The following is a 134,429-nucleotide window of genomic DNA, read 5'->3' as shown; positions in this document are numbered from 1 at the left end:
ATCTATAATGACTCATATTGAATCATAGCTCTAACTAGGTACGAGGTAATCTGACTATGAAATCTATCCAAATTTCTTCCCACTTCTATTCTGGTATCTTCATAGGCTATATCAATCCTGCTGGTTCCTGATATTCTGCTTTCATACACTGACATACGTCACATATACTCAACTATTTCTAGCTTCATACTAGGCCACCAATAACGGTCCTTCAGATCCCCGTACATCTTGGTACTGCCTGGGCAAATAGATAAGCTGACTCATGAGCTTCTGTTAAGATTATCTCCTTAAGCTCTTTCTGGTCTGGTACACAGCCTTGCTTGCTAAACCATACTATGCTTTTCTCGTCCTCTGAGAACTTTGGGTTTACCTACCTTGATGCTTTGCTTAACTCCTTGATTTGTTCATCTTCTGCAAGTTCTTTCCGAATGTTCTCCTCCAAAGTGGGTTCTATTTCCATAGACATTGCTTCCATATCCATGACAAATTCTAGGTTAAGGCGCCGAAACTCCTTACATAGAGTCGGTTGTGCTTCTTGTAACATAGCCATGGTGATGTATACTTTCTGTCTTAATGCATTTGCAACCACTTTTGCCCTTCTGGGGTGATAATGGATTCACTTATGATCCGTATATATCTCACATCTTTTTTCCCAGGAGATAATACCTCCATATATTTAAAGCATGTACCATTGCTGCTACTTCTAAGCCATGAGTCAGGTATTTCTTCTCGTGAGTCCTTAGTTGTCTTGAAGCGTATGCTACCACTTATCTTTCTTGCATCAAAACTTATAATCAAATCCTTATCGGGACGGATAACAATATATGTTGAAATTCTTTTAGATATCCGGCAACACTAGCACTGGGGCTAGGGCTAATTCTTTCTTAAGCTCATTGAAAGTTGCCTCACAAGCAATAGTCCATACGTACTCATTTTCCTTCTTTAAGTAACCCCGTGAGCAATTTTTGCTATTTTTGAGGATCCTTATATGAAGCAATGATAGTATCCTACTAAACCAACAAAACTTTATACTTATGTGACATTTGTAGGTGATTTTCAATTCAACACATCTTTCACCTTACTTGGGTCTATTGTAACTCCTCTGGCGGATGGTATGTGTCCACGACATGGCACCTCTATTAACTTTACTCACACTGGCTGCTTAGAATATAGTTGGTGTGCTCAAAGCTTTCCCATGATTTTTTTCTTAGGTTATCCTCATGTTCTTCTGCATTCTTAATATCTCATCAATGAATACTACCCCAAAATTATTAAAATGCTCCATGAAAACTTATTCATGAGGTACGAGAAATAAGCCATGATTTTAGTTAATCCATATGACATGACTGCAAGCTCATATAATCCATATCGAGTGATAAGTGTTGTTTTGGGCATATCCAATTCTCCAATCTTCAACTGATAATAGCTTAACCGTAGATCTATCCTTGAGAAACTCGAGCTCCCATGAGTTGATCAAACGGATCCTCAATCCTTGGTATATGACACTTATTCTTGATGGTAATGTTATTAAGTGCTTTGCAATATATGTGCAACCTTTGGCTTTTGTCTTTCTTCAGGCAATACGTCAAAGAATTCTCAGTAGGTTTAAATCTTCCCCAATGTTGATCCTTCCATTCGAATTAGTATTGTCCCCGCTATTGCTGATCAGTCTGCCATAAACTCGTCCTTGACATATTTTTTTCCCTTAATCATGGTGTTTATTTGTCGGGTGCCCACTATCACTCCTTTGAGCCTGGCTAACCAATCCATTCCAAGGATAACAGGTTCTTGTATTGCCAGATTTGCAGAGGAGTCCCCCCCCCCCCCCTATTTAAGGTTTTCCTTGAGGCAACAAGTTTGGTTCTCATTTGTCCACCCATCGACCTTCTTCCTGTAATCATTGACTAACTTAACTCCCTTCCTCCATTTATGGAACTTTCTCCTCATCATAGTGATTTCTTCTTCTCAATAGTTCTTGCTCCCAACATCGGTAGCTAGTAATTTAGTGGTGTAGGAGAATATTGGTGGCTTTGTCCCCATGAATTCCTCCAACTTGAACTGATTGTGGTGATTATTTGACTGTGAATGTGATTAGGGCTAAGACTGTGACAGTTCCCAATTGTTGGTCATTGTTTGTGACACTCTTTGAGAGTTCTAAGTTTGCATCACCATAAGTTGCTCCATACTCAATAGGGTGGAGGTGAAGCACAGTTGTTGTTCCCAGAGTTGTTTCCTTGTGTTCACCATTTGGTTTAGGTGGGGGGGGGGGGTTATGGTCTAGGTATAGGGATATGCAATTTTGAAGAGGGAAGGATTGGATAAATTTGATTTTCAAAACTTCGGTTGATTCTTTTATTATCTTTGCTTTTCCTAACTTCTAAGATGCAATTGCGAACAAAGTGCCCACAGGCGGTCCAACAACCCACATCTATCACTCACAATTAAGAAACTAAGAGAAACCAAAAGCTGCAAAATGACCTAAAGCGTTCACTAATCGATCATTGACTTAAAGGTCCAACCTAACTCCTAAAATTACAAGTAGCTGGCATAACCCAAGGGTGAGTTGCTTTTAAAACTTGAGGTGATCATGCTAGTGGCGGAGAAGGGTTGACTTCATATCCTTGTTGCTATGGATAGAGATTAGTGGTGATTGATCTCCTTGAAGTTGGTGTTCTTGCATTTGTCTCTTCTGCATGGTTGTCCCCCGTAACCAGGTAGGTTGATACTAGAATCTAGTAAAGTGGCATCTTCTTGAGTCTTCAAGACATTCATACTTCCCAACAACATCAGTAGTATAGCTTCAGTTTCCCAGGTGTAAAGAGGATTAGGAAAGAGAAAGAGAGATTGGGATGAGGAGTCTTCAAGCATAGCTTTTAAGATTCATTGTTTCTCTTGTTTTAGGGTTGCCCAGACTATCTAGGGTTGCGTTCTAGGTCGATAAATCTCTGAGACCGGTCCAAGGAAACTAACCAATCTCATCTATGTCCTTAGCCTAGGAATCAATCCTAACACATAGTGATTTCATTGATGATAATCGTTACAATATCCATTCTTTAATCAACAAATCATCTTACAAAAGATCTCCAAAGGTCAAGGAACCAAATAAAACTCTGCAGCAAATCCTAAGCGTAGTCTTCATCTTCACTGATAACTCCACAGAGAAAATCGATGTAGAACACCTCCCTAGATTTCACCTTCTTGAAGTCTTCGAATTCTTTCTTAACTGAGTGTTTGGTTATAGCAAGTGTGAGTACATATCATACTTAACAAGTTGTCAAGAAAATAGTATGCATATGGAGGCTTTAACAAAAATATAGCTAAATGGCTCTTTTGAATACAACAACATTTAAGTAAAACAATTTGAAAAATAATAATAATTAAGTCAATAGCAAACCACCTCAACATTACATCCATCTTGACCTAACCAACTGACCACCTCAACCAAGGATTTAACCACCAAGGTTGAACAACAAACACCTCAACCATGGCTCCTGTCACACATGGTTTTAAGACCAAAACCAAATGTAAACTATATGTATGACATGATCAATTCACACATACATATAGCGACGTCATTAGTGGATAACAGACAAAGTGTTCATTATTACAACGTTATTTATCACAAAATGACCACACGGGTCTAAAGAAAATTACATAGCAACGGAAAAGAAGCACGACACAGTGCCCACTCCACAAGCAGTCTACCGGAAGCTCCACATGCCTAGAACTTTGCACCGTCTTCAGGATATTCTTCAAAAACTTCACCTTCTGAAAAGCAAGCGTGAGTATTTTCAATATTCAGCAAGTAGGGAAAAGTATGACATGGAGGCTTAAACCAAGATTTCCTATCCTCTAAGGTTCAATATGCATAAAAGCCGGTTTTTAGACTATAACTACAGAAAGCAATTTTTAAAAAGGAAATAATACAAAAGATTTCCTTTAACCTCTGAGAATTTAACCATTTCTTAACCATGGAAAACATCCACCCAACTAATCATGTGAGGGTCCATGCTGCTCGTAACCGTAAGCACAGCTAAATATTCAGTTTGACGCTATGCAAAGTTAGTACACTTTACCCATGAGTCGTGATAAGCTCTTTTGCTGGTACCCGTCCGTACCTTACATACTTACGAGGTGTGTGCCAAGAGATCACTATGAGGCTTTTCTAAAGAGTCTCCCAGTATGTACTTACCCACTGAGGTTTCACTGCTGTACAAAAGTGGAGTAACCCTCCACCCCAAAAGCTCCCTCTTGTGCCAGGTAGAATCGGAAAGTACCCCTTCCTTCTCTACACATTCATCTAGCTCATACACCACTGGGAGAACATCTAGTTACTTAGCCAAGTCGTACCATATATGTCTCGTGGTTGTACTGTTTTCATGGATGGTTGCTCCACAAACATGTCCTTAACATGGTCTAAGCTAGTGTTTTGCTATCCTACCTATTTCACCACAAGAACAACATGCATGTTTTGTAAACTAACTTTATATGAAAACTGGGCTCTCAACACGGTCAAGACACTTGCCTTCATCAAGGTGATGCAGGGTTCCTTCAAAGTCTTCTTCCTGGAAACTTCCGAACTGCTCTTGAATCGATTCATCTACACGAGCATACAATCAAACATAAGAATAGTACAACATACAACACTAAAACTTCATAAAAAAAACCCTATAAAAATATTCTATACGTTGCTACGAGAATTTGAGTGCAAAGATCGTCTAAATCGGAGCTACGAGCAACAAGTTATAACTATTTGAAATTTTAGGGGCTAAACTACAAAATTACCTAATAACATAGATTAAACTAATTATTTTTATATATAAAATCTCTTTTACTGTGCATTCTGATGTCATAAATCGAAAAATGAAATATTTTTGTTATTACCAAAAACATGGACCCATCCACTAGGCTGTGAACCGGGAGAAGACCCTCGGTCCACGGGTCCACTATGGACTGGAGACGCTAGAGGGGCACGACACGGCGGAGGGAGGCCGGAGAACGGCTGGAACCGAGTGTCAGTGGTCGGGGTGCTTCGGTGAGCGGTGGAAAATGGAGAGTGGAGGACGGCGAGCTCACCTCGAACAAAATCGAGGCTAGAGCGGGGTCGTGGCAGCCGAGCAATGGTGAGGGCGGTGACGAAGGTCGGTGCGGTGGTAGGGCAGCGCTCCGGTGACTGAACAATGATGACGACCCACGAGAACGACTCTGGGGAAACCTGCAGAGCCAAAGGAGTGTTTAGGTCAGTTGGAGACAACACGAAGGTGCAAAATTGGCAGCGGCAGAGCTTCCTCAACGAAGATGATGAAGACGACGGCGCCGACGGCAATTCGGGCAGGAAAAAGGGGCGTGAGATGGTGGAGGAGTTGTAGAACCTCACCGTGGAGGTAGAGGGCTTAAATACGGAGAGGGTGAGCGAAGCGGTTGAAATTCAGAGGTGAAGGGGCGGCGGCTATGGCCAAAGGCCGATGGTTTTTGCATCGATTTGGCATTAGAGAGGGAATAAAAAGGGGGAAACCAGCGAGGGTGAATTAATGGCACTTAATGCCTCAGATTCGACCGTTTCGGGGAGGAGAACGGGCACGGGGAGGCGCGGATTTGAACGGCGGCAAACAGAGGGGATCGAGCCAGGCGAGAGAAGGAAGAGGGCCAGTCGACTCAGTCCGGAGGCTCAGCGTGGGCCAACGTGACAGAGAGAGAGAGGGTGGCTCGGTGCGGGAGAGGGTCGGCTAGCCCGGACGGGCCATCTTAGCGGGAGCGCGGGAGACAGCCAGCCCGGACGAGCAACCTCATAAAATGTGTAGAAAAATTCATTTGAGCTCCACAACATAAAAATGGTATCACTCATGACAAAGGTATTTTACTTTTTGGAATTGTTTAAATGTGATTAATATTGTTTAAGTCACCATTAAATATTGGTTAATCCAAAAATAGTTATTTCAATTCTAAAAATTTTGTTAAATGGAGAACTTTCTAGGAAAAATATTGTACATCATGTTTCATGTGTTTAGCTTTATGTTTTAGCACTTCTTGAACGCCACTTCTTTAATTTCAAAAAAATTGCACAAAAAAGAAAAATAATAATTTTGGGGTAATACCACTTCTGAAAATATTTATTAAATGGAGAAATTTCTAGGAAAAATATTGTACATCATGTTTCATGTGTTTAGCTTTATGTTTTAGCACTTCTTGAATGCCACTTCTTTAATTTCAAAAAATTGCACAGAAAAGAAAAATAATAATTTTGGGGTGATACCGCTTCTGAAAATATTTATTAAATGGAGAAATTTCTAGGAAAAATATTGTACATCATGTTTCATGTGTTTAGCTTTATGTTTTAGCACTTCTTGAATGCCACTTCTTTAATTTCTAAAAATTGCACAGAAAAGAATAAAAATAATTTTGGGGTGGTACCACTTCTGAAAATATTTAATACACATGAAAAATAGTTAATGTCATGTTAGGTGTTGTCTTAACGTCACCTTGTTTTAACGTGCAACTTTTAATTAATTAGCCTTTTTGATAGCCACTCACCTTTTTTGTTATACCATGAGTTTATGCATAGTACTTCATATGATTATTGTTCTATTGTGTTATTTACTTGGTGCACTACATTTATGTGCATTTTCGTCAGATTTGTATCACATCTCATTTGCATTTCATTCATTGCGTACGCTCTTTCTTTAGAGAATGAAGAGATGTAGAGCGACGCGGGTGTGGTCGAGGATGATCTGGAAGTGGTTGCTGTTGATTGTGAAGTCAAAACTCAAGGCAAACATCTATGCATATCTCATCTTTACTTTGGATCAATGCATTGTTTAATTTTGCTAGCTATCGCTATATGTATGTCTATGCATGTTTAGCGAGTCAATATCGGGTATTGGGTAGATCCTAATTGATTTTCATTACTCCTACCTTGATATTATTATATATTGATCCTTTGTAATCGGGTGTCATCATTTAATTGTCCTACCTAAAAAGAATACGATATGCTTAGCATGGCTCAGGTCAACGCTAGAAGTCGAGCGGTGGTTCGTTATCGTTCATAAGCTATAAAGCTTAATCATAGTTTCATTAATTTAATCTTGAAGGGTTGATGAGGTTGTGAGAGTGAGATGAGATTTGGACGGGTAGTAGGGATGACACGGGAAAAGAAGTCTTCGATGTCATAGACCCGCTTAGATCGATTAAGTATCGTCCGTTATTGGCCATTGGTTTAAACACTTTTCGTACTACCACATATCCGTATAGGAAAATGATGAGCCGATTATCTCATTTCATACCGTCGTTTGACACATGACTCCATGGTGTGTATGTGGGAAGAGTGTGTGTATGTGATGAGATGAATGGACGAGGGGCCTAGTGTGTGCCCTTCGGGGGCTAGGTACTCGACATCATGGAGATGGGCTATCGGACTGGGATGGGTGAGAGAATGGTTGTCACGGGGGCTAAGAGGTTGGACCCGTATCGTGTGGGTGAAGTTGTACCTCCTACAGGGTGTAAAATTAATTCGAATTGTTGCATTCTCGGTTATGAGCATGCTTATTTTCTATCCGCATTCATCGTAGAGTTTCCGATTTACCGAGTGTATGTGGTTGTATGTGCTATGTTGGGATTTGGATTCGTTATGTCTAGATGATGAAGAGTTGTTTTTATGATGGTTATGTTATGATGATGATCTCAATTAGATAGCATGGGTCATGGTTTATTTAGATGCTCACATGCTATGTTGTTAAATGGTTTTTTGCATAATTCACTTAACCATGTGGATTATTCCTTGCTAGTCATTCCAATTGTATTATCCTTAGAGGTCGGGATTATATATACCCATATGTGTAAGTCTTACGAGTACTTCATACTCATGATGCTATTGTTGAGCTTTTGCAGTGATGAAGAGTTAGTATTTAGCTACTTTACTTCCGTCGATGTTTGTGATGGGCAAGAGTAGTAGTGTGCTACTCGAGATGGTTTGGTGGTACCCTATCGCAAATGGCGCCAGCACTTTTGCTATTTATTAGATGATTTCTGCTGCATATTATTGATCTTTCGGCTAGGATTTTGTAACATCCCAAAATCATAAGCTGTAGTTTTTGAGATAATTAATCTTTGTTAATGCGAGACTACAGGTTTAATTTTTAAGAGATCAAGTTTCTTTAAAATTTTAGGAGCATAAATTGAATTCTTTAATAATTCATTTGGTGTGTTCAATCTGTGATGGTTTATTTGTTTAGTGTTAATGTGTTTATGAGATTCTCTTTCTTTTATTTTCTTGAGTTTTTCTGTGTATCACAAATCATGTTTTATATGCATAGCATCTTGTTTTGAATTTTTTAGAAAAATCGGCTTAGCCAGAAGTTATAAAAATTTAACCAGATACACCTTATGGTCTGCAGTATTTTGATAAATTTTGGTAGATTTTTTTTGAGAGCATCTGGGTAGGTTTCAAAAATTAAAATTTTATTAGCTAAAAATAGATGCGTACCTTAAGGGCCACATTCTCTCTTCCTAGCCCATTTCCTCTCTTTTGACCCAGTTCAAATCAACCAACAGCCACACTCGGGAAGCTTCGGCTGTGTTCTCCTCGCCATACCGCTCCTGAGCTCGCTGTCAGCCAAGGACGAGCGCCACGCCTTGCTCTCTTCCCCTCCTGTGCTCGTCTCAGCCAAGGACCGTGACCATGCCGTCTCCCATGCGCCTGTCCTCCTCATCCTTATCTCCTCTGTGTCTTGGCTCATCCCCTCACGCTCGTGCATACAAGCAGCAACAGCAGAAGCTCCCTCTCTGCTCCTTTTCCATTCACAGCGACACTTCATCTCCCTCCCGAGCAGCTCTTCCTCACTGCTCTCTCGGTTCTATCTCCTCCCTCCTGTTGTTTGTTGCACTCTTCTCTCTCTCACTGCTCTCTCTCCTTGCGTGGTCTTCACTGAGAGCACAGCACAGAAGCAGCAGCTCAGCTCTTGCTCCCTTTCAATCATAGCTAGCAGCACACCATCTCCCTCCCGATGCGCTCCTCCCGCGCATGTGCTTGCCTTGCTCAGCCTCTCTGTCGCCGAGCTACTGTATGGAGCACCCCTGGAGCCCCTCTGTCGTCTGCCGTCGCGCTCCAGCGAGCCTTGCCACGCATGCCCTCCCTGCTGTCGTCCAAGTTGGTGGGCATGTGCCAGGCCGAGCCCGAGAGCTGCCGTCCCAGGTGGATGCCGCCGAGTTCCTGCTGGCTGCTGTGCCGTGTTCTTGCTGCTGCTGGCCAGGCTTCGCTGCGCGTCGACAAGTTCTGACCGCCCAGCTGCATCGCGCTGAAGTCCCGCGACGCCACGCTGTCGTGTCGTCCTCCTGCGCTGCCGGCCTAGGCAACCATGCAACCCGGAGCCACCCAGCGTGGTTCACCGTCGAACTACTTGCTGCCGACCAGCACCGACACGCCAACGCCGTCAGGCCCTTCTCTAGCTGCAACGAGCAACTCCGATGCCGCTCATCCCCATGGCCTAATCACTGCACCTGCACGCAGCCTCATCTTTCTTAGCCCTGTGGTGAGCTTCGAATTGCATTCCAGTAGCTAGCTAATAGTTCGGTCTAACTTCTCTGCTACTGTTCATTCTTTGCTCAAAATGACTAACACTTTTATAATTCGTAGTAAAATAAATACAACTCCGAAAAATATGAAACCAAGTTTGTTAGTTTCGTTTTGTTGTAATCTACATGTTAAAAATGATAGAACTCATGCAATACTTCCTGAAAATTAATTAATTAATTGAATGTGTTTCAGCTTATTTAAATTACAGTTAATTAATGCAATATTCTAAAAATGTGAAACCACTTTTATTAGCTTTAGCTTGCCAAGAACTAAAGTATAAAAATTCAAGTTTTCATGAAAATTTCAGATTAAGTTTTGTAATGATTTAAATGTGATCAATCTTGTTTAATTCGCCATTTAATTATGGAATTTCTAAAGTCTGTGAATCCATTTCTAATGATATGTATAAATAGGGTACTTTATAAGAAAAATATTGTCCAGCATGTTAGATGAGTTTGGCCATTGTTTTAGCACATGTTTTGATCTCACATTATTAACTTCTAAAAATCTTTGTTAGTGTAACTTTACACAAGAAAAATACATTTCACTCATACTCCGATTAACACGATTCTTATTGCAAAATTCATCTAAAATCATGTTCTTTATTTTCATGCAGAAATATTTTATGTCCATTGCTGTGGATTTTCTTGGATGGATTTATTTGCATCTTTCGGTGTTTATCGATCAAGTATTTGGCGTGTACGTAAGTGCGATCAACGATGAATGATAGAGATAAAAAATATCACAAAGGTGAGAGGCAAGCAATCCCTTGACCATTTTGGGCTCAATGTTCAAATTTACTTTATGTATTGATTATGAAAATTTATTATTCATGCATAGATGTTTTATAAAACTGCTATTTGGGATGGTAGCCATGACCTAATTGAATCAATATGTCAACTCTCCTTGAACTTGTTAACCTTACCATTGTTAACCTAGGCTTTAGGTTGACATGATAATGTCACTTGGGTAGAATCGGACTAAGATGTGATAGAAATGCTTAGCTTTGATGTCTATGGTAATTTATTTGGTTGTCATACTATCACTTGGGATATGAAAAGATTTGTTAAAAATAGTTAAGTTGTTGTTTTGAGAAATTTCAGTTGTTGTTCAGATTCGGGCAAGTTTATGTCAAAGTGTGTCGGAAGGTGAGCATCATCTCACAGAAGAGTGTATAGGTGGAGATCTGCTCGTATTATATGAGGACCGGTACCTTGTACCCGGAACTAAGGGAAACAGTACAACCACATGTGCCGGTATGGATGACGGTCCTAGCTTATTAACCCGGATAATTCTACCTTTGCTTCTTGGAGTTTGGTGTGTATGTGCGGGTAATCCACGAGGTGGATGTATCCGAAGGGACTCCCATGGCTATACGCGTGGGATCAAAGTTTGCCGACATAACGATTAATACCCTCTGGACTAGTGGGACCGCCTCTGGGGTACTTAGTTGGAGGGAATAATATTAATCGGGAGGAGCAATGGTTAGGATTAATCGGTGTAATGGCTTTGTCATGATGCCCTATGTACACCCAACGTGCAGAGTGTACGGTATCGACGGGTACCACCAAAGGGAAGTTCATGTCGTGTGGGTGAAGTGTACAAACTCTGCAGAGTAATAAATCTATTCGAATAGCCGAGCTCACGGTCAAGAGCTCCTTAGGAAAGGCTGCATGGTTTAGATTATTTATTTTGGGATGTCGGGTTTCACTTGTAGGCACTAGTGTAATTATTGTGTATGTCTAGATGGAGAATCGATCTTCATGGTCTGTGGTAGACATGAAGCTGTTGTTATTTATTTGTTTGCACTATTATTTACCTTTTACTCTCTTTAAATTACGTTGTGAATCTATTATATTGTGTACTTTCCAAATTGTCAAGGCATTTATGCAAAACTAGATATGTTGGTCATCCTTCAATTCAACCTGCATTATTATATCATTGCAATATATATAGCTTGCCTCCTGAAGTCGTTTATTCAGAAATAATGCCAGGAAATCATGGAAGCGATGATATCGGGTCTTTTTAGGATTCAACTCCCAGTCGGTTGCCTGTGGGCGGGTTTGAGGCACACCCGCTGGATATTTGAATCTATTTCATTGTATTTTTCCGCTGCATATCTTTTATGTTGTAGACCAGTTGGTTATAATATTTTCACCTTGTAAAATGTATAAATGTGATAGCACTGTTGTAACCGTGTGTACTTGCTACTGATCATGGGACAAGTACAGTGGAAACACGGAGTTTCGGGTAATCTAATTACCCGGGGCGTAACATATTTGAACTTGTCATATTTTAGCGCTTGATTGATGCTTGTTGAGAGAGAACAAAACTTGCTAATTGGCTCTCCTATTTAAATTTTAGATTGTAATATTTTTAAATTGTGAAACTTGTAATGAATTAAATACTTGTAATTTGTTTAATTTACTCACTTTTTATTATGTCTTAATGTGATGATGCTTGTTGTAAATATGTGTGTTCTGATACTGGGCATAAAATACATATCGGGATTATCGGAATTGAATTCGTTTTATGCAATTGTTGCTTTGAGATGTTGGTTAGCACGTGGTATATCAAGTGACAGGTATATGCTAGCTCTCATCTTATTAAATGATCGGTCGATTGATTAATTCGAATGCAATATAGATGGTTCTCGTATATAGTTTTCCATCTGCCAAGCCAAAAAAGACTAATCATAACCTGCACCGAAGATAGTTTGCGTAGTAGTGCATATCCGTATATCATATATATGCATGTAGGTTTCTACATTGCCCACTGAAACTGACGGGAGGGAAAAAAGATGCAAGCCACTTGAGAGGCAAAAGAATGTGAGTCAAAACGATTGCGTCTGCCGGGAGTCGAACCCGGGTCTATTGCTTGGAAGGCAATTATCCTAACCGTTGGACTACAAACGCCTTGTTGTTTCTGTGATTCAATAACTAGTGTCATAACGAGTTTGCTTTGAGCCAGAGCTTAGCCCCATTAGCTAGTCGTGGCCTCGTGGGGCACGGCACCAGACGATCCGAGGCGTGCACAAAGTTGTCTTCCTCACTCGCCACTCTCCCGCTCCACGCCATGGCCGCCTCCCTCCTCCGCCTCGCCCGCCCCCGCCGAGCGCTCCTCACCCTCTCCTCCCTCCGCATACCGCTCTCCACCCAGCCCCACGCCCCATCCCCTACCCCCTCCTCCGCCCGCGGCCTCCCCCATTTCCTCTACTTCCTCGCCGCCGCCGCCGCGGCCTCCGCGGGGACAACCGTTGCCCTCTGCGACTCCGGCCTCGACCACCGGTGCGCGCCCAAGCCCAACGCATTCCCTTCATCGAGGCTTCCGTTCCGTTACTTTTCTCCATCGAGGCCGAGTTGAGTTGACCCGCCGCGCCTTGTCTATCTGGTTTGCTTTGGTTCAGGGCCGGTGGCAAGGAGAGCACCGATCTGGTGGTCCGCGGGGAGCGCAAGGCCGGTGGCAAGGAGAGCACCGATCTGGTGGTGCGCGGGGAGCGCAAGCGCGTGCCTCAGGAGTTCATCGACGAGCTCGCGTCCTTCCTCGGGGTGAGTTTGGTGATCGGGTCGCTGCTGTAGTGCTGTTGCCTTGGGCTTGTTGTGGGCGGGGGTGTTTGCGCGTCAGGTGTTTGATGTTTTTCTGGTGGGTGGGTGTGCTGACTATATGACTGAGTGCGTGGGTTTTGCAGGAGAACCTAACGGTGGATTACGAGGAGAGGAGCTTTCATGGCACGCCGCAGAACAGCTTCCACAAGGCGGTCAACGTGCCCGATGTCGTCGTGTTCCCCAGGTGATGATGCGTACTGAGCACTCTGCTAACTATTGTTTGTGTTAAACTGAGGACTCATAAGAGACAGTATTTAAGTGTTTTCCTAGAGTGGGTTGTCGCGCCAGACCTTACAAATTCATGTATCTGCACTTGATAGTGTTGGAATGTGCCAAACCCGTTTCATAGTTATCGAATTATCCTTTTCTGGCAATGCTGTAATGCCTTCATAGTCAATTTGCAGTTCTCAGGATGAGGTACAGAAGATTGTGATGACTTGTAACAAGTACAAGGTATGGTATTCTTCTCATTAGTGCATATAAAGAGGACAGAGAAAACAGCATCTATTACTTACCGGTTAGGGAGAGTTACTGCATTAGATTTTTACCGTGTTTTGACAGTTTCCATGACAGTCCAGTAACCAGGATCCACTAAGCTGTTGATAGTTTTTTGAACTAGTTGTTTTTCCATTTCAAACATGTGTGTCTGTTTGGTGCTGCTCTAAGCCTGTAAGTGCTCGCTAATCACATGTCATAGGTGCATAACTAATTTTCTCAAGTTCTCCATGCTGGAGTTAGTATATATATTTTTTGGTATAGAGTGCAACAGGATCCTGTTTAGAAACATAGAAATTGACTTTTCCTAGGACATGCAAAAGCTATGCTGCCATTTCATAAATAGAGAAATTAATGTTCATGTAGTCTATAGATGAGGTTCTTAACTTGATTGCTGGCTTTCTCGCAACAGCTTGTATATGGATTAAGGAGGTAGTTTGCATGTCTAACGAATTCTGGTTTGCACAGTGAAGTTTCAGGTATTAATGTTCAGTCATAGATCTAATTTATGTTCTTTTTCCTTGTGTTCAGGTACCAATTGTACCATATGGTGGGGCTACCTCAATTGAGGGTCACACACTGGCACCTCATGGTGGTGTTTGCATTGACATGTCTTTGATGAAGGTAGACACTGAGCAATAATCTTATGAGCATGAAGTATTTTTGAATGAGTTTAAACTGTATTCTAATACTAAAAAAAACGAGAGAGTATTTGGGCCACCTCTTTTTACTGTGTTTCTTTTATGCCAAACAGTTTCTTAACAGTGAGTCAGTGATATTGACATGTGTTTTTTTAAAAAAAAAAGAACCGATGCATGATACCGAGATCTTTGTCTGTTAATTTTCCTTTCTTCTACTGTGTGGTGTGGTTCATCATGCCATAAATTCTACACAGAAAATCAAATCTCTGCATGTCGAGGATATGGACGTAGTTGTTGAACCCGGAGTTGGATGGATTGAGCTTAATGAATACCTGAAGCCCTATGGCCTCTTTTTCCCTCTTGATCCAGGAAAGCTCCTTGTTCCTCGTTCATTAAAAGAATTCTATTTCGTATACTATTCAATTTGTACAAGACACCATGTTATGAACTCCTGAATAAAATCGCTCAATGCGAAATCGCATCCAATTAACTTGATTGCAGTTGATCAGACATAATTCTCTATTGATTTGTGTAAGTTCATCGCATCGTTTAGAAACTCATCTCTTAATTAGTACTGGTTTTGAAGTCTTGATCGAGGTATTAGTAGAATGTAATCATATTCATTGACTCCACTCTTGCAATCATTTCCTTTAAGTCTATCAAATCATATATTATATGTTTAATCGCCTGTATCATGCTCTGGACACATCAGTAGAGCCCTAATCATATCTTGAAGTAAAACGATCATGTTAAGATCTGCATGCTTGTCAAACTCAACACTTGTGTGATTTAAGGTTGGTGCTTTAGCTCAAGTAAATTAATCTGATTTGCAGGGCCTGGGGCCACCATTGGAGGAATGTGTGCTACTCGCTGTTCTGGTTCATTAGCTGTGAGGTAATTATCTGTTTATCGTTATATTTCCAGATTATTTTCAAGGTTCTACAGTAAAACAATAAACCCTCAAACAAAAAAGAATGTGCAAACATAAGCCATATGTTAGTGCATATATTTATTTGCTAGCCTTTTATTATTACTGTTAAATGGCTTTTATGGTTTGCTTCCTAGTTTGTAGGTATGGAACAATGAGGGATAATGTGATTAATCTTAAGGTACTTCTTTTTCCCTGTCTTCAACAAAACTATTTTGCATTAGTTTCACATACAAATAGTAAACTTCTCTTGGTGTTACAGGCTGTTTTACCAAATGGTGATGTTGTCAAGACAGGCTCCCGGGCTCGAAAAAGTGCAGCTGGGTATGCAAGACACTCTCCTGATTGTTAGAGTAACAAAATTTTGTCCTTTTGGAAGCGAATCATATTTTCACTGCTTGATGCTTGCTTTATCCATATATGTGCTATATGCATCTGATTTTATTCTTGTCATCAATTTTTGTAACTTTCTTTACCTCTGCCTTGTTGAATGTCAGGTATGACCTTGCTCGTTTGATCATTGGGAGTGAAGGAACGTTGGGTGTAATTACAGAAGTGACTTTACGACTTCAAAAGCTTCCATCTCATTCTGTGGTGAGTATAAAGTGAAACACCTCCATGTTATGAAATACAATTGTTGTCGTGCATCTTCAGAAAGATTTTATGCAAGCACATACATAGAAGACAGAACACTCAGCCTGTTTCTGCTATTTCAGGTTGCAATGTGCAATTTTCAAACAATTAAGGATGCTGCTGATGTTGCTATTGCAACCATGCTTTCTGGGATACAGGTTTGTCTTCCCCCTACTGAATTTCTTTTTTTACAGTGACCATTTGAAGCTCAGGTGTGAAATATTTGATCTCCTGTGTTTCATATGGAGCGAATATGCATGCCTCCAACTTATGTTTGTGCATGTGATGTAATATGATTGTTGCAAGTTAACTGGCCACAGATCATGGTCATAGTCTTTGATATATTGCTTGGGCTTTTGTAGGTGTTAGTTAACTTCGAAAATTTAAATGCTTTTGTAGAACTTGAATCTATATGTATCAGTGGGCAATCCTGTAAGGTTCTTGCAGTTCGCCAATACTTATGTTTTCTGTGTGACTAGGTTTCAAGAATGGAATTATTGGATGAGGTTCAGATAAGGGCAATAAACATAGCAAATGGTAAAAACTTGCCTGAAGTGCCGACCTTGATGTTTGAATTCATAGGGACAGGTAATGCAACTTATTATATTAGCAGCTGTACCGCATTATGCATCTATTGTGGCAGTACTTATCCTCTCAGATGAATTTATTTAAAATAAAGCGGACATATGAACATAGTCAGATGAACAAGAGGTTTTCATGTAGCCACGGCAGTTCAGAGTCTCCTACATGCAACCACCAACCACACAAGACGTTTATCATCACTTCTTGCCACACTTTAGAAAATAGTAAGAGTTATATTTGTCATCTGCTTACAGCTTACAAACTTGAATTGATTTGTGATCAATAATAATGGGCAAAGATTAAAGAATGATAACACAGCTACTGTCGCGTCAATATGCCTGCTTCTGTACTTTAGGATATCAACTAGTTATGTACCCGTGTGTTGCAACAGGAAGCCATAATTTACTTCAAGGACATAACATGTAAAGGAAGTTACTGTCTATAGCATTATATACAATACACCATGACACTTCCATGATCATAATGATAACATGCTAGTATTTTTTATTCGATAGCATCAACATTAACACGATATGATTCAACTCCAGATTGCAATGCTAGAGACAAAATGTGCTTTCAAGTATAATTTCATCGCAAGATATCATTTGACATTGGGCAAAAAAGATATCTATATATTAAAATAAATTGTGGCATTACAAGGAACATCATATCGTTGCCATTTGAATGAAGCAAATTTACGCTAGCCTGAAACATGTCCTAAAAATTAAAGGATGACAACATATTCCAATTTGGCACATCACAGCTGCAATAACTAATGTGGATCATGAAACCTATAATGCTTCACATATACAGATGAGCGCCAATACAATGTTAACCACATGTTCTTCTCTCCATGGGTCATCATATCAACTTTGCACGCAAGTATCATCTATCTCCATCTTCTAAATATGGAAAAAATTCAGATTTAGTTTCGTCAATTCAATGGTAGAAGTGACAATTAAAATGAAATGCTCTATTCAAAGTAAAAGTTTATACCACATTATCTCTAGATTATCTATCTCCTGAAAGTGGAGATACATCTTCTCAATGAAAGTACATACGTGCCCTGTACTTGTATGATATATAAATCTTCTGCCTTCCAATGAAAAGAGTTAATTCTGCAAAACATGGAAATATCTTCACAGGAACATGCTTTTATAGAGTCAAACGTAGTATGTGCTATGAACCTGAAAACACCTTGAATTTCTTGGTTGAGGGTTCATTAAAGTCATGTGTCTTGCTTTAGCTTCGAAAAATGTTGGAAAGGCAAATCTCCTAAACTACTAAAGCAGGGGAAGTGTGCTACCAGAAGAAGCTGCAAATCTACAGACCCGAAATGCCCTAACCTTGAACGAAATCCTTATGAACCTGCATATCCAAGAGTGAGGTGAGGAAAGGAAAGCCAGTGACACAAAAGGATCGCAAAATAGATCCACAAGAGATGGAAAATTATGGCGATTCCATACAACCGTGAAAAATTTCAGGCCTAATGAAGACGAAATTTTCCACGGCTCTAGATAATTAAATAGTAGCACTTAGCTGATGAGATTGCTGCTACTTCTACGTACCTGACCAACCGCTGTGCTGCTCGATCACCACACGCTACTGCCATTAACCCAATCAGCTCAGGGGATTGTATTGACCACAAGATCCAAACAAAGTTAGGAGCAAGAAATCAGAGCACCAGTTAGGGCATGGCATGACACCGTGTTGTTGTCCTGTGGTCGCTGCAGCACCCATGCAGTTGGGCCGGAGATGCAAGCAGAGGATGTGGGTGCCGTCGCCGCCATAGCCCCCGTAGTTTCTGTCCTTGGATTCGATCTAATGAGGGTGCAGCCGTTGGAGCCCCTTCTATTCTTGGGTTCAATCTAATGAGGGGAGGCGAGGAGCCGGCTGTGCCACACAAGGGAGGTGAGGAGGCAGCTGCGCCGAGAAGGGGAGGGGAGGGGGAGGAGAACAGGGCGGCGGCGGGAGGCGAGGCGAGGAGGCAGTGGCGCTGGGATGGCGGAGGGGAGGGGAGGAGGAGGAGATAAGGGTCTCGGGGATCTAGAGAGGGTGGCAGGGCGGGTGTGGAGACGAGGCGGCAGAAGGGGAGCGGACGGGGATGAGAGAGAGGGGCAGGCAGTTTGGGAGATGAGAGAAAAAACGGGAGCACATGGTCCCACATGTCGGTGCACGAAAGCTCCGTGGGGAGGGCAGGACGTCCTGCCTTGTGCATGAACCACTACGTATTTTTTTAGTAGAGATTAGCAAAGGTTTGCTCTTGCAGTTTAAGTTGTATGTGCGCACACTTCTCTAATAAACAAAATTCAGTGTGCACACGGTACACACTACTGTCGAGACAACTTTTCGGAACATTATATCTGATAGAAAATTGAAGTGCTATTACTTAAGATTGGTTTCATGAAGTGAAAGTTCATTTGAGAACATCCCGATTTACTATATGATCGCTTGTATTTTCACAAGATATCGTTCCATAGCTTGCTAGCTTGTGATGTTTGTTAATTATTATCTTCAGAACAAAACCAGCATATATCCAGTTCTATACTTTACTTGTTGCTGTATAGTGCTAATTAGAAACTCTTTTGAGCTGACAAAACTTATCAAGCTGTTGCTGTTCTTGCAGCCTGCATTCAATAACTGACTGCTTCCTTTTCTTTGTTAACATTTTCCCCTTGCGGATATCCAGAAGCATACGCACTTGAACAATCACTCTTGGTTCAAAAAATTGCCACAGAACACCATGGATCAGATTTTGTTGTTGTAGAGGAGCCAGATGCTAAAGCGGAATTATGGAAGGTCAGCAGAGCCTTTTATCTGAAGAGCAGAACATTTTTCACTATCCAGTGTCTTTTGGTGCTGCATGATCTTTCACGCACGTGAACATTGCGTGCAGAATGAATTTGTTTCCACTTGTGTGTAGATAATAGTATCACCGATGCAACGCAAATGAACTATGTTCTTGAAATATATTTGTAACAATACTCAGCCCTTTAAGTGCAGATCAGGAAGGAGGCACTTTGGGCTGGTTTTGCTATGAAACCTGATCACGAAGCTATGATAACGGTTTGTTTTCTTACTACTTATTAATACATATAGATGTCATTTCCATAGCAAGGAGCCACATCTAGTGTTGTGTATCAGCTGCCTTAAGGTTTGCTCCCTCAGTTGTAAGTCTTAACAGCATCTCACTGTGTTCTCTCCATAAAAAATGGCCGCAATTGTGATCCCAAAATAAGTACTATAATCAAGGTAGAGGATGTTTAGCTACCGAGCATACCCTCTGTTATGTGACGATGGTATTTTCTGGCCTGCCCTTGTTTGAATAAATAAAGACCTTTTTCTCATTAGCAAAATGTTATCTCCTATTCCTATGCTTGTATATCTAATCCAAAAGGTCATTGTGATCGTGGCAACCTTATGCAGTGTCAATTAACAATGCACGAGCTGTAATAAGCCTCCTAATACCAGTACACCACCCAACCTGTTGTTTGTGCAGGATGTTTGTGTTCCTTTGTCCAGACTTGCTGAATGCATATCTGCATCAAAGCGACTGCTTGATGCATCACCATTGACTTGGTATACATTTCCTCTCATTCAAAGCTACTTTCCTTAATTTCTCCTTGGCATTATGTAGCTAATGCAAGAGATGGTCACCCCTTTTACTATTGTAGATATAGGAGAGAAAGGCTGTTTGATAATATATGGAATAGCATTATCTACCACAGCTTCAGTAACACAGGAAAATATGCTCTTATTGGTTGTGATGTATTTATGTTTCCAGTCTAGTTATCGCTCATGCTGGTGATGGAAATTTCCACACAATTATCCTGTTTGATCCAAGTCAGGAAGACCAACGACAAGAAGCAGAAAGACTAAACCATTTCATGGTTCATACAGCTCTGTCTATGGAAGGTACAAATAGTTGACTTGCTCTCACATATAACTGTCTTGAACCACTGTCCGATCTAGAGTTGTCTCATTCTTGGATAGCGTTCATAACATACATTATTTGTCTTCCTGTTTTATCCCTTTGCGTGAGAGATTTCATCATTTTATAAACTTGAACTGCTTGAAAATATTGATGTTGAATGACTGATATAACAGGTACATGCACTGGAGAGCACGGTGTTGGTACAGGGAAAATGAAGGCAAGTGTCTGTCTGTTGCCTGTTCCCCGCAGATGCAAAAGCTTAGTAATATGACTGATAATTTTCCCTAGACGATGGCATAAGAACTGGAATGTGTTGTTACAGATACCACATGATTGACCATGTAGACATCTAGTCTGTTGCAACCTACATTTCTTGGAGCAGCATAGAAACCCTTTATGCTTTAAGCTATCAAGTTGTAGTTTGTTTGGAATTTCCTCATAAAACATTATTGTTATCTTGCTCACGGATGTGATCGCCTCATTATTGACGAATGCTTTTCTTGGCAGTACCTAGAGAAGGAGTTGGGCATCGAGTCACTCAGGACCATGAAAAAGATAAAGGCTGCGTTGGATCCCAACAACATCATGAATCCGGGGAAGCTGATTCCACCTCATGTCTGCATATGACCCTCCAAATCACTACCTGACGCATGAGTGGGCTTGATTGTTCAAGCGTAGTGGCACAATGCGTGTCGCTGCGGGCAAGTGCAATGCGCTGAGCTGTTCCGGACTGTTGTATCATGTATGCGTTGGTTGGAGGGAATTACACGTAGACACTAGAAGTGTAGTACGAAATAAACTGCTTCAGGCTATCTCTAAGTGTATACTCTAAAAATTCGTCCTTTATAATACTATAAAAGTATTTTCTATTTTTTATATCTTTTAGTTATTCTATTTTTTTATCTTTTATTACTTTCAATTTAACCTATAGCCATCTTCTGTGAAGAATGATAGAAGATCTCTCTCCTCCCTGCAAAAATTCCCGCATCACTGTAGAGCTAAGTGTGTAGAGGCTAAGTGTGTTTGGTTATCTGTACGATGTCTCGTATAGCTGTATCGTATATCCTGGATGAGGGAAAGCAGGATGGGGAGATGTATTTTAGAAAAGAAAAGTGTTTGGTTGGTTGGATGAGCGACTACAGTTTGAATTTGAGTTTGTGTTTGGTAGGCTAAATCTGAGACTGCATGAGAGGGTTCGCTGTCGCTGACGAGTGGACCAGCATACAACCGGTTGCATCCGTCGGGTCTGCATCTTACCTACGGTCGATTCCCGTGTCTCCATCGTCCTGCACGCACGGGTGCAAGCGTTGGGAGCTCGTCCAGTCATTCACTGTTGCATCTTATACGGGTGAACGGATACAGACCAACGGATGCAGTCCAACCAAACACTCCCTAAGCCGATGTTGCTGCCTGCTGGAGCCTGCATTTTGCACTGTAGGCATCATTGTAGCAATAGAAACTGGTCTTAGAGGCGTCGAAATAATGAAGCAAAACATTCTTCTCTCGATGCCATTTCAATAGTCACGAGGGTAATGATCAGAAACCTACCTAAGAAATATACACTGATCTCATTCACTAGCTGATGATGGCAAAGCATATGCTTAGAGTTTTTATTTATTATATTTTTGCAAAGGAGCATAGAGATAATTTTGATCTACCGGCAGGCGCAAAAAACACGCAAGTGACAAGACAACTGATGCTACATACAAGATGGCAACGGAATTTGCTTCCTTGCGGTGGGGAGACAGCAGAGCTTTGTACGCACCCTGCCTGGTGCCGGCCGAGTCACGTCCTTCCCTCGTCGCTTCCAACTGCACTTGCACGGGCCAAACCACTCTCCCCACGCCACCGTAGCGCACGCAACCATCTCAAACGACAAGAAGGCGCGGCGGCTTCCCTCCGAGAAATACAACTTACGTGATTTTCCATACGTATGATCCATCTTTATTATTTATTATTTTTATATAATACTTATCTATCTATTAATTTTTATTTATTTTATAAATTTTATTAATTTTTTAATATAAATCTCAAATGATAAGGAGTGACGGCTTCACTCTAAGAAATATAACTTACGTGATTTTTCACACATATGGTCCATTTTTCACGGAATGGAATCCTACTACGTCCATAGAGCAAAGTTAGAGAACTACAGTATCTCTGGTTTTGCTCCATCTCAGTCGTGCGTTTGAGAAGCGACGGAATAGATTTAGAGCTACAATAGATGAATAAACAGTAAACATGTACAATATTTTTAGTGAACCGTAACTGCACATAGTATTCCTATGAACAGCAACGTCAGAGAGTACTGTAGCAGTAGACTCGTTTTACTGTTTGCCTCTGACGTTGAGATACAATGTCAGACGATCCAGTTCCATTTTTCACACGTATAGTCCCTCCGAGAATTTTACTTATCTATCTGTTGATTTTTTAAATTTATTTTATAATTTTTTTTAATTTTTAATATAAATCTCAACATTAATAATGATCTACTATAAATTTCCCTTCTGCCTCCCTCCCGCTTGCGTTCTCTTTTATACCAGCTCGTACTTCACAATTGTCACTCGCATCAGCATGGCGTCCGAGACCGCAGCGCCGCACGTCGTGGACGAGTGCCGGGGCGTGCTGTTCGTGTACAGCAACGGCTCCGTGGTCCGCCGCTCGGGTCCCGGCTTCTCGACGCCGGTCCGGGACGACGGGTCCGTGGAGTGGAAAGACGCGACGTTCGACGAGGCCCACGGGCTGGGCCTCCGCCTGTATCGGCCCCGGGAGCGCGGCGGGCGGAAGCTGCCGGTGTTCTTCTACTACCATGGCGGCGGGTTCTGCATCGGGTCCCGCGCCTGGCCCAACTGCCAGAACTACTGCCTCCGCCTCGCCGCGGACCTCGGCGCCGTCGTGGTGGCCCCGGACTACCGACTCGCGCCCGAGCACCGCCTCCCGGCCGCCATCGAGGATGGCGTGTCAGCGGTCCTGTGGCTGGCAGCGCAGGCGGGGGACGGCGGCGACCCGTGGGTCGCAGAGGCGGCCCACTTCGGGCGGGTCTTCATCTCCGGCGACTCGGCCGGCGGCACAATCGCGCACCACCTCGCCGTGCGCTTCGGCTCGGCGGCCGGGTGCGCCGAGCTCGCACCCGTCGCCGTCCGTGGCTACGTCCAGCTCATGCCCTTCTTCGGCGGCGTGGCGCGCACGCGGTCGGAGGCGGAGTGCCCCGACGAGGCATTCCTGAACCGGCCCCTCAACGACCGGTACTGGCGCCTGTCGCTGCCGGCGGGCGCCACGCCGGACCACCCGGTGGCGAACCCGTTCGGGCCGGGCGCGCCGGCGCTGGACGCCGTCGAGTTCGCGCCGACGCTGGTCGTGGTCGGGGGCCGCGACATCCTCCGCGACCGGGCCGTGGACTACGCGGAGAGGCTGAGGGCGGCGGGGAAGGCCGTGGAGGCGAGGGAGTTCGAGGGGCAGCAGCACGGCTTCTTCACCATTGATCCATGGTCTGACGCGTCCGCGGAGCTGATGCGCGTCATCAAGCGGTTCGTCGACACGGACGGCCGGTTCGACTGAACCGGCTAGCTAGCTGCGTGCTCCCGGTTCAGGACTCTCCGGAGCATCGTGTTCAAAAATCATAGTCGAACTCTAGTATTCAGCTAGAGAGATGATGGTGGTGGGAAAATCCACGCAAATAATCCACACAAGACAAGTCGGTTCGTGAGTCGAAATCAGTGCGTTTTTTAATATTAAGAAATTACAAACATATACTTCTATTTTGAAAAATTACTGCTTTAGACTCTTATCATCCGTTGGAAGAGAAACAGGGAGTACCCTTTCCACGAGCGACATGTTTAAAAATAAAAAATGTTATATTCTAATACTCTTAAAATTCAAAATACTATTAAAATAGTCATAAAACATTCTGAAAAAAATTATATGGCGTATAAGATACTATCATCTGGCTCTTAAAAGAATTTAGACAAAAATATGACTTTTACAATGAGAAACTAGATAAATTTTGGGAGTAATTGTGTGAATTAAAATATTTTAGAGAGTTAGATGATAGCATCATTTATACTACATAATTTTTATGACTATTTTTTATAGTGTTTTGAATTTTAAGAGTATTAAAATATAATATTTTTTATTTTTAAACCTGTCGTTCGTTAAGAGAACATGTCTAAGTTTAGATCTGCAGTTTCTAAAAAGAACACATATATTTGAAATTTTTTATTTAAAAATATAAAAATAAAAAAGATCGCTCGTGGGGTAGTTGAGTTGGGCCGGACGAGTAAACGTATGGTTCATTGTGACTCACAATAGGCCGTAGCATCAAATTGGGTCAGACTGCCAAGAAGTTATCAAAGGAATTTCTAATCCAAATCTTGGGGCTTATAGTGTGATATTGGTGGAGATTAAAAAGATAAGGAATCAGTTTCAGAGGTGCAGTTTCTTCATGAACGGAGGGAACACAACGGTGAAGCTCACAGTTTAGCAAAAGCAGCGTCTTCGCTGCAAGTAGGCAGGCATATATGGTTTCAAACCCCACCAGATTGTATTTGTATTCCGTTGATTGTTAAGCAATAAAGTTCCCCCGTTACTCTAAAAAAAAAAATCAAATTGTGGGCTCTTCTGCTCCACATCGTGGCTCTGGCCTAATGGGCTCATTTCTATGAATACCGTGCCTTCGGCCTTGGTAGAGCGATGCAGAGCTGAAAGAATTAGCAACCCCGCCCTGTGCTTGCTCACTTCAACAATTCCTAACATAATCTTTGTTTAGAGCTGCGTGATGCTTTTTCTCGAGAGAATAAGTGGACACACACAACTACGACGTGATTTACAAATAATCAATCATTGTTAAACTAACTATTTTGTCAAAAGGCCGTCCTAAAATAATTTGGCCAATGGAAGAAAAAGAAGGAGAAAAAAGATGAGGCAACAACAAGGATTACATTCTGACAACAGGACCTCGTGTCACTCTCCTCAGGGTGACTTGGGGCGACACAGCTTCGCTGCCCCGAGCCCCGTCAACATGCTCTGGGGAGGCCGTCGCCGCCATTGCCATCCGGCGGTAGTGGCGGAGGTTAGCGGCGGAGCCAAGTGTCCCTCTCCTCTCCCTCACTTCTCGTTTTCCTCTTCTTCGTCCCGTTGTCATCGGTAACGCGATGTGTGGGTGCGGCGTCGTCCTGCTCGGCGCATTCCTTCTGACACTAGTGGATCCACACACCGGCAGGTCAGATCTGCGCGTCACCGGCAGGATCCGAGCGTGGACGACCGGATCCACACAATGTTGGTGGAATTCACACAGGGGCGCCCCTGTTCTTCGAGGCGAACGGCCTTTCCTCACGCGGATGGACGGCTACGACGATGTAGGGCTCGAGCTGCTGCAGGTAGCGGCGTTCGGTAGGCAGTGCTACGACATATCCTACATGCTGGAGGAGCTTGTCAGTCGTGGCTTCCTCATGCAGGGCTCGACATCTGCTGTTCGTGCTTGTGTGGCGCCCACTGCCTTTTTGGTCTCCCTGTGACGCTTGCTCCTACCCTTGTCAATTCGGTCTCCTCCCCCCGAATTGGCCCACGGGGAGTTAGGTGGCTCAGTGTTGACTCCTTGGACTATACGGGTTGGTTTTGCGTCCTTGGCGGCGCGTCTCCGGCAACTGTGATGTGCTTGCGGCACAACCGTGTTTGACTCCCTCTACACATTTGGGGGCGAGAACACCTGGCGAAAGCCCTGCGTCGTCCTTCTATCGATGCTGGCATCGGCAACGCCCTCAAGCGTCGTCCCCTCATTGGATGTGGTATTGTGGTGCTTCCTGCCTTCTCTTAGAGGTTCTCCGGGTGAAAACTCATTCTGGTTTTTTTCTGGATGAACGACGGTGGCATCTATGACGTCGTTACCTTCTTGGGGCGTCGTTTGGGAGTTTCCTTTCTTGGACTTTTGGGTGGCGGCCAGCTGGGGTCCGGCACTGGGCTGTTTGTAGCAGAGTTTGACCATCGCGGGTCTAGTTTAGCTAGGTAGATGGTCAGAAGTTACGGTGCCTTAAACCTAGTTTAGCTAGGTAGTTGCCTGTTGTGTTGTGGTTTTCTGCTCAGTTTTCCCTAATTAACCAAACGTTGTTTCCCGTCAGACTCTTCTTCTTATTAATATAATAGATAGTTCTCCTGCCGGTTTCATTTAAAAAAAACAAGGATTACAAAAGAACAGCATACAATGGAAGAAAGCATGAAATATTGGATAGATAAATCCAGTGACTCATGAGAGACAAAACAAAGGGGTTGTGATAAGTGTTAAGCACTGGTTCACCATGTTCCAATGGCTAATTCCCAATTACCACCGACTCGATCCACTAGTTCCGGTTACCTCACCAAAAGCTACCTCTATCACATGATCTGTTATAATAGAATTCGATTTCATGTGATAGGTAGCTTATAAAAAGAAACGGAAGGTGCAAGTTGCAGTGTTGCAAGATCAGGCCATTCGCTCACCAATGTGCCAATGGTCACAAGTCACCTGGCATGGCCTTAATCAACCAATCCCCATTTGTTTGTAACTCAATTTCGCTTCCAATCTTAAAGCATGGCATATTCATATGCTAAGTTGATTTGCCTTCTTTTTTTTTCATTTGCATTGTTGCACATGCTTTCACAATGTGAACCATCGAGATGCCCTTGCAGTGTCACGGAGAACTACGCTCGGTTGGCAACGGTGGCCGGTGGCCACTACGCCCATCCGATTTTGAAGCCCAGCTTCGATGCGCGTGCTCACCTGGGCTTTAACCCTAGCTGCCTTCAGGAGAGGTTCCGGATTAGACTTAAGGTACGTATATGCACACGTGTTAAGTAGAATGTACGTGCTCGTACATTAAAGGTCTAGAGTTTTTCGATATGTCTTTAACATGGATTAGGACGTGTAGGCATGTAGGATATAAATATAGTGTGTGTGAATTGTGTGCGACTTATATGTATAAAAAACTCATGGAGTTGTTGTTCTCTCATTTTAAAAATAATACGGTTCTGCGCATCCAAAGACAAACTCATGATTCTTCGATCTGCGTCAGAACCAACGTCTCCCCACAGCGGCGATGGCGACGCCCTCTACTGCTGCACCTCCCCCTTCAGCCCTAGCTTTGACTTCTAACCGTAGCCGCTCGCCACCTCTGCCTCACTCTAGCTGTCGCCGCTCATCATCACCCACGTACGTCTCGGTCCCGCCATCCTTCTCAGCCTCCCTGGTTGACAATAGTGCAACCGCGGTCGCCGATGCCATGAGCCACTGGCTCTAGCAGAACGAGGTGGCTAACCACTATGGGTTGTGCCTCGCCCACCTCACTGAGGTCACTGACGAGGTGGTGGTCCTCCGCCACCGCAAGAACGCTGAGCTCCATGTTGCCAACAATGATCTCGTGTGCCGCCTCGTGATGCTCAGCTGCCCATCACTTCCACCATGTCAGTGCGCTGTGGAGGTGAAGAGGGCTCGGGTGCAGCAAACGAGCGTCGGCGAGCCTTGGAGATCCGGGGAGGGGAGCAGATGGGTAGAGAAAAGAGGAAGGAGAGGAAGAAAGATGACTAAAGGGTAGAGGGAGAGAGAGACGAGGACATTTCGGTCCTTTCTTATTAGAGCCCACAAATTTCTTTCGTATTCTTTTCATTTTTTTTAATTAAAAATGTAGTAGCATCACACGGCGGCACAAAACAAGGGCAGACGGCACCTTCGATTGCTCAAAGGGCAACAATGTAAAGTGAAGAAAAAAAAATGAGGACAAACCGCAAATTAGACTTCCAAATAATGAAAGCATGGGAGCAAGGTCCCATATTTATGTTAAAAGAGTTTGGAATAAGATGCAATTGTCAAACGCATGATTCTTCTTGATCATGCTTTCTATTTATAAGCAAAGCAGGTTACAACAAATCCTAGATCTATAAGAATCGGTAAACACCGATAAATACTAACAACCCATGACTCAACAACTCACGCACACTATACACACAGACGCACTCTGGACGTGGTGTTGACACGCTCTGGTCATGCACTGGGCGATCACCGCGCTCTGGGCGTGCACTTACAGAACATGATCACCAGATGACTAGCTAGTTAACCTGTGTACAAAACACATACACATACACTTATTTAACAATCACCCTCAATCACAGCCCTTGTAGGTTGAGATTGTATAGATTTGATTGAAGGGAGACCTCGACAATGCCTTTGTGAATACGTCTACCAATTGATCCTTTGATGAGATGAACCGAACCTCCATAGTTTTGCAAGCGACTTGTTCCCGTACAAAATGGAAGTCAAATTCAATGTTGCCATCTCTTCCAAAACAACACTCTTTTGTGATCGGAGGGAGTAACATTTTATTTTGATCAAGGCGACTTTAGAATTGTATAAATATGATTAAAAATTGATTGTGACCAGAAAAAATTTAAATTGATTTGTTTGGTTGAAAAAAGTGCTTGATTACATATATTTTCGTTGGCCAAAATAGTTATTGAAACCCCCATAAGTATTAGCTAATTACCAGATAGATATTTTGTTAAAAAATTGACTGTAATCGATTTTTTTTCCAATCGATATTGTTTGGTTGAAAAAAGTGCTTAATTACATGTATTTTTCTTATTGGTCAAAAAATTATTGAAATCCTCAAAATTATTAGCTAAATATCAGGTAGACCCTCCCGGGTCAAAATGTGCAGTTTTTTATATTTTTAAATCAAACAATTGCATACCAATGCTCTAAAAAATTCAAAACACTATCGTAATAGCCATGAAAAAATCTAAAACATTATATGGTGTAGAGAATGCTATCATCTAGCTCTCCAAAAAAAATTCAACTCGAATAATTACTTGTGCAATGAGAAACAAAAAAGACAAATTTCAGGATAAAAAATTATCTTTTTATTTCTCATTGTACAAGTCATATTTTTGTCTGAAATTTTTTTGAGAGCTAGATGATAATATTCTCTACCCCACAGAATTGTTTCAAAAAATTCATGGCAATTTAAATTGTTTTTAAAATTTTGAGTGTATTAGAACAAGGACACCTATCGCTCGTTGGGAGTCTAGATCTGTACTTTTTCAAAACAGGTATATAACAACTTTTTATTTAAAAAGTATAAAAATCAAAATACACATGCTTCATGTTGCCCCACTTCCTGGGTAATGGCCCAATTGGCAACGTCCAACATTTGGTAACGGTGCTTGCTCCAAATCCCAATTATGATCGTCAAATTCAGTAGAGCCAACTGATTAACACAACAGTCAGCAAAACATGTGCTTGCTCACTTCAACCAGTGCACATATAGTCTTTGTTTGGGGCTGTGTGATGCTTAGCCCGAGAGAAGAAGAGGACAAATCGCTACCATGTTATACCTTCTGAAAAAAAAAAAGTAGTTAACAGATTATCAATGTGTTTTATTAACTTCTTTTGAAAGAATGATAATTTTTTCCAAGACCCTCCTGAATAATTTGATGATTCAAAATAAAGTGGAGCATTGAGCTGTTCAACTGGTGAGGAATCACTGATACTATGTGGACCATGCTAGGCCCAATCAATTTGATCTGCAAACACTGACAAAATGGGGAATAACAGTATTTCCCAAAAAAATGCGGAATAACAACAAACTGAAGAAGGAAAGTAACTTTTCTTCAAAACAAAAAACAAAAGAGGAAGGAAAGGTACAGCTCTTCCGAGATGCTGTCATTTTCGACCAAAAGACGTTTTATATATTTCTAGAATTGTGTTTTTCTTTGCTTTCTTGTCGTTGCTCTGACTCTACATAAGATCCATATCTTTCTCTTGCTGAGGTTTAGTAACTTTCAAAACCTTATCTTTGTTTCGTGTCAATCCGAGCTCAGGATGCATCCATATCTTTCCCTCTATGATTTTGTTATCAAATCATGATCCATCACCCTCTATATCTTTCCCTTGGATAACTCCATGACGTTTCTTCTCTTCCATCTCTCTCAACGTTGCCATCTCTTCCATCTCCTCAGTTCTCACTCCAGCAGACCCACTCAGGTACCAGTCCAGTCCATGATATAATTACAGAACAAGAACACTTTTTCATCATGCATGAATTAATCTTCCGAAAGCTTTTTAAATTTGAGCTACCCTTCATTCGGTCAGTTTTCGGAGACCTTTTTGTTGAGGTTTAGCTGTCAGTTGTCACCCGGATTTCCTTGCAAGATTTCAGATTCAGACCATGTCATCAAGAAAGAGATTACTCCGCCTCCAGACAGGTGGGCTTTTGAACCTACTTTTTTCAGTGAAACAAAAGCCACTCGATAACTAGATGTCAAAATCTAGGATAATACTGTGTTTTAGAAGAAGAAGAAAACTTTTTATTTTGAAAAGCATAAGATACCCCATACGGGACCAAGATTTTGATATTTTTGTAGTGTAAAACAGCACGGATGACTGACTTATCTCAAGTGGAAAAGGCAACCAAACTAGAAGATTAACCATAGCACCCAGATGTTACATAGATAAATACAATGATCGATGACCCAACAAAGAAAGGGGCTCAACTGCTCAAGTGAGTTGCAGTTTGCTATCAATCAGTCCCCATTTCTTTGTAACTCAAACGTAGCTATCAAGCTAAAGCAAGGCATGCTAATTGCTAAGCTGATATGGCACACACATGCACATACGCATACTGTGTGATCTGATAAAATAAATTATATACAGTAGTGCTACAAACGTCTCCTCTTATAGCACCGCCAGTATGACTGCCACTTGTCCCCAATGGCATGCTGAAAAAAAACAAGAGGGATACCACAAAAATTAAGACTACCAATTATCATCCACTTCCTCCGTTCAAAAATACAAGACGTATTTTATTTTGAAAAAATTAAATTTTATATATTTTAATCAATAATTAATTAAATTATAAATATGTTTAGTGCATAACAATTATACAACTAGATTTATATTTTAAAATTCTTTCACACACACTATATTAATTTTGTAGATATAAACTATATATTTTATGAGAAAACAATGATTAAAATATAATTTTGAAGAGCGAGCTAAAACAAAATACACATTGCATTCTTAGAACGGAGGGAGTACTAGCTACCTAGTATATTTGTGCTTGTTATATATGCTAATTGAAGTGCTAAATACCTTAATGACATACTAACATATACCAGAGGTAACTTGCTTGCGCCGCGTACCAAGTAGTACCAACCATCTGTTCGTAACCGATCATGGGTTCTGACGAGAATATTAGATAATTACCATATCTAAGTATCTTAGGATTTTCTATAATTTGTATATTTGTATTTCTAGGAAAAGTATCTCTGGATGAAAGGAAGTTTATAATATATATATACACGGAGCCTGCGGTCCCTGCGGAAGACAAGAGTCATTAGAAGTTGAAGAAGTCGCTTAAACCTTTCGACAAGTCAGAAGACACCGAAGCCGAGAAAAAAAATCATCGACTAGATTTAAATTCATCTAGACTAGCTATATATCCCCTTATAACAGACTCAGATCAATACATAAACATCTAAACTAGTCATATACCAATCCAGTTCATGATATTATTACAGAACACAAAGACTTTTTCATCATACATGAATTCATCTTCCGAAAGCTTTTTAAATTTGAGCTACTCTTCATTCAGTCACATTTCTTAGACCTTTTGGTTGAGGTTTAGCTGTCAGTTGTCACCCGGATTTCCTTGCAAGATTTCAGATTCAGACCATGCCATCAAGAAAGAGATTACTCTGACCTTTCATTTCAGCCCAAGGATCTGATTCGGCCGAACTGGTACTATTGGATCATTTATAATCGTTTCTTTGCAGATCAGGTTGAATTTGAATAAATCACGCGTGCCACAGTATGAAAGTTATGCTATTGCTTGAGATAATAGATCAGTCTTACCTTAACATTTGTCTCAATTGTTTTCCTTTTTACCTTCTAGGAAAATGTTTTTTCGATGATTTGGGTCAGATCGAGGGGTTGGCGGTGGGCAGAGAGGGACGAGGAGGCCGAGTCAGGCTTTTTTACTTTGGAAAAAAAAGGGACGACAACAACAACAACGGGAAAGAAAACTGAAGCACTACTACTGTAGTCAGGCTTTTGAACCTGCTTTTCGGTGAAACAAAAGCCACTTGATCACTACGTAAAAAATAGATAAAGAAGACATAAAATTAGTGACGGGTCGTAATATGACTCGTCACTTATGATAATAGTGATGGATCGTAATATAATCCGTCATTTATGTCAAATCATAACTTGATCTGTCACTTATGAGTGTTACAAGATGACCCGTCACTGATGATAAGTAATAAGTGACGAGTCATAATTTAACCTGTCACTTATGATTAGTCTAAGGTGACCCGTCACTTATGACCTGACATCAGTAACGAGTCATGTTGTGACCCGTCACTAATGGTAATAGTCATAGATACCATTCACTAATATTTTTTATTTTTATTTTATTTTTTCTTATTTTTATCACCTCAGCAATATTAGAATAGAAAATATATATAATTTTTGCTCAAGTTTGATGTAAGGGTGACGGCTATGGACACAAACGCGTGTTTTGAAAACGGTGCAGAAACTTCTAGGGGAGAACTCAATCTTCTAAGCCGTTTTTGGCCTCAAAAAATTCGCTGAACCTGATGAAGTGGGGGAGAAACAGACGTACCATTTTTTTAGATGTCCGTAGAGTCCAAAAAATTTGAAATCGGAGTTTGTATGCAAAAGTTATGCCCGTTTTACCGGAGGCGGGAGCACCTATAAAATTGCGATCGTTTGTATGAGATATTCAAAAATTCATTAAATATTAATATAATTTTATAGGTAAATTATAACCAATCACCTATCAATTTTTATAGGTAAATATTAATATATATTTTATATGTAAATATTCATACAAATTTTATATATAAAATAAAAAAATTAGTCATTAGTGACGAGTCAAGATTACGACCCATCACCTATAACCTTCATAAGTGACAGGTCACCGGTCACTTATGACCTTCGGCAAAGAAGATAAAAGAATAAAATATCCGATGTCCATCATAAACACAAGATAGCTAAGGTGGTAACGAGCGCGCAAGAGAAGTTGGCGGGATCGATTCCTGCTTGATGCAAAGACTGAAAATAGTGCTGAAAAAATAGAAGGGACGGCTCGGGTGAAAAAAAAAATACTTTTGACTTTTTTCTATCAAAAAATACGAAAAATGTAAATCAGTCATAAATATCACTTATGATTTATAATAAGTAATGAGTCAGATCCGTCACTTATGACTTTAATAAGTGATGAATCAAATTTTGACTCGTCACCCATGAATTTTTTGGTGACGCGTCCTTACTCGTCACTTATGACTAGTTATCAGTGACACGTTCGGAGTAACGGGTGCGACATCCGTCACATATGACGATTATGATATGCTACTTTTGAGGTTTCTTTAGGTAGTGGATAACTAGATGTCAAAATCTAGGATAATACTGTGTTTTAGATGAAGAAGAAAATCTTCTCTCTTTTTTTTGAAAAGCATAAGATATCCCATCCGGGACCAAGATTTTGATATTTTGTAGTGTAAAACATCACGGCTGACTGACTTATCTCAAGTGGAAAAGGCAACCAAACTAGAAGTTTAACCATAGCACCGATGACCCAACAAAGAAAGGGGCTCAAATGAGTTGCAGTTTGCTATCAATCAGTCCCCATTTCTTTGCAACTCAAACGTAGCTATCAAGCTAAAGCAAGGCATGCTAATTGCTAAGCTGATATGGCACACACATGCACATACACATAGGATCTGTTTGAGTTTTTACTTTTGGTTTTCCTGAAAAATTGTGTTATTGGTTTTGTTAAAAAACTGCTTTGGTATTTTAACTGTTGATTTTTACAATATCTTTTTTATTCTCAGCACACCATTTTTTAGAAAAATTACTTTTAACTGACTTCTTAGCTTATAGTTTATTTTCTTAGAAATCACTTTTCAGCAAACTCGTTTATTTGGATTTCTAAGCTTCTGACAGAAGCAAAAGTCAAAAACAGACCGAAACAAACAAGACCCATAGTGAGTGATCTAAGGAAATAAATTTTATACAGCAGTGTTATAAACGTCTCATTCTAACACTGGCTGAATGATCATCACTTGTCTATAATAGCTTGCTGGGGAAAAAAACAATAATGATACCACAAAAAATTAAGACTACCCGTTATCATCTACTAGCTACCCAGTCTATATGTGCTTGTTATATATGCTAATTGAGGTGCTAAATACCTTAATGCCATACTAGCAATATACCAGAGGTAACTTGCTTGCGCGGCGTACCAAGTAGTACCAACCATCCGATTGGAACCGATCATGGGATCCAACGGTCAGGACTTGGCCCCCTGTGTTTTTTGTTACGGTGCGGTTGATTCATACAAGTTTTCACCGTGTGGCTGCTAAAGATGCCTACGTGCTTATGGAACCATAGGCATATAAAAATGCACCATTGTTACTTTTGCCATGGGATAGCTATATAAGAGGGCTTAAGGTTAATTTGCTGAATCTCGTCAACTTAGCCTCCTTGTCTCTTCTTAAGTTTGAAGTTGCACCGGACATGCCAACCATGGCCGCCATCTCAGCCGCCACCGGCGGGGACGCGGCTACGCCTGCGAACGATGTCGTCGAGGACCTCCTCGGTTTTTTGCGTGTCCTCGGGGATGGAACCGTTCTCCGGTTGCCGGACCCGGTGTTCTGCCCGACCACCTTTCCGGAGAGCCATCCGTCGGTGCAATGGAGGGAGACCGTGTACGACAAGGCTAAGAACCTCCGCGTCCGCATGTACAAGCCGGCCGCGGCCGGGAAGCTGCCGGTGCTCGTCCACTTCCACGGCGGCGGCTTCTGCCTCGGGTCGTGCACGTGGGCGAGCGTGCACGCGTTCTGCCTCCGCCTGGCCGCGGAGGCTGGTGCCGTCGTGCTGTCCGCCGGGTACCGCCTCGCCCCCGAGCACCGGCTCCCCGCGGCGGTTGATGACGGGGCCGGTTTCCTGCGCTGGCTACGGGAGCAGTCTGCGAACGCCGCCACCGCCGACGGTTGGCTCACCGAGGCCGCCGACTTCGGGCGCGTGTTCGTCACCGGTGACTCGGCGGGTGGCACCATCGCGCACCACCTCGCCGTGCGCGCCGGCTCGGTCGCGGCCGCCAAGCTCGACCTCGACCCGGTCACGGTCCGAGGCTACGTCCTTCTGATGCCGTTCTTCGGCGGCGTCCGCCGGATGCCGTCAGAGGCCGAGTGCCCCGCGGAGGTTTTCCTGAATCTGGACCTGTTCGACAGGTTCTGGCGGCTGTCGCTGCCGGCCGGAGCCACCAGGGACCACCCGGCGGCGAACCCGTTCGGGCCGGACAGCCCCGGGCTGGGCGCGGTGGACTTCCCTCCGGTCCTAGTGGTGGCCGGCGGCCTCGACATGATGCGCGACCGCGTCGCCGACTATGCCGACCGGCTGGCGGCGATGGGCAAGCCGGTGGGGCTCGTCGAGTTCGCCGGCGAGCCGCACGGGTTCTACACGCTGGACCCGGGGTCCGAGGCCACCGGCGAGCTGATCAGGGTCGTTGCCCGGTTTGTCGAGGACTGCGTCGCAGCGTCGTCAGAGGCTGCTGCTTAACTCATCGTAGCTACGAGTCCAAAGCTGCATCAAGCGTCGTGTCGTATCTTGTCGAGTGCAACTTGCCTGTGTATGCTGAGGTGTCCATGCATGTATCTGTGCTTCTCGCATATATAGTCGCATGGAGACGTACGTGTTATCTAGGGTATGCACTATCCGATTGATCTCACGTGTCAGCTGATTAGGAGCACAACTAGGCAGCTTATCATGAGGGCAGGCAAGAGCTTAGTCATGTTTAGTCATGGTCTCATGGACTCATGCATGGATCCTTAAATATATGGATGTAACTAGGAGTTTAATGGACTGTATGGAAGAGCTTTATATTATTAACAAATTTGTTATACAAAAATCGTGTGTTGCAACACACGGTTTCCCTCCGCCTGGCCCTTCCTCTTCTCTAGCGGCGGTGAGCTGAGTCTTGTCAGGGTTTGGGGTTAGGGTTAGGGCAATTTAGGTTACGACTTGGAGTTCACCGCGTGCCCCATGGCTCAGACTAGCATGGAAAAAAATTTCGGCTGATTTTTGCCGATTTTCGGTTCTATCAGTCACCCCTGATATTTGATTTATCGGCTGAAATTATTCAAATTTGACCGAAATTATTCAAATTTTGATCAAATTTGATCGAAATCTGACCAAATTTTTTTAATTTTCGGTCTTACCGGTGCCCTCCGTTTTTTTTTTTAAATCTGAAGTTTGTTTCCATGGCTCAGCGGGCAGGGTAGCAGACTGGGAGAGGAAGGAGTCATGGATTCTGGATTGCCTCGGTCTAGATCTATAGTTGTATCACTAGCTGTTGACTTCTCTGGGGGATTGCAGTGTTCATGTGACGACAAGACTACTCCTGAATTAACAAAGTTGGCAGCTGCATGTTAATACTACAAAGTAAAAGTTCAAGTTGGAAGAAACATTTCTTTCTTACATGCATGAATGTGTGGAGGAAGCATGCATCTAACCTTTCAGCGTTTTAAATTTTTAATAAACTTGGTTGCATGTTACTACTAGAGTACTAACTAGGTTCCTTTGCCAACTTTGTGCATGTCTCTGTAGTCCATACTCCATAGACCATGACTTTTACTTTTCCTAGTTCCTAGTACTATATGCAATGGTCACTTAGCCTTGGCCATGTAAAGTCAAATCATGAGATACTTGAAATTACAGGCCACGGAGGGCTGACTTCAAGGTAGGGCACATGCATGTATGTTGATGACCTTGTTTACTTCCTTAATTTGCTATGTAATTGGAGCGTACTTTGACATTTCCTTGAAAGAGGAAGTTCAAAAATATAGAGGAGTGGCACTGTAAAGATCTGAATCTCAGAAGTGAATATCCAATGGGGCCATCCATGTGTCGATGCGACGATGTCATGGCAAATTCTTCAGGAAAAAGGTACATGTCTGATCCCACCAAGGAAGCTAGCTGACAACATCTTGAAGGCAATGTGCATGTATTTTTAAAAAATCAAAAGAGTGAAAGACAACTTGCTGATCTGGTCAAGCAAGATCTAGCTTATCTCTCCATCGACGGAAAAGTCACCCAAAAACTTCTGAAGTGTGCCTATCTCCAACTGCATGGCTAGATCATCAAAGAACAGACTGCCAACTCATATATGTGCATACATACATATATATCTGCCTAGAGATGTTTTTCAGATCGAACTTTTGCTCCAAGAAAATCAGAGTCTCATTGCACGAATTGTGCATCGATCACATTTTACTACTCACACACACATACACTGTGCTATCGTATACTCGTACACAGGCGACGCAAGCCAAGATTCAGCATGCAGAATTCCAAGTTCAGAGGGCTGAAGGGCCACAGGTTCAGAGAAGGTAGCTCTCAAATTGGGATCCACGCTTGGATGGTTAATTTGCACGGCTTAGAAGGCTACCTAAATTGTGTAATCAGCAACAAGCTATACCATGTGAATATGAGTTTTCAGAGGAAAAATAGATCAAATAGAAACAGAGATTTCAGTCAGTTGAGCAGTTGCAGGTGTCACTTGAACAGTGATTTCAGTCTTATTGGCTAGTTGAGGCTAGTTTTGGCTGTGCATAAACTTGCCATACAAAGTGGCAAAGCCTCAGCAAGAGATTCCTCTCACCCAGACTCAGAGAAACTATGAGAAAGCAAAGAAAAAAAAGTATTGGCATGGAATTGATTGGGCCAAAGGCCCAATAGGTTCGGCAGAGTACATCATCAGAGTCTCAACAACAAGATCTTATGTTCAGGAATGTCTGGGCGGTGGCCTGTTGGGCAGAGCTTCGATGTTCTGGGTCGGGAGTCCTGAATAATCTGGCTTGTAGAGGCACCTCTGCAGTGTCTCAGCGACAGGACCTTGAGAAGTAGGAATGGCTATGGGTCAGGTTAGATACGGGTGAAATAGATCCATACCTGATCCGAGATACACTGTGTCTGCGAAGGGTGGCGGGTAAAATTTTCTACCCATATGGGCAGCAACAAGTCACATTACAGAACTGAACATCCTACATTCACAAATGATTTAAATCAAGATACCCTTTCTGATCCTACATCCTAGTCATAACTAAAAAACAGAACCGAACCAATCACATGTGAAATCTAGGCAAATGACATGAATAAAATGTTGAGCTAAGTTGAGGATAGAGCGGGGACAATCAGATCCCATCGCTCTCCCTTGCTTCAGGAAGCAGCAGGAGCAGGTGATTGAGAGGGGCACTAAACGCAAACGAAGAACACATCACCTATTATTTACTAACCAGGAAGCCTCCCCTGGTTCCATAGACCATGGGGATTTTGGGGCCACCTGCTTCCTGAAATGTGAGAAGATTAAATTAAACAGCTAGTCATCATTAACAAAAAAACATTTTATGAGTTATCATCACTTAATCAGTGAGCTGAAGCGCTATAAAAGACCTCAATAGCTGTAGCACTGGCAAGCCGATACAGATCTGCATATGTGACATCTGAATACCTGTCCTTGATGGGCTGGATCAGCTTCAAAGCATTCACAAGACCTGTCGTGGAAGGATTAATGTAAGAATCATCCTTCGTCATGGAATAACAGATAACCAATGGAAGAGAAGCACTACCAGCATTAGCCGCATGCTTTAACTCAATTTCAAAGCTAAAGCTACCATTAGCTCCACCACAATGCGGCTACTCAGTAATGTTCTTGTCATAGGTACCAGCATCGTGCCACCCCAATCGAACCTAGAGCTCTATAGATACATCCAATCATCTCCTGTATCCAGTGGGTATTGGTTGAGTCCGGCAACCCTCCAGGAGGGATGGAGTTGAGAAGGATCTTAGCCTGTTCCAGCAGTTGAGCTATTCATGACGTATATTGGGCGTGAGTGAATGCACCAAAGAGATTTTAAGAGACCAGCGGGGTCATGACGCCTTGGCCCGTGGTGTGGCCAGTAGCTGCGAAAGGGTCTGCTGGGTACTGGAGCGACCATACGGTCATTTCCCGCAATAGGAGTTGTGTTTTCTCCCTTGTCGGTGCAACAGGAGCAGGTGGGTGCTGGCCAACTGGGCCTGTTTGAGACCTGCTATTTGTAGACACAACTCAGATATGACATGACACGTCTCGTCGGATCATGCCTAGGCTGACGTTGCGGCATGCTGTGTCGGCATGGCCTGACATGGCTATCTCCTGCCGGCTGCCTCCGCCCCTACCCCGCTGCGCCCTGGCCGCCCTGCTGCCGCTGCACACCCTCAGCCCCGGCTACCCCCCCCCCCCTGACGCATTGTCGCCATGCCACCACCACGCCCCGGCCGCCCCCCGTGTTGCCGCCCTGCCACACCGCCATCGTGCCCCCATGCTTGACACGACATTGTTCTTCATGGGTCATGCCATGGGCTACACCTCCAGCACACGAGTTGGCATGACATGACCCAGTTAGTTAGCCAGGACAACCAGGCTGTGACGTGCCTAAATGGGCCTGGCCGTGTCGTGCCAGGTGGCCCATTTTGCCAGGTCTGCTTCCTTCGTAGTTGGGTTGGGGGAGCATTGCGATTGTCCCCGTCATGATACTTCTCCTTGTCATCAGATTAATTAGAGGAAGGCGCATCGAACTCGGTAAATCGAGGCTCGTCCTCCAGAATGTTCTCATTAGAGCCCTCGATTCCTTGGTAACCCATGTTACTAGTAGTAGGGATAGGTGGGGAGGTCGAGTGACCCGATCTCCCGATGCGATCTATTGAAAGACTACCTTGGCCTACTGACTTAGAAATCGACTGGCCGTAGATTCCCTTCGGAGATCGACTGACCGTAGATTCCCTTCAGAGATCGACTGATCTCTGATAATTCTTCTGGTCAGGCGTAGATGCTGAGGCTGCAACCGCTGAAGGACTCAAATCCAAATTTACCATATCGGGAAGCGCGATATCTTCCGATGTCGACTTCTTCGCTCGTATCTCCACGAACAGCGCCACCTGTCGAGGATTTGTACATGACTACTTATTTGTTTATGATATGGAAAATAGGGATATATGCGTAGTCGATGAAGTATACCACAAACAAAGACACCGAGTTATACAAGTTCAGACCCTCAAGTTGGGTAATAGCCCTATGTTCTGTCCTGCCTTTATTATTCTTGGATCACAGAGTACAATGCTGATGTGCGGATGGATCTAATCCTAAGAACTAGGTAGATTTTGGTGTGTCTAAGGCTTAAGATCTAGTCGACTAGTGGATTGCTTATGCCATGGATTTTCATTGGGTGTTGGTCTTCTTCTCGACTAGTCTTGAGGGTTTCATGACTTCGAAAATCTGAAAGCACGACTTGCTTGTAAATAGATTGGGATGAGATGTGATTGTGAGTTGGTTGTCTTGGACGTACCCCTCTCCCCGTCTTATATACTCGGGAGAACCCATGGCGTGATCCTACTCGGATATCTCCAAACATATTCTACTCGGATCGTTAGACTCACGAATATATAGAAATCCTTTTTAAATAGGGGATAACTTTTGTATCTAGGAAGAGTAGCTTCCAAGTATATCGTGTGTATACCTTACTCCGAGCGGTCACGACTAACCCCATATCAAGTAAGATATAGTTAATCCCTATATATATACAAAATACATAATATTAATTATATATCTCCGTCACCCTCCACCTCCATTAGCAATATTGGACTAAAGAACTACAACCTCCTTTCATATGTTGGACATTTAAGTTTTATTAGAAATTATTCAAATATAATGGGCAAACCCATATATTCTAACACAGGGCAAATCAAAATTCAGATGGTTCCTCTATTTAAATTTGAAAGGTGTTGAAACTTGGAAGAATGGTTCGTGCAAGGCATTGACAATGTTTTTAGACGAAAATCTTCTGACTGCTCGCCGCTCAATCCAAAGATGAGGAAATTAATCGGCTGAGATTTAGCCAAATTTTCAGATAATTGAGGTTCCGAGACTTGAATTATATAGGCCGAGCGCAACATCCATCCATCCATCCATTCTCTTCTGAGGCCTGCCTGTCTACTTTGAAGTAATCAGGCGTCTGAGACGGACCCTTGGAGCAACGCTGGCCACTATACATTTCAGTTCGAGCTTATCTTCTCTGCAACAAGTCCATGGATGCAATCCACACGGCACTCCCAGTTGCCCTTGTGACTTGTGAGTGGCTGACAAGTGGGTACAATTGCTCCGTGAAATTTATCTCATGATTTATTATCGAATAACTTATCAGATTTTTTATATGTTATTGTTCGTCGATAACATATATCGATATATGAAATAATAAATAATATATTAAAAATTAAATAGTTATTCGATAGTATATGTTAATTTATTCAGAAACAAAGATAAGGCAACTGCCTAAGCTGGCTATTTATGTTGGAAATACTCACGCGAGATGGAGATGCAAGGCAGAAAACTAGTTAGTAGAACACTGGTAGTAAGAGAAACACACAAGAGCTCTTGCGGCAACACACACAACTATGCATTTTCTCTTTTTTTATTCTCCCCAATAAAACTGATTACACATACTCGTATATAAAGACACACACTGGTGACAGATCGTTCCTTGCGACGTGCTCAACTAGCCGCAAGAACCGGATCACAACTGCTTAACCCATACGCTGACTACATGCATGACTCTTAACTAACACGGCCAGCCACATCGCCCATCTCTCCAGGAGTGCAGGCCACGCACATCTCCATGGCCGGACCGCTTCCTCCTCCTGGATATGCTCCACGACTTGGCCAAACTCCTGGCCGCAATTTCCTGCATGGCTGAACTCCATGAACACCTGCATGCACTCGTCTCCTGGCTGGCTGGCAATAAGCTCACTACTATCTTCTGATTTGCCCACAAGCCATGCATCACGCACTCTTCACATGGACTAGCCTATTACATGCCAAACCGACACATACACAAAGCTAAACATACTGCTAATGCAAAATCAACAAGATTAATCTAACATTCACCCCCTAATCTTGTTGTCATTATTTTGATCACATCCTTGCTGTGGATCAGAGTAGCGCAGGCTCGTAGTCGGCATTTGCCATGATAAGATGCGCCTCTTCCTTCTTCTTCAACTCATTGCACTTGTTCTCCCAAGAGTAATGTCCATACTCTTGGCAGTTGTAGCAGCGCACCTTTGCCTTGTCAAAGGTGCGGCTCTTCTTGCCACGGGATGGAGCACCACCAGCTGAGGCACCGGAGGTGAGAAGCAGGCGCTCCTCCATCTTGTCGTCGCCCTTCCGTATCCTTTCCTCGTATGCTTTGAGGCGACCAATCGCCTCATCGAACGGCATGTCGTCCAAGTCGGAGAACTGCTCGATCGCAGCGATTACCTGCAAAAACTTGTCGGGCACCGAGTCAAGCAGCTTCTCCACGAGCTCGCCATCCTCCATTGTTGCACCGAGGTCACTCAACTTGTTCGCTAGGCCGCTGATTTTGCCCGCGAACTCGTCGATGGACTCGGTGTCCTTCATGTGCAGGTCCTTGAAATCACTCTTCAAGGTCTGCACTCGCGCCTTCTTCACTCGATCAACGCCAAGGCACCTCGTCGCCAGGCTCTCCCAAGCCTCCTTGGCAGTCTTCTTCTTCGCGATCTGCTGCAGCACATCGTCAGGGACAGCCCCGAAGAGACATGCTCGTGCAAGCTTGTCCTTCTTCGTATCCACGGCCTCCCCGGCCGCGGGCTCGATGGCGTCCCACAGACCTTGCGCATCCATGTTGGCCTCCATCTTGATCACCCAGGTGGAGTAGTTGGTGGCGGTGAGCATCGGGTACGAGAGTGACACGCCGCCCTCCTTCACCGCGTGCGCCGGGATGATCGACATCTCCTTGAACTGCAAATACTTGGGCATAAACCGGCTCTAGATACCAAATGTTGGAAATACTCACGTGAGATGGAGATGCAAGGCAGAAAACTAGTTAGTAGAACACTGGTAGGAAGAGAAACACACAAGAGCTCTTGCGGCAACACACACACAACTATGTCTTTTCTCTTTTTTTATTCTCCCCAATAAAACTGATTACACATACTCGTATATAAAGACACACACTGGTGACAGGTCGTTCCTTGCGACGTGCTCAACTAGCCACAAGAACCGGATCACAACTACTTAACCCATACGCTGACTACATGCATGACTCTTAACTAACGCGGCCAGCCACATCGCCCATCTCTCCAGGAGTGCAGGCCACGCACATCTCCATGGCCGGACCGCTTCCTCCTCTAGATATGCTCCACGACTTGGCCAAACTCCTGGCCGCAATTTCCTGCATGGCTGAACTCCATGAACACTTGCATGCACTCGTCTCCTGGCTGGCTGGCAATCAGCTCACTACTCTCTTCAGATTTGCCCACAAGCCATGCATCACGCACTCTTCACATGGACTAACCTATTACATGCCAAACCGACACATACACAAAGCTAAACATACTGCTAATGCAAAATCAACAAGATTAATCTAACAATTTATAGGGCGTGGTTACTAGCAGCTTAGTGCATAGGCAGCTGCACCCAGTTGCTTAACGTGACAGCCTTTCGCGGCATCACTCCGACGGTCCGACTCCAACCATGTCGTCGTCCTCACCGGCGGCGTCGGACGTTCCAGGCTCGGCGCCGGCGCCGCAAGTCGTCGAGGACTGCCTCGGCATCGTGCAGCTGCTCAGCGACGGCACGGTGAGGCGCTCCGCGGACTACTCCGCGCTCCCTCGCAAGGGCGGCGTGCCGTCGGGCCTGCCCGTCCAGTGGAAGGACGTCGTGTACGATGCCACGCACGCCCTCCGGCTCCGCATGTACAGGCCCACCGGCGGTCAAGACGGCGCCACCATCGGCGGCGGCAAGAAGCTGCCGGTGCTCGTGTACTTCCACGGTGGCGGCTTCTGCATCGCCAGCTTCGAACTGCCCAACTTCCACGCCGGCGCGCTCCGGCTCACGGCCGAGCTCCCGGCACTCGTGCTCTCCACCGACTACCGCCTCGCGCCCGAGCACCGCCTTCCCGCGGCGCACGACGACGCGGAGGCCGTCTTCTCGTGGCTGCGCGCCCAGGCCGCGTCAGCGGCGGCCGACCCGTGGCTTGCCGAGTCGGCCGACTTCGACCGTGTGTTCGTCTGCGGCGACTCGGCCGGCGGCAACATTTCGCACCACATCGCCGTGCGGCACGGCTCGGGCCAGCTCGCGCTCGACCCCCTCCGGCTTGCTGGGTGCGTGATGCTGTGGCCGTACTTCGGCGGCGAGGAGCGGATGCCATCCGAGGCGGCGTGCCCCGCCAACTACGTCATGGGCACGGCGCTGTTCGACCAGATGTGGCGCCTGGCGCTGCCGGCCGGCGCGACCAGGGACCACCCGGCCGCGAACCCGTTCGGGCCGGGGAGCGTCCCGCTGGACACGGTCAACGCCTTCCCGCCGGTGCTCATCGTGGACCCCGAACACGATGCGCTTCACGACCGCGTGGCGGACTACGTCGCGAGGCTGAAGGCCGCGGGGAAGCCGCTCGAGCTCGTCGTGTTCGCAGGGCAGGGACATGGGTTCTTCGTCATGGATCCGTGCGGTGAGGCTTCGGACGAGTTGATACGGGTCATTAGGCGGTTTGTGCACGGTGGTTAATTTGTCTGGCTTAGACTACCTAAATCATGGAGTGAATCAGAAATAGGCTGTGCCTTGTAAATTATGGATTTCTGAAGAATTTCCAATAAATCAAACAAGAGCAGTGATATGTTTGATCTACTATATAAAATACGAATTGAATCACATATCACCTCATCTCTTACTCTCCATCCATCTAATAAAACCAATAAAATTCAAATAACTAGCAAGGTTGCCCACACTTCACTGTAATATTTTATGACGATAATTTTTGATTAAAAATTAGTCTCTTTAGTTTTTATGATGTTAGTGTCATTTAGATACAAAACACATAAAATTAGAAGAAGGAATAAAAATTATGTTAGTAGAAAAGAAAATTATTTATGCTCTAAACATGTACCGAATCATATATATATATATATATATATATATATAGGAAAACTAGTATGTACTCCTGGGTGTATGTACTCCCACCTCTCATATACCACTTTTACACGTGTGTTATACTTCTTTATCACTTTAAATATACTTCATTAGTAATTATAAGATACTACAATACAAATCCCACGAAATTTTTTATGAAATTCCATGATTTTTATCTTAATTTGCGTATATACTTCTTTTATGTATAAAAAAGAGTATATAGCAAAAATGAAAGGCTAACATTGAAATTTTTTTCATACAACTCATATTGGAGTATCTTAGAATTAGTATTAGAGTATACTAAAAATGATAAAAGAGTATAAAGTGTTTATTTAGGTGGTATATTGCATGTGGGAGTACATACTCCTAGGAGTATAGAATAGGTGTCCTATATATATATATATATATATATATATATATATATATATATATATATATATATATATATATATATATATATATTGGTTCGATTTGTATACGTTTTGATCAACTATCAACATCTTGTATCACGTGTAGCAAGCCTAACCAAAATTAAAATAGTTTTGCTTTGCTTACGTACTATGTCTTGCCAGCTACCTGCTTGATTTGACGATCTTAGGCTACACTGCACTTCTTAATCATTATCTTAGTAAGAATTCTGAATTTTTTCATTATTTGTCATTATAAAATTTAGCTATTTATTAATTGTATTTTACATGGACTTTTTTATTTAGATATTTGATTTTATAATAATTTGATTTTTTATAAGACTATATTTAATATGGATCCTTATTTTTCTATTCTAACATCAATTTAATTATTTTTTTATTTTATTTTATTTAGACTCTTTATTTAGATATTTTGATTCCTAAAACTTATGTATTTATTAATCGGATTTGATATGGACTCTTTGCTTTCTAAATTTTGCTATTTATTAATTGTATTTGATATAAGCTCTTTGATTTAATCTAGATCATTACATATTCATAATAATGAGTGGTCTATATTTTTTTCGATTAATGTGGTAATTTTATGACTTTGAGAACGAATATGATGACTTATTTTTTCATTAAATAATAATATAATAGATTTACCTATATTTACCGTTAACCCTCGTCCTCCCGCCTTTCTCGCCTTTCCCGTCTATTACTGGCTACGGACATGGTACCCGTGTTACTGGCTATAAGGGAAATTAGCAGATAATATCATCATTCTTTTCAGATTCCATCTGAAATCAAACTACAACATTGCTTCCGACGTATTTGTTCGACGATGCTCCCATGATGTATCCATATCTTCTTACCTTGAGTTTGTGTTTAATGTTACCGTGTTTAATATTTCTATTTTTATTATAATGTACGGGCACTTAGCTAGTATATAATTATTCAAGTGTTAAAAAAGCCACCACTTTCGTTCTTAAGGTTACAAAATTACCATGTTAACTAAAAAAATCTAAACCACTTATTATTATGAACATCTAACTGTCTAGATTAAACTAAGGAACCCATATCAAATACGATTAATAAATAGCTAAATTTAGAATTAAAATTATGAAAAATTAACAGTTCGATTTTCACACAGTTTAGGAAACAAAATATGTAAATTAAGAGTCCAAATAAAATAAAATAAATAATAATTAAAAATGGGGGTTAGAATAGAAAAAAGATTAATTAAAATTACAGCAATTGGACTGTTGTATAAATGTATAGTCAATCTCTTCGTAATGCATTCCCTGATCTTGATGACTTCCAAGTCTTCCAAGAATGGTGGTTTTCAGTTCAGGTTTTGAAGACGGATTGACTAACACAGCAACATCAATGGAATGTTGTGTTTGCATCTGTTTCTTCAATTCAGTTAGATGGGGAAGTAAATTTTATAAGACTCTGTTCTATGATAGATCTTTTTTTCTGTGATGACACGCGTCTACTTCTTCTCTCTTCTTTTCAGTCCAGCCATTAGATCACATAATGTATGATGTAGATGAGATCTTACTAGTATCTTTTTAGATAGGATCGTATAGAATTTGCTTTCGTTAGATGGGGCTGATGATATCTCTCTTGTCAAATGGCATTGGCAAGGGAATTCAAAATTCTGTTTTTGCACTGACAGTCTTTTTTCTCGATAACACGCAAAAGGTATGCGAGTCGTTTCATTGAATTGAGAAGTTTAGTATATCCTATGACCAGATATTACAAAGATATAAGATTGCAACCCATCAACCAGAAATCAGCTGTAGCTTCATATGCTGTGATAATCTTTAGTTTGGAGCTGATGGCTTGACATTGTCATGTTTCCTGCCTACCCTGTTTCGACAGGCAACAGTTTCTGTATACAGTTTTTTTCTTTCAAGGAAAATGCAATGGGGGTGGTCCCTTGTTTAGGAAAAGAAGAGTTGAACAGCCATAGGTGAAAAAGAAACATATATGCATATCTGTTTGAAATGTACATGTCAACCGGGCCAACTGGGACTTGTGGCCCATAATTTTGTTCACAGAGCTCATGGCAAATTCGAAGGAAGGTAATATGTCATCAACATAATTTGACATTTGGAAATGCGTTAGGAGCTGGCATTATTGGAGAACCACACTTACCCTACCTGACAATATCTATTTATCAACTTTGAGAGCAACTCAGGAATTTATTTTAGAAATTGGTGGTGTTTCATTGCTTAAACCATCGAGATCATACGCATTGGTTTGGCTGAGAAAAATGAACTAATTTCATAACGATAATTCAAAAGGGATGAACTCAAAGCCTCCAAAAAGAGATCAAATGTTATGTGGTTCACCTTTGTCTCATCTACACATAAGGCTACAATCTTAAGGGGAGATTTGCTCTCATATCGTTGGCGAAGTTGCAGTTTGACAAAATACTTCTGATTGTCTCAATGATATGCATGTGGGCCTAGGTTCCACTTGTCATTGTCACAGCACAATGGTATTTGGCAACTTATGACATTATAGTGATATGTTGGATTTTCCCCTATCCTAACTGAGCGAGAACAATATTAGTACCCCGTACCACTTAATTGTCATATACGTTGCAACTACCACTTAATTGCGACCCCTGCAAAGTCGCCAACCCAAGTACATTATATCGGAAAAGCTAAATCTCGGTTGACCATTTTTTGGCGCTATCGATTTTGTGTGTGTCCAATCTCTCTTTGATTCGTGCGAGGGGGCTTCTTCCTTATCTATGGCGAAGTCTCCGATGAGGTTAGGGTCTAGGATAGGGACTCACCGGAGTTTGATAGGATTAGAGGGAAGCCTGCGATGGCATGATGGCCTGACGGTGATGGTGGTCCGTGGATGGGGCGGCGAGGCGCTACCGGATAGGGTGGTGAATGACAATCAGTGGGCATGGCAGGGCAGGGGGAAAATGATGATAGGGGCGGTGGGCGAGGAGGCAGTGAGGAGGCTGTCGCAGGTTGGGTAGGGTCTCGCCAGAGTGCCAGGCCACGAGCGATGGGGTGGTAGTACATGTGGTTCGGTGGTGGGGACAAGGGAGGTTGGAGGAAGAAGAAGAACCTGGCAAGTGGAACAAGAAAATACTCAGGTGCCCAGTAGACAAACCGTTATATACTGCTTGCCAAACACTAGCTAACCCATAGCATGTTGCTCGCTGCATTTGTCCCACATCACCATGTGGTCCACTACCTCACCGGTGTCTGCTGTCTACAACGAAGCGATGCCACTGCACATCATAGAGGAATGCCTCGGCCTTGTCCAGCTCCTAAGCAATGGCACGGTCAAGCACACCCTAGGTGCACTCGTCCTCCTTGAAGATGCACCCTTGTCCTCCTCCACCACCACGCCAGTGCAGTGGAAGGACGTCGTCTATGACAAGACCCAAAATCTTAGCCTCCGTATGTGCGTGTCATCCACCGGTGTCAAAAATTTGTTCCCGACAATATGTCCATAATTGAACCGAGGTACTTTCGAGATCAGGGATCGAGCACGAAATAAGACACACGTTTTAGATAGGTTTGTGCCCCCGGTCGGAGTAATACCCTATGTTGTGTATGGATGTTGTTGTATATGTATTGTCCCAAGTACAAGCAATATGGCTAGACCTATTACAAGGAGTAGATCAGATCCAAGCTAATCTAGGGATGAAGTCACCGAGTATCGCCAAGAGCTATGGTCTTGGTGCTTGCATCAAGTTGATGGTTTTCGAGTTGGGTTCTCTGTGTTGTTCCCCTCTTCTTCTTTTCTAGGGGTCTAGGTCCCTTCCTTATATAGAGGTCCTGGCGCTGTCCTAGATCCAGTCGTAGTCGATAGAGAGTCTTTTATCTTGTCGGCCAAGGCAAGACAACCGAATCCAACCTGGATATTAGTCGTACTTGGGTCGGTTAACCCGATCGAGACATTTCTAGTATAGGTTTTGGAAATCCCTGAGTTTACCGGGTCCTGCAGATTTGGGTTCACAATTTTCGAAATCGTTGAGGATGTATATGATGTATCATGTCTATATGTGGTGTACTCCTTATGCGTATATACTCTATATATAGATATTCGATAGTATCCCCCTTAACTCTGCTCAACAGGGAAGATTTCTACAAGTGCCTACTTGAGTACTGCAAATCTAAGCCTAGTCGAGTAAAGTAGATCGAGCTTGTAGTCGAAAGAATCGAGCAAGAAAAAACTTTGTTCCGAGTATCGAGTGGAAACGCTATTGGGTTGAGCGCCCTGCCGCTGTCCGCATTCAAGACTCGAGAAAGGTTTAAAAACTCGACTTCCCAGCATCCGTCTCCGAGTAGAGTTAAAAAGAAGACCTCCAATATTTGAAATGTGAGGTATAGGCGCATTTAATACACTCGGATGGACGTGCAGATATTCGCATGATGCCATCATCACGTCTTCTACACCGAACAAGGTGCATTAGAAACAGGGACAATTACCAAATAAACATTAAACTCCAACATATTTATTCGTACAAACCTCCACTATAGCAATTCTTGATCCTCTCACCGCCAGTTCCTAACCCTTTCCTTCCTTCATTCAGACGCACACTGCCATACAAAAATCTCCACTCCATGGCTTCCAGCCCCTCCGAGAACGCCACCTCTCCTTTGCCGGAGAAAGATTCCAACCTGAAGGTCACCGAAGCGTCCCCCAAGCAGTTGGACGAGATGAAACTTTTGATGGAGGATTGGGTGATCTCATCAATGCTGGAATCAAGGCTCAAGAAACTTGAAGGCAAAGGCATCATTCCTACTCGTGATTTGGTCAACTGGAAACCAACATCGGGTAAGGAATTTCTATTCTGACAATTCGACCATAAGATTGTGGTTTTTGAATCTTTTTTTCACTGCGGTTTCAATGTTCCCCCTTATAGGCTTCTTCTTAATCTACTCAACTGGTACCAAATCGAACTTCACCATTTAAACCCAAATTCAATCACCATGCTTAGTGTTTTTGTTCATCATTATGAAGCCTTCCATGGTATCGAGCCGAGCTTGAATCTTTTCCTATATGTCTATCATCTGAAAAGGTATACTGAAAATAATGTGTCAGAGGTTGTGGGTTCTAACTACAAAATGGAATGAAGAACTCCTATATCCCAGTTGCTTTGATCTCCTCCTGGCAAAAAGTTTGGAAATAACTTTGGTTTTATGTCTCCAACCCCGACCCCGTCACCTCTCCCTTGGTCTATAGAGGCATCATGCCCCATCAAAACCCGTCCTGGTTGAAGAAGCACCGCGAGCTTGACCATACTGTCTACTTTGTCAAAAAGATTGGCGAACTTAGGCAGAGCGGTTTAACCGGGTGGTATGTGGTCAAAGACTTTATCAATTGAAGGCTAAGCCCCTTGAAAGCGTGGAATTACTTTGCTTAGGATTATGCCAAAGATAACGATAGCTCCCGCGACATGGCCGGATGTAAGATCTAGTTAGCATTTTACTGTCTTTGTCACTACAGTCGAACTCTTTCGAGTGACTTCTTCCTCTTTTTAGCCCTGTTTCTACAAGAAACTAATGCTCGACTGGGCAAATTGTTTTTTTGAAGAAGGGCAACAATGCACTATTCAGCCTTACTCTCTCAAGAATCCTTGTCCACCGGTAAGGATTTCCTTGAACTAAAAGAGAAGCACTACTTATTGATTATTTGACCTGATTTGTCTTTTTGACTTCAGATTCCAGACTTCCACCAAGAAAAAACTTCTGCTAGCGCCGACAACAAGGGAAATACATTGACTGGTCAAGAGGCTGAAGGGCCTCTTCGATCCAAGAGATCTTCTTCACCATCTGACCAGCCGCCCCTCAAGCGCACGCAGGGGAAGAGTCCATTGGTATTAAAATTGAGCCTTTCAATAACTACTTGTTCATCTGCCTTCCTGATTATCGAGCATATGCCTACTGACACCTGGTCTGTATGGGTGGCCTTCTTTCAGGGAACAGGTAGTGTACCCCCTCAATCGCCTCCTTGAACAATCGTCGCGCCTAATGACCCAACCAAAGAGGTAACTCATATCGAGTCATCGTTCTTTCCCTGGTCACTCTTCTTAAGGATTCACTCGATAGATTCAAGATGATGAATCCCAATTAGCTTATTCCTCCTGATTCCCAGGCTATCCCTTCGACTCAGCCAACCCCATTTGCGGGTGTGAAGTGGAGGAAAATAACCATTTAGAAACATAAGTCAAACATCATTTCACGTCTTCCAATTACCAAAAGGTATGACTTAAATCTTTACCCCTACTAGCAACTTTCCTTTCACTTCCTCATCATGTGGCCAAAGATGCTGCTATTGCTGAGCAAGATGTTGCCGTTTTGGCACTCCAGATGTTGAAGGAGCCTGACCTCCGTAAGCGCCAAGACAATGCTCGGCCTCCTCAAAAGCTGCAATCCCAACCTCAACACATCAATAGTGACATAGGGGTTTGATTGTTCAGTAGAGGAGGCAACAAACATTATTGAAAGCATTAGGCCTCTAGTTCCTGACTTTGTCGAGTCCTTAGGACTTAGCCTGTCTGATAATGATAGTGAGGGTAACCCCTCGAGCTGATGGTCCGTTTGACTAAACATTCAAAACTTAATCCGTGTTCTGGGAATGTTTGTAACAATACTGTCATTATTTTGCTTGACTAGTATGCTATTGCCTGCTATTCCTATCGATGAAATATAGTTAGCACAAGTAGATAAAATACTGATCAACACATGTTAAGCCTATCCTTGAGACTTGCCAATTAGTTGTCCATTAATGCCTAAAAAACTCAGCTAGACAAATCATTAGATGCATTTGTCCTTGATTAGCCACTCGAAGCAACCAAAAGAGTAAGAAAAGACTAGTATAAAACTAGAAAAAGGAAAAACATGATGTCATTTCTTGCAAACTTTCACTGACTTGTGTATTTTACTAACATATGAACATGAGCTCAATAGGAAACACATATAGGATCAACTAGAACTTCAGAACCTTGTGAGCCGTTAGACGTGAGATGACTAATAATCTTTTATGTCGTTATGCCTTATGAGGTGTAGTTGTTCGTTATTGATCCGACACAATGCCTCCATTAGCTCTATCCAAAGCAGTCGACACAATGCTTGATAAAGTTTTGCAAAAAATATGCATTTACATAATATGATAGTACTATGTAGCCCCTGACTCTCTAGTCGAGGAGGCAAAAATACTTGATCAGGGAGTAAGAAAGAACATATCTATACTATCAAAAATATCTAATGTAGCTCTCAACTCTCCTCTCAATGACTGGGTCGAGTGGAGAGTAAAGCCGCAACATCGAAAATATGTGATGTAGCCCGGACTCTCTGTTTGATGTTGTCGGTGTATTCGGAATCAGGGGTCCCTAAGTCCCGAGACCAGGCCGTCCATCCGCCACATGTCACCACCCTGCAAGGTAAGAAGAAGCTAAGTCCCGGGAGAAGGTGCTCGGGGCCGCCGCCTCTGGTCCCCGAGCACCCCAGTTCCCCGATGATCCGCAGAGCCCAAATATCGGGAAAGAAGTGCTCGTGAGAGAGTGCTCGGGGCTGCACGTGGCAGCCCCCGAAGACTCGGTTCCCCGAAGGTCTCACCCAAGTGCTCGGGAGAGAGTGCTCGGGGCTGCACGTGGCAGCCCCCGAAGACTCGGTTCCCCGAAGGTCTCACCCACGTGCTCGGGAGAGAGTGCTCGGGGCTGCACGTGGCAGCCCCCGAGGACTCGGTTCCCCGAAGGTCTCACCCAAGTGCTCGGGAGAGAGTGCTCGGGGCTGCACGTGGCAGCCCCCGAGGACTCGGTTCCCCGAAGGTCCCACCGAAGTGCTCGGGAGAGAGTGCTCGGGGCTGCACGTGGCAGCCCCCGAGGACTCGGTTCCCCGAAGGTCCCACCGAAGTGCTCGGGAGAGAGTGCTCGGGGCTGCACGTGGCAGCCCCCGAGGACTCGGTTCCCCGAAGGTCTCACCGAAGTCCTCGGGAGAGAGTGCTCGGGGCTGCGCGTGGCGGCCCCCGAGGATCCGGTTCCCCGAAGGTTCGCGCAAGATCATTTGACGACCCGAAGGGTCCCATCGTCGGGGTGTCAGCCAGTCAAAGGCCCAATGTAACATTTAATAGGCACGCACGACCTGACATCCTGACATCCTGACATTCTCAGCTGCCCACGCCCCAGTGTCAGACCCTGCCATGCCCTGGCAGGGGGGCGTGGGTCCATTAAATGCACGGGTCCCGTCCCGTTTCATCCGAGTGCCTCGGGATAACGTTGCCAGAATCGAAGCGCTCCGCCCGTCACCCTGCCCTGGCAGAAAGACAAGACAGGGTGGGCGCACCGGGCACCTCTGAGGCTGCCCGGTGGGCCCCCTTTATGGCGCCCGAGGGCTTCCACAGTGGCGGGTGGTCGGATGCGCGCCGCATTTCTCCACCGCCCCTGTCACTTCGCCAAGACGAAATGATTACGCCTTTCTCCGTGGCACCTTGGCATTCGCATCCCCTCTTTCCCATTCAGGATATGTTGAGGTCGGCGCGCCTATAAAAGGAAAGGATGGAGAACACGTAAAAGGTGTGAAAAAGAGGACGCAGACGCTCAAACCAGCTCAAGCCAAGTTAGAACACGAGAGCCTCAAGCTCTCAGTAAGTGGCTCTCTCTTGTAACCAGATACATCCTTGAAGAATTCCCTTCAAGGGCAGATATAACACTCACACAGGAGTAGGGTGTTACGCCCCCGTGCGGCCCGAACCTGTCTAAACCCCGGTGCACCCATCTTTCTCGCACTAGGACGATCATCTCCCACCAGCCACTGCATTTATTTCCGTTTCCCGCTTATTTCCCAAAACAAGCTCGTTCAGGATCATCCCCCCGGCCGAATCTCTAAAAGGGGGTCTCTCGGGATCCCTGCGACAGGAGTTCACCCTTGGACAGCTGGCGCGCCAGGTACAGGGGAATATCCCTGGATTTGTTTGTTTCACCTTTTTCCGCAGGAAAAGATGGCCGGTGGGCATCGCCTCCAGCGTTCCAGCTCCACTTCCAGTGACGGGGCGCTGCCCGACGCCAGAGGAGGCCCAGTCGCTGCTGCGTACCAGCAACATCCACCATCCACGTGCGCATTTTTTCCCGCTCAAGGGGATCAAGGCGTTGGGCCCATCAGGGCCGCCGCCGCCGCTGCCGACGCACTTTCCGACCCCCAGCAGGTGGTCGGGACCCCGGCCGCCCGGTCCGCCTCTGGACCGCGCCGGGTGCCACCACGACGTGGGCTCACTTTTAGCGAGGCTAGCCCAGGGAGCGCGCTGCTTGCAGCACATGCTCTCCTTAGGCACCCGCCCGTTCAGGCCACGCCGAACACTCCGGAAGGCCGGTGGATACAAGATGTCGTCGCTTTGGTCGGCACTGCTCGTCGCCAGGTGCAGACCGGGAGTCCTCGCACCACTTCCCGGCATGGTGCCGCCAGAGCCGGCTCCTCAACGGGCAATACCCGCGCGGGCCGAGGGGTCTCCAGGCGGAGTGCCGTCCCCCTGGTCGCATCTGAAGCCCATGACCTTCGTTTGCACCTTGACGAGCGGAGGGGCCACGAGGATGCCCGAGTTACTCTCGAACGTCAGCAGGAGACCCGGCAGGGGGTCGGGGCAGAGGACCAGGCTTCCTCTCTCCCGGCCCATGGCCACCGGGGATCCCCGGCTCGCCGCTACTCGCCACCGAGGACCCCCGCTCGCGCTGCGGGGTACGGCACCGGTTGCCATGCTTTCACCGCCGAGCTCCGCCGGGTCAGGTGGCCTTCCAAGTTCCGCCCCGAGCTGCCGGAGAAGTACGACGGGTCCATCGACCCCATCGAGTTCCTCCAGATCTACACAACGGCCGTCCAAGCGGCCGGAGGCAGCGAAAAGGTGATGGCAAACTACTTTCATGTTGCCCTGAGGGGCTCCACCCGCTCTTGGCTTATGAACTTACCCCCAGGGTCTATCGGCTCCTGGGATGACCTGTGCCACCAGTTCGTGGCCAACTTTCAGGGCACGTTTACGCGTCCCGGTTTGGAGTGCGACCTCCACGCCGTCCAACAGCAGGAAGGGGAGACGCTACGGCGCTTTATACAGCGTTTCAGCTAGGTTCGCAACACCATTCCGCGAGTGGCCCCCCACGCTGTTATTGTTGCTTTCCGGCAGGGCGTCCGCGATGAGCGGATGCTCGAAAAGCTAGGTACGCACGAGATCGAGACCACTGCGGAACTCTTCGCACTGGCCGATAAGTGCGCCATGGCTGCGGAGGCCAGGGCGTGGCATGCTCCTCGCCCCGCCTCCGACCAGCCGAGTTCTTCCCGCTCCGACAAGCGGGAAAAGAAAAAGAGAAGGAAGCGCGAGGCCGCTCCCATTGAGCCAACCCAGGTCCCCGCTCATAGGGTGCCGCAAGAGCCCGATCACCGGCAAGAGCGTCGGCCGGGTGTCGATCGATGCCCCGTCAGGGCCCTTGCTCGGGCTCCTCCTCGGGCCTCCATGCCTACGAGGGCCCCGGCTCCAGCAAGGGCGCCAGCTCCAGCGAGAGCCCCGGCCCCTGGCCGAGCTCCCGTTCCAGCGAGGGCCCCCGCTCCCGCGGGGCCCGAGCCAGGTAAATGGTGTCCCATACACCTGACCAGATGGCACGACCTCACGGAGTGTCGTACAGTCAAAGGACTCGTGGAGCAGCGCCAGAGGGAGCGTGACGAGTTCTGTGGAGGAGGCGATACTGAGGTCACCCCCAACAACGCCGAGCTCGGCTTCCAGGAGCCCGAGCACACCGTCGCCTTCATCGACGGGGGCGCGTATACGCCTTCCTCGCGCCGTGGCATCAAGGTCATGCGACGCGAGGTGTGCTCGGCAACCCCAAGCGAGGAGGCCACAAGGCCCCTAAGGTGGTCGGATACTTCGATCACATTCAGCATGGCTGATCACCCTGCCAGTACTGCAGCCGTGGGGCGACTACCTTTGGTAGTGTCCCCCACTGTCTGCAATGTCAAGGTTGGCAGGGTGCTGATCGACGGTGGTGCTGGCCTCAACCTCCTTTCTAAGGAGGCTTTTGAGAAGCTACAAGTGTCTTCCCGACGCCTAAAGCCGTCGCTCCCTTTCTGTGGAGTGACCCCTGGGCACTCCCTGCCCCTTGGGCAGGTTGAGTTGCCTGTCACGTTCGGGAGCCGGGACAACTTCCGCACGGAGTGCGTCCTCTTCGATGTCGCAGAGCTCCCTCTCCCCTACAACGCCATCCTCGGGCGTCCGGCGCTTGCCAAGTTTATGATGGCCGTGCATTATGCATACCTTACGGTTAAGATGCCCGGCCCCGCAGGCTCTATCTCTATGATCGCCGACTCTGGCGGCGCCGTTTCCTGCGCTGAACAATCATACATGGCTCTGGTCTCAGCACAGGCCGAGGTCGATGGCTCTGCAGGGGGCCCGGGACCCTCTTCATCCAGACCCCGACTCGCCGCCGACACCTCTGTTCCAACGAAGGAGGTCGTGGTGGGCGAAAACGCTACCCAGGTTGTCCGTATCGGCGGCGACCTGGGCAGCAAATAGGAAAGCGCGCTCGTCACCTTCTTCCGGGCTAACGTAGACGTGTTTGCCTGGCAACCGTCCGACATGCCCGGGATCCCTACGGAGGTGATCGAGCATCACTTGGCCGTGCGTCCGGACGCCCGCCCGGTGAAGCAGAAGGTCCGGCGGCAGGCACCAGAGCGCCAGGAGTTCATCCGCGAGCAGGTTAGCAAGCTCCTCAACGCCGGATTCATCCGAGAAGTCCTCCACCCCGACTGGCTAGCAAACCCAGTCATCGTCCCGAAGGCCAACGGCAAGCTCCGCATGTGCGTGGACTACACCGATCTTAACAAGGCTTGCCCTAAGGATCCCTTCCCCTTACCTCGCATTGATCAAATTATAGATTCTACTACGGGATGTGATCTTTTATGCTTCCTAGATGCAAACTCTGGGTATCACCAGATTCACATGGCCATAGGGGACGAGGAAAAAACTGCTTTTACCACCCCGGTGGGGACTTATTGCTACATGTCAATGCCTTTCGGCCTGCGCAACGCTGGATCCTCTTTCCAGCGCGCTATTCGTATCACTCTTAACTCGCAGGTTGGCCGCAACGTCGAGGCTTACATCGACGATCTCGTGGTCAAAACCCGAGACCGCGCCACCCTGCTCGAGGACCTTGCCGAGACTTTCAACAGTCTCCGCTCTACCCGCCTCAAGCTCAACCCGGAGAAATGTGTCTTCGGGGTGCCGGCGGGCAAGCTCCTTGGTTTCTTGGTCTCTGGCCGAGGGATCGAGGTCAATCCAGAGAAGATCCGGGCCATTGAGCAGATGCGACCCCCGGTTCGACTCAAGGAGGTCCAGCGCCTCGCCGGCTGCATGGCAGCCCTCGGGCGCTTCATCTCCAAGCTCGGGGAGCGAGGGCTCCCCCTCTTCAAGCTTTTGAAGAAATCCGGTCGTTTTGACTGGACACCGGAGGCCGAGGAGGCCTTCCACGACTTAAATAAATTCCTTACTTCGCCACCCGTGTTGGTGGCTCCCTCTCAAGGTGAGCCCCTGCTACTTTATGTGTCGGCCACTCCTCAGGTCGTGAGCATAGTGCTGGTGGTGGAGCGCGACGAGTGTTCGGGGCCGGGTGCTGGGTCCCAGCTCCCAGAGGCCCCCGACCACTCACTTGTCCTCGCGGCTCCCCCTGGGCAAGGGGTCGAGCCCGAGCACACTGCTCTTCCCAGCCAAGGAGTCGAGCCCGAGTGCCCGGCCAGCCCCGACCGTGCCGCCAACCCTAGGGGCTGCGGTAGCCCCCCGGGTGGAGCCACCGTCCGGGCTCGCCGGGTGCAGCGACCGGTGTACTTCGTCAGCGAAGTCCTCAGGCGCAAAAGCTACTCTATGCCGTGCTCGTCGCCTCCCAGAAGCCGCGCCACTACTTCCAGGCGCACAAGGTCTCGGTGGTTACCACTTATCCACTGGGACCCATTCTCCGGAACCGGGAAGGCACCGGGCGCGTTGTCAAATGGGCAGTAGAGCTGGCGGAGTTCGACCTACACTTTGTCAGTCGCCAGGCAATCAAAAGCCAGGCGCTCTCCGACTTCTTGGCAGAGTGGACGCCCGTCCCCTGCGTCGTCCCAGAAGAGGTCTCTGCCTATCCCGGGCACGACACGCCCGAGTACTGGGTCATGCACTTCGATGGCTCCCTCTCGCTGAAAGGCGCAGGGGCCGGAGTGGTTCTCACCTCCCCAACGGGTGAAGAGCTCCGGTACGTCGTACAGTTGCAGTTCCGCGCATCCAACAACATGGCGGAGTATGAAGGTCTCATCGCCGGCCTCCGGGCTGCGGTGGGGCTCGGGATTCGTCGCCTCCTGGTCAAAGGGGACTCCCAACTGGTCGTCAACCAGGTATCCAAGGAGTACCAGTGCACGGATCCTCAAATGGCGGCGTACGTGGCTGCAGTCAGTTGCGGGTGGTCGGATGCGCGCCGCATTTCTCCACCGCCCCTGTCACTTCGCCAAGACGAAATGATTACGCCTTTCTCCGTGGCACCTTGGCATTCGCATCCCCTCTTTCCCATTCAGGATATGTTGAGGTCGGCGCGCCTATAAAAGGAAAGGATGGAGAACATGTAAAAGGTGTGAAAAAGAGGACGCAGACGCTCAAACCAGCTCAAGCCAAGTTAGAACACGAGAGCCTCAAGCTCTCAGTAAGTGGCTCTCTCTTGTAACCAGATACATCCTTGAAGAATTCCCTTCAAGGGCAGATATAACACTCACACAGGAGTAGGGTGTTACGCCCCCGTGCGGCCCGAACCTGTCTAAACCCCGGTGCACCCATCTTTCTCGCACTAGGACGATCATCTCCCACCAGCTACTGCATTTATTTCCGTTTCCCACTTATTTCCCAAAACAAGCTCGTTCAGGATCATCCCCCCGGCCGAATCTCTAAAAGGGGGTCTCTCGGGATCCCTGCGACAGGAGTTCACCCTCCGACAGATGTGATAATCAAGACAAAGAGTAAAGCTGTAGCATCAAAAGATACCCAACATAGCCCCTGACTCTTTGCTCAATAACTAAATTTGAGTAGAGAATGGAGCATAAGGATTGCCATTAAAATGTAACTCCCGGTTCTCTGATTAACATGATATTTAAATAGAGAATGAAGTATAAGCAAAAAAATATATGATGTAGCTATCGACTCTCCACTCGATAACTGAACCGAGTGGAGATTAGAGAATAAGCATCAACTTCCTCTTCTCGATCATATGCTCAAAGGCATCAACCCCCGTGCACATGGCTGCAATTTTATCACAGTTATCGAATGAATTTAATCCATTGGGTAGATAAGCATTAAAAACCCACTCCTGCTTGCGCTCATTTTCACCACAACCTTTGATTTGACTCGTCATAATGACACCACACCCCTCTTTGCAGAGATTTAGACAATTCATAAAGCCTCAATGGCGCCTCAACTTTCGGCAAACACGCTGCATGACTAAGGCAACATCAACATCACGCCCGACGCTATCGGATCTTGACGGCATCATTTCCACAGCATGACCCGTTTCCACATCTATAAATAGATACATCTAGGGTTGTTTGTTTTCACCCCGTCACCTTCCCCTCTCCCTGCACATTTCCTAGTAGACACTCGTAGAGCTTGAGACCATGGCGTCCACTCCCCCGTTGTCTCCTGAGCCATGTTTAGAAATAGGAGGAGCACGTCCTCTCGTCCCCAGGCCTCTTGCCATGGTTCCACTCAGTGTCATCATAGTTTCTTCTAATGAGGAGGAATTGAGTAAAAAGCCTAGGAGGAGAGGGAACATAATGTCCGTTGGAGGTTGTTGACCCTTCACCCTCCACCTCTGGTGTTTCCTGGACGCCGGCGCTAAGAAACGAGCGGCGCGGGAGTCAACGACGCGGGCCGCGTAGGAGGGAGATGAAGATGGTGGTGATCTTGATGATATCATCGACCAAGTCACCAACGAGGTCTTCGGCGATGGAGCACCAAGCCTCTGGTGGTGAAGAAAGTTTTGTCGTTTTCTCCGTCGACAACTACCAGATCACCTTCATATCCTACAGAGGGCCACTCGACATTGTCAGCACCGGTCAGCAGCTCTAGCAGGGTCTTTACCTTGGCCACTTTCCCTGGCTCCTATGCTCTTGTCGATCCCCATGGTGATCAGCTGCCACCCCATAGAGGAACAGAAGAAATTCCTCGATTTGTTTAAAGACAAGTAGGGGTCCACATACTTCTGAACTCTTGAAGGTGGTGGATCTTCACTATTTGCAAGAGCTAGACGAATCCTTTATGTTAACAATATGTAATAGGATAGTTAGTCTGATGAAAATGTATTTGACTTACCTTCGACTTACCTAATCTATGAATGAAACTGTCGGAGTTGGTCGATATTCCACAAGTGCTCGAGTATTTCACTGTCTGTAGTAGATAATTGTATTGATGCAGGTCGAGTAACTTTGACTACCTTATAGGGTCCTTTCCACTTGGGTGATAACTTATGACGCATAGCTTATTTCTGCATCTTTCATAAAATAAGATCCCAAGCAGTGAGTTTCCTAGGCTGAATTTTCTAATTGTGATATCTATGCAACACTTATTGATACTTAGCCGCTCGAATGGATGCTCGATCATGATACTCCTCTAGTAAATTGATGTCGTCAGCTCATAACTGCTCTTGCCCTTCTTTCGAGTAACCCTTCACTCACAATGACCCAAATTGCAATTCAGTCGGAAGCACTACCTCTGCTCTGTAGACTAAAAAGAAAGGAGTTTCTCCAGTGGCTCTGTTAGTCAAGGTACGAACGACCAATAGTACCGAGGGAAGTTCCTTCACCCATCATTTTGAGTAAGCTTTTAGTCTGTCAAAAACTCGAGTTTTGATACCCTACAAGACTATACCATTGGTGCACTCAACCTGACCGTTACTTTGAGGATGAGCTACTGAGGCGAAACAAGTTTTGATGCCATATTCTTCGCAGAACGCAGTAAATGTCCCGCTTCTGAACTGGCTATCATTGTCTGTAATTATCTAATGTGAAATGTCGTATCAAATAATTATGGTCCTCATGAACTTCTTAGTCGCTTCTACGGTTATCTTTCCCACGACTTTGGCCTCGATCCACTTGGTCAATGTATCGATAGCAACGAATAGGAATTTGAAACCACCTTGGGCCCTTGGGAATGATCCTAGGATATCCAAGCACTGGACAGAGAAAGACCAAGAAAAATGAATTATTTGCATAGCTTGGGCTAGTCAAGTGGCATGCCTTCCAAAAATTGACAGCTTTTGCACTTTTTGACTAGCTTGAAAGCATCTTGGAGAGCAGTCAGCCAATAGAATCTCTGGTGGAAAAATTTCTCGACCAAGGTGTGATAAGACATATGATTACCACACATGCCTTTATGGATATCAAGCAATATTTTATTATCTTCTTCCTGAGTGATGCACTTCATCAAGATTCCATTACTCTCCTTTCGGTAGAGCTTATCGTCTACCAAAGTGTATAGCTTGGACTTACAAGCAATTTTCTCTACAGACGCATCATCGTCAGGGATGTCTTGATCTTCGAGATAAGCTCAAAATGAGGTTATCCAAGTCAGTTTGCGTTCGAGTAGTGCAACATCCATGTTTGTAGGTTCTGCCTCACTGACTTGACCAGACTGCTGGTTGAGTTGGGCAGCATCCATTTGCCGAACTGTTAAGACAGATGGTTTGAGGAGTTTTTTCAACAAAGACTCATGTGGGTGTCGATGAGTGAGAAGAAGTGAATCTAGCAAGTTCGTCCGCACCAGAGTTATCACTCCTCCTCATGTGCATGATTTCTAGCACTTCAAACTTTTCCTTGAGCTTACGCACCTCATTCAAATAAGCAGTCATGTTATCGTCTAAGCACTAGTACTCCTTTTGCACTTTACATACGACTAGATGTGAGTCCCCTTTCATGAGTAGTCGCCTGATTCCAAACGATATAGCTATACGGAGCCCGTTTACTAGTCCTTCATACTCTGCAACATTATTAGAAGTTTTAAATTCTAATTGAATGGCGTACCTGAGTTTGTCACCCATTGGAGATTTGAGCACAATGCCAGCCCCAGAGCCTTAAAGCGTGAGCGATCCATCGAAGAAGAGTGTCCAGTATTCCTTAGCCACGTTTGGATTGGTTTCCTCAATGTTTGTCCACTCGGTGATGAATTCCTCTAGTATTCCTGACTTAATGCTTGTGCATGGCGCGTAATTTACGTCAAACTCATTAAGCTTGACCGCCTATTACGCGATTCATCCAGTAGCCTCCTGTCGGAGGATTAACTCCTGTCGCAGGGATCCCGAGAGACCCCTTTTTAGAGATTCGTCCAGGGGGATGATCCTGAATAAGTTCGTCGGAGAAATAAATGGAATGAATGCAACGGCCGGTGGTGGGGGTGATGACCTAGTGCAAAAAGAAGTAAATGCACCGAAATTTAGACAGGTTCGGGCTGCACGGGGGCGTAATACCCTACTCCTGTATGGATGCAATAACTGTCCTGAGGAAATCCCTCGAGGATGTTGCTGGTTACAACATTGGCCTAACTAAGAGCCTGAGGCTCCTTGTTCTTCGGCAGGGACTGTGCCTTGTGCCTTGTGTTCGTCTCTTGTGTTCTCTGTCTCTGGATCTATATCTTCGATTCTTGCTGTGTGTTCTATGCTTGCAGTCTATCGTTGGATTGTCTTCTCTTCTGTGTTGCCGGCTCTTTTAAGTACCTGCCGGCCGAGACATGCCCCGAACGGGAAGGAGGGGGGCACAAGTTCCAAGACGCCATGACTGGGAAAGGCGTCATCATTTCTTCTGGGTGAAGTGACCGGGGGTGGAAAAAAACGCCGCACGCCCGGTCACCTGTCACCATAAACGCCCTGGCAACGGGCGCCGTGGAGAGGGCCCACCGGGCAGCCGCAGAGCAACCCGGCGTGCCCGCCCTGTCTTGTTTCTCTGCCACGGCAGGGCGGCAGACGGAACGCCTTGATCCTCGCGATGTTATCCCAAGGCAAGCCGAATGATACGGGACGGGACCCGTGCAATTAATAGCCCCACGCCTCTCTGCCAAAACATGGCAGGAACTGACACCGCGGTGGGAGCAGTTGGAGATGTCAGGCCACGCACGCTCATTAAATGCGGCCTCGGACCTCTGGCTGGTGGACACCTCATCGGTGGGCCCCTCGGGGGCCTTTCTGGGTCGTCGGGGCACCGAGTGCTCGGGGGTACTGTTCACCTCCCCGAGCACTCTCTCCCGAGAATGCCTATCCTTGTCCTCGGGGTACCGGGTGCTCGGGGGTACTGTTCACCTCCCCGAGCACTCTTGCACGATCCTTCGGGGAACCGAGTGCTCGGGGGCTACCACGTGCAGCCCCGAGCACTATCTCCCGAGCACTCTTGTATGGATCTTCGGGGAACCGAGCGCTCGGGAGCTGCTGCACGTAGCCCCGAGCACTCTCTCCCGGAACTTAGCTCTTTTGATCGTCGGGGGACTAGGGTGCTCGGGGGTGACCGGGCACCTCCCCGAGCACTTTCTTCCCGGTACTTAGACTCTGTAGATCATCGGGGAACTGGGGCGCTCGGGGACCACCGACTGTGACCCCGAGCACCTTCTCCTGGGACTTGAGCTTTTCTCATTCTTTAGGAGGGACCTCGTGGAATGGCGCCATGTGGCGGATGGCTGGCCGGGCCTCGGGACTCAGGGACCCCCGGTTCCTGATACACCGACACCTCCCTATTGTGTATAACATCCTTTAGCAGATATATCATCACGACGATGATCTTATACGCTTAAATAATGTCGTAGCTTCTGGGAAGTCACCAAGACAGCTTATAGCAACTTCTGCACTTACGAGTATCGTATCTTAGGATCATGTAGGATTTCGCTCACATATATAGTAAATTGGCTTTTGGATCTTGTCCTTCCTCTCAGGACATTCCTGTTCGATCGCCAGAACTGTGCTTATAGCTCGCGAGGTAGCTGCAATGTAGAAAAAGAGCCCCTCTTTTTTGTTAGATAGGTTTAGAATTAATGGAGATAATAAATACTTTTTTAAATCTTGAAATACCTTCTCAACCTATTCCATCCACTCGAACCGATTGTTCTTCTTTAGAAGCCTAAAGAAAGGCATCCCCGCTCACCCATCTTGGTTATAAACCGACTAAGGGTTGCTATGCACCCCGTCAGCTTTTGGACCTCCTTTAGTGTTTGAGGTGATCTCAATGCCACAGCTTGACACTAGTAAATTGAGAAGCTTGCCGGACGGGATGCCGAACGTGCACTTCTCGAGATTAAGCATCATACGATACTTTCTAAGGTTCTCGATAATTAATGCATCTTTAGTTCTAGACTTAACTTCAATACATTGACATAACCTTCAACGTTGCGCCTAATTTGGGGCTGTAAACATTTCTAAATACACCGCTGATAAGTAGCACCAGCGTTCTTTAAATTGAAATGTAAAGACCCTGCTAGAGCTGCTGACTCCTCGAATAACAGTGGTATAGATTTGTAACCATTCGTTAGGGTTGAGTTTTCTGTTGTACTTCTGGATCGAACCCGCCTTGAACTTCTCGGGCCATCGTATCGACCAAATCTCATGTATGAAAGCCTCGCATCCTGCATCAAATTCTTTAGGAGGATATGGGGGTGGAATGTCACACCTGTTCCTTAGAGCAGGGGAGTCACGTCGACTATCTCGTCCTGGGGACACGTGGTCGTGATGACGACGACAATCTTCTTAGAGTTCCTCCTAGCAGTTGTCTATCACTTGTCGTAGATTGTTCCTTTAATGAGAAATACGATTCCTTAAATCTTCCTGGTCTCTGCGCCTATAGATAGGGTAGTTGCAATTCAGCTCTGTAGGGTTGTGCTCGAGTTCGACCACCCGAGCTCCCTGTATGTGATCTCTCGACTCGAGGATGTCTATGTCCATTGTTCTTCGAACCGGCACCTTACCGACTAGGGTGCCTAGAACCGCCAAGGTTGTTTGCTCGAGCCGCCTGGATCTGAGCTGCATCAACCAAAGTCTTGAGTTGATTGACCGTAAGGGTCAGGGGATTCATCGGATCTAACTTGGGAAATGATCTTAGGATCATATGAGCCCTGGATATTAGCTTCGAGAGTATTGAAAACATTGCTACCCAAACTCAGCAGAGGTCGAACCGATGTCGCTCCGCGATTGCTATCCTAAGGGAGTTCATTCCCTGATCTTTGGGGCGCTGCCAGTGGAGGCGTGCCCACCAGAAGTCATCTTTGGAGACCAAGAGGCACCTGACCTCCTGTAGTCCATCGATGAAGAGTTGTGTCAAGGACGATGACCGGTGGTAACCCCCCTGCAGCTCCTGCACCTACGGCAGTGGTTGCCGCCACTGGATCTTTAGGGATTTTCACACCATCATTCTCCACTGCCATTGGATCTCCCGCGTTTTACTTGCTGGGGGTGCCATCGACTCCGGCCATAAATACGAATCGATCTGTTCGGTTGCTCTGGCCTTCGATGGAGTCATCATTGCCACTTTCCCGACTCTCCTCGTCGCTATCGGTGTCCATAAACTAAAGAACACTAGGTTCCTTGGGATCCCACTTGAGGTGTCCCATCGGTATAGATCCAATGGGCTAGACTCGAGAATACCAGTGTGAATCAGTTCACCCTAATTTTCCCAACAGTAAACCATAGTTCCAAATGTGATCTTGGAGCCGGCGGGAGGTGATTCGGAGATGACTGCCGCCAACTCAAAGTGATCGTAGAAACCGGTGTCGAAAAATCCAACGTGGATGTGAACTCGAGGCATGATAAATTATAAAAAAAATAGAAGAATACCCATACCTCCGAGCGCTAACTGTCAAAGATTTGTTAATGATAATATGTCCGTAATTGAACTAAGATACCTTCGAGATTAAGGATCGAGCATGAAACAAGACACACAATGTAGATAGGTTTGGCCCCCAATTGAAGTAGTACTCTAGGTCCTATATATATGTTGTTGTATATATATATTGTCTTAAGTACAAGTAATATGGCTAGACCTATTATAAGGAGTAGATTGGATCTAGGCTAATTTAGGGATGAAATCACTGAGTATCTCCAGGAGCTATGGTCTTGGTGCTTGCGTCGAGTTGATGGTTTTCAAATTGGGTTCTTTGTGTTGTCCCCCTCTTTTTTTTTCTAGAAGTATGAGTCCCCACCTTATATAGATGTCCTGACGCTGTTCTGGATTCAGTCATAGTCAATAAAGAGTTATTTATCTTGTTGGTCAAGGTAAGACAACCGAATCCAATCTGAATATTAGTCGTACTCAGGTCGGTTAATCCGATTGAGATCTTCGTAGTATAGATTTTGGAAATCCCCGAGTATGCCAGTCCCGCAGATTTGGGTCCGCAATTTTCAAAACCATTGAGGATGTATACAATGTATGGTGTCTATATGGGTACTCCTTGATGTATATATTATATAGTTAGATATTGAACAGCCGGTGCGGATGCTGCTGCTGACAATGGCGCCAAGAAGCTCCTGGTTTTTGTCTACTTCCACAGCGGTGGTTCTGCGTTGACAGCATTACCATGCACGACTTCCAGGTCGCCCGTCGTCGTCCGCCAACTACCTCCTCGCCCCCGAGCACAGTCTCCCCGCGGCGCTCGACGACATGGACTACCTCTTCTCCTGGCTGCGCGCACAGGCCACGACTGCCACGGCTACCTATCCGTGGCTCGCCGAGTCGGCGGAAGCCGACTTCCGCCGCATGTTCGTGTCCGGCGACTCGGCCGGCGCGAACATCGCACACCACGCGGCCGTCCGCATCGGCTCAAGCAACCTCGCCGCCGACCCCGCGCGCGTTGTTGTGACGAGTTGCCGAACACGAGAACACACACACACTCACGTGACCTCCCTGGCTAACAAGCAGCAACCAAAAACACACACGAGAGACTAGTAATGCGCTGCGTAAGTACACTTATCGGCCGAGATTACAAGGCAAAAGCACGGGCTGACAAACTTGCCCGAGTCCTATGCAACATCAGCCAGCAAGAAATTCTATAGTACTTTCATCGAAATATCTTTACGAGATTTTGATTTATACTTTTTTTTTATCTAACAGCTAACATGTAGAGAAGGAGGATGATACGTGATATGTACAAGAGTGGATCTTTCTGTAAGATCAGATCCGATAAAATTTCCTTCCCATCAGCCGCGTCATCCCACAACCCGCACACAGTAGCTCCACAAGGTATATAGACACACGGACTATCTCAATCATTTATCTTTCTCATCTAATACTTATATATCTATTAATTCTTTCACATACTTTATATTTTTTAATTATCTCTCTAATTACAAATCTTAACATAAATAAATAAACCTCATAAGCTATGTGTGGGTATGTGTTAATAGAATTTTCCCTTCCCTGTACTAAACAAGAGAATACTGCCTTGGCGTGAACGTGGGCATGCCTCTTGCTGTTAGCTAAACGTGCAAAAAAACTGCTAGGAAAACGATACGTGCAACAAGGTTTAGTCCAACACGCATCGCCGGGTGCGTCCTGCTCTGGCCGTACTTCGGCGGCGAGCAGAGGACGGCGTCCGAGAGACCTGCCCGGCCGACGTGTTCCCGACGCTCGATCGCCCTGTACGACCAGATGTGGCGGCTGGCGCTACCGGCGGGGGCGACGAGGGACCACCCGGCGGCGAACCCGTTCGGGTCGGGCAGCCCCGCGCTGGGCCCCGTCGATCTCCGGCCGCTGCTCGTCGCGTCCGGCGACCGCGACATGCTGATCGACCGGATCAGGCGCTTGAAGGCGACGGGGAACAAGCGCGTCGAGTTCGTAGAGTTCGCGGGCAGGGCCACGGGTTCGCCGTCTCCGAGCCGGACGGCGAGGCCACGGGCGAGCTGGTCCAAGCCGCACGGCGTCGCACCGGCGCCGCCCAGCTGAGCGCATCCGCTCTCCCGGGACTCGGTCTGCTTATCCGGACGCATCCCGTGACGCAGGCACGCTGCTCGCCTCAGTCAGTGTAACGCTTTTGTCGTAATTGCATTAAGAAAGAATTTTAAAAGTATAAACGCTTGTTTTGAGGTTTACATAGGCGTCATTTATCAACAAATCGACATCAATTCACAACGATATCTTGTACACGTGAAATTGCACACAGAGCAAGCACTCTTCCTCAACTCGCTACAAGACATACGGCACCAGAGCTTTGATCCTCGCCGGGAACTCGTCGAACTTTGACGCGTACCACCTCCTGGTGGCGCAGCTCCGGCCAGCGAGGTAGGCCGCCGTGCCGAAGGCCACAGAGAGCGCGAACACCGTCTGCGAGATCATGGCGAACCCGAAGAACGCGAGGATCTCAAAGAGGTAGTGCGGGCAGGTGACGAGCTCAAACAGGCCGCCCCTGGGGATCTTGTACCCCTTGTCGTTGCCGCCTCCGACGGCTCTCAGTCTCGAGAGAAGGTAGTGGTGGTAGAAGTTACCGCCGACGCCGATGGCGAAGACAAGCACGCCGGGGTACCTCAGGTCGACGGGAGGGTCCGGGAGACCGCGGCTCAGGTGCTGCACGTAGATCATGGCGACACTGTTGAATAGGTAACAAGAGGAGATTGTTAGAGCCGTGGAGAGCGGCATGCTCCCACTGTACCGGTGAACCAAAAGCACCTGAGAGAGAGAGAACACATGTTAGCTAAACCGGCTGAATTTCATAGGATTTCTTCGAGAATTATACTATCGTATAAAAATTATGAGTTCCAATTAAGTGGGATTTACCATTGTGTACTGAAGTATTAATTGGGTTGTGTTACCCAAGTCATCTTATGGAATTTTACAATGAATTGGGGTTGCAATGGGCATCTCCAGCCAATACTTCGGAATGTATAAATTTTACGAACAATATCACAATTTATATGAAATTTGTTAGAATCAACAGTGATAAGAGTATATCTCTACTGGTTTAAAATTACTATCGCTACCGGTTCATTTCAAATGTATTAATAGTGGTTTTGAACCGACGCTGGCGTGTCAAATGGAGCATAATTTGTGTTCGAAGAGTTCGGTGGTGTCTGAACTGAAGACTGTGAGCTGTTCTACTTCTGCGTGGCTTATAACAAATAGTCCAAAAATGAGAGAGAGAAAAAAAGAGTGGATTTCATTACCTCGAGAACCCGTTTGAGGAAGTGGACGGCGAGCGCGGCGCTGAGGAGCTGGGCGCGCGTGCCATCCACCGCGCCCGGCACTGCGAAGGACGCGAGCGCGGCGACGAGCGCCGGGGCGTAGGCCACCAGCATCCCGCCGCGGCTCGGCAGGAGTGCGCCGCCGCCCTGCTGGCGCTGCTTGACACCCGCCACGACGTGCCAGAACTTGGAGTAGGCCATGTGCTCGCCGCGGAGCTCCGAGAGGCCCAAGCTCGCCAGCGAGGCGACGGATACCGCCGACATCGCGGCCACAAACGCCGACGCAAGCGGCGGGTACAGGAATGGTGGCGACGGCGCCCACATCTCTCTACGCCTCTCGCTCGCACAACTACGTATTGCTACGGTCCGGTTTGTGATTTGAGGCAGGAACCAGAGGAGATCGGGAGGTACTTGAGGAAGAAGAAGCACAGAGGCAGACAGAGCTGTTCCAACAGACCAACACAGAGCCGAGGCATATTTTATACTCCCTCCTCGGGAAATAAGTGCCATTTTAGGTTACGTGTTTTAAATTTTAATTATAAATTATTTTTTATACAATAAATTTGAATACTTAAAAATAACACAAGTAGATTTATCCTCAAAAATATTTTCATAATAATATATTTTATCACTATATTATAACAAAATATAGTAGTAGCTAGTAAAAGTTCATTTTTGAATCGTGCTAATTTTCAAAACCATATTTATTTTAAAGTACTGTTTTTCTTGCGTGCCACATATGGGAGAAGCTGGAGTGAACGCTATAATAAAAATTATAGCAGCTGTGTTATAGTGTTTTCGCGCCGAGAAGTTGGAGTGGACGGCAATCTGATTCCCACAATTAATGCTTTCCTTCTTTGATCACGTGTGCACACATGCACCACGCACTGGCACACGTGGGAACGGAGGTAGCTGTTTTCTGCGGCCTGTTGCTTCATCGCATAGAATACTTGGATAGTCAACTCTTTGAGTAACCCAAGCCTGGTTGGTAGCATTAGATCATGTCAAAGCAATCCAATTATGCAACTAATTGTAACATGGAAGATCCATCCATTGAATCCAAGCTGTTCTCTGGAGGAAGAACGTGGAGCATGTGTCAGATCAAATGAAGGACAAGCGTGCATCAGGACTCAGATCAAACAACAGCCCTGGCTGTCTTTTTCAAAATACTACACTCCTCAAGAATACCATAAAGAAAAGCATTTTGCACATTTGGCTGCCTCAAGCTCCACCCCCTTGTCACCGCAATGGACATAATCAATCTAATTGTAGAAGGTTTTACCACATGGCTAAAAGTGTCTTCATAATCTATGTTAAATCTTTGTTTGAATCCTTTGGCTACTAGTCTTGTTTTGAATCTGTCAATAGATCCATCAGATTTTCTCTTGATCTTATAGACCCGTTTACAATCAAATATGTTCAAGCACTTCTCTAGAGGTATAAGTTCCCAGGTGCCATTCTTGAGTAAAACCTGAAACTCTTCATCCATAGCCTGTCTCCAATTTGGATCTTGTAATACATATTTCTAATTGTCATGTTCTGGAGTGATGACAACAACAGTATACCTGACAGTGCCATCTGCGAATCTCTTAGGAAGGACAATGTTATCTCGAAGTCTAGTGCGCATGGCATGTTGAGGTGCGGGCTGACTGGGTGGAGTTGCACTGGTGGTAGAACTGTCAGGTTCCAAGAGTGCAGTAGAGGCATCTTCAGCAGAACTGGCAATTATCGATGCTGAAACAGTAATTCCAGCAGGTTGAACTAAAGGGGTGACTGAGTATGCTGCATTTGCATGTTCTCTTTGATGTCAACACCTGCATCATAGTGCATAGAAGAGGTATCTTGTTGCAAATCAAGGTTAGATTGCAGAGGTTCATGCTCAAAAGCCACAAGGTCACTCCTAGCAGAATTGTAAATAGGTAGAAGGATTTGAGTTTCTTGTCTGACAGGATTGGATGAAGAATTTTTGTGAGGAAAGGAAAGGTATTTTCATCAAAGATGACATCCCTAGAGATGTACACTCTTCTAGTCTCAAGATCTAAGCACTTATATCCCTTGTGCATATTGTTGTAGCCCACAAAAGCACATTGTTTAGTTCTGTTGAAGCTTGTGCTTGTTGTAAGGTCTGGGATTTGGATAGCAAGCACAACCAAAGGTTTTGAGAAGGGTGTAGTCGGGCTTTTGCTTAAACAAAATCTTTATTGGTGAGACATTATGGGTGACCTTACTGGGTAATCTGTTAATAAGGTAGCAAGCGGCTAAAAAAGCTTCATCCCAAAATTTAACAGGCATGTGAGCCTGAGGAAGAAGAGAGAGAGCAACCTCAACTATGTGACAATGTTTTCTCTCAACCAAACCATTTTGCTGGTGTGTGTAGGGACATGACACCCTATGAGAGATGCCACTATTTTCAAGGAAAGCATGAACTTTTTGGTACTCTCTACCCCAATCAGATTGCAAGCACAGATTTTCTTATCAATGATCAACTCAACATGTTTATTAAACTAAACGAATGTGTTTGCTACATCAGCTTTGCTTTTCAACAAATAAAGCTAGGTAAATCTACTAAAATCATCTACAAAGCTCACATAATACTTGAACCCATTGGCTGAGGTATGTGCTGGCCCCCAGACATCTGAGTGAATAAGCTCTAGAGGTGAATATGATACATTATTGGATAAAGGAAAAGTCAATTGATGGATTTTGCCAAGCTGACAAGCACTACAAATAGCATCTTTATTGTTGGACATGGAAGTAGGAAGACTGTTGAGCTGAAGAATCTGTTGGACGATTTGAGAGGAGGGGTGTCCCAGCCTGCAGTGCCACTAGTCAGTGCTTGTTCTAACTCCAGAAAGAGCATCTTTAGATGAGGCAGTGGCTTGAGCAGACAAAGCGTAGAGCCCTCCTTCACATCTACCTTAAAGAAGAATGGTCCCCTTGGCCGAATCCTTGATAAGATAGAAATTGGGGTGGAATTCAAAGACCACATTATTGTCACTAGCCAGTTTTTGAATAGATATAAGATTCTTTTGGGTATTAGGTACAAGAAGGACATTATTGAGACGAAGTGTTTTATGTGGAGTTGGAAAGCTAGAGTGACCAATGTGGGCAATGGCCATAGCTGAACCATTTGCAGCCTGCACTTGATCTTTACCAATGTACTTCAACCTCATGGTGAGTTGATTCAGTTCACTTGTGATATGATCAGTTGCCCCCATGTCCGTGTACCAATTGGTGTCGACTTGGTAGCTTTCAGTTGTGGCAGTAGCAGCAAATCGTGGCTCATTGACCTGGTAAGCATGATCAAATCGGTACTAGCACCTGGAGGCAACATAGTTGGTCTTGTTGCAGATCTGACACGCCACTTGTTTGTTGTTGTTGCTAGTTGCATAGTTGTTGTAAGTGGAGGATGATCGATCACGACCTCTGCCATGACCTCCACAACCATGGCCTCCTCTATCGCTGGGGTTGTTGCTGTTGTGAACTATTGAGTTGACTGAAGCACCAATTTGGACTGCAGTGTTGTGCTGATCAAGTCGCATCTCAAAAGCCATGAGATGTGCATAAACATTATTAAAGGTTAGATCATCAACTTGAGTCGTGAGGAAAGTCATGATTGAGTCATAATTGGAATGAAATCCCATAAATAAATAGGAAAAGAGTTCATCATTGTTAATTGCTTGCCAGGCGGCCGCCATGGAATCGGCGAACCCTTTCACCTTGTGGATGTAGTTTGCCATCGTCATGTCCTTCTTCTGCACGGTGGAGAGTTGGCGACGAATTTGCATCACCTTGGCCTTGGAAGTTGAGGCATACATGCGCTGCAGATGGCTCCACACCCCATGAGATGCGGTGAGGAACAACACTGAGACAGCACATCTGGAGCAAGAGTGGAGAGCAGCGTGCTGAGGACGAGTTGATCTTGTTGAATCCAGGCTTGATACTCTGGATTTGGTTTGCGCTCATCTTTGTCGACGATGATCCGAGATGGCATTTGGATGGAGCCATCGGCGTAGCCAAGTAATTATTGGCTGCGAAGATATGGCAGGATCTGCGGCTGCCATAGGGGATAATTCTCCCATGTTAGTTTGATGTTAACCAAATGACCGAAGGATGGCGTCGGGAGAAGTCCGGCGTTGCTTTGATTTGTCAAGATCAAGGATGGAGATTTTGGGGAACTGGGCATGCCAGAGGAAAGAGGCTCTGATGCCATGAAAGAATACGCGAAAGAATGGAGGAATCTGCCACACAATCGTGGCCAGGCTCGCTCTGTGTTTATCAGTTCAGACGATAACAGCATGTCCGGCAATAGCGCACAATTACAATAGACTTTGTTAGAGTATGTTCAGAGATCGTGTCAGTTTCAAAGGAGCGAATCTACGACTAAAACTAGTGCTAAATTAGTTACATGACGGCAGTCAGCTATCCATTTTAACACCGCCGCGCTAGCACCACCTGCGCGCGTTCCGATCGCAGTTCGGTAACCTCCCACCGCACTGCCACGCCGTCGGCCTCCAGCGCCTTCACCCTCACGTAGAGACCAAAACCCCTTGCGATATCGATGGCACACTCCTCCCCCGGCGCCATCACAATGGCGTTCTCGCGGCGGTGCCTCTCACGTCCATCGTGTACTCGAACTCCTCCTCGGCCGTAGCGGTGTTAAACCCATCTAATTTCTGCAGTGGTTCTTCTCCACAATCTTTTGAGGAAAGAAACGTGTTCTGCATCTGCAGCTAGGTAAATAGAAGAGGCTCCTCTAGACGAGCAGTGTCCCCTTCCACTTCGTCTGTCTTTGGGTTGCCTGATGAGGAATATGAAATTGAAAATAACCAACCCACTTCTTCCAGCTCGTCATTGACAGCGTTCCTCCTCGGTTGGCTTCTACTCTGGAGAGATCCAAGGGTGATCACCGGATCGGATTCAGAGCAGTTGATCTCCATCACCCCACGACCAAATGCCTGCGAACGGAGACACCAGACTGGCCTGTTGCGAGCGGCTCATTTGGAACGCAAGCTAGAATTTCTAAGGCGCATGTGTATAGTTCTTGTAAAATAGAGGGTTAACTCAAACCTCATGCACATAACGTAATGTCGCGTGAACGTGACATATATATGCGCCAGTTGCTGGATAAAACCGACTTACTATACCTGCATGTATGGTTCCTGTCTACTGCCATGCCCTCCATTCAAAGATAGTAGGTGTATTTTTTGGTAAAAGATAAATTTTATGTACTTTAATTAATATTTAATCAAATTATAAGAATATCAAGTGTATAAAATTATATAACTAGATTTATAATTTAAAATAATTTTATACTATATAGATTTTGTAGCTATATACGATATATTTTTTAGAAAAATTTAATTAAAATCTAACTTTAAAAATAAAAAAATATGTTTAATATTTCTGAACGGAGAGAATATACGGCAAACATTTTCACGCACGCGAATGAGTAGGCTGCGACGTAGCCAGTCTAGTTCCACGTAGCCACCTGCGGATGTGGCTCTCCTACTGTTAACGACGAACGGCTACAGTTCAGACACGTTTCACCACAGGATAGTTACACGTGGCGAGCGCATCGTGGTACTAACATGCGACACGCAAGGCCCTGAGCGCGTACGTCCACTTACGGTTCACAGCTCGGCGCCGTGTGTCCGTGGCGCGCAGCAACGCCGCCCGCCGTTCACGCTCGCAGTCGAGGCACCGGTAGATCGAGAGGTCCGGGGGAGAGAGACCAGAGATGTGGCCGTCGTGGCTGCCGTTCCTGTACCCGCCGCCGGCGTCGGCGTTCGTGACGGCGATGTCGGCGGTGTCGCTCGTGTCGCTGGCCAACGGGGGGCTCTCGGAGCTCCGCGGCGAGCACATGGCCTACTCCAAGTTCTGGCACGTCGTGGCGGCGAGTGGCAAGCAGCAGCGGCAGCAGCGCGGCGGCACGGTCCTGCCAAGCCGCGACGGGATGCTGGTTGCCTACGCCCCGGCCTTCGTCGCCGCCGCGGCGTCCTTCGCCGTGCCGGGCGCGGTGGAAGGCGCGCGCGCGCAGCTCCTCAGCGCCGCGCTCGCCGGCCACTTCCTCAAACGGCTTCTCGAGGTAACAATATCCACGCCGGTTTTAAACTTTTACTCGAAGCCATGTACAAGTATATATATGTTCAGACGTTCAGTTCAGAACTTCAGACACCACGCACCAGAGTCTTCGAAACAAGGCGTATGCACCACTTGGAAGTTGGAACTACAGAACTTGCTATATGATTCGATAATGCTTAGGCTCTTACGTCCGATACGAGCGATTATCGCTCGGACGCGTCATCTACCGCAGTTGATGGAACGAAACGGCTCCAGTGCACACATAGCTCCACCATCCTTCACCAAGAACTGTGTGTAGTTGAATCAAATTTGTTGCAGATGTAGTTTTCGGATGTTGCATACACAGTAAAAAACATTGCAGTGTGTTGAGCCTATAGGTCTATTTTGGTCTCAATCTTATTTGCTAATTTCTAATACAAATGAGATGTTTATTGAACGACAATTATGATTTTGTTTTTGTTTTTATTTCTACCAGCTTTTTCTGAATTTTTTTTAAAGAGACAATTTTTTCTGAAATTTCTATGAATCTGTATCTAGTTAGCTGCAAGCGGTTTAATCTGGTGTTGCGAACGTGCTATTGAAATGTTGTCTCAGACTACAATCCTAATTTGATAATTTTGGGGTAATAATTGAGGGAGGAAACACGAGAATGGATGGTTTTATTGGTGGGCACTTGATTTTTTAGTCGGGTACGAGACATATTTGCTACGATTTCTACCGTTTGGGTGCTATGGGTTTGAGCTGGTCGTCGATCCTCTCCTGTGATGTTGCAAGAAACAAAGGCTTATGTTGCGGGGATCTTTTCATGTTCGATCTAACGGTAACGAGCGTACACAGTTTTTCACATCGTACGATAGAGGAGCGTCGAGGCGCTAGCGTCTGGAAAGGACATATGGGCTCATTACATTTGGAACATATGAATTATATTTGGTAATACTTCTATGACATATCATATTTTTATATTTTAAGTTTATATTTAATATTATCATGTCTAATATTTATGTTTTTATTGCAACCAACGGTCACTTGGCTAGTCTACTTACCATGCTTCAAAGTGTTCTGTCTCTCAGGTGCTGTTCGTTCACCGGTACAGTGGGAACATGCCGCTCGCCACGGCGGTCACCATCTCCTCCAGCTACCTCCTCAGCACCGCCACCATGATCTACGCGCAGCACCTCAGTCGCGGCCTCCCGGATCCCCCCGTCGACCTGCTCTACCCCGGCGTGCTCGTCTTCGCCATCGGCCTCGCCGGCAACTTCTACCACCACTACCTCCTCTCGAGACTGAGAGCCGACGGAGGCGGCGACGACAAGGGGTACAAGATGCCTAGGGGCGGCATGTTCGAGCTCGTCACCTGCCCACACTACCTCTTCGAGATCATCGGCTTCTTCGGGTTCGCCATGATCGCACAGACCGTGTACGCGCTCGCCGTGGCATCCGGCACGGCGGCCTACCTCGCTGGCCGGAGCTGCGCCACCAGGAGGTGGTACGAGTCCAAGTTCGAGGGCTTCCCGGAGAGGATCAAAGCGTTGGTGCCGTATGTCTTGTAGTGAGTAAGAGAGTGCGTGCTCCATATGCTTTCGTGTGTGCACGAGATTTTTGTGCACCAATTTGGTTTCGGCTTGTTGCGATTGGTGTGAAGTTTTCGTGCCTGAAACACGAGAATTTTATAGGAACTTTGCCTGAAACAATTTGTTGCAGCTGGTGTAAGTTCTGCCACCTGAAATATTGTTATTTACCACTGTTCAGGAAGCAATTTTATAGGAACTCTTGGCTTCTCAATTCAATTCAGAAGATGATGCAACTAATATAGTCATTGACTACCGTTCCATTTTGCATACTATGTCAATCGTTTTTCAACCTGAAATGTTGTTAATCACTTCATTATGAAAGGTTACGTTGATAGCTAAGTGACAAACCTAATGCATGAAGATGTAGATGTGTCATAGAAGTGCCGCCGAATATATATGTATAGCGATACCGTAATTTAATTTCAGATGAAATCCGAAAAAGGAGGAATAGATTATCCGCTAATTTTTCTCATAATTTTTTTATTTATTTTCATTAGTAAACCGAACCCATATCCGTTAGTAACGAGGTGGACAGACTTAATGACGAGGGTGAATGTTAAAAATAAGTAAATTATTAAAATTTTAGTGGTTTTATTAGATGGGAAGAGAGTAGAGAAAGAGGTGATGCGAGAACTAACTCATGTTTTAATGGTAGAGATTGAGTTTCTTCAAATCTGACAGAATTATTTTCCCAGACAATCTGATTGAATTCGGATTCAAAAATCAAGATCACAAGAACTGATGATCTGATTGAATGATCATGTAGAGCTTCTAGTTTATACTATCGTGTCTCCTGATACGCACTAAGATTGAAAGATTTTGTCAAGTTGTACTGAAATTAATTGACACGGTCCCGATCGATCCTGCGAATGGATTGGTTTCAGACTACAATATATAATTGAACTCGATCCACATCAAGATGTCAACAAATCTGCACTGATTGTGCCAACGTCTGTTGACTCTGCAAAGAAAATTGCAGATTAGCTAGAATTTTACTTGCATTAATTCAGGACCCTGTGTTGTTATAAGTGTAGTTAAACTGTCATTATATAGAGCTTCTTCACAGCATGATTGGCTGATCAAAGGATGAAAAACCACGCCACTTTGGGCACTGAGAGTGACATGTTTACTCGCAAGTCAAATATGCTGCTTAGAGGGGTAAGTTATCTGAATGTTTACAAATGTGTTATGAAGGTTAACCTACTTTAATCATTAGTCTAATTTCTTCATAAGAAATGTAGCAATTTAAGTCTATACTTTTCAACTAAATGAAAATAAAATAGCTCATCTAAACAACCTCGATGTACCACGCTTTATAAATTTCTAAAACTAAAAATATCTAGCTCTGAGAATTGTTAGAGCTGAAGCTCTATCTAAACATACCCAAACCATTGTTCCCATCTGCAACCAAGGATCGGATGGTCTAGAAGAGAGAAGAAGAAATGAGATTATTTTTCTTTTTCTTTTTTAATATTTACAAAAGTATATGCTCATTTCAAAATATTGCACATCTAGATTATCATCGTCCATTGAAAAGACGAAGGTAGGTAACATGTTTTTTAAAAATAAAGATATCATCCTTCCAACGAGTGACAACTTAAAGAATAAAAAGAACATTGCGTTTCATTGCTCTTAAAATTCAAAATACTATTAAAATAATCATAAAAAATCTAAAAAATATATTATAGAGGATGCTATAATATATTGTCGGTGTATCTGGAACCGGGGGTCCCTGAGTCCCGAGGCCAGGCAGTCATCCGCCACGTGTCGCTATCCCGCGAGGTCCCTCCTGCGGGGTGAGTAAAGTTCAAGTCCCGGAAGAAGGTGCTCGGGGCCACAGTCCGTGGTTCCCAAGCACCTCAGTTCCCCGATGATCCGCGGAGTTTAAGTACCGGGAAGAAAGTGCTCAGGGAGGTGCCTGGTCATCCCCGAGCGCCCTAGTCCCCCGACGATCAGAAGAGCCAAGTTCCGGGAGAGAGTGCTCGGGACTGCGTGTGGCAGCTCCCGAGCGCTCGGTTCCCCGAGGATCCGCGTAAGAGTGCTCGGGGCTGCACGTGGCAGCCCCCGAGCGCTCGATTCCCCGAGGATCCGCATAAGAGTGCTCGGGGCTGCACGTGGCAGCCCCCGAGCACTCGGTTCCCCGAAGGTTCGTGTAAGAGTGCTCGGCGGGAAGAGTGCTCGGGGCTGCACGTGGCAGCCCCCGAGCACTCGGTTCCCCGAAGGTTCATGCAAGAGTGCTCGGGAGAGGGTGCTCGGGGAGGTGAACAGTACCCCCGAGCACCCGGTGCCCCGAGGATAAAGATAGGCATTCTCGGGAGAGAGTGCTCGGGGAACAGTACCCCCGAGCACTCGATGCCCCGATGACTCAGAAAGACCCCCGAGGCACCCGCCGATGGGGTGTCAGTCAGTCAGAGGTCCGAGGCCGCATTCAATGAGCGTGCGTGGCCTGACATCCCCAACTGCTCCTGCCGCAGTGTCAGTTCCTGCCCTATTTTGGCAGAGAGGCGTAGGGCTATTAATTGCACGGGCCCCGTCCCGTATCCTCCGGTGTGTCTCGGGATAACATCGTCAGGATCAAGGCGTTCCGTCTGCCGCCCTGCTGTGGCAGAGGAACAAGATAGGACAGGCACGCCGGGTTGCTCTGCGGCTACCCAGTGGGCCCTCTCTACGGCGCCCGTTGCCAGGATGTTTATGGTGATAGGTGACCGGGTGTGCGCCGTGTTTTCCACCCCCGGTCACTTCACCCAGAAGAAATGATGACGTCTTTCCTAGTCGTGGCGTCTTGGAACTAGTGCCCCCTCTTTCCCGTTCGGGGCATGTCGCAGCTGGCGAGTGCTGAAAAGAGTGGGCAGCACAGAAGAGAAGGAGAAGGAGAGGGAAGCGATCAAGTAAGAAACCGCAAGTATCGAACACAGAAGCACCAAGAACCAAACCATAGACCAACTCAGAGCACAGCCCCTGCCCAAGAACAAGGAGCCTTAAGCCCTTAGTTAGACAAATATTCTTGTAACCAACAACATCCTTGAGGGACTTCCTCAGGGCAGCTATTACATCCATACAGGAGTAGCGTATTACGCCCCCGTGCGGCCCGAATCTGTCTAAATTCCGGTGCATTTACTTCTCCTTGCACTAGATCATCATCCCCCACCACCAGCCATTGCATTTGCATTCACTTCCATTTATTCCTCCGACGAACTTATTCAGGATCATCCCCCCGGCCGAATCTCTAAAAAGGGGTCTCTCGGGATCCCTGCGACAGGAGTTAATCCTCCGACAGCTGGCGCGCCAGGTAGGGGGGAACATCCCTGAATCTGTTTGTTTGTTTTCTTCCACAGAAAAAATGGTCGGTGGACACCGCCTCCAGCGTTCCGGCTCCAGTTCCAGCGAGGAAATGCAGCCCCTCGCACAGGAGGTCCTAGCCGCTGCTGCGTCCCAGCAGCAGCCGCAATCTGCACATGCGGTTTTCCCCTCCCAAGGGGACCAAGGCGCTGGGCCCAGCAGGGCCGCCGCCGCCGCCGGTGCACCATCCGACCCCCAGCAGGTGGTCGAAACCCCGGCCGCCAGGTCCGCCTCTGGACAGCGCCGGGTGCCTCTCCGGCGTAGGCTCGCTTTTAGCGAGGCCGGCCCCGGGAGCGTGCTGCTTGCGGCGCACGCTCTCCTCAGGCATCCGCCTGTCCAGGCGACTCCGGAAACCCCGGAAGGCCGCTGGATCCAAGAAGTCGCAGCCCTGGTCGGCACTGCTCGCCGCCAGGTGCTGGCCGAGAATTCTCGTGCCACCACCCAGCGTGGCGCCACCCGAACCGGCCCACCAACGGGCAACGTTCGCACAAGCCGAGGGGCCTCCAGGCGGAGCACCACCCCCCTGGCCGCGTCCGAAGCCCAAGACCTCCTCTTGCGTCTCAACGAGCGGAGGGGCCACGAAGATGCGCGCGTCACTCTCGAGCACCAGCGGGAAACCCGGCAGGAGGCCGAGGCTGAGGACCAAGCTTCCTCTTTTCCGGCCCACGATCGCCAGGATTCCCCGGCTCACCGGCGTTCACCGCCGAGGGGCGCCGCCCTCGCCACGAGGTACGGCACCGGCTGCCGTGCCTTCTCTAGTGAGCTCCGACGGGTCAAATGGCCCTCCAAGTTCCGCCCTGAGCTGCCGGAGAAGTACGACGGGTCCATCGACCCCGTCGAGTTCCTCCAAATCTACACTACTGCCGTCCAGGCGGCCGGTGGTAGTGAAAAGGTGATGGCGAATTATTTCCATGTTGCCTTGAGGGGCTCCGCCCGTTCTTGGCTCATGAACTTACCCCCAGGATCTATTAGCTCCTGGGATGACCTCTGCCACCAGTTTGTGGCTAATTTTTAGGGCACGTTCATGCGCCCCGGCCTGGAGTGCGACCTCCACGCCGTCAAGCAACAGGAGGGGGAGACGCTGCGATGCTTTATCCAGCGTTTCAGCCAGGTCCGCAACACCATCCCGCGGATAGCCCCCCACGCTGTCATCGTCGCCTTCCGGCAGGGCGTCCGCAACGAGCGGATGCTCGAAAAGCTAGGTACGCACGAAATCGAGACCACTGCAGAACTCTTCGCACTGGCCGACAAGTGCGCCAAGGCGGCGGAGGCCCGAGCGTGGCATGGTCCGCGCCCCGCCGCCGACCAGCCAAGTTCTTCCCGCTCTGACAGGCGGGAAAAGAAAAAAAGAAGAAAGCGCGAGGCCGCTCCTGTCGAGCCGGCCCAGGGCCCTGCCCATAGGCCGGCCCAAGAGCCCGACCGCCGGCAAGAACGCCGGGCGGCCGCCGACAGACGGCCTATGCCCGCGAGGGCCCCGGTTAGGGCCCCTCCTAGGGCTCCGGCTCTCGCAAGGGCCCCGGCACCTGCAAGGGCGCTAGATCCCGCAAGAGCCCCGACTCCCGCCCGGGCTCCTGCTCCAGCGAGGGCCCCCGCTCCCGCGGGGCCCGAGCTAGGCAAATGGTGCCCCATACACCAGACCAGATGTCACGATCTCACGGAGTGTCGTACGGTCAAAGGCCTCGTCGAGCAGCGCCAGAGGGAGCGCGACGAGTCCCGCGAGGGAGGCGATGCTGAGGCCGCCCCTGGCAACGCCGAGCTCGGCTTCCAGGAACCCGAGCATACCATCGCCTTCATCGACGGAGGCGCTTACACGCCTTCCTCGTGGAGTGGCATCAAGACCATGCGGCGCGAGGTGTGCTCGGCAACCCCGAGCGAAGAGGCCACCATGCCCCTGAGGTAGTCGGACGCTCCGATCACGTTCAGTATAGCCGACCACCCCTCCAGTACTGCAGGTGTGGGGCGACTACCCTTGGTGGTGTCCCCCACCGTCTGCAATATCAAGGTCGGTAGAGTGCTGATCGATGGGGGCGCAGGCCTCAACCTCCTGTCCAAGGAGGCCTTCGAGAAGCTGCAGGTGCCCTCCAGGCGCCTAAAGCCGTCACTTCCGTTCTGCGGAGTGACGCCCGGGCACTCCCTGCCCCTTGGGCAGGTCGAGCTACCCGTGACCTTCAGGAGTCGGGACAACGTCCGCACGGAAAATGTCCTCTTCGACGTCGCGGAGCTCCCCCTCCCCTACAACGCCATTCTCGGGCGTCCGACGCTCGCCAAATTCATGATGGCCGCGCATTATGCGTATCTCACGGTTAAGATGCCGGCCCAGCAGGCCCCACCTCCGTGACTGCTGACTCCGGCGGCGCCGTCTCCTGAGCCGAGCAGTCATACATGGCTTTGGTCTCAGCCCAGGCCGAGGTCGAAGGCTGCCCAGGGGGCCCGGGACCCTCTTCATCCAAACCCCGACTCGCCGCCGACGCCTCTGTTCCTACAAAGGAGGTCGTGGTGGGCGAAGACGCTTTCCAGGTCGTCCGAATCGGCGGTGACCTGGGCGACAAATAGGAAAGCGCGCTCGTCACCTTCCTCCGGGCTAACGCGGACGTGTTTGCATGGCAACCGTCCGACATGCCCGGGATCCCTAGGGAGGTGATTGAGCACCACTTGGCTGTGCGCCCGGACGCATGCCCGGTGAAGCAAAAATTCCGATGACAGGCGCCTGAGCGCCAGGAATTCATCCAGGAGCAGGTCAGCAAGCTCCTCGATGCCGGATTTATCCGAGAGGTCCTCCACCCCGAGTGGCTGGCGAATCCAGTTATCGTCCCGAAGGCCAACGGCAAGCTCCGCATGTGCGTGGACTACACCGACCTAAACAAGGCTTGCCCCAAAGATCCTTTTCCCTTGCCCCGTATAGATCAGATTGTAGATGCAACCGCGGGATGTGATCTTTTGTGTTTTTTAGATGCAAACTCTGGGTATCACCAGATCCGCATGGCCATAGAGGATGAAGAAAAAACTGCTTTTACCACCCCGGTGGGGACTTATTGTTACATGTCAATGCCTTTTGGTTTGCGCAATGCTGGGTCTTCTTTCCAGCGCGCTATTCGCATCACCCTTGATTCGCAGGTTGGCCGCAACGTCGAGGCCTACATCGACGATCTCGTGGTCAAGTCCCGAGACCGCGCCACCCTGCTCGACGACCTTGCCGAGACTTTCAACAGTCTCCGCACTACCCGCCTAAAGCTCAACCCCGAGAAGTGTGTCTTTGGGATACCCGTGGGTAAGCTCCTCGGTTTCTTGGTTTCCAGCCGAGGAATCGAGGCCAATCCAAAGAAGATCCGGGCCATCGAGCAGATGCGATCCCCGGCTCGATTCAAGGAGGTCCAGCGTCTCGCCGGCTGCATGGCGGCCCTCGAGCGCTTCATCTCCAAACTTGGGGAACGGGGGCTCCCCCTCTTCAAGTTTCTGAAGAAAGGCCGGTCGTTTCGATTGGACGCCGGAGGCCGAGCAGGCCTTCCGCGATCTGAAAAAGTACCTCACCTCACCGCCCGTGCTGGTGGCCCCATCCAAAGGCGAGCCACTACTACTCTACGTATCGGCCACTCCTCAGGTCGTAAGCATGGTGCTGGTGGTGGAGCGCGACAAGTGCGCGGGGCCAGGTGCTGGGCCCCAGCTCCCGGCCGCCCCCGGGCACTCCTCAGTCCTCGCGACTCCTCCCGAGCAAGGGGTCGAGCCCGAGCACTCGGCTCCCCCCGAGCAGGGGTCAAGCCCGAGCACTCGGTTCCTCCCGACCAGGGAGTAGAGCCCGAGCACCCGGTCAGCCCCGACCACACCGCCGAGCCTGGGGGCTGCGACAGCCCCTCGGGTGAGGCCGCGGTCCGGGCCTGCCGGGTACAGCGACCGGTGTACTTCGTCAGTGAAGTCCTCCGGGAGGCCAAAACAAGGTACCTCCAGGCTCAAAAGCTGCTCTACGCCGTGCTCATCGCTTCCTGGAAGCTGCGCCACTACTTTCAAGCGCACAAAGTCTCGGTGGTTACCACATATCCACTGGGGCCCATCCTCCGGAACCGAGAATGCACCGGGCGCGTCGTCAAGTGGGCAGTGGAGCTGGCGGAATTCGACCTACACTTTGTCAGTCGCCAGGCGATCAAAAGCCAGGCACTCTCTGACTTCGTGGCAGAGTGGACGCCCGTCCCCGAGGTCGTCCCAGAAGAGTTTTCTGCATATCCCGGGCACGATGCGCCCGGGTACTAGATCATGCATTTTGACGGTTCGCTCTCGCTGAAAGGCGCGGGGGCCGGAGTGGTTCTCACCTCCCCAACGAGTGAAGAACTCCGGTACATCGTGCAGCTGCAGTTCCGCGCATCCAACAACATGGCGGAATATGAAGGCCTCATCGCCGGCCTCCGAGCCGCGGTGGGCCTCAGGATCCGTCGCCTCCTAGTCAAGGGAGATTCCCAGCTGGTGATCAACCAGGTATCTAAAGAGTACCAGTGCACGGATCCTCAAATGGCGGCGTACGTGGCAGCAGTCAGGAAGCTGGAGAGGCGCTTCAACGGCCTGGAGTTGCGGTACATCCCTCGCCGCGACAACACTCTGGCCGACGAGCTCTCCCGCCTGGCCTCCTCCCGTGCGCGCATCCCTGCCGAAGTCTTTGAAGAAAGACTCACACGGCCTTCCATCCTGCCTGCCGAACAGGACGAAGGGGAAACCTCGAACGCAATTCAGGGGACCCCGGCGGTGCCCTCAGTGGGAAGCCCTGTCAGGGTGCCGCCGTTCGGCGAGTGCGCTGCACTTGCTGAATGTTCTCAAGATGCCTTGTGGATGGACGACATCCGAGGGTACTTGAAGGAAAAGTCCCTCCCCGGGGATAAGGTGTCTGCCGAAAGAGTTGCTCGGCAGTCCAAACGCTATGCCATAGTAGATGGGGATCTCTACCGGCGTAGCGCAGGCGGAATTCTCCTGAAATGCATCTCCCGGGAAGAAGGCGGCGAGCTCCTCGCTGAGATCAACGAGGGCGAGTGCGGTGTCCATGCATCGTTTCGCACGCTGGTCGGGAAGGCCTTCCGGCAAGGTTTCTACTGGCCTACAGCCCTCCAGAATGCTTCCGAGCTGGTTCGGCGCTGCAGAGCATGCCAGTTCCACGCAAGGCAGATTTACCAGCCAGCTCAGGCTCTTCACACCATCCTTCTGTCATGGCCTTTCGCGGTCTGGGGGCTGGACATTCTGGGTCCATTCCCCCGAACAATCGGGGGCTATAAGTACCTCTACGTCGCCATCGACAAGATCACCAAGTGGCCGGAGGCGGTCCCAGTCATCAAGGTGACCAAGAACACGGCGCTCCAATTTATCCGCGGCATCACCGGTTGCTTTGGTGTCCCAAACCGGATCATCACCGACAACGGCACTCAGTTCACAAGTGCCCTGTTCCGGGACTACTGCGAGGACCTTGGCATCAAGCTCTGCTTCGCCTCTGTCGCTCATCCTCGGAGTAACGGACAAGTTGAGCGCGCCAACGCGGAGATACTGAAGGGCTTCAAAACCCGGACATATAACGTGCTCGCAAAGCACGGGAAGGGATGGGTGGACGAGTTGCCCGCCGTGCTATGGGCCAACCGGACCACGCCAAGCCGCGCTACCGGGGAGACTCCTTTCTTCCTCGTGTATGGCGCTGAGGCGGTCCTCCCCTCCGAGCTCACTCTAGGCTCCCCTCGGGTGCATGCATACTCTGAGGGTGAGCAGGAGCAGCAGAGGCGCGACGACGTCGACTACCTGGAAGAGCGCTGGCGGTGTGCCATCGTCCGGGCAGCCCGCTACCAGCAAAGCCTGCGGCGCTATCACCAGCGCCACGTTCGAGCACGGTCCTTCGAGGTGGGGGATCTAGTTCTCCGATACGTCCAGTCGCGCGAAGGAAAGAATAAGCTGTCCCCTATGTGGGAAGGTCCCTTCACCGTGATCGGGGTCCCGCGAGAAGGTTCTTCCAGGTTGGCGGCAGAAGATGGGCAGCCGCTTCCCAACCCGTGGAACATCGAGCATCTGCGCAGGTTCTACCCGTAGATGGCCATGCTCCTGGCTCAGGTCAACCAGGCCAGGGGCTTCCCCCCCGCCCAAGTTGACCGGGGGCTACCACTAGCTGGGTAAGTCACCCAACCTTGTAAAAATTGTCAATTCAGTATGAATGTGAAATACAATCGTGTGTCAATTTCTTTTTTCTGGATTCCATATGTTTAATCTGTCTGGTGAGATGCTCGATTGTGCAAGAAAAGTTCGCTCTCTCTTTTTCCCCGCTGATAAAAGAATCCCGATCGGTATGCGCGCGGGCAGTTACCGTTGACTTACGTCTGATGTGGTAGGCCGTGGTGTTCGGTGTCGTGGCAAATCTCCGGGTACTACCGAGTCCCTGGGTGCTCTGGGTAATCCTATCGCTCGAGCCGCTCGAGTAGTCCGGAGCCCAGGCCCTAGGGGCGGGCTGTCGGTGCTCGGTCTGGTCTGTCATACCCGGGTGCCACCGAACCATAGGACCTCTGGGTTATGCCTCTGCCTGCTCTTGTCCGCCGGTCTGGGTATTCGAGAGGTCTCGGGTCGAAAACGAGAGCAGTCTATAGCAAGTACCGCACTAACAGAGTGCACCAAACAAGGATTTTCTCCATTTTCTCTTAAGTCACAGATCGACAATCAAAGCAAAAGCAGCTCGACCGCGAGGGCCTTGATGCCTAGGTCGCTGCTCGGCCCCTAGGGTCCTCGGGTGGTCCTACCGCTTAAGCATGAGTGGTCGAGATCACCTGACCCCGGGCTCCTCGCGTGCCCCTTGATGCTCGGGCGCCCCGGCTGAGGGAACCAAGTCCCTGGGCACCCCGAGCTCGGAGCGCACACCCCTCCTGGATCGGATTGGCCAAAAGGCCGACAGCTGTCCAGTGAGTGGTTAAATTCAGACGAATTTACGTTCAATAATATTTTGTTCCCGAGTCGTCCTCGGGGGCCCTCGTATTCTAATCTGCCCGGTGAGATGGTCTCCTCGTGCACAAAACCCTATCGTGTGTCCACTTTTTCCTAGAATAACAGAACGGTCCGTAGAAAGGTGTGCCGTACGTGCGGTAATGTCTGATCAAAGTCTTTCATGGTGGTCGTGGTGTTCGGTCCGCTTTTAAGGGCCCCGAGCACTACCGAGTCCCTGGGCGCTCTGGGTAATCCTATCGCTCGAGCCACTCGAGTAGTCCGGAGCCTAGGCCTCAGGGGCGGGCTGTCGGTGCTCGGTCCGATCCGCCCTAAGCCCGGGCACCACCGAACCACGGGGACTCTTGGTCACATTTCCGCCCGCGCGTGTCTTCGGTCTGCTGACTGAGTGGTCGCAAGGTGGAAAAGTGTTCACCGGTTATGGCGTGCTCCGTGCTGGATCGACCTATCTCCCGAGCAAGGAAGTTCGTGTCCTTGTCTTTTGACTTAGCCGATGCGGACTCGCGAGGGCTCGGGGGCTGAACGCACCGAGAAGGACGGTCGGGACGACATCGTTCTCGGGGGAGGAAAGGTCGGATCAAATCGACTAAGTACTCCCCGGGGCATCAAGGCAAAACATCAGAAAAAGCACTAAGTACTTGAGAATATCGGAGTTGCGAGCCCAAAGAAAAGCTTCCATTATATTTACAAGGGGAATACAAGCAGTTCTAAGGGATCACTCCTGTATCTACATCAAGACAAAAACAAAAGAAGAGGAAACTACTACAAAAAGCCTAATCAGAGGCGGAGTCGGCGTCGACGTCGGAGTCGGAGTCGTCACGGCCACCCCTGGGGGCTGGTGACGGCGGCACTTCCCGCCTGAAGCCGGCCGCCACCTCGGCTTTGACTACTCCTTCCCGCGCTGGCTCCAGCTGGAAGTTCGAGTCTCTGCTCCAGTAGCAGGCAAGGACGTGCTCGGCCACAGTCCGTGGTTCCCAAGCACCCCAGTTCCCCGATGATCCGCGGAGTTTAAGTACCGGGAAGAAAGTGCTCGGGGAGGTGCCCGGTCATCCCCGAGCGCCCTAGTCCCCCGACGATCAGAAGAGCCAAGTTCCGGGAAAGAGTGCTCGGGACTGCATGTGGCAGCTCCTGAGCGCTCGGTTCCCTGAGGATCCGCGTAAGAGTGCTCGGGAGAGAGTGTTCAGGGCTGCACGTGGCAGCCCCCGAGCGCTCGGTTCCCCGAGGATCCGCGTAAGAGTGCTCGGGAGAGAGTGCTCGGGGCTGCACGTGGCAGCCCCCGAGCACTCGGTTCCCCGAAGGTTCGTGTAAGAGTGCTCGGGAGAGAGTGCTCAGGGCTGCACGTGGCAACTCCCGAGCACTCGGTTCCCCGAAGGTTCGGGTAAGAGTGCTCAGGGAGAGTGCTCGAGGCTGCACGTGGCAGCCCCCGAGCACTCGGTTCCCCGAAGGTTCGTGCAAGAGTGCTCGGGAGAGGGTGCTCGGGGAGGTGAATAGTACCCCCCGAGCACCCGGTACCCCGAGGATAAGGATAGGCATTCTCGGGAGAGAGTGCTCGGGGAACAGTACCCCCGAGCACTCGGTGCCCCGACGACTCAGAAAGACCCCCGAGGCACCCGCCGATGGGGTGTCAGTCAGTCAGAGGTCCGAGGCCGCATTCAATGAGCGTGCGTGGCCTGACATCCCCAACTGCTCCCGCCGCAGTGTTAGTTCCTGCAATGTTTTGGCAGAGAGGCGTGGGGCTATTAATTGCACGGGTCCCGTCCCGTATCCTCCGGTGTGTCTCGGGATAACATCGCCAGGATCAAGGCGTTCCGTCTGCCGCCCTGCTGTGGCAGAGGAACAAGACAGGACGGGCACGCCGGGTTGCTCTGCGGCTGCCCGGTGGGCCCTCTCTACGGCGCCCGTTGCCAGGACGTTTATGGTGACAGGTGACCGGGCGTGCGCCGTGTTTTCCACCCCCCGGTCACTTCACCCAGAAGAAATGATGACGCCTTTCCCAGTCGTGGTGTCTTGGAACTAGTGCCCCCTCTTTCCCGTTCGGGGCATGTCGCAGCCGGCGAGTGCTTAAAAGAGCGGGCAGCACAGAAGAGAAGGAGAAGGAGAGGGAAGCGATCAAGTAAGAAACCGCAAGCATCGAACACAGAAACACCAAGAATCAAACCATAAACCAACTCAGAGCACAGCCCCTGCCCAAGAACAAGGAGCCTTAAGCCCTTAGTTAGACAAATATTCTTGTAACCAACAACATCCTTGACGGACTTCCTTAGGGCAGTTATTACATCCATACAGGAGTAGGGTATTACGCCCCCGTGCGGCCTGAACCTGTCTAAATTCCGGTGCATTTACTTCTCCTTGCACTAGATCATCATCCCTCACCACCGGCCGTTGCATTTGCATTCACTTCCATTTATTCCTCCGATGAACTTATTCAGGATCATCCCCCGGCCGAATCTCTAAAAATGGGTCTTTCGGGATCCCTACGACAGGAGTTAATCCTCCAACATATATCTCTTCAAAAAATTTAAACTCAAACCAATATTTTTACATGAGAAAAAAAGACAAATATGAAATTTGTCTTTTTGTTTCTCATATTTGTCTAAATTTTTTTAAGAGCTAGATCATAATGTCCTCTGTAATATAAATTTTGTTCAGATTTTTTCATGACTATTTCGATAGTATTTTGAATTTCAAAAGTAATAGAACACAATATTTATTATTTTTTTAAAAAGTGAATGAAGGACACCTTACTATCGTCCAACCAATAGGCAACAGTAGCTTAGATGTATAATATTTTAAACTTGACATATACTTTTGCAAATATTAAAAATAAAAACCTAACGTGTGATCCCCACACGCCGAGCCAACTAGGCGGACCCGGTCTACAAAACCGTAAGCTGGCCCATATTTGAATATCTGTGACTGTCGCCCAACCAACCGACGACGATAGTCTATATATACAATATTTTATAATAGACATATAGTTTTACAAATATTGAAAAATAAAACAATAAACCCAGCGCGTGGTCCCCACACGCCCGGTCCGCAAAACCAGACGCTGGCCCATTGACGGCAGCATTGTCTCGTTCCGCCGCCGAGCCCGGCCCAGTCCAATAAATACCAGATTTCGTTAAAAAATAAATACCAGATTTAATACTCCTAGAGAGAGAGAGAGAGAGAGAGAGAGAAGAGAAAAGAGAAAAGAGAAAAGAGGAGAGAGCGCCAGCAGCAAACTCCCAACCAAATCCCCAAATCCGCGAGCTCCGCTTCTGATCCGATCGCCGCAATGATGGATCCGGAGATGCTGCGGCTGGCGCAGGAGCAGATGCGCCGCATGTCCCCCGATGACCTCGCCAGGATGCAGCAGCAGGTCGTATCGCCCGCCCGCCCGCCCGATCCCGTCCCGCGTTCTCCCTCTTCGATTCGATTCGATTCGCCGGAGCGGGCGATCCGAGCGGTTTTTGGTGGAGGTAGCTGTAGATCGGGGGGAAATAGCGCTTTCAGTGCACGTTGTGTCGAGAATGCATGTGTGGTGTAGTTGCCGTCGGTTGGACGTAGTTTCCAGTGTAGATTGCATGCGCGTTGAATTGAAGTCAATTGAGGAGTGTGGCTGCTGCCGCCAGGCTGGGTTGGGCTTGAATTGGTTCTGCTTGCTTGATCGGTGACGCCGACGGAATGTTTGTTCCTGTTGTTATAAACAACTTCCTGCTGGTGCGTTGCGTTGACGCCAACGGGAGCGTCGTTGCTGGGTCTTCTGCTGGCTAGTTTGGGCTTATGGGTGGTTAGGGACCGCAGTCGCTTTGCGTGTGTTGTCTATTTGGATAATACTTATGCTTCAGCTGGTGTATGTTCTTTCATCAGTTTAGGCTAGGTCTGCACCCTTTTGTACAAAGTTTGAGTGCATAGAACGTTTAGGGGCGCACTTCGCACTTCCTGTCCTCTTTATTGTTTGTGGCACCCGGTATTTTCCCCCTTTCTTTCTTTCTTTATTGTTCTGTTATCTCTTGATAAAGTGTGCGAGGATGGCATGAAATTGACTATGCATTTGTTGCAACTTGAATAACTGCAGTTGATGTCCAACCCTGACTTGTTCAAGTTAGCATCAGAAAGTATGAAGAACATGAAAGCTGAGGACTTAAAGCGAGCTGCTCAGCAGCTGAATCAAGCAAGACCAGAGGACATGCGTGACATGACCGAGAAAATTGCCAATACTACGCCTGAAGAATTTGCTGCTATGAAGGCTCAAGCAGACGCTCAAATGTCGTACGCAATATCTGGTGCCAAGATGTTAAAGAAGCAGGTTTGTAAAAATAAAAAATAAATCATGCATTGCTTTCTTTTCCTACCATTCTTTGTTCATTAGGATTAGCAAGCTGGTCTGTTCTGATGAAGCTCCAAAATTTTATCATATATGTATAGAATATGCTAATAGCCTAATAGTCCTGTCCGCTCTTTAGGTCAATTGTGCAAAAAATATTGATTAAGCAAAGCAAAGGTAGCATGACCAAAAGTATCTGGATACATTTATTATTTTTGTGCTGACTGGTTCTTGTAATTCAGATGAATGTATTATTTATTTGCAGACTTCTATATGTCAATAGTCTTCTCGCTGATAAAGCGTTGCATCACATCATCAATGTAGTTAATTTGAATAGAGGTTTCCAGGTTTGGATACATATTACCAATTTCCATAATACCACCCTTATGTTTCTGATTTTGTTTGATTTCAGGGAAATGAACTTCATAACCGTGGGCAGTATTCGGATGCTGCTGCCAAATACAAGCTTGTGAGTTCTAACCTCAAGATTTTATCAAAAACAAAAACACAAACAAATCTTGACATGCTTTTTGGAAGACCTGACAGGTAAACTATATGTTCTTTTCTTGATCAGGCCAAGGATAACTTAAAGAGCATACCATCATCAGCTGCGCATACTCTGCAGTTGCAATGCACCCTAAATTTAATGGCTTGTTACCTGAAAACAGGGAAATTCGATGAATGCATAAGCGAAGGTTCAGAGGTATGTTTTAGGTCCTGTAGTATTTTGGCTACCTTTTCATTTGAACTAATTCTTTTGAAACAAGCATTTGAACTAATACTAGGATCTGATATCCTTTTATTTTCCAATAAAAGATACAGTTTGCCATTCTTTAACGAAGTTCTGTCTTTGTCATGGGCCTACTGCAGTGCATCTTATGATGTTGTTTTCTTTTATCATTTGAAGTTCATAATGGATACGAGCTTACTTCCTTAGCAAACTTATTAGATAAAGAGCGTGAATTCTGTAGAAGGCTCCTTTCCCTAAATTTGCTAAATAGACCACAATTGTATTTTTTCGATCTTTTTGAACTAGTAATATGTTACTTAAACTTCATATCATTCGGTATCTTACTACCATGTAATAACTTTGAGTAATTACATTAACATAGCTTTGGCTATTTATGAGCTGTTGAAATATAAATTTGTAATCCTCTTTGAGTTGAGTTTTTACAGAATTTATGTTTTCTGTTCAGTTCCCCGTAGCTCTTCTTTTACTTGACATGATGATTCAGCTATCGAATGGATTACAGGTTCTAACTTATGATTCAAGCAATGTCAAGGCATATTATCGAAGGGGTCAAGCGTATAAAGAGCTAGGAAAGCTGGAGGTAAGCATTCCTTGCCCTGTTTTGTGGGCATGACTATTGGCTTAGTGCAAATCACTTATCTGATTTTCCCTGACTATACTTGACTGGGAGTGATCCTGAAAATGCATTCAGGCTGCTGCTACTGACTTGAGTAAAGCCCATGAAATCTCCCCGGAGGATGAGACTATTGCTGAGGTTCTGAGGTATGGTTTTCTTATTCCTTCACAAATATATACATTTTTTTTTCTGAAATTATCGTATACAAAATTGTTTACCAGCTTTAGTTGTGACACTGTGATATATTTATTTTATGATACAGAGACACGGAAGAAAAACTTGCAAGGGAGGGGGGAGGAACGAACCTGCGAAAAGGTAGCTTCATTGATATTCTTCTTCTGAGCTGCGAGTTATACTGATCTTTTCCATTTCCTTGCTATTTGTTTACGACCATTCATTGTCTTACTTTAGTTCAATTTATTGGTCCTTTGGATGGAAACTCTGGTTGAGGGCTCCTTTTAAGATGGTTTATGATGCATTTTGTGTATATTTGTCTTTATGGCAAAATCAGCTTAATGGAAAAAAGGAATATTAAATAGAAAATAAATCAGAGTTGGACTCAGGTTATAAAGTGAAACATCCCTTTTCACATTAGTTCGATGTGTTCTAATAGAAAAGGGTATCTACTTGGATGCTCTTGGATAGCACTTGGTTTTATGGCAGTTTGACTCACTTAATTCTTTTTGGTGGTGTTGATTTGCTTGGAAGGTGTTGTGATTGAAGAAGTTGTAGAAGATGATACTTTAGAGCCATCAAGCAGTGAAAGAAGTTCACCTCCTGGGTATTCTGTTTCACAACCGCCTGAAGGAGCAGGAAACTCTGGGCGATCGGAGTTTTCAAAAAGCTCAAGAGATGATACTGCTACTATCAGGTGGCATGCCCCTTTGTTTCTAGTTTATACTTCTTTCATCCTTTTTATCTGCGTGTCTGCATATCCAGAGTTGAAGCACTTAAATGTGTTGACATGAGTCATTTGTTTCTACTTCAAATACCCTCACCTTTTGTTGTTTCACCAACCAAATTTTATTGTGGATGCATTCATATTCTGTCATAACATAGTGTTGCAATTATGTTTTTAGGAAATATCAACAATCTGGTCATTTAGTTCTGCAACTTTTTATTTTTGCTCCATAGCAATAAATGCTTATTCTTTGCTGCAAAATGCTTGTTCATTCCTTTCACATCTACTTTCATGCTTTCTGCTGTTTTTTTATGGACCTATCCATGTGGTCTGTTTGTGCATGTGTGGTATCTGCATTCATTGCATTCTATTCTATTCAAAACTAATGAAAATTTCGTGTCTGATTGCAAAAGCTTGAATTCTTTACATAAGTTCACGTTATAATAAACTTTACTCTAATCTTGCATGTGTTCTATTCATTAACCCATTTAATACTTATTTTAATATATTTATAGTGTATTTTTTGAATTGTGTTGTATATGATGGTGAATACTGTTCTTATCCTCGTCAACTATATCAGGTCATCCCAAAATCATGTGTCAAAGAGTGATCCTGAAGTCTTATCGAAGTTAGGAATGCAAGGAATGTCACCTGAACTTGTCAAAACTGCCAGCGATATGATTGGCACAATGAAACCAGAAGAACTTCAGAAAATGTTTGAAGTTGCTTCTTCTTTGAATGACACAAGCTCCGTTGCTCCAAATTTGGGACCTAATATGCCAGAAATGTCTCCAGACATGGTCAAGATGGCATCTGATATGATTGGTAAGATGTCTCCCGATGAACTACAGAATATGCTGAATTTTGCAACTCAGATGGGCGGACCTAGTGGTGCCCCCCAGAGATCAGAGAATAACTTTCAATCTTCATCAAGAGCCACAACGAGTAGTTCACCCCTTAGATCAGAGAATAACTTTCGACCTTCATCATCTCAAACAATTGTGGAGAATCCTGACGAAATATCAAACAACCAAAGGATGGGCCAGTCATCATCTAGTGTTCCCCCTTGTACAGCTGATATGCAAGAAACCATGAGAAATTCTATGAAAGACCCTGCAATGCGGCAGGTAAAAAATCCTTAACCTAAAAATATTGCCTGTCACTATCATAGCAAAATACTGCGCTTTAAGTTTTAACATATATCCTTAACCTAAAAATATTGCCTCTCACTATAGTAGCAAAATACTGTGCTTTGAGTTTTAACATATGTTGGACTTTTTCTGTTTTAACAGATGTTTTCATCCATGATGAAGAACATGAGCCCTGAGATGATGGCAAACATGAGTGAGCAGTTTGGAATGAAGCTGTCGAAAGAGGATGCGGCAAAAGCTCAGCAAGCCATGTCTTCATTGTCTCCAGAGGATTTGGATAGAATGGTGAGAAAACAATTTTACTCCTCTCTCCCTCTATTTTCTGATCTCTCTTTCTAGCTGCACACTCATCCCTCCCCCGCAAGCCATGCAGCTTTTGGCATATATTGTGCTGTATGCTTTTGAAGCACACACTGACGAGCTGCATCATCCAGTATTTTTTATGGGCTGATTATATGGATAGGTTTATGGTGCTTTCTGATTAGCTTTTGGTATTCGGGCTATGCTCTCAGGCAAAACCTATCTGCGGTTTAGCTTCAACCGAAAGCCTGGTTATGATATTACTATATCACAAGCTTGAATCTTTCTGGTTCAATCGTTAACTCTGTGCTTGTCTTTTGCATTCAGATGAGATGGATGGAACGAGCACAGCAAGGGGTAGAAGTAGCGAAAAAGACAAAGAACTGGCTCTTAGGCAAGCGAGGCTTGATCCTCGCTATTGTCATGCTGATCCTGGCCTTCATCCTTCACCAGCTTGGGTTTATCGGCAGGTGATGGCATGGCCTCCAGGGGCGTGCAAATAATTGTTCGACAGCGTAACTGAGTTTCCCCTTGCTAACAAGTAGTTGGAAGCACCGTGGGAAGGCTGAATACGAGAATTCTTTGAATCTGTATCTTTTTCAGAGGACTAGAGGAGTAACTTTGTTTATAAGTTACAACATTCATCTGAATTCTACAAGCAGCGCGGCTTAGAAGGGATCAAGCTAATATTGTTGTGATAACCGGCTGACATGTAATATGATATTTTCTGTGTTGTTTCCGATTTTGCAGTCTTCTTTGTTTAAACATGCGCAAAATGAAGTTGATTTTGTCAACGGTTGTGAGGCGTAGTCCAAATTTTGGGGTTTTAAATCCTGAACCCGCCGTATATGATCTGAAGATGATTGAGCTTTGTCAACGGATGTATGTATTGAAGTTGGCGATACCATACCACCAGATGTTGGATTCCGTCGTATTATGTGCTATGTATTGATGGATGACGAAAAGATCCTCAAGTTTCAAATGGGGGAAAAACAGAGTGAAGATTTTATGTCCCCGGGAGCAACTGTCCGTTTCATATCATTGGCTACACAAAATGAAGAAAATGAAGAAATGAAGAAATGAAATGGATGTGCCATTATAATTTGTTTATCACTTAGCTACGGAATTTATTCTAAAATCCATCTGACGATGGTAAAGATTGGAAAGTTAGTGAAACCATGAAACAAAATAGAGTGGTATTCTGTGCAAAATTCGTAGAATTATAGTCTAGCTTCTTAAACTTGATGGAGTGGGTGAAGGCTCAACTTTTAAAAGGAGCAAAGGAGGTGCATCATCTTAGAAATAGATTATGCAGGGAAATACTAAAGGATCATCTATCTTAACGAAGAATAAGAGGATATGCAAATTATTTTTCAAAAAAGATTGTGAAGAAAAAAACACACACAAAAGAAAGGGCCCAACCGGGTTCGAACCGGTGACCTATTGATCTGCAGTCAATTGCTCTACCACTGAGCTATGGACCCTTGTTGCTACTTAGAAAAAGGATATATACTTTTAACTTGGAGTGTGGCAATTCCTTCTGCAGGGCAATATCCATATCACACCTTGTCACTTTTGAAACGTCTGTCATCTTTTCAAACTCATAAGAATATTAACCATCAAATACTAAATACACAAAAGATGCTTTGTTTAGACACCTTTTGGTTGAACAATTTAAAGCCCGTGCCAAATCCATTTAACCCTTACTCTATTCTGCTCCATCACTTCTGCAAATGGTGCAAGTTTACTAGACCGTGTACACTCTTTCGTAGAATCTTCCATGAAAATTCCAACACCCTTTAGAAATTATAAACAATCTATATTGTTGTTATGTGAGCAGACATCATTCAACCAATCCGCTGCTGTGCACGGGCCTGCCATATGCTAGTTGCCCTATATTGTTGAGATCCCATTGCCAAAAACGAAATTGAAATGTAGCATTCCATTATAGATGTAATTCTAAATTTTTCTAGCACAAATTTGAGTGCCGTTCACTGAACCTTGTGGAAGCTAAAGGCTTGTGCAGATGGAGAGATAATCCTCCAAGACAGATAAATATTTAAATTCACATTCTTTACCTCCACAAATAGACTGATTTTAATCCATGTGCATCCAAATCAACCCTAACAACACTATAACCTCTAGGCAATCCGGCGTAGACAATGTCCCAACAACACATTAAAAAAGAGACTATATTCACTTATTTTCATTATCTAAAAAAATATTTACTTATGTTGATTTGGAAGATTCAATCTACGGTTGACACAAGTAACCAAAATTTTGGCTAGGCAAGTTTTGGGAGGGCAAAATTAGGCACAAAGTCAAACTAGCCCCTATTTTTTTTAAAAAAAAAGCAGAAACAAAATGGTTCTACAAAAGTTCTCAAAGATAAAAATTAAATAACAGACACAGGGCCCAACCGGGTTCGAACCGGTGACCTATTGATCTGCAGTCAATTGCTCTACCACTGAGCTATGGACCCATTTGTGTCATGAAATCAAACATTAGTACTGTTATCCTTTTAATGCGTCTGGCCTATAGTAACCATTTTAATATGGACTTAAAAAAAAAGACCAATACAATTTATAGACACATGTACGTACATACTTACACCACCACACGCACGCGCACAATATTTACTGAAAATCAGAGATACAGAGCTTGAAGATTGACGAAGGCACTACAGACATCTCGCTGTCGACAAGTACATCGTCTATTATTTTAAAAAAATTCTGCCTTCGTGAGACAAGCAAATCTATAGTATGATCCGTTAACAGTAGGACAAGGCATACCCATATTTTCAATTGTCTGGATCAACAATTAGCTCGGGCCCATCATGCCACATAGACTTGTGTCATGCCACTCTGGTTGTTTCGTGCTAGAAGTTGTCCTAAATCTGGTGGATGAAAATATGTTTTTTCTTATTATATATCCTCTAGAAAATAGGATTCACAATTCACAAAATGGGTCGGTAGGAGCGATGATGGTTATTCATGGAGTGGATATAATGGTGACCGATGAGCGTCGGTAGGAGCGGTTCACCCGTCTCTTCGAATTTGGGTGAACAGGGATTTGTGCTCCTGTTCTAATGTGCTGTAATGCCGTCAATTTTGCGTTTGAATCAAAAGCAATGGTCCGGATCCTCTCTTGATTTGAAACACTTGTTTGAAACACGAGAATTTCCACACAAAAAAATCTCAGAGTTTTTCAAATATCATATTCAGGCAGAGCTTTGATAGGTTGTTGTATCGATAGGTTGTTCAATTAGTTAACTAACTGCTTGTTGTATTTCTATTGTATTGTTTTGATAGGTTGTTAATTTCTCTTCAGTTTGTTGCTTGTTGTATTCTTCTTACGAGTTCATAAGGGGCAGTAGCTTCTCCTAGTTTATGGTTATTGTTTGCTCCATATTCTTCCTCTTAATATAATGATGCTTAAAAAAAAAGCACACGAGAATTCCATAGTACGGTCATGTTTGACATAGCTCTAGATCCTAGCTCCATTTTAATCTGGAATTTGTAGGCTAAAATAAAGTGAATTAAATCTCTAATTTTAGTCTAAAATAGAAATAAGATAATTCATTCAAATAATCTCGATGTACTCATAGTTTCAACTCTAAAAATTCTTAAAGTTAGGGATACATCTTCAGCTACAAAAATTATTATAACTAGAACTCTGTCAAACAAGTCCTACCTTATAGAGATTTTCCGCTATGGAAAATAATGATGAATTCGTCAAAGAATATGTCCTGAACATGCTCATTCGCTACAAAACTTGGTAATCACATGTTTACGCTTGATTCCGCGACTCTCTCACGTCACATGCTACATCGATAAGTCGATTGAAAATGAATTTTCTGATCCATTTCATGTCAACCTCCTCTAGTCCTTAGTTACGACAGGATGAAGTCATGATGACTCCACGTAGAGTGAAGTCATGATGACTCCATTATGAGCGGTTGGATCGTAAATAGATGAATAAGGTTTAATGCCACATGGATAGTGAACAGTAAGTCCAGCACATTATTTCTATGAACAGTACAATTGCTACAGTATTTGACTCTATGTTGCTGCAGGACTCTCGCATGTTACTGTATGTCCCTAACTTCACACTTGGTTAGAGGGCAACAGAAGGGAGTAGTAGTTAAAAAACGCGACAGCCCTTTTAATCCGGATAATCTTGGGACGATTGCTACTCCTTACGATAAAAAAATATATGATATTTTTTATTTTTCACGGTCTTCGACGTGCAATTTTGATCACTATTTTCTATTAAAATATGGTTATAATATCTAATAAAAATATAATATTATAAAAATATTTTTCAAGATAAATCTGTGAGTATGATTTGTATGTTTACCAACTAAATATTTCGGAAGCTATTGATAGTTAAAATTTTAAAAATTTAATTAGATCTTAATTAAAATGTCAAATATTTATGACAGTAGGAGTATAGTTTTGGGATATGTTCGGGGTCGGGACACTCGATCTGTCCTTTGTCGATTTTCTCCTGTACGGTTTCGGTTGGATTAGCTCCGTGTCGAGCGATCTGCGAAAAGGTGTGGATGTTGTGGAAATCTCATTTATTTTTTTGTCATTTTGATCGGGGTTCCAACGAGAGAACTGATTTGATTCTCATGTAGAACAATTAATATGTGCTAGTTAGCTTGATTTGCGAAAAATTCCGCGTAAAAATGATATCTTTTGGCGTTTGGGTTGCAGGAATTTGTCCGTGGAGGCGGCTGCGTCTTTGATCCAATCCAATCAGCTGTTGTCGGACTGGTGTAGAGTGATCGAAAGAGAGGGGAAGATGGAGGGTGGGGTGAACAGAAGGCGACGATGGAGAAGCTCTCGTCGGCGGCGGGGTTCAGGTCGCCTGCGACGACGCCTGCAGCATCTGCCTCGAGCCCTTCTGCGACAGCGACCCCTCCGCGGTACCACTCCTACAACAGCCTTGTTGCAGGAAATCTTTGGATTGTGGCTTGCTCGGACTCGTTGGCGCTGTTCTTGTTTCCGCTTGGCGCAGGAGACCAGCTGCAAGCACGAGTTCCGCCTCCAGTGCATCCTTGAATGGTGAGAACTGAGAAGAACCTGCTCTCCTTGCCTGCTCAGCTGCCATTTTGTGATGTTTCCTGCAGTTCCTTGACTGTAGTAGGATGATTTTGTTGCTATGTGTGTTGCTAGGACTTGAATCTGGATCAAGTAGCATGCTACTACTACATAATCTGTGGGATTAAAGCGGGGTTGAACTTCTATCTACTGCATGATTTCGTTAATCGGCACCCAGTGAGATGAGATGTGGTGGGGAGATGGATTGAGGACCACACTTGATCTGGAGATTGTGTCGCTGTGTATTCATTCGTAATTTGGATGAGTACTAAATGTACACTAATCTGAATCTCTTCCCATGCACACTAAATGTAATTTGGATAAGTTGCAATTTCTGCTCTGAAATGTTTGGTTTTTAGTTTCTAAAATTGGTGTGTAGTGTCTTGTGCTTTAGCCTTAAATACATTATGATGCATTATAATTTATCTTGTAGGTGCCAGAGAAGCTCCCAGTGTCCCATGTGTTGGCAGGCAATCAGCATGAAGGACCGACCCTATGAGGTAGAAATTCTGCTATAGGTATGCCCCAACTGAAATTCATTTTTCATTTACAGCTTGGTCTCACTTGTATTTCTTACTTACTGCAGCCAATAGCTCCTTGAGACTGTTGAACAAGAGAGGAATGTGCAAGAAAATCGTGCACGCACAACAGCTGTATTTCGTCATCCACTGCTCGGAGATTTTGAGGTGCAGCATGTTTGCAATTCACATTTGGTGTCCTTCCAGTAATATCATCTCTAACTATATTCCTTTTATTTCGTTTTCTTCTTGATTTCTTTCTCCGTCCTTATTCTTTTTATTTTCTCTCATATTCAACAGCTTTTCTTCGAGGAAATCGCGAAAGGAAATGGGAGAGAATACCGTCCTGAAGGTAATAATCTTGCCATTCGTGATGAGAACCGTGAAGTGAAACCGTTGAAACGCTAAATTGAACAAAAATCTCTTCACGATGAGAATCTGAATCTGGAAAAAAGCCCTTGACCATGGTCTAACATCTTGCCCGCTGATATGTATATACACTCAATTCCTGCACTACTACTGATATCGCTATTTCTTTCAGGTACCGGTTGGTGCAGATGATGCTGAACTTGAAGAACGTATTATGCAACACTTGGCTGCTGCTGCAATTCGTAGGTCGTACCGCCATGTTAGAAGAGAAGGTCGCCACAGCAGATCGGCAGTACATGGCCACCCACAAATTCTAGCCTTTTCAACTACTGAGGCCACTTCTGGTGATTCGATGTCTTCAAATTCACAGCAAGAAGGGGATAATGAACATTCTTCTGCTATAATTTCTGCTCGCCCAATTGCTCCTGTGGCTGCTACACAAGAAACATCTGTCAACACATCTGTGCATGACACTACTTTGGTTAATGGCTCTGTTGGGTCAAATAATAGGTATTTCCTGCAGACAGTGGCGGACCCAGAATAAAAATAATCGGGTTCGGATGTTCTATTTGTTAAGCTAGATGGTGTTCTATAGATCTGATACATACGATAGATCACTGAAAAACGAAAAATCACCCGATGTCCTGCGCACCCCCAAGCCTTAACGTCGGTCCGCCCCTGCCTGCAGAATAGTGGCCTGCATGGCTACGATCTACATGTATCTGTTTGCTTTCCATTTGCATGGGGTTAACACTTGCTACATGATGATCTGGATCAGAGTTTCCAGGAATCAATCTTCTGCTGTCAGCCAAGATGGAGCTGGACCATCTGACTTGCAGTCATTCTCAGATACACTCAAATCTCGCCTACAATCAGTCTCAACAAAGTATGCTTCTACAGTTTACTCCTTTGAACATTAGACACCTGTGGGAGAAAAGCATTATTAACTTACATAAGCGTCCACCATTCTTCACAATACCAGGTACAAGGATTCTATAACAAAAAGTACGCGGGGGTGGAAGGAAAGGTGGTTCACGCAGAATAACACTATATCGAATCTTGGTCAATGCTGGAATTGCTGCTGTATCTCGCATGATGGAGCGACCGGAAACACGAGATGGAACATGACCAACATCTACTTCACCAACTAATATTCATTCTACTTCAGACACAAGGGAAAAATGCAAAACCCCCTCCAAAAGTCACTTGTATTTTGACTTTCCCCCCAAAAATTATTTTGTTGTAAAAAACCTCCCCAAAATTTGATTTTATTGTAAAAAACCCCCAAAAATTAAAAAAATAAAAAAATCATAAAAAATTCTAAAACAAACTAGAGACAATTCTAAGACCTTCTGTGAAATTTGTTTTAAAAAATAATATCCTTTACATCATATTTCATAGAGAGAAAGTTTGAAAAAAAAAAATATGCAGCTGCACCCCAAAAATTGCTACTGTTGTAAATGACACCTCGTCTTCAACAACTTGTGTGTCAAGATCAGGTTCTCAATGAGCCATTCTACTTCTGGTTATGAAGTACGGTACGAAGCAGATGTTACATGCAAAGTTGCTGTTCAATAAATGTTTTTAGAGTAAGAGTGTGAATTCCGTATCCAGGGGTTCCAGCATCTCCATTAGCGGACTCAGCATGTTGCAATGTTTCAAAAATTCGTCAAAAAATCATGTATGTAGTACACATAAAGTTAAGTAAACCTGCAAAAATTTAGTGTTAAATTCATCCTAGATGTCATCAAACAAAATAGACAAGCAGACAATCTAGCATTGTTCATAATGTGCCAACAGTACCACTTGTATATTTTTTGAATCTCGATATCAATTTGAATTTGTGGAAACATTGCGACATGTTGGATTTTCGTCACTAATGGGGACACCAGAACCCCTTGCCACCAAACAATTTCCCTTAGAATAAATTATGCTTTTCCTGTGCAAATGAAATTGTTGTTAGTTAATTTGGATATGCATCACAAGAGATCATAATGTTATTCTAGTCCTATCATATGTCAGGGATCAAAGTTTACATAAGGATATTGTCCTGCACTATCGTATATGATGGACTGGGAAAATAATTGGTCAAGTCTTTCCATATGATTTATCAAGCATATGCCACAATAAGATACCATCACTAGGGAGATGTACCATCATATATAGTGCTTTCCAGAAAATCCAACTATACAAACTTTGAACTAATAAATAGATGGCGTGATTTGCAGCCACCCGCTACTTCATCATTACCTGTATTTCCTTCTAAGTTCTGTGTATTTTGCTTTCTGAAAATTTTAGACACACCACGTAAATTTCAATGAAACATTAAACGGAGATTGCTTTAAACTATCAGTTTACCACAGATTGATGAAGGGCAAATTTCTTTTGTATGTAGATTATGTGTTAAGGTAAACACATGTCGGGAGGATAGACAGACGGCGTCGACTGTTAGAGGAGGGATTATACTATAGATTAGAAATACTTAGAATATTGGATGAGGCATAGGAGAAAGAAACTGAAAGCTAGATTAATTTCTCTTTCTTAATTGATTGATTAATTATGACTGACATCGTGTATATATAGTCGGCCAACCAACGTATAAAGAACTAATTCAAATCTAACTCTAACTTATCTATTACTCTTATCTAATTTAAATTAACATATATCTAATCTTATCTCTAATTGAATCTAATTCAAACTAACAAACCATTCAAACTAATTCTACAGCTAACTAATCTATCCCGTGCTACAGTAATACAATTACTGTTCACTCGTGTGAACATTAGCTTCCCAGTAGTTTCTGCGCCTACCATTATGGTCTGCATTTAAGGGCTCATTTGGCAGGGCTCCAGATTCTCCTAGAAACGTTTCGGTTTCAGATTCTTCCTGGAAACGTTTCTCTGGTGAATCACCTTCAATTTTCTGAAAACGTTTGGCAGGGATTCTGGATTCGGATTCTTGAAGAAAAATGACCTGAGTGATTCTAGAAACGGGTGAAACACCATTTTAGGTGATTCTCCTCGTAGTGTTAAAAATGAGAAACGTTTCAGGTGATTCAAGGTGAAACGTTTCACGTTTTAGTGCGTTTGGCAGGGATTCTAGAGAATCACCAGAGAATCTGAAACGTTTCTTGCAACCAAACGGGGCCTAAGATGTAGAAGGTCATGGTCTTCCCTTTTTCTCGACCATTGTGTGGTCCTTTATTTTCTTTTTTCCACAAAGCTTGAAAACATTTGTGTTTTTTTTCAGGTCTAGGATGTCGTGTCCCAAATTCTATAATCGTGTGATTAAGCTTAATCATGTATTATTAGCGTCATAATTAATTTCAAGATAAATTATTTTGGCGCACTAGAGCACTTTGTTTGAAATTAATTAGATGAGAGAAAGAAATTCGGGAGAGAAAATAATTAAATTCGTAGTCAAACGGACTTCTCTCTCTTATATGTGGGCTCACCGGCCGGCCCCACCATCTCTCCCTCCTCTTGGGCAGTAGCCACACCTGCTCCCTCACTCTCCCACGTGCTCCTCTCTCCTCTCCCAACAGGCCACACCTCAGGGAGCTACCCCATCTCTCCTCTCTCAAGCACTCTCTCCCTCAAATTCGCGCTCTAGGAGCCGAATCAAGGTATGCATATGGTACTATTGCGATCACAAGCTCATAAGATTCCCATCCCTCCAATTTGTTTCCTCTTTCCCGAAGGATTTAAGCTGGATTTGATGTTTTTTTGGTGTTTAGGGTCGAAGGATTTAAGCTGGATTTAAGCCAGATTTCTTCATCTCCCGAGCGATTTCCTCCATTTCCTTCTTCAACCAACGGTCCTCAAGCTCGGCAAAACATCTTAGGTGAGTCTACTAGGCTCCCATGGCATGGATACGCGAATTGGTTGGTCGAAATCCAAGAATTTGGAGTTAGAGTTGAAGTTCATGAGTTCTTGATGAATTAGAAGCAAGAGCCGAGTTTTGGTTGATTTTGGCGTATACATATTGTCCTACGCAGTAGAGGAAGTCAATGTGATGCTCTAGGTCCAAGTCCCCACTCCAAATGTCGCTGAAATCATCGCCGGTGAGCTCCCAAAGTGCCCCCGGCAACTTCCAGCGGTCTAACTACCACCCCAAGGTCGGTCAGACCGCCAGGGGTCAAAACCCTCTGCACGAGGGTGGTCTCACCGCGTTTTCTATGGTCTGACCGCTGTATACCCAGACAACATAGTTACTGTTTGCTAAAACTTGTAAAATTCATAATAAATTCTCTATAGCTCCAAAAATTATGAAACAAATTTTGTTGGTTTCATAATAACCTGCTCTACCTATTAAAAATATTCCCAGCCATGAAATAATGAATTAAATTTCTGAGATTAATTAATTAGGTTAAAACTTCATTAATTCACAGTTAATTCATTATAAGTCCAAAATTGATGAATCTAATTTTGCTAGTTTTCTTATGACTTGTTCTATCTAGGAAAAATATTTTCATACATTATATGTATATTGTGACATATATTTGCACTTCATTTATACTCATTGCATTGCACGCGTTATTCTTTTTAGATATCGCCGAACCGACGATCCCGGCGAGCGAGGGCGATCCGGAGGCACCCCACCTTTGTGAGCCAGTGCATCAAGGAAAACATCTATCATATTGCACCGGGTTAACTTGAAATCTAAAATGTTAAATATGCTTATGTATGTATGCATGTGTCGCCGGGTACCCTTGGGTAGAACCTAAGCCGTTGCATTTCTTCTACCTTGGTCATCTATTCGTGTATGTTCCTTGTAGCCCAGAGATAATGTTATCTCTAGGTGTAAGCTCGACTTATATACTTAGCAATGCATTAGGTCATCGGTAGAAGACGAACGGCGGTGTACTCCGTTGTTCGCGAGCTTAGGGTTGCTCCTGTCTTACAGTTATGTTTATGGTTACAAATACTTGATGTCGAGGTGGTTGATATGTGGTGGTTGGTTGAGTGGTGAGTATGAGGCGAGGTGTGAGTAGTGCTAGGAGGGTGTTTAGCCTGTCTGGATGTGGAGTTCTCCTGGGTAGGACGGTAAAGGAAAACCGGGCACCGTAGACCGCTTGCACCGGTTAAGCACCGATCGTCGGTGTGGTTGACTTTAGCACTTACCTTACTCACCACATGCCGATCTAATGGTAAGGCGAGATGAATACCTTCGCAATTGTGACTTTGTGGGGCCTAAACAACGACGGTGTGAGCGTGTGGGCTTATAAGCGGTACTAGTTTGCTTCGAGAGTAGTTCTGTTACCGCCAAATCGAGCGTTGCATGTCGCACACGGTTAGGGCTGGTTGAGAAAGGTTGTCACGGGTACCCCTTGTGTGCACTTTAGCGGGTAGCACAAGCCTTATGGTCTTCATGTCGTGTGGATCTAGGAGTATCCCCTGCAGGGTGTAAAAACAGTTTGAACTGCCGCACTCTCGGTTATGAGCATGTCTATCGCTTATTTGCACCGGTCGTAGAGTTCTCTTTGTGGTTTGTGGATGATGGCATGAGGTTGATGGCTAGGCATGTGATTTTGGTCTGGGCATGGTTGTTGGTGGTTCGAGTTGACACTTGTTCACATTGATATACTTGTTGTTACTTTTACATATGCTCAGTTATTGGTTATGACAGGGTAGTTTCATATAAGTTGGTTAAGTTAGTTGCTCACATCTATATCTAGGATGCTTACTGCTTAATTAACTTAACCATGTTTAATTCTTACTACCAGCTTAATGCATGATCTTTGGAGTCGGGAATATATATATCCATACCGTGTAAGACTTGCGAGTACTTTCATACTCAGGGTGCTGCCCTTAAGTTGTTGCAGGTTCACAGGTCAGTGAGGAAGAGGCGGTGTTCGGCTACTTTGTGCCTGCCAATCAGGGTGGCGGGTATGAGTAGCACACTCTACTCCGAACTCAGTGTTTTGGTATAGAGCCTAAGGACATGTGACTTCATATCCTTTTGTTATATAGTTTTCTTCCGCTGCGTAGTTATTCTTTCCTTTTAATGTAAATTATGAAAATAGCTGCATGTTTAAAGACTTGTAATATAAATGATAATTACCTCCTCTTTATTAAACTGTGTTGTGATGAATATGTTCGAAGACATGTGTTCCGTTCCTTGGGTACAAAACATGTGTCGGGACTACCGGAGCGGTATTTTGATTAATCATCTAGGTTATGATTATGTTAATGATCCGTCTGATAATTAGTTCGAATACTGTTTGGTCAGATCCTTATACAGGATGAGCCTGTCTGTTGCTTCAAAATATCATCTTCAGTAGGACTAGCTGTTGCTTCAGTTGTCTGAAGCTTTCACGTGAACACGAAGGAGACACCTTGTGTGTGGTTCCTTTTGAACCTTCACATGTATCTCGTGAAACATGTGCATGGATGTAATGGACTGGCTGGAAGAATCTATTTACAGATGGTTGTGCGACACCCACCACACATATACTTTTGGTCTTGTTTGTTTCGGTACAAATCTGCAATGCTAAGGCATATTATAAAAACAGACAAATAAAATACAAAATTAGTGACGAATCGTAATACGATCCGTCATTTATGTTAAGTTATAAGTGATGGGTCACAATTTGATCCGTCTTATGAGTGGGGAAAGGTAACCTGTCACTGATGTCAGGTCATAAGTGACCCGTCACACTTTAATAAATGATGGATTAAGTTTTGACCCGTTACTTATGACTAATTATTAGTGACGCGTTTGGGTGACGGATGCGGCACTCATCACCTATAACGATTATGACTCATCACTTTTAAGCTTTTTTCACGAAATGTGTATTCCTTTGAGACCATTTCATCCGTCAAAGAAACTTGAAAACATCCTCTCTTGTGCCTATTTATCCTCCTAATAGAGTTGCAGAAGGAACATGAACTAAGCAGAACTGATTGTTACCGGTGAACTTTGCATTCATCTCACTTTTGTAAAATATCAGTATGTATCCTATTCAGTACATATGTTTGCATGCCTTTTCTAGTATAAGAGCACACAATGGACAACAATGGAGTGCATGGACATGAATCATTTTCAAAAAAAAAAAAAAAAAAAAAAACGGTGGACATGAATGCCAAGTATGTCAGACCCAGGTAAGTTATAAGTGTAATGACCAAAATGGCCCCTTCTTCCAGAATTACCACCAGCTGATTAGCTGAGCATTCACTTAGTAAGGTTGCAATTCATCACACCACTTAGTGTCACCATCTTTGCACATTTTTGTTGCGCTTTGATAGGGAAGTCTTCTGTATCCAAACACTAGTCAGTTCAGGGCTGAGATTTTTCTTCAGAAGCAGCAAACACTAGATTGTTGTATTGCATTAGTGATCAGTCTATTTCATGATTAATGTGTGCCTCAAATAATAATTAAATCTAATAAAGCAAACAAAAAAAACTCTCTTTATATGCAACCATGAAACGTTGCTTCTTGTATCACACTCTCCAAGTCTCGAGGCTAAGGCTTTTACATCTCCAGCAATGGAGCTCACACCAACATTTTCCATGGCAATGGCATTGGTGGCCATCTTCGTCGCCGTCGTCCTCAGCTCTGTCGTCTGGCCACGCGGCCGGCGTAAGGCGCTGAAGCTTCCTCCGGGCCCGCGGGGTTGGCCGGTGCTCGGCAGCCTCGGCGCGCTGGCGGGCGCGCTCCCGCCGCACCGCGCGCTGGCTGCGCTCGCGGCGCGCCATGGCCCGCTCATGCACCTCCGGTTCGGCTCCTACCACGCCGTGGTCGCCTCTTCCGCTGACACTGCCAGGCTCGTCCTCAAGACGCACGACCTCGCCTTCGCCGACCGCCCGCGCACGTCCGCCGGCGAGATCTTCGCCTACGGCTACCTCGGCATCTTGTACACCCCGTACGGCGCCTACTGGCGCATGGCGCGCAAGATCTGCGCGACCGAGCTCTTCTCCGCGCGCCGCGTGGACTCGTTCGAGCGCGTCCGCGCGCAGGAGATGCGCGCGCTCGTGCGCGGCCTGTTCGAGTGCACTGGCCGCGCCGTCACCGTCAGGGAGCACCTGGAGAGCGCCACGCTGCGGAACATCCTCCGCATAACGGTGGGGGAGAAGTGGTCTGGCTGCTACGGCAGCGCCGACGGCAAGGCGTTCCGGCGCACGCTGGACGAGGCATTTGCGGTGACCGGAGCTGTGAGCAACGTCGGCGAGTGGGTCCCGTGGCTGGGCTGGCTCGACGTGCAGGGCTGGGTCCGGCGGATGAAGCGGCTGCATGAGCTGTACGACCGATTCTACGAGCAAATCCTCGACGAGCACGAGGAGCGACGGCGGCAAGCTGGTGCCAGCGAGTTCGTGGCGAGCGACCTGGTGGATGTGCTACTGCAGCTCGCCGAGGAAGATAGGCCGGAATCGGAGGCCAGGCTCACTCGCAACGGCGTCAAGGCGTTCATCCAGGACATCATCACCGGCGGCACGGAGACCTCGGCCGTGACCATGGAGTGGGCCATATCGGAGCTCCTCCGCCGGCCGGACGCCATGGCGGCCGCCACCGACGAGCTGGACCGCGTGGTCGGCCACGGGCGCTGGGTGACGGAGCCCGACCTGCACGACCTCCCCTACATCGACGCCGTCGTGAAGGAGACGATGCGGCTTCACCCGGTGGGCCCTCTCCTCGCCCCGCACCACGCCCGCGAGGACGCGGTGGTCGCCGGCTACGACGTCCCCGCCGGCACGCGCGTGCTAGTGAACGTGTGGGCCATCGCGCGCGACCCGGCGTCGTGGCCCGACGCTCCCGATGCGTTCCGACCGGAGCGGTTCTTGGGCAGCGGCAGCGGCGCTGTGGACGTGCGCGGGGCGCACTTCGAGCTGCTGCCTTTCGGGGCCGGGCGGCGGATGTGCCCGGCGTACAACCTCGCCATGAAAATGGTGGTCGCCGGCGTGGCGAACCTGGTGCAAGGGTTCGCGTGGCGGCTGCCGGACGGGGTGTCGCCCGCGGACGTGAGCATGGAGGAGCAATTTGGGCTGTCCACGCCCCGGAAGGTGCCGCTCGTCGCCGTCGCCGAGCCCAGGCTGCCGGCGCACCTCTACGCCGCCGCCGACTGATCGGGCTTATGCTTCACAAGATTGGCACGTACATGTCACCGATGAATCTCTCACATGATTCATGAACTTTAAAAAGGCCTAGCAACCAGATTCAATATGGTTACTGTTATATCTACTATATAAAAAATAAGTTACTCAGGTTGCTATGAGTCACTTTTTCTATTTACTATTCTCTTATCTAATTAAAAAATCTGTAAAACTTAAATAATTTATACATTTTTTTATCCACTCTGGTCTCTTCGGCTAATTACCGCTATGGATATATGACATATTTTACTAATAAAAATAAATGAAAAAATTAAGTAAGAAATTAGCGGATAATCATTTTCTGCTTTTTCGGATCGTGTCTGAAATCAAACTACAATATTTCTCAACGTATTTATTCAGCGACGCTTTTATGATATATTTACATCTTCATACCTTAAGTTTTTGTAGGATATTACTTCTACTAGATTCTTTTAAACAAAACAGTCCATCACAAATACGTGCACTAGGTTATTTTAAACAAAACAACAGATTTCCCACAACGGTATGCGCGTGAGGTGCCTTATCCTGCCGTCCTATTGCTTTATGATGCGTGCAGTAGAGCTGGTGGAGTAGCTTTTTGGCTTGGAATTCTTCATCCATTCACATGCAGATGAGCAGGGCGTGACTCGTGAGGCGAGGCAGTTCTGAACTGCCTGGTGTTCGAGTCTCTCTCTCTCTCTCTCTTCACTTCTCACCATTGACTCTCTAGCTAGTCTGTAACTCTCTCTCTCTTCGTCTCTCTTCTCCCTTCTCTCTCTCTCTCACAAGTGAATCTATACTCTCTCCCCTCTCACATTTTCTTCTCTCACCCAGCAGCATATGAGTTCTGGCACGGCGCCACCGGATGTGCCATTCCCCGAGCACGCAGCCTCTGGCATTACACGCCTCAAAGAGTTCTGGCCATGGTCGCCAGCGGCTGGATCTGCACCCCTGCACACCCCTCGGCGGTTTAGTACTTGGTGCTTACTTCGTACTAGTACTCGGTGAGAAAGAACCGTAATACTATAGCATATATATATATATGCTATAGTATATATTGTTCCAGTATGTACTAATGCTATATACAATGTAGCATACCATATACTGATGTAGGGAAGCACTGATGTATGCTCTAGGGCACCCGACTGAGAAGGAAGGGAAATTTCCCGAACGTAGTGTATACACATCGATTATCTGGACCGTTTGTACATTTTCCGCATCAATTTTGTTAAACTAAACAAAAGTGTTGAAAAAAGGATGGATTTATAAATGTATCTGTCAATGCAGCTATATTCCGATGGAATGCGATAGTATTACGGTTTTATCAACCACACTTTTCGGTGTTTTTGTATGGTGTGTAAGTGTTCTGGTTTTTTATACGTTTGTTCCAGTGGGATGACCATACTTTCCGGTTTTTTAATATTGTATTTTTTTATATATTTATTCTGATAGGATGATCACACTTTTTGTTTTTTTATAATGTGTAAATGTTTCGGTTTTTATAGTTTGTTCCGGTAGGATGATCTTTTTTACGGTTTTTGTTCGCAAGGAATCGAAGCTCGGAGACATGGCGGCTTCTATCTCTGGATCCTGCACCTGCTACCCTAGCGTTGCACTGTCCCGTGGCAGCCGCCGCACCATCAAGAGCTCCTTCTCACCCTGTTTGCCGGTGTCCAAGCCCACGACGCTGCGGATCGGGAGGAAGTGGTCGGAGCTCCAGGGCGCCCATGACTGGAACGGCCTGCTGATCCCGCTTGACGGCCCACTGCGCGGGGAGCTCGTCTGGTACGAAGAGTTCGTCGGCGCGGCCTACGCAAGCTTCGACTTCGACGGCCGCGCCCCGTCGTACGGCTCATACCGGTTCCCGAGCCGCTCCTTGCTGACCCCGCAGCGATGCGGGAGTTGAGGACGCGCGCACGGTGGGCGCGGAGGAGCTGCTGGCCGACGACGAAGACGGTGTCGGAGAGCTGAACATTTGCTGTCGTCTGCCCTCGACAGCCACCGCCCACATTTCCCAGCTGCACAAGACATTCGCGAATCTCAAAGCACGAACGGCACAAATACAAATAACCGGATCATTCGTCAGACTATTTTATATAGAGAGCATGATTCACTGTACCAAATTCTCATCCCATTCTCTGGATAGTCCGGCGTTCAATGAGTCCCTCACCGGACTATTTTTTTTCAAGAAAATATGCCTTCTGACTGAAATCGAACTATAAACACCGGATAGTCCAACGATGACATATCATTGATCATCGAACTATCCGGTGTATAAAAAAATCTGATCGTGCCATTTTTTACTATCAACAAGAATATAGGTAGAGTATGAAAGATGTATTGGTTAACAAGAGTTGTATCAGTTTGCCTAAATTTCCTTGGAAGGAAACAATTATCATGGTTCAGTTCATTGTAATTTCTATCCTATTATGCCAACTGATTTTGTAAAGTTACATTTCCAACGTAACACTTAATATGTCAGATTGAATAGTAACACAAACTTAAATGGATATGATTGTAACACAAGCATAACACTGATTTTGTAAAGTTCGATCAAGATCCTCCATACTTAGAGCTTTGCAATTTGAACATCAAACAAACACACATCAAGCTAAGGGCTAAGTCCAACATATCAATGCCAACCAGATGCTATTGTTGCGAAAGATGATCACAACTAATGGAAATCCACATATGGCAAACTTACTGCCATTGCAACCTACTTAATTTACACAGAAGTCATGCAAGTTCAGAATTACCAACTCCTAGTTGACTTGCTTGCCATGCATCCAACTTAACTATTACATAACCACCATCAGTACCTAAACAAAAGGATCAAAAGCTGAGCTAATTCAACACTAGGACCATCCATGCCCATACAAAAGAATTGCTACTTCAAAGCAATGAGAGTAGTCATGTTACCAACTAAACTAGTCACTGGAAGGACATCATTTCTTCTTGTCAAACAGCACACCAAACAGCAATGAGACTATCACCTCCACAAGGCAGAACATTAGGATCATGCCTTCTTCTTGTCCTCAGTTGCATCTCTCATCCTGGCTTGATATATGAAGCACACATTTTTTGCCACGACTTTTGTCATTCTAATCTCCTCGTCCTTCTCCATCAGTTTTGCTTCCTTTTCCTCAATTGCTTCATTCCTTGAAGCTATGGCAATGTTGAGGTCTCTTGTAGCTCTGTCTTCAGCCTTTCTGAACTTGTCAATGGTGTCCCATAGGTTCTCAATGGTCCTTTTCACCCTATCATTCCATTCGTCATCCATCCATTGAAGAAATTTGCACTGATCTTCATCATTATGGAGAAACAAAAATAATTGCATGGTCAATTTACTAATGGGTTGATCAATTGTACAACCACTGTTGTGGAAAATCATTTTTCCTAAAATTTTAATTTGGAAAACTGATTTGGGCTTGAGATTTGTCTATGGGCTTTTGAAAAGTGGCCTAATAGGGCTTGGTTGGAGGGATGGCAGGAGAGGACCAGGTCCTCTCGATCTTTTGACAGGAATGGCGGTGGCTCTGCCCGTCGTCTGCTTCACGTGGGGATGGGCGCAAGGCCGTTGCGCTGTGCGCCCGATTTCCGCGGCTAGCGACTCCTCCCTCTCCTCTATATCTTCTCTCCCATGAGCTCTTCTCAAGAACAGGAAAAATACACCTCAATCTAGAGCTCCTTTGTTCCCTTTGTTCTCTGTTGATATTGCAGCAGATCAGCGGTGAGCTTGCCTCCTTCCGGCAAGGTTCAGGGAGAAGCAAGGTTGCTTCACCGAGTATTGGAGGTACCACATTGAGCAACTGCATCCGAGGCTCGATTCCGCATCATGGTGTGCTACATCATGCGGAAGGGGCATTGTATCTCCGTCTTCCTTGCCGGCGAGACCGTGACACAAGCGGCGGCAATTGGATTTCTGGGACAGCGGCAATCTTGTTGTGCCTTGCTCTGACTTCTGAATAGCTATGAGTGCTTGTTCCTTTGTAACTATTATGATCATACTTCTCCATTTGTGTATGTTCCTTGATGTGTATGGGTTAGTAAAGTTTGATTTAGACAATTGCAGTTGTAATATTTTGGCCTTGAACTTATAGTTATTTACCCACTGCTTCATGTCATATTAGAATGTATTTTGATTAATCTATGTTCTTTTGATTGCTCGTCGAACTAGTCATTTGGAACATGATCTTGGTACTTTGTTAGGTACTTGGTGTGATCACTACTAGTACAATACAATACCCTTGTTCTTAACTTTGATTGGTTCAGCTAGCTGGATCTCTCTCTGATTAATTTTATTGATTGGCCAAAGAAGTGCATGCAAGCTAATATGAACAGTGAGCCTTGTTCTTGATACATGGTGTATATGATTTAGGAAGCTGAGGGTTCAAGGCCTTAATTGCTTAGGAAATTGTCTATCTCTACTTGTAGTTGAATATTGACCCTGGTGTTGTGGGTATAAGATAACTAGCAGCACAACATCGCATTTCAGGGAGGCTAGATTTTTAGGTTCTGGTATCCTGACACATGAGAGCACAAATGGTTAAAATCAGCTTGAGCATTATGCTAGCTGTTTCCTTTTTAGTGACATCTTTTATTCCTGATAGCTTAATTCTCTGCAATAATAACATAGGCGCAATATTCTGTAATATGCTTGACACACTATTACTGAACCAGCCTTATATGCCAGCCCATCACTGTCGATTCATAATGTGCGTTGGAAGAATCAGTTATCGTGGCTTATGAACTGGCAGTGGTAAGGGTCATCACTGCCGGCTGATAGCTTGAGCCGGCAGTGATGCCCAACTCTATCATCACTGCCAGCTGAAGTCACCGACCGGCAGTGATAGCAGGGCATCACTGCTGGCTGGTTATATGAGCTGGTAGTGATGTCTTGGCTATATAAAAGTGACCATCTCCTTCCCAAGCCTGAGCACAACAGAGAGGACCTTTGTTCTTGCTCGGTGGCGGCTATTTTTGGTCACCTAGTTCTTGGGGGCTTCAAAATTTTGATGAATCCTCATACCCTAGGTGTTCTAAGGTATGTAACTTCATCTCTAATCCATTTATAGTTGAATTTTATTCGCTGAATTGCTCTAGATTTTGAAATGATAGAGATGAACCTATGGCCATGATGTTTTAAGACAATGTAGATGCTATTATACCTCATTTATGATATGGAAACCTTAATTAGCTTATGGTGGAAATTGTCTTTATTATTGATTTACATTAGCTATAGGTATGAGCATATTTATTTTTTTATTTTTCATGAATTAGAAAAATTAGCCATAAAATTAAGGTATATAACAAGCTCCAATTATATTTTTTATAATTTAATTAATTAGCAAGCTCCAATATAAAAACTTTAGGTATGAGCATATTTATTTTGATTTTTAATGAATTAGAAAATTTACCCATGATATTTAGGTATGTAGCAAGATCCAATTATATTTTTATATTCTATTTAATTAGCAAAGTCTAATATAGAAACTTTATGTACGAGCATATTTATTTTTAATTTTTACTTAATTAGTTCTACATAAGGGTTGAATAATAATAAAAATTTAGCCATGATATTAAGGTATATAGCAAGCTCCAATTATATTTTTTATATTTTAATTAATTAGCAAGCTTTAATAGAAACTTTAGGTATGAGCATATTTATTTTTGTTTTTAATGAATTAGAAAAATTTTCCATAATATTTAGGTATGTACCAGGCTCCAATTATATTTTTTATATTTTAATTAATTAGCATACTTCAATATGGAAACTTTAGGTATGAGCGTATTTATTTTGATTTTTAATGAATTAGAAAATTTTGCCACGATATTTAGGTATGTAGCAAGATCCAATTATATTTTTATATTTTATTTAATTAGCAAGCTCCAATATAGAAACTTTATGTATGAGCGTATTTATTTTTTATTTTTACTTAATTAGTCCTACATAAGGATTGAATAATAATGAAAAATTATAGGGATAGTTCCAACAAACACTCATCGAAAGTGGACGCGAAAGCATACAAAAGGCGGCTCCTCCAACCTGTGCCAATTGCCAGTAGGAGATGGGAAGGTAATTTATTTGTTGGTGATTGCAAAATCTTCTAGATATTTTGAATATGGATTTACAATAATGATATAATTGTAGATGGACATAAGATGGATGTATGATGCGAGCCGTGTGAGCGCAGAGTACAAAAACGGCGTGGAGTATTTCCTGGTAGCAGCCGCGGCGCACAAGTCAAGTACACAACCTCAATACATGTGATGTCTATGCGTCGATTGCGAGAACAAGAAGCAGTTTTCCATCATCTAATAGATAAATTCCCACTTGATGCCAAGGGGCTTTATGCCTGACTATACCCGTTGAACCGAGCATGGTGAAACTGATGTCGTATAAGAAGGGCAACACATTGCAGAGATGATGAAAACTTGTGCACCGATATGCTGGCTGACGAATACATCGATATGTAGCCCGTCGGAGATACGTTGGTCGATGATGATCTAGAGCAGATGTTGGCTGATGACGATGACAATGATCTAGAGTAGATGTTGCGCGATGGGGAGGGGAACTTCACCAATGAAAGAGAGTTTCAAAAGTTTTAGTGTATGGTAGAGGACTCTAAAACATCATTATTCTCGGGATGCGAGAAGGAGTACATAAAGTTGCATATCGTACTTTCACTGCTACAATTAAAGGCAATGAATGTGTGGTCTAATACAAGCTTCACAGAGTTATTACTATTCTTGAAGAAATTGCTTCCAAAGGGGGAATGTGCTGTTAGAAAACACGTACTAGACCAAGCAGGTTGCGTGGCCATTGGGGTTGAAAGTACAAAAAATACATGCATGTCCAAACGATTGCATGTTGTATCGTGAAGAGCATGCAAACTTGAAAGTGTGTCTCATCTGTGGTGTAGCATGGTACAAGCGTGATAGTGATCATATCGATGGTGAAGGAAAGAAGAAAATGCCACCCATTAAGGTGATGTGGTATATTCCTATAGTCCCCTGTTTGAAGCATTTATTTGCGAACAAAATGCATGCTGAATTGATGCGATGGCACGCCGAGGAGTGCAAGGATGATGAAATGCTAAGACACCCCACTGATTCTATGCAGTGGAGAAACATCGATAGGAAATACAAGAAGCTCTTTGTATAAGATGTGAGAAATATAAGATTTGGGTTGAATACGGATGGGATGAATCCATTCAGCAACATGAGCAATAGTCATAGCACTTGGCATGTGACTCTATGTATCTACAACCTTTCTCCTTGGTTGTGTATGAAGCGAAAATACATTATGATGCTGGTGCTGATACAAGGGTTGAGTCAACCTAGCAATGATATAGATGTCTACCTGAAACCATTAATGGAAAATTTTGTAACATTTTGGAACGATAGTGTGCGAGTATGGGATGAATACAAACGAGATAACTCACCCTACATGCAATGTTATTCGTAATAATCCAAGATTGTCAGCCCTTGGTGACCTATCGGGCCAGATTGTCAAAGGCTACTTTGCATGCGTGCATTGCTTGGATGAAACAGAGAGCTTGTGGCTGAAGAACTACCAAAAAATGGTGTACCTAGGTCATCATAAATTTCTGCAAGGATCATCCGTACCGTAAAAATAGGAGAGCTTTTGATGGGAAAGTTGAGACTCGATCACCTCCTAAGCATCGCACTGGGAGACAGGTATATGAGATGGTAAAGGGACTTAGGGTTATCCATAGAAAGGGATGCGGGAGTACATCGGTTTTGAAATCTAATCTTAGAGCTCCTATGTTCAAAAAGAAATCTGTTTTTTATGACTTAGCTTATTGGCCAGATTTGGTGGTTCGACACGCAATCGTTGTCATGCACATTGAGAAGAATGTATGTGATAGCTTGATTGGTACGTTACTAGACATATCTAGCAAAACAAAGGATACACTCCAAGCACAGAAGGACTTGAAACATTTGAAACTCAGACATGATCTACATCCCGAAGATATGAAAGAAGGAGACAAATATCTTGGTCCCACTAGATACAGTCTGAGCAAGACGGAGAAAATTGCAATTGTATGGAATCAAAGTTCCATCCGATTACTCCGCCAACATAAAGAGACTAGTAAATATGAAATATTTGAAATTAACTGGCATGAAGTCTCATTATTGTCATGTGATGATAACAAAGATGCTTCTAATTGCAATTAGAGGTATTCTACCACCGAAGGTCCGAAACCCAATCATAAAGCTATGTTCATTCTTCAAGGTGATATCACAGAAGGTCATTAATCCGGCGAAGCTAGATAAGCTACAGGAAGACATGGTCAAGACTCTATCTCAGCTTGAGGCATGTTTCCCTCCATCGTTTGGTGTGCTTGTATCTTGCCATGAGGGAAGGCTACAGGGGAAAGGGACGATAGGTGCAAACTCATTCTACATTAATGAACCCATTTCATTCACGCAAGCACATTTCGCAGTTCTGCAACAATCAGTTGTAGTGGGCCCATATGTTGAAGAACACCAGAAGATGCTACGCACCAAAAACCTAGGGAAGTCCGATGTTTGGATCTCACGAGAGCACGAGATCATTTTAGCGCCTAGTTACATAGATAGGTGATGGATAAGCAGATTGAGTGTGCTCATTTGAATGTGTTGGCTCACAAACCATCAACTAAAATCCTCACATTCCAAGGATATGACATAAATTGCTATACATTTTATACGAGAGCACAAGATAATAAGAGCGCCAACCAAAATAGCAGTGTACGTATAGATGCCTACGACTACAATAGCAATATGGAAACCTACTATGGAATCATAGAAGAGATATGGGATCTCGACTATGGAGTGTTAAAGGTTTCTCTTTTCCGGTGCCAATGGGTCAGATTCTCAGGGGGCGTGAAGATCGACAAGTGCGGTATGACTACAGTGGACCAAAAACTCGTTGGATACAGAGAAGAACCATTCGTACTTGTGAAAGATGTTATGCAAGTCTTATATTTAAAGGACCCAACTAATAAGGAAGAACACCACATGATTCTCCAAGGAAAAAGAAGGATTGTCGGAGTGGAGAATGTCGTCGACGAGGAAGACTACAATCAATTCAACACGCTACCTTCTTTCGGAGAGGACGTCAACCTAAGTCTCGTGGAAGACACTGACGAACTTCCCTATGTACATCATGGTCATAATGAAGGGCGAATCATTAAACCAAATTAAGTAGTTTTATATGCATGTTAATGAAGGACATGAATTACTATGTATTAATGAAGGATTAATTCAATTTGTTTACTTAATGAAATGAATTAATATGTATGAATTTGTTTTAGATGCAATTATACCTCATTTATGTTATGTAAGCTTCAATTTTTAGTTTATGGTGGAAGATGTCTTTATTATTGATTTACATTAGCTGTAGGTATGAGCATATTTATTTTTTATTTTTTAATGAATTAGAAAATTTAGCCATTAAATTTAGGTATATAACAAGCTCCAATTATATTTTTTTAATTAATTAGCAAGCTCTAATATAAAATTTTATGTATGATTATATTTATTTTCCATTTTTAATGAATTAGAAAATTTAATGTATGAAAAATTTATGTATGAAAATTTGGTATATAGCAACTTCAAATTAAAATAAATATGTTTAGAAATTGAAATAAATATGAATATTGGGCCTTGCTGATTAATTGGATGTTAGTACGCACTAAACTGAACACACTTGAGTAGCGCAGATGTTTGTTGGTTCGCACTTGGGCCACAGGTTGTGGGTTCGACGCTTGTGCGTAGTAAAAACATTTTTTTCTCCCCCTGGAGCCAGTAGTGAAAGGGGTTTTATTGCCGGTGTACCTAACCAACCAACAATGAAAGGGGTTTCACTGCCAATTGATTTTCTGAGCTGGTAGTGAACCCCACCTTTCACTGCTGGTACACCCTTTGAGCCGGCAATGAAGCCCCCCCCCCCCCATAAAAACCCTACGCCTCCTCGCCAACACTTAGAAAGTTTTCATCCCCTTCCTGCTGCCGCCTCCTCACCTGCCTGCGCCGCCGTTCGCTTGCCTGCCCGACGGAGGAGAAGGTCCAAGAGAGTGCTGCCGTCCTCCTCGCCCGCCCGCGCCATCGACCTCATCGCCCCGCCATCCCTATCCCTGAGGCCACCCCCGCGCCTCCTCACCTACCTGTGCCACCATCATCTCACCCGCCCCGACTGCCATCGCCGTGGACCACCACCACGACGCTGAGGAGCTCGCCACCTCCTCCCCAACGAGCACCCCGACCGAGCCACTCCCACTGCCGCATCTCCGACCGAAGCATCGTCGTTATCCCCGACCGCGCCGCCATCGATGAGGAATCCACCTCCCTTGGGTGCCCCCTGGCTGATCTCGCCGACGGCCACCCGCGGCTCTAGCCGGCAGACGCTCCACCCACTCGCGTCTCACCCGCCGCCAGCACGCGTGCCATCGCCAGTCTCGATTCTCGCCGGCGGCCACCTGCGTCTCGCCTGCCGCCAGCGTGCGTGCTGTCGCCACTCCAGCTGGCAGCCACTCCGCCTGCTCGGCCGAACGGAAGCTTCCTTGCCGCGCCTCCACTCTCCGGTCTGCCTGCGCCTCCATAGTCCACTCTCCAGCCGGCGAGGGTAAGGTTCAATGGATCTGCAGTGTTAGAAGAAAGACATGTTCTAATTGGCTGTTGAATGCACCATGTCCTTCACTCCTTGTGCAAATTTCATCTGGGACAACATCTCAGTTATAGATCATTTGTCTAATAAGTAAGTTAGTACATGTAAGGTTTCAAAACTTCCATGTTTAGCTTGGCAAATTACACTACAAAGGTGCTCCTTTGGTTGACACTGCTAATCATTTCCACTGAAATTGTGAAGAAGCATGACTTTAGCTGTAGAATAGAATTTCTACTCTCTATTTATGTGTTATTTATTTTGACTAATGAGTGATTGAGTGGTAGAAGAACAGCGCTTTCTAATTGCTTTCAAATCGCAGCTTTCTGTAATGTTTAGCCATGGATGGCTTTTCATGCTGATAGTTCTGTTTTGGCGCTGGCCTAGCTAGAGTTAATAGATTGGGAGATTGAGCCCGTAATGTACTTCTCTATGTGGTTGTTAGTTTCGAAATGACCTGATGATTCCAGATTATTGTGAATCATCCTTTTCATGCTCGCAGGAGCTATTTCAGAATGGCAAAAATACTATTTTGTACAATATACGTGACCGTATTTACTGAAATGGACAACTGTTTTCTGTATTTATGAATTTAGCACATGTATTCGGCGTATGGTGTTTCGAAAATGAATTTTCGGAGTACGGTGTGTCGAAAATGACCTGTATTCGGCACACCGTGTGCCGAATACAGGCAAAAGCGTATTTCGGCACACGGTGTGCTGAATACCAACTGTATTTGGCACACCGTGTGCCGAAATAACATCGCGTCGCGTCGCGCTTTACTTTTTCTTTTTCTTTTAGCTTTTCCTTTTTTTCTTTTCCTTTTCCTTTTCGCTTTTTCATTTGTCTTCCCGCATGGTTTGTCTGGTGGCCGGCTTGTTTGCATGCGGGCAGCCCTACTATAAATGGTAGCGCAGCTGCCATTATTTCCAAACGTAGCAGCTGCGAGCAAAGCAGAGCACGACGGTGAGCAGAGCAACAGGTTAGCGCGAGCGCGAGCAGTCGAGCACGAGGAGTTGCGGTGCAGCAGGACAGTCTTCCTTAGTAGTAAGTATGTAGATTATGTATGTATGTAATATTTAGTTGTGTAGATGTAATTAGAGGATTAGAGGATTCGAGTATTTATTTGTTGATAAAATATAGTAGGTATAATATTTGCATATTTTATGATGTCGTAACAGAATCAGCTAGTTATTTGGATCCTAGATTATGTATGTACTTATATTTAGATTAGAAAATATAATTATAGCATGTAGATATTAAGTTGCTAAAATAGAGTAGGTGTAATATTTGTATATTGTATGATCTCATAATAGACAGTATTATAGTGTAATAGTAATCGTAATATTTAGATTAGAAAATATAATTAGAGCAAGTAGAGTATTTATTCCGTTCGAATACATTGGATAAATGATATTAAGTTGGTAAAATAGAGTAGGTATAATATTTGCATATTGTATGATCTCGCAACAGAAGCAACTATAGTGTAACATTAATCGTAATACTTAGATTAGAAAATATAATTAGAGCAAGTATAGTATTTATTCTGTTCGAATACATTGGATAAATGATATTAAGTTGGTAAAATAGAGTAGGTGCAATATTTGCATATTGTATGATCTCGTAACAGAATCAACTATAGTGTAACAGAAGCAACTATAGTGTAATATTAATCGTAATATTTAGATTAGAAAATGTAATTAGAGCAAGTATAGTATTTATTCTGTGCTAATACATTGGCTAAAATAGAGTAGGTATGTAACATACATCTAATTAGTTATTTGGCCATTTACGTTTGTTTAGCAGAGACGCTATGACTATCCATATTTATTATGGAGAACGTCCCGCTGTTTTGCATGGGAGACTCGTGTCCATTCAGAACTGCCAGCACGTAGAGAGTACGGTTGGGCTACCAATTAATCTAGAAGGCTTACAAACACATGTTATGAGCCTTTTGCGTCTAAACCAGCAGTCCTACAATGTTGTCCTAGAGGGTGTTAGGCCACGGCCTGTACCAAACAACTCGCTCATTGTCCATACGTTGTTCGATTTGAGAAGGAACAACGCATGGGCCTTGTACTCACGCAAGGCATTAGAGGAGAACTTTGAAATGGGAGTGTACGTAAACATAGTATCACGACCGGTGCATGGTGAAGAGGTGCCTACCGTGGAAGGATCAGACCATAATGTGATGCATGATGAGGCGGGAGGGAATGTCGGGGAGGGCACTTCGGGTACGGATGGATCCGAAGTGGACCATGGTGAGATAGATGCACGATGCATGGATGATGAAGCCGGTGATAGTGGCGACGAAGAAGGTGCTGACAACGATGACCCGGTGCCGGCGATCCAGTACTTTCATGGTGCTGGGTTGCTAAATTGTACCATCGTTGAGTATAACACCATATCTAATTGGGGATACTAGAATAGCGACATCCAGGTGGGGCAACGGTTTCGAAACAGGGAAGAGGTCATCCACTTTATCAGCAACTATGCTGTAATCACAAGAAGGGACCACAAGTGTGCCCGATCTAACCATACGGAGTATGAGGTCAGGTGTACCAAGCACCCGACTTGTCCTTACTTCGTACGAGCCCATAAGCCAAAGCATGAGAACTATTTTGTGTTGAGTAGACACACCCCACATACATGCAGCGAAGAGGCTATTAGGAATGTGAGCCACGCGGTTGATGCGAGGTTCATAGCCCAACTACTCATCACCCTTGTTGGCACAAACATATGTTTGTCACCAAAATCTATTATGGAGGAGGTGCAGACTAAGACGGGTATGCTGATCAATTACCACACCGTGTGGCGAGCGAAGCAGAAGGCATTGAAGATGTTGTTTGGAAGTTTCGAAGACTCGTACCACTACGCACCGAGGCTGCTGCAGAAGATTGCCATAACCAACCCCGGGACCCAGTGGGCCATAGCGGATGAGCTGATCAGGCTGGAGGATGGGTCATACAACAACACTAATCGATACCTCATTAGATTTTTCTGGTCCTTTGGCCAATGCATCGAAGCTTTTAGACATTGCAAGCCGGTGGTATGTGTGGATGCCACATTTCTTAGCGGCAAGTACCATGGTAACCTAATGACAGCGATGGCGGCGGATGCAAACAATCAGATCATTCCTCTCTCGTATGCATTGGTTGAGAGTGAGAACAATGATAGTTGGTTGTGGTTCCTCACCTTGGTGAGGACACGTGTCGTCGGCAATAGGGAACGAGTCTGCATCATATCAGACCGCAATAAGGGCCTCTTGCATGCGTTGGATGTGCTGCATGACAGCACAAACCCCTCCATTGCTTGGCCTGATGTGGAGAGAAGGTGGTGCATGCGACACTTAGGTGCGAACCTTTACTCAAGGTACCACAACAAGGGTCTTGTGAAGAGGTTCAAAGGGTTATGTCTTCAGAACCAGTAGGCGAAGTTCAACAAGATATGGCAAGAGTTAAATGAGACCACTCGTAAGATGATGGCAGAGCAGGATGCACAGGAGGACCATTTGCGGACGCAAATGGTGGGGGCCAAACCATCATTAGTCGTTCACGTGGTACGTTTAGCCAGTGGATAGCGGGAAAGCCGGCGGAGCGTTGGGCCCTATTCCATGATACTCACGGTTCCAGGTGAGAACATAGCGTTTAAAAGATCGTATTTTCCTTTTGGTTACGAAAATATCGTATCTAAAATTGTTGTCTCTTATAATAGGTATACGATCATGACAACGAACATAGCTGAGGCGTTCAACAATGTCCTAAAGGGTGTACGCGGCCTCCCATTGTGTGCCATAATTGAGCTCACATTCTATAGGACGGCTGACTACTTTCGAGACCATGGTATAGCTGCAATGGAGTGTAGCACGCGGTTTGCACCTAAGGTGGAGGAAATCTTATCCAGAAGGAGGAGTAAGTCACACTTTCATCGGACTAGGATCTACGACTGGACCAACAATGAATTTGAGGTCATGTGTCATCGTCGGTACACTTTAGGATACAGTGTGGGGGACACCATGCAACAATGTTAAATTGGTCCTCACGAGGTGAAGTGCACATGCAATAAGCCAAAACTGCACCATATCCCTTGCTCCCATGTCTTGGCCGCTTGCAGGGACATGGGCGGGAACGATGGATCACAATACGTATCACCCTATTTCACGATCAATACACTGAGGAGCACATGGCTTCCAAAGATGCGTTCGTTCAACATCGGATCCAGCTACAAAGCAATCAAGGGGACTAAGTGGGTACCTTATCCCAGGGCCAAATGCACAGATCCTAGAAGGCCTAGAGCCACGAGGCTTGAAGGTGACATGGATGCAGCAGATGCTGTTGATGGACTACGTAGGTGCAAAATATGCAAGCAATCCGGCCATGACAGGAGGACTTGTCCGACCCGACGGTAAACTATTAGGCTACGATCGAACTGGATTGTATTAGCTTTGGTGCCAGTGAGTTTGTTATATGAAGTTTGTTGGAAACATGGATTGTATTGTAATTTGTTATGAACGTATTAGGTGTTGTACCTATTTTGTAATAGCTGTTGTCTTACTTTGTTTTGTAATTGAACCATGAGGCTTGAAATCATTGGCATGGCTCACGTTCACCTTCCCGAGCTTCTTTAACTACGGTATGACGAGAACCACAAGGGAAGGATGATTTTCGCAGGGCAACAGGTACATCGATAGTACGTGAATTTCAATTGCTCTAATACCTTGGTACTTACTCTATAAATTTATTGCATACCTTTGCAGTTGCTCCCGTTGCGTTCCAGGAGTGTGCGCAAGCTTAAGGAGTTAGACCCTCGATTCCACGAGCCCCTCGCACAGGCCGGACTACTACCGTTCACACTTATGATGGCAGGAGCTCCCATGGAGGGTGGTGGCAGGACTCCACTGCCGCCGATCGAGGTCTCACTGCTCACAGGCCTCGTCGACCGCTGGCGTCCTGAGACGCATACGTTCCACTTTCCTTGTGGAGAGATGACCGTTACTTTATGGGACGTTGCCATGCTGACCGGGCTCTCGATAAGGGGCGCCCCGTTAGTACTTCCACGACCAGCAAAGGAGCAGTGGAAGAGTTATATTCACGGCAGGTAATTATTTGTTACATAACGCATTTCATACGTTGCAGTGTTGTTCGTGGTTCATTGATTCTCTGCATCTTGTAGGTTTAACGTGCAATATGACATGAAGGACGTAGGGATCTCCATGGCATGGATTCATGGGCTACCACAGTTCAGCCCTTGCCCACCGGATGCGGACGAGGCAACAGTTATGCAGCATTACGAGGTGTACGTGTACATCTTGCTTGGAGGCATTATGTTTTGCAACACGGCAGTCGATTATGTACTTCCGCATATTGTATGGTTAGCGCGTGAGCTCACGTCACGTCCGTACGAGGCGACACATTATAGTTGAGGATCTGTTGTGTTGGCCGCTACATACAAAGGATTGTGTGCCGCTACCCAATGGTCAACGAAGATGGGATCTATTTCTAGCTGCCTACACCTTCTACAGCTCTAGAGCTGGGATTATCTCCCGGTGTGTCGACCGTGGGTGAGCAAGACCTACTATCCAGTTCCCATCTCCGACAGCGTGGCCGACTACATGAGGCCAACGATGGGTTATCGGTGGCTTCATGCCAGGCTGCGATGGAGTCACCACCAAGACCATGGAAACTACGCCCGGGTGATCAGTGACCTTGACGTCCTTAGCGCCGAACTTGTGGAGTGGGATCCATGGCGTAGGGAACGAGTGGCCAAAATTGCAACTAGCGGCCTCATCGCATCATCTTGTTTCCGTGACTCTGACCTATGGATGACTAGATGTTTTTTGCTTTATATGAACAATGTAGAAGTGTATTCTCCTGACAGTGTGCAGAGGCAGTTTGGTCATCGTCAGTTGGTGCCAGTACGAGACGCTGGTCGGGCGCATGAGTAAGTGTGTTACTGTATGTACCATTCTTATGTTACGAAATTTTAACTATTTATGTCACATACAGGAGGAGTGCCCAAGGAAACGCAGGTACACACGACTGGTCGAAGATTAATGCAGAACACATAACCCGGTGGATGGAGTCTGGCCCAGTGGATGTCGTCGTTCCTGCGGGACCGTACGACAATAGCACGTACTGGGAGTACCTTGCGTGGTATCAATCACGAACGCGTCCAACCTTACTCAGCGGCAGCGTACCGCCAGCCTCCAGACCCTTCCCCAAAGATCGTGCCCGACTTCTTCATGTGGTGGTAAGTGATGTTGTACTTATAACGATTTTCATTAGTTTCTCATCCGTATTACTGACATAACCCTCAACAACAACAGACCGAAGCGGGGTACAAAATGCATAGGCATGCGGAGCATGAATGTGGGGAAGCGAGTGGGTCAGCCACGCGAAGGGATCGGCACCCTCTCCGGGACTACATGAGGACGAGAGGGTCTCACCTTTTGTCCGCGATACCTGGACTAGGTGGTTGCACCCCGCGTTTTAGCGGCTACGACGTACCCGCCATGGACCCGTCTCGTGCCTCCCACAGCAGGCGCTCATCCAGTGCTCATGAGGCACATTCACGGGAGGCCCCTTCGTCTGCGGCCCATCATGGGACACGTTCTTGTGCTGGAGCCGAGGAGGTGACCGAGGCTCCTGCTCCCGAGGAGTGCACACTGGGTTCCCAGCCCCCTCCATTCACACAACCTACTCAGGCTACGCAGACAACTCCACCAGGATTATCAACTCACCACGAGGACGTCATTGACTTTGGAGTGGCACTCAAGATTTTGACTAGGCTGCTGCATTGCAAGCGAGCAGCTTCACCGAGCTATTGAGAGGCCAATACCCCCAATATCCCGATGCATCAGGGGGTTCACATTGGTACCAGGAAGCTGAGACTTCATCATTTCGGACTCCAACCGAGCACGTACTACTGGCAGGCACACTCCCGCATGACGATCCTACAGCGTGGTATAGGCAGGGCCGAGTTAGCGGTTCTGGATACACATTCGGTGGAGTTGGAACACAGCATGATGACAAAGATGAGGACCAAGGGCACACGTGGCAGGGGCCAGCTCAGGCCGCTGGGATGAGGGCCACACACCCGCTAGACGCTTACACTCCTGGGGATTGCTTGCGGCGTCGGCGTCATTAATGAGCTAGTGTAATATAATATGTACTCATCTATTTTGTGTACTCATTTGTACTAAGTGGTATTCACTATATTATGTACTCATTTGTACTATGCCATACACTTCAGTGTTCAAGTAATTACATTTAATTTACATAATCTTTTTCAACTAATTAGGACACATAACTTATTTATCAGTAACTTATTAAGCATTTGTATATATCATTTACGATATTTCATATATGTTTAATGTTTATTAAATAACCAGTGATTCGTGCTTTGGTGCAGAGCAAAAAAGTTGCAGGGAAATCTCAATACCTATATGGCGAGAAATTCTAGTACTGGCTTCCCATGGACATATACAATGATCGATATAGCATTAACTGCCTGCTTGCAGGTTGTGCGTGGAGGGAAGGATGATCCCTTCAAAGAGAGCAACCTAATCCAAGCTGTGTCTAAATTGAATACAAGACCGCCATGTTCTGTGTTCACCGTTCCACTTCTACATGTAACAACCGACGACCTTAGGGCCCTATTACATGAGCGCCGCCGAATATACCTCAGGGTTTGCGAACTAGCCGACCATCCTTCTTTACTGGGTTTCTGTATGAGGAAACGAAGAATAGCGATGTTACCCGACCAGTATGCATCCCATATACAGGTTCGTCATTTTCTATTTGATCACCATAGTTATCTTATTGCTATTGATTCGAATACCCCTCTTCTGCTTTAGGCGTTCCCAGAAGACGCAGAGTTAATCAACAAAGAAATCCCACACCTCTTGGCAATGCAAATGCTCTTCGGTGGGGGTGTGCTGCCTGGTTCGCATCGAAGACGACAAAGATCAGCGAACCCAAGGGGTACAAGAGCTGATGACAATTTCATGCCACTAATGCCTCGGTGTTCCACCAGCCACACAGGAGAAGGTTCAACTAACACTACAAGAGCACGTGCTAGTACCGTGATACCTCAAGACGACGACGACGACGACGATTTCATGCCACCAATACCTCGGCGTTCCACCAGCCACACAAGAGAAGGTTCAACAAACAATACAAGAGCATGTGCTCGAATTGTGATACCTCAAGACGACTACGACGACGACGACGATTTCATGCCACCAATGCCTCGGCGTTCCACCAGCTATACAGGAGAAGGTTCAACGAACAATACAAGAGCACGTGCTCGAACCGTGATACCTCCAGACGACGACGATGACGATTTCATGCCACCAATGCCTCGACGATTTCGCTAATGTACATCATCACTTTCCACCGCCATTTTAAGATGATCATTGATATAAGGATTAATGTTGCGCATGTTCGAATATACCTTGTTAAGACTATCGGCCGCCTTAAAGACTGCTTTCTTACTCATGCATTTTGAAATGTACAGTTACATTAGCAACTAATTTTTAATTTGGTTACATAAAATACACAGCCAAATCACATGAAATAGCTTACATAAAATGAAGAGCGAAGCTGGCACGAAGGAAACATGTATTTCGGCACACGGTGTGCCGAATACAGTTGGTATTCGGCACACGATGTGCCGAATACAGGTCATTTTCGGCACACCGTGTGCCGAATACAGTGTATTCGGCACACCGTGTGCCGAAAATGACTTTTTCGGTACACCTTGCTCCAAAAATTCGTTTTCGGAACACCGTGCGCCGAATACATGTGCTAAATTCGTAAATACAGAAAATAGTTATCCATTTCAGTAAATACGGTCACGTATATTGTACAAAATCGTATTTTTGCCATTTCAGAATGAGTAGTATGAGCATCACTGAAACCACTAGAAAGTGTAGCTTCATTAATGGGAACAGCTATAGGTGTGCTTGACTGAGAATCATTTATTTATGTTTTTTTTAAATGTAAACGTATCCGCGTATAGGATTTTTTTTTTAAAAAAGTAGCCTGTTCAAATATTTGAAAAAATGTAATAGAACTCTTTTGAACTGAATAAATATCGTTGTGATCCTTTTGATCCATCTAGTGTGATGTGAATGAAAACTTATGTGTAGGTTCTGAAATCTGAATTATTTCCTAGTTTGTCTGCTCATGCATATTTTCTAAAATTTAGGACTGCTATGATATAGTATGTTATCCATCGTGGTAAGCAAAATGGAGTGTTCTCCAGTTGGAATACATGCTATGTACAAGTTAATGGATTCAAAGGAGTTTGTTACAAATGATACAAGTCCAAACATGAAGATGTTGTGGCATACAACAATTAAGTCATCCAAACCAAGTTAAAATTGGCTAACATTGAAAATAAGTAGAAGAAGTGTGCTTTCACGTGTAAAGATATCATAATCATAGTTCAGGCTTTAATTATCATTATTTTGCTATGTAGATGTTGTGACTTATTTTTATTTGGAAATTCGATTTTGGTCAGCTATTTCCTCACTCAAGTGTAATCGGAGAATGTGCTCCAAACTTCCCCCACACTGGACATTTGTGTTGTATACGAGGTATGTGACCCATTTTAGCCATAGGTGCAGCAAAGGACTCAGTAGGATTCGAATTGTTGAAATTCGAAAAGTGCTAATTGCTACAGCCGGCAGATTGAGTCTATGTTAAACAAGCATTCAAGCATTTTGTGACACTTAAATTAATTATCAATTGAGCTTGAAATTAGGTAAGATTTAGCATGTGCACAGTCTAATACTAGTAGTTTGTACCCACAAACATGCACACCAAAAGTCCTATCAGGTTTCAAAATACAGCAATTCAAATATGGGCAATCATTCACACCATTCAAGGACTGAGCCAAAACTCAATTTTCAGCTAGGTTCCATAGAGCTAGCTACCACATGTTCAAGCAACATATATGGTTTAATCAAGCCACACATGATGAGATGATGCATAATTGCTCACGAATGCTTGATGCCTCTCTAGTTGGATTTCTTTCTATCTCTCTCTTTCCTCAGCTCTCTATATGTAGAACACTTAATTGCTCATCGTCATCATATGCAGAACTCTCAGGAAGAGATGTCACCACCAACCGCTTGTCACCATCGTATGCAGAACACTTAGGAAGGTGGCTCTTCTGATCTGGCCCAGGTACCAGAAGGAGATGTGCCGTTGTCAAACATTGAAGAAGGTAGCCCGAGCAACTACCTCAACCTGGACCAAACAGACGCCTGTGAAGGCGATGAGGTAATTCACAAGTAGATGAATACATCTGTTGTACATATGATCGTATAAGTTCTCAATACTTTTTTCACTTATGTGTAGATGTCTGATGCTTCGGAGGGTCACGACAATGATCAATCCCAGGAGCGACATCGTGTTCAAGGTCCCTCGAAGATGCCTAGGGGACGATTTGTCATCGCGGAGGTCTCATCAGCTGGGGAGTCAACTGCACCAGAGAAAGTTTTGGGGCCGTACAAGTCAGTTTGTGGGATAGCTGTTAAGGATCACATGCCCATCAGCTACAAATTGTGGACTGGCAAACGAGGTGATCCGCACGTGGTTCCTAATTCAATCAAGAATGTCATCTTGTGGCCCATCATATTAGGGAAGTTTTAGTTCCCTGAAGAGACAGATATGGGAGTAGTTAAGCGTAGGGTGCTAATGATCATGGGCCTTTCATTTAAGAATTGGAAGGGCACACTGAATAGAACCTATGTGTAGAAAGGTACAATGCCAGATTTCAGCAAATGACAACAACTGAAAGATCATTGGCAAGCTTTTGCGGGGTACAAGTTGTCAGAAGAAGCACATAAGTTGAGTGAGATGAAAAAAGCAAACTCAAAGAAGAACTTTTACCCCTCACAAAGTCGGCAGTCGTGGGTACGTGAAGAAAGAACGGCAGTGGCAACAAGAGCTAAATGAACTGCGAGAGAGCAAGGTGTCACATCTGACATGAAGGGCTGGAGCGAACAATCGATGCGATTCCTTCGTAGGAGGGGTGCTTCTTACCCGGCTGATGGAAACTTATGCTTTACATCCTCCAAAGACCAGGACGTGGCACAAACTCTTGTAAAAAGGCTTGTGGATGCTTACATGTAGTTTGCACAAGGCTCTTTCAACCCAGATAGGGATAGGGACGAGCTCACCTTGGCCCTAGGAAATAAGGAGCACGGTTGTCGCACATGAGTCGTTGGTGTGATGGGTTGCAAATATGGATTCCCAGGCGCCGTTGATAGTTACAAGAGTCAAAAGAGATCTCAAGCAGAGCAAGATGCAGAGCGAGAGGCAGAAAAAGCTAGGATGATGAACATACTTGAACTTGCGCTACAACGTGAGAGGGAACAGATAGATGTAAAAATAAGACAAACAGTACAAGAAGCCATCAGGTGTGAACGGGGCACCATTGGGAGCGAACAGGAACAACTGACAACGTCTCCTATTGTTGTGTGCCCCAGGCTCGGTGGTTGTCGAAGTAGTTGTGCGTTCACGGGAGTTTCGGGAGCTGACTCGATCACTTATCCCATGGACCATATCACAGCATGGATACCGTGTGAACTACACATTGATGCTAAGAATATTACCATCAAGGTGACTTCCAGCGTGGCTTATCCCGCGGCACCCATGAACTTTTGCACAGATGTCCAATACCGAAGGGCTACACCCTGGTCGAAGTAGACAAGGTAGTTGACCATTACCATCGTGTTGAGGTGGACTACCCTGCAGAGGAGGGGTGAACACTATAGGAGATAACGAACACACATTCATCGCGTGGGAGAAAGCCTACATAGTGTTTCCACCAGGGACAGCTCCCAAAGGCCTCTACTCTCCACGACACCTCGGGCCGTCATCGGCTCATAGATCTCCCTCTCCTCAGCCATCTCCTAGATGAAGTCCACATCCTCAGCCATCGCCTTGAAGAAGTCCACCGCTTAAGAAGCCAGCGCCATCAAGAAGCCATCCATCATCTCAGAAAACACGATCTAAGAAGACAACATCATCTAATAAGTCGATGCCATCTAAGAAGTTGGTGGACCTAAGGATATCTATTCACTTAATGCTGAGGAAACCAAAAAGATTGTGGACGCTGTCGGAGGATTAACTCCTGTCGCAGGGATCCCGAGAGACCCCTTTTTAGAGATTCGGCAGGGGGGATGATCCTGAATAAGTTCATCGGAGAAATAAATGGAAGTGGATGCAAATGCAACGGCCGGTGGTGGGGAATGATCGACCTAGTGCAAAGGGAAGTAAAGGCACCGGAGTTTTGACAGGTTTGGGCCGCACGGGGGCGTAATACCCTACTCCTGTGTGGATGCAATAACTATCCTGAGGGTGATCCCTCAAGGATGTAGCTGGTTACAAGAATATTGTGTCTAACCAAGAGCTTGAGGCTCCTTGTTTCTCGGCGGGAGCTATGCTCCGGCTAGCTCTCAATGTCCTCGTCCGTTGGCTTGGTTCGTTGTGGGGTTCGTCTTCTTCGTTGGTTGTGGCCCGGTCGACTGTTTGGGCTTGTTCTCCTCTTTTTCTTTTTTCTTCTTCCTGTGCGTCGACCCTTTTATGCACTCGCCGGCCGTGACATACCCCGAACGGGAAGGAAGGGGCACAAGTTCCAAGACACCACGACTGAGAAAGGCGTCATCATTTTCTCTGGGCGAAGTGAC

The 134,429-nt window shown here is 45.7% G+C and overlaps 8 protein-coding genes, 1 long non-coding RNA gene, 4 other non-coding genes and 2 pseudogenes across 16 annotated transcripts; 10 read left to right on the top strand and 5 right to left on the bottom strand.

The window, feature by feature from the left end:
* Positions 1-8,567: 8,567 nt before the first annotated feature.
* On the top strand, positions 8,568-11,721 carry LOC133891028 (uncharacterized). The gene is made up of 3 exons (XR_009904136.1): positions 8,568-9,524; positions 10,185-10,318; positions 11,551-11,721. It is a non-coding gene; the product is annotated as an uncharacterized LOC133891028 (long non-coding RNA).
* A 690-nt stretch (positions 11,722-12,411) lies between these two features.
* Positions 12,412-12,483, bottom strand: TRNAG-UCC (transfer RNA glycine (anticodon UCC)). Its single transcript has one exon. It is a non-coding gene; the product is annotated as a tRNA-Gly (tRNA).
* Positions 12,484-12,582: 99 nt separating this feature from the next.
* Positions 12,583-21,240, top strand: LOC133890148 (D-lactate dehydrogenase [cytochrome], mitochondrial-like). Of its 2 annotated transcripts, none has more exons than XM_062330595.1 (18): positions 12,583-12,855; positions 12,975-13,116; positions 13,257-13,357; positions 13,578-13,626; positions 14,200-14,292; positions 14,564-14,679; positions 15,144-15,203; positions 15,382-15,418; positions 15,500-15,561; positions 15,735-15,831; positions 15,954-16,028; positions 16,350-16,458; positions 19,142-19,251; positions 19,456-19,518; positions 19,952-20,031; positions 20,237-20,367; positions 20,560-20,603; positions 20,894-21,240. In XM_062330595.1, the coding sequence occupies exons 1-18, from the start codon at positions 12,644-12,646 to the stop codon at positions 21,011-21,013; spliced, it is 1,701 nt and encodes a 566-aa protein (XP_062186579.1). In that variant the 5' UTR covers positions 12,583-12,643; the 3' UTR covers positions 21,014-21,240. The 2 variants fall into 2 exon arrangements, with proteins under 2 accessions (XP_062186579.1, XP_062186580.1); XM_062330596.1 differs by having other exon boundaries at positions 12,583-12,856; positions 13,024-13,116.
* Positions 21,241-22,931: 1,691 nt separating this feature from the next.
* LOC133890149 (carboxylesterase 15-like) lies at positions 22,932-24,110 on the top strand. The gene has a single exon (XM_062330597.1). It carries the CDS (start codon positions 22,961-22,963, stop codon positions 23,942-23,944), a length of 984 nt encoding a protein of 327 aa, XP_062186581.1. The 5' UTR covers positions 22,932-22,960; the 3' UTR covers positions 23,945-24,110.
* A 10,804-nt stretch (positions 24,111-34,914) lies between these two features.
* Positions 34,915-36,301, top strand: LOC133891206 (carboxylesterase 15-like). The gene has a single exon (XM_062331923.1). It carries the CDS (start codon positions 34,947-34,949, stop codon positions 35,988-35,990), a length of 1,044 nt encoding a protein of 347 aa, XP_062187907.1. The 5' UTR covers positions 34,915-34,946; the 3' UTR covers positions 35,991-36,301.
* Positions 36,302-43,931: 7,630 nt separating this feature from the next.
* On the top strand, positions 43,932-45,165 carry LOC133890051 (carboxylesterase 15-like). Its single transcript, XM_062330492.1, has one exon. It carries the CDS (start codon positions 44,014-44,016, stop codon positions 45,043-45,045), a length of 1,032 nt encoding a protein of 343 aa, XP_062186476.1. The 5' UTR covers positions 43,932-44,013; the 3' UTR covers positions 45,046-45,165.
* Positions 45,166-66,031: 20,866 nt separating this feature from the next.
* On the top strand, positions 66,032-68,874 carry LOC133891260 (carboxylesterase 15-like; annotated as a pseudogene).
* Positions 68,875-68,923: 49 nt separating this feature from the next.
* On the bottom strand, positions 68,924-70,450 carry LOC133891297 (uncharacterized). Its single transcript, XM_062332012.1, has 2 exons — positions 70,006-70,450; positions 68,924-69,511 (listed from the first exon to the last, which is right to left on the bottom strand). The coding sequence occupies exons 1-2, from the start codon at positions 70,345-70,347 to the stop codon at positions 69,032-69,034; spliced, it is 822 nt and encodes a 273-aa protein (XP_062187996.1). The 5' UTR covers positions 70,348-70,450; the 3' UTR covers positions 68,924-69,031.
* Positions 70,451-73,564: 3,114 nt separating this feature from the next.
* Positions 73,565-73,703, bottom strand: LOC133891836 (small nucleolar RNA Z247). The gene has a single exon (XR_009904292.1). It is a non-coding gene; the product is annotated as a small nucleolar RNA Z247 (small nucleolar RNA).
* A 1,925-nt stretch (positions 73,704-75,628) lies between these two features.
* Positions 75,629-77,807, top strand: LOC133891129 (uncharacterized). Of its 2 annotated transcripts, none has more exons than XM_062331850.1 (2): positions 75,629-76,111; positions 77,163-77,807. In XM_062331850.1, exons 1-2 carry the CDS (start codon positions 75,764-75,766, stop codon positions 77,655-77,657), a joined length of 843 nt encoding a protein of 280 aa, XP_062187834.1. In that variant the 5' UTR covers positions 75,629-75,763; the 3' UTR covers positions 77,658-77,807. The 2 variants fall into 2 exon arrangements, with proteins under 2 accessions (XP_062187834.1, XP_062187835.1); XM_062331851.1 differs by having other exon boundaries at positions 75,630-76,111; positions 77,178-77,807.
* A 13,315-nt stretch (positions 77,808-91,122) lies between these two features.
* Positions 91,123-96,755, top strand: LOC133890624 (outer envelope protein 61-like). Of its 2 annotated transcripts, none has more exons than XM_062331088.1 (11): positions 91,123-91,323; positions 92,023-92,253; positions 92,684-92,740; positions 92,846-92,974; positions 93,525-93,602; positions 93,714-93,784; positions 93,901-93,953; positions 94,347-94,509; positions 95,120-95,666; positions 95,832-95,975; positions 96,318-96,755. In XM_062331088.1, the coding sequence occupies exons 1-11, from the start codon at positions 91,240-91,242 to the stop codon at positions 96,462-96,464; spliced, it is 1,704 nt and encodes a 567-aa protein (XP_062187072.1). In that variant the 5' UTR covers positions 91,123-91,239; the 3' UTR covers positions 96,465-96,755. The 2 variants fall into 2 exon arrangements, with proteins under 2 accessions (XP_062187072.1, XP_062187073.1); XM_062331089.1 differs by lacking the exon at positions 91,123-91,323 and adding an exon at positions 91,366-91,914.
* Positions 96,756-97,402: 647 nt separating this feature from the next.
* On the bottom strand, positions 97,403-97,474 carry TRNAC-GCA (transfer RNA cysteine (anticodon GCA)). The gene has a single exon. It is a non-coding gene; the product is annotated as a tRNA-Cys (tRNA).
* Positions 97,475-98,400: 926 nt separating this feature from the next.
* Positions 98,401-98,472, bottom strand: TRNAC-GCA (transfer RNA cysteine (anticodon GCA)). Its single transcript has one exon. It is a non-coding gene; the product is annotated as a tRNA-Cys (tRNA).
* A 1,230-nt stretch (positions 98,473-99,702) lies between these two features.
* LOC133891259 (E3 ubiquitin-protein ligase RHF2A-like) lies at positions 99,703-103,563 on the top strand (annotated as a pseudogene).
* A 5,849-nt stretch (positions 103,564-109,412) lies between these two features.
* On the top strand, positions 109,413-111,186 carry LOC133889930 (trimethyltridecatetraene synthase-like). The gene has a single exon (XM_062330351.1). It carries the CDS (start codon positions 109,474-109,476, stop codon positions 111,046-111,048), a length of 1,575 nt encoding a protein of 524 aa, XP_062186335.1. The 5' UTR covers positions 109,413-109,473; the 3' UTR covers positions 111,049-111,186.
* Positions 111,187-134,429: the final 23,243 nt, after the last annotated feature.

Source organism: Phragmites australis, chromosome 14 (genome assembly GCF_958298935.1).
Source record: "Phragmites australis chromosome 14, lpPhrAust1.1, whole genome shotgun sequence".
Taxonomy (NCBI): Eukaryota; Viridiplantae; Streptophyta; class Magnoliopsida; order Poales; family Poaceae; genus Phragmites; species Phragmites australis.
This window is presented reverse-complemented; position numbering and strand designations above follow the sequence as displayed.

Coding starts and splice junctions, on each gene's coding strand:
- LOC133890148 (XM_062330595.1), top strand. CDS start 12,644: ATGGCCGCCTCCCTCCTCCGCCTCGCCCGCCCCCGCCGAGCGCTCCTC. Junction 15,419..15,499: donor ATAATGTGATTAATCTTAAG/GTACTTCTTTTT, acceptor TTGGTGTTACAG/GCTGTTTTACCAAATGGTGA. Junction 19,519..19,951: donor ATCACGAAGCTATGATAACG/GTTTGTTTTCTT, acceptor TTGTTTGTGCAG/GATGTTTGTGTTCCTTTGTC.
- LOC133890149 (XM_062330597.1), top strand. CDS start 22,961: ATGGCGTCCGAGACCGCAGCGCCGCACGTCGTGGACGAGTGCCGGGGC.
- LOC133891206 (XM_062331923.1), top strand. CDS start 34,947: ATGCCAACCATGGCCGCCATCTCAGCCGCCACCGGCGGGGACGCGGCT.
- LOC133890051 (XM_062330492.1), top strand. CDS start 44,014: ATGTCGTCGTCCTCACCGGCGGCGTCGGACGTTCCAGGCTCGGCGCCG.
- LOC133891297 (XM_062332012.1), bottom strand. CDS start 70,347: ATGTGGGCGCCGTCGCCACCATTCCTGTACCCGCCGCTTGCGTCGGCG. Junction 69,512..70,005: donor TCCTCAAACGGGTTCTCGAG/GTAATGAAATCC, acceptor TCTCTCTCTCAG/GTGCTTTTGGTTCACCGGTA.
- LOC133891129 (XM_062331850.1), top strand. CDS start 75,764: ATGTGGCCGTCGTGGCTGCCGTTCCTGTACCCGCCGCCGGCGTCGGCG. Junction 76,112..77,162: donor TCCTCAAACGGCTTCTCGAG/GTAACAATATCC, acceptor CATGCTTCAAAG/TGTTCTGTCTCTCAGGTGCT.
- LOC133890624 (XM_062331088.1), top strand. CDS start 91,240: ATGATGGATCCGGAGATGCTGCGGCTGGCGCAGGAGCAGATGCGCCGC. Junction 93,603..93,713: donor AAGAGCTAGGAAAGCTGGAG/GTAAGCATTCCT, acceptor AAATGCATTCAG/GCTGCTGCTACTGACTTGAG. Junction 93,785..93,900: donor ACTATTGCTGAGGTTCTGAG/GTATGGTTTTCT, acceptor TTTATGATACAG/AGACACGGAAGAAAAACTTG.
- LOC133889930 (XM_062330351.1), top strand. CDS start 109,474: ATGGAGCTCACACCAACATTTTCCATGGCAATGGCATTGGTGGCCATC.